The sequence below is a fragment of the Heteronotia binoei genome, chromosome 10, assembly GCF_032191835.1.
Source record: "Heteronotia binoei isolate CCM8104 ecotype False Entrance Well chromosome 10, APGP_CSIRO_Hbin_v1, whole genome shotgun sequence".
NCBI lineage: Eukaryota > Metazoa > Chordata > Lepidosauria > Squamata > Gekkonidae > Heteronotia > Heteronotia binoei.
The window spans coordinates 50399567-50538404 of record NC_083232.1 but is presented as its reverse complement, the minus strand read 5'-3'; the positions used below and the strand labels follow the sequence as shown (position 1 = coordinate 50538404).

The following is a 138838-nucleotide window of genomic DNA, read 5'->3' as shown; positions in this document are numbered from 1 at the left end:
AGTGCAAGAGATACACCAGGCAACACAATGAATCTAGTCACAACTTTGAAGGACCATCTCAAACAAAGCCCATACATCATAAAGAGAGGAAAAGAAATACCAAATCTATGAAGCACACCACAAGTTAGAACTTAGCCATCAGAGTTATAAAACTTGAACTCCTTAATAGTCCACAGTTTTTACAGATATTGCTGCCTGAAAACACCCAGACTTGTCATTGTCGCTTCTCAGCTGGGTGTACTTTGACCAAACTCAGAAGGGCACTTGGTGCATAATGACCTCTCCAGCAATCATCTATAATTTCAAGATGAACATCCATCCTGCTCATTGAACTCTTATTTTTTCCTGTTTTTTTAAACAGGTGTTGCTAGAGACACTTGATCAAATTTTATATTGTAGAGAGTTGCTGTTGTGAGTTTTCATAAAGCATATTTTTTTCAGATCAACACATCTACTGATATCCCCATATATCCCACTGAAATAAATTCCTTGAATTCCATGGCAGTCAACCAAAAGGCCAAGCATGTTGATCCTTCTACCCAAATGTTTTAGCCACAATATGTTAGTAAACAAAAATTGCATGACAGCAGCTGAAAAAATATATCTAAACAAATTTTATTTATTTGTCAATGTAATTATTTAATGAGCTTATATGTGTTTTTAAGATGCCTGTTTTACGTTTCACCACATTCTCTCCCCCATGCATCAAAGTATTTTCCTATAATTTGTGATCAAATTATATATACATTTTGTACATAATGTAAGATAGGTATTTTTAATCTTTTGTTATAATTTTCAACAAAAATTTGCAAAATGTTCTATAAATACATTGTAAAAATGCATTTGTATTTCTAAAGAGTGCAGTTCAAAGGTAGACCATACTTCACACCAACATCATCCTTTTTAAATAAAAAATAAATAAATAACATTGTCTTTGTTTTATCTGGTACATGGAATAATGCACCAAGGGAACCAGCCTGTTCCTGCTTCAAAGACAAATGCTGTTGCTACCAATGTAACTGCAATGCAGGAGCTACATTAAATTGCTCCCTGTGGCAGCTCACCATTTATCTGTGTGCTTTGATGGATCACATGATTTATTATTTTGCTTGCTATCACAGACCTTTCTGAAGAAGTCATCTGTGATGGAGTGAACAAATTTGCTTGCAGGAAGCACAACTCCCATGCCAAGGTAGCAACAAAAATTTTAAGACTGAAGACAATACTTTAAAAGACAATGGTCATCCTATCATGTGGTAGAGGAGCCCTGTGGCACAGAGTGGTAAGCTGCAGTACTGCATCCAAGCTCTGCTCACCTTGAGAATCTACATCCTGGTTTGCATTCTGGCGCTCCTGGCTCATATTCAATCCCAGCGGAAGCTGGGTTCAGGTAGCCAGCTCAAGGTTGACTCAGCCTTCCATCCTTCTGAGGTTGGTAAAATGAGTACTGAGCTCACTTGCTGTGGGTAAAGTGTAGATGATTGGGGAAGGCAATGGCAAACCACCCCATAAAAAGTCTGCTGTGAAAACGTCATGATGTGAGATCACCTCAGAGTTTGGAAACGACTGGTGCTTGCGCAGGGGACTACCTTTACCTTTTTATCATGTGGTGGACAATCTCATTTCTTTTGTTTCAATAGGACTTGCAGGTTTTTTGAAACCTTATCAAACCTGTGAACAGATGTGATAGGACTGGTTCTTCAACCAAGCCACTCAGGTGACTGCTTGAGGAAGCGCAATGAGGGAAGTGAGGTTAGCATACCCCTTCCCAGCACATCCCTTCAAATAGCATGGAAGATGTCTGCCATCACTTCCTGAGTCTGTGCCACTGCTGTTGCCAGAGGGTCTTGACTAAGTACTCAGCCAGCATTGGCACAGGCCCAAGAGAAGGACTGGGGTTACCTTGTTTGAACTGACAAAATATTTTGGACTGGCCTTGATGATAGTGAGCAGAGTATGCACAGAGTGTTCACAGAATAGCCAGTGATGGCCATAGTATTTTCAAGCTCTTACAAAAGAAAGGTTGACTCGTCTCCTAATACAGCTACTACTGAGTCTGCACTGGCTCTTAGAAAATACATACTCTGTTCATTCATTACATATATGCTGCAAAAGTGGATGAAACATTTTAAAATGTGTGTGAAACCAAATCTGGTAGTAGTATTTAGTGTAAAGAAAAATATTTCAGTAGATGGTTTTGGCTTCCAAAGTCTTAGGAAACTATTAACAGCTGGTGCTTATTAATAGTTGGGACTAGCCTCAAACATAAGTTTCTGCACTGTACATTTGGAAAATTTAGTAGCTGGGCTTCTTAAAAAGAATAAAATTCTGTTGCTTTTGGTTTTTGAGTGTGGATGATGATCATATATTTGTAGCACAAAGTGTGACCATTCCTGTAGACAAGGTTTAGCACATTGTTTACATATACTGTGAATTTTGATACACTCCTGGGTGTCAGAAACTGGTTTTTTTAGTTTGCCATTAAAAAAACACTAACAGTAATCAACATAATCTTTGCACAATGTATTTTGAAATGCCATTAGCAATTATATGCAATAAGAATTATTTCCATGAATGTATGACCTTTTGTCCACTTGGAGCCCAGTCCTAATGAATATGTAACAGTCTTGACAACAGATGCCACCATCTTGAAGCAGGGGCTGCAGAAAGAATGGAGAAGCTGGCTCTGTGGGAGTCAAAACTAACAGTGGCTTCTATTGAATTACTCTGTTAAATACAGATTATGTAGTCAGGTGGATAAGAGAAAATCTGGTACATATTAATACTAGAAAGGACAACTGTCTGTCAAATCCAAGCAATACCACCTGGAAATGTGCGAAAATAATTCAAAACCTTGGAGAGCTATAGAAACAAGGGTAAGTTCGTAATGAGCTTGGAGCATCACAAAATCATGAAAATATTTTTCTTTCAATGCTAGTCTTCAAAAGAAAACATTTTCTGTCAGTGAGTTATGAAGACTTCTCATAAATCCCTTCTTATATTAATGACATATCACAATTTCTTAAAGATGCATTCAGCTATGCACACCGCTGTGTATGCTAGGGTCAAAAGCTGCCTTCAACTTCTATGAAGAAAAACATGCACTTCTGAAGCAATCCTTAAAAATGGTCCTAAAGCCTCTCACAATCCCATGATTGCAGAAGAAGCTCATGATAAGGTAGTCAGTTTGCTTGCTGCCATCCTTTTTCACTGGAGCATTTGCAGTATCCTCTACCTCTGCTGAGCCAAAGGTCACACAGCACCTCACTTAGGGAATATTTGGCAAGTAATCCGGCTGTACAAGTTCATTCATTGAGCGCATATAAAGACTGATGCAACAAGCTAAGTTAGCTATTCATTACTGATGGTAGACCAAATTTGCACACATGGTGATGAATGATTAAAAACTGAATTAGAACTTGGCGGCTATGGTCTAAAGATCCACAAAATTAACTACATTTCGACTACGCCTTATGCATCCACTTGTGGGAACAGTACAGGCAACTTTTTTTCTTCTGTTCTTGGTAGGTTTTCCAACTGGCCATAAAACCACTGGCATTCTTGGTTTAGGATTTTTGTTCCATCCCACTCCCAGTTTCCAGTTATGAGAGGACAGAAAAACAGTCTTTTCTCCCCCATTCCTTTGTCGTTTTTAATTTTTTTTTAAAAAAAAAGTTCCCATGTATGCTGACAGGGAAAGCCTAAGAAGAAATTATACTATATTATTTGGACGTTTAGGCCATCCTTCCCTGCAAGCAGGGCTCAGGACAGCTTACATCAGAATAAAACACAGTGATCTAAGTTAAATTAAGTTAAATCAGCATTAAAATACAATACTACTCAATATAGAAACAGATCCAAGATGGCAACTAATCTGAATTGAAATTGAAACTCCCAAAAGCCTCTAATGGGCAGGTAATAGGGGTGGGAGGAGACCCAAGAGTGTCAGACTGTTTGCTGTCCCATCACTGTCCTCAGTCAAAGGCCTGGCAGAACATCTCTGCCTTACAGGCCCTGCAGAAAGGTAGTAAATCCTTCAGGCCCTGGATAGTCTATAAAAATATGTATGTCTAATCTGCTGTCATGGAGTTGTAGTGGTGGATGTTGACTGGTGGTGAGCGGCTCAGACTATTGCTCAGCTTAGATGAACAGAGCGATTTCTGCGGGTCTGCTCTTTACTAGGGGGCTCACCCTGTAGTATTTGCTTTTACTTGTTGTAGGTCAGGATTGCAATACTCACTCAGGTTGTAGCTCTTGAATGCATACAGCAGATTCAAATGTGTTCAAAACAACTTCTGTTTATTAACAAGGAGACACAGGGATTGGTGCGACTCATTTTGGAAGTCTATACTTCTAGCTAACAAACCGAACTAACTAAGCAGAGACACCACCCTATGAGACTATCCAAAGTCACACAAATATGGGGGGGGGGGGGAGCTGACAATTCCAATGTAAAGTATGCAGTAAATATTTCAAATGCATCTTGCCCTTTCTCCTGTCCTTTGAACTGCTAGATTTCCCACATTGGCTCCAGATGCTAGCCCTAACCTATCAGACTCTAGTCCTTGATTGCCTAGGCTTATATATACAAAGTTTGAGTCCTGTGGCACCTTTAAGACCAACAAAGTTTAATTCTGAGTATAAGCTTTTGTCTGCATACACACTTTTTCAGATACATTGAAACAACCATTACACAAAGGCAGGGGTTGTTCTGTAGAAAAATAGGTGGTGGAGCTCATTAGCATAACTCATTAGCATATGCCGCCCCCCCCCACCAGCCAAAAGCAACCCAATGCAAGAAAGGAGAGCCCCGGGCAAGGCCTGCTTGGGTTGGCTAATCCAGCCAGCCCAACCAGGCCTTGCTTGCCCGGGGCTGTCCAGGACCACCCCACCTCCCATAGTCAAAAGGCCAGCAAGTCACCCATTGCCTAAAATCACATGAGAAAGGGTGGTGTGGGCTTCTCCAGGGGTTAATGAGGGCTGCTAGGGACGTGGCAAAGCTCCTGGCGGCTGACTGGCTGCCCGCTCTCCTAATCTAGGGATTGTTGTGCAGCTGCTCCTACTATTCAGTGGACAAGGTAGGTGGGGAGGAGGAGGAAGAACCCTCAGAAAGGTTCAGGAGCTGTGCTCCTGCAAGCTCCTGCTGAATTCAGGGCCTGCACATAGGTAGATGGATGGGGTAGTTGCCAGGAAGGGGTAATTAGAGTCAAGTTGTGTAAGTAACTGAGTGATAAGTATAGCTAAAATTAAAAGAGTTGTGGTGTTTCTACTGTTATCTGGACTAGTGTCCAGTAGGGCTGGGTCCAGACAGGCAGCAGTCTCCTATCCTGAAGTTAGCCAGCAGAGAAGAAAGCACCATGGGAGCACTCAGACTATGCGCAGCCCACTGCTGGGACAGGGACGGGCTGCATGTACTCTGGAGGAGTGGTCAAACTGCTCAAGTGATTGAGCAAAGCTCTCAGTTGCTCCTTGGCTGTTCAGATGACCAAGAAAGGCAGCAGGGAAGCATCATGGGGTTTGCTACCACTTAGGAAGTCATAGCGTTTTCAGACACTTTAACAACATTGGAGGACAGGGTGCATACAGGAGCAGGACAGTCTCCAGATCACATCTGATCGCATCTGAACGTTCTTTTTTAATCCGTCTGGGGGCCGTCCCCATGTCACCTCAAACTGCCCATCTGTACCCAGCCAAGTAGTGTCAAAAGACACTGATACTGCATTGCTGTGAGGACCAATAATACACCTTATTTCCATCATAATCCTTAATCTTTGAAACTTTTAAAATTTTCCATATATTCAGTGAGTGGACTACTATGGTGCTGATTCTTTTCTAGTTGTACCTGAGCACTCCATTGGAGCTTTGTGCATTTAAAATTAGACCTAAGGTAAACATTGTACCATTTAGGGTTTTTAAAAGTTGGTCACATACCCTTTTTCCTAAAACAATTAGGAGACTTTTTAATTTGCAGTTGCTTATTCACATGTTTTATGTGTATTTTAGATCCATGGGCAAAGAAAACATTTTACATGAGTTGCCTATATTGAGGAATTGACTATATTAATGAATTGGTGTCAGGGGGTGTGGCCTAATATGCAAATTAGTTCCTTCTGGTCTTTTTATACAAAAAAGAAGCTCTGGTAAGAAGGAATCTTACATTTTATGCTTCCTCTTCAATTGCTGTGTGTTTTGTGCAGACCTCAAATAGATCTCAAATAGGCAAAAAGGCAACAAGTGTCCATGACTGATCTTCCACATGGTTTCTAAAATGCAGAGTATCAACTATGTTCACACACAAAAGCTTCTGTTTTTCCTTAATTGATCAACCTCAGTACTGGCACTTGTTAGGAAGTAAAGCTAAAAAAGCAATATCATCATCATTAGCAAATTGTCAGTTGATGAAAAATGCCCAGAGCTAAGAAGTAATCAGGCTTACGTTAACAAAAGGAAATACATTCTTCTCAGGCATGGTAGCTATTTTGATAGTGCCATGGAAATAAAGATAAACAGCAGACTATGATTGGAGTGAATGAGCTTGAATGACATGGCAGTAGTCTCTGCTTGGGGAACAATGTCCACAGCATGTTTGCAATGAAGATTAGAAACTGATTTTTGTATTTTGTTTTTATTCCTTTTTTAAAATAGCAGTCACATAACCTGATGTTCTTTCTTTCTTGGCCATTTGAAATCCAGAAATGTCAAATCCAAGTTCAGTAGTACAATCAGATCCAGTTTTGAATAGCAGCCTTGGAAATACCTAAAAGATTTCTGCTCATAAATAACCAGCACCCTCCTAAGCCTGACCTTTACATCCTTCCTGAAGAAGTGCAACATTAATCATGCATTCAACACATTCCACTCTTGGTTTCTTGTTGCTACAGTGCTCACTTGGAGGTTTTGCAGAAACTCAGAAGGAACCTTGAGAGCTGGGAAGCATTCTCATCTCATGATGCATTTCCTTTCCCGCAGGCAAGGCAAGGGGGCTTTGATTTTAATTTCATTGACATACTTGTAAACGTAGCTTCAGGTTAAAACTGAAATTTGTCTGTAGATTTATGAGACAGGCAGACGTTCTGTCACTAGGCTTGTTCACTTTGCTTCATTGTTGCCCCTGCAAACAAACCTGCCTGTGCATCATTTACAGACGTCCAATTTTTTAAATAAGTTCATGTTTTGTGCATACTGCTTCCTTGGTGTATTGGGTGGGATTCTTCCAGCTTTCCCACTGGTGCAAGACAGAGAAGGAGACCCTTTTGACAACCAAAAAGGCTATGTTGGAGATTGTGGAAGCCACATTGACAAAAAGCCATGCTGATCAGGACTGCAATAAAGAGGGGAATTTCGTGAGATCATCCCCCTAATGTGTCAGTGAAAATGTTGGTAGGATCCAGTCCCATTCCCTCCCCATTTCATGTACCTTGGCAAATGCACAATATATTGTACCTCTAGATCTATCCATCTGTGTATAGAAAGATGTTATTCATACCTGTCTCTAATAACTGGGGAGTATAATCATAACAACCAGAATACTGTGCTGAAGTCTTTATTCCTTTTTATTAAATGTGGGAGATGACAGCATCATGACCATGTGAGTGAACAGCCTGTTTGGTTATTCAACTCCACTCTGCCTCTCATATTCCACTTCCTGAAATTAGGAACAGTGATGTCTGGAATTTGGCAGGCAACATCTTTGGATGTTAAATGCAGACAGGGACACCATGTTGAATGGACATTTTATACTGTAATCAGTTTATAGGATTGGAGTGCAAGTTCTCCACTGGGGTGGATCTGATTTCCCTGACAAATTAACCCTGTGTTAGCTACAAAGCTGTAACCTGTCAGAATGTCTAAGTAACTAGCAGGCCTTTTTTTGTAGAAAAAGCCCAGCAGGATCTCATTTGCATATTAGGCCACATCCCCAGATGTCACTATAGTTTCACATAACAGTTTTCCACAAAAAGCCCAGCAGGAACTCATTTGCATATTCAGTCACACCCCTTGATGCCAAGCCAGCCTGAACTGTGTTCCTGCTCAAAAAAAGCCCTGGTAACTAGTCTGAACAGATTAGAACTCGCCCTCCCTTGGTGCCCACCCCCATGTTGCAGCCTTTTGTTTCCATGATCACAAAGAAAAGTTCTGGTGAGTCTAGGACTACTATTACATTGCAAATTTGTGGAATTCGTTACTTTGACAAATTATGTGGACTGTAATGTACATATTTTGGGGAAAGGAAATCTGCAATTTCTTCCCCTTCCATGTATGTTTTCTTGAATTTGCTTAAACTATGTATTTCACACACCATAATAATGGCAGTCAGTCCAGATATTTCTTGAGAGCCTAGATTAGAAGTGTATAGTTAAAGCATCACACACAGGCAGTCATTCCACTGTGGGACTGACTACACCTTGGTGTCTCTACCTGTAAGAAGCCCAGCAACTCTAGGTCAGAAACATGAGAGGGTGGGAAGCTCATGAACAGATCTCCCCATGGTTTTGTAATATCCTCTTTCCATTATAAGCTGAACTCCCTGGATGCTTTTTTCCTGTCAGCTTTTTCTAGAACCAAGCAATAAGTATTTTGTCTTTAGCTGGATGGAACTTTTTATAATAGTAGCTACAGGGTCCACATTTTGTGATTATTGAGAACCCAGTGAGAAGATTCTAAGTTTTACCATACAAACCTTAACAAGCATATTATAAGAAAGTGTGCAGAAACCATGGTTGCCAGGTCCCACTCAGAAAATATCTGGGGGTGGAGCCAGAAGCAAGGTTGTGACAAGCATGACTGAAGGGAATGATGGCCATCACATTAAAGGGACCATGCTGTTTTTAAATGCTTTCTCTTCATTGGAAATAATGGAGGATGGGGGCACCTTCTTCTGGGCCCCACAGAATTGGCCCCTCTAATCCAACCTTTTTGAAACTTGAGGATTTTTTTTTTTAAAAAAGTAGAAGCATTAGCAGCTATGCTGCAAATTTGGTGCCTCTACCACAAAAATAACAGCTCCCTCAGAGCCCCAGATAGATTCTCAATTACACCCTATGGAGACCCAGTGGACATTCAAACCACCCCACTGCTTTCTGATAACCCTGAAGCCGGGGGAGGGCTTCCAAACCAGGGGATTCCCTGCCCACAAGTGGGGATTGGCAACACTAGAAACATACCAAGTGAAGTATGAGCACATGGATTTCTCTAGGCTTTTTTGCCAAGGCTTCACCTTTCCATGGCTGAACTAGCTGGCCATGGTACTCCATGATTAAGATTCATTCATACAAACAAGTTCTGTTCCTGCCTTTCTTCTAACCAATTTAATTTGCTTTGTCCTGCAATAATATCTTCCAGTGATAAATGCTTCAGACACGTTCTACCGGGAGGAACATTTTCTTCAGGAAACATTTTTTAAAGGGGGCAGGAATGGTAAACTGGTCACAAACCAAAGGGGGTAGATACTGAGGCCACAGCCACAGTAATACAAACTTTGTTTCTAGCATTTACTGAGAGTCAGCTGAGAAAGGTTTTGTATCACTATACAACATGCCCAGACACTGGGTGGTGCTATATAAGTCTGTATGGATATTATCTCCTTGAATGGGGATGCCTTTTGGTGTCTTAACCTGAGAGTTGCCTTCTGACCCCTCCCCTCTCACTTTGTCCTCTCACTCACTTCACATGGCATTCCGTAGAGACATATATATCTGCAGGTCACTCCTGTAGAAATAGTGCCCTCATACTCACATACACATGCCAGTTAGCTGCCCATTTGTGATAGGGAAAGTACACTTTAGATTAGGCTTCTTTCTCTCCTTTTGCCTGCAATCTGAATGTGAACTGGATCAACTTGAATAAATGTAAGTTTACCTTTTTGGCAATATGCTTATTGGGAGATTTACTTATTGTACTCAGTGTCACTTTTCTATGACTGGGCAAACTCTGCTATATTAACCAAATATCCCAATAGGTTTCAACAATGTCTTACCATACAAACTGTTTATAAGAGGGTACATGGAAACATATGAAGTGAATCAGGAGCATGTGGATACATTTTGCAATCATTTAAATTATTAGTTTGAAAATCCATTGCAAAAATAGTCAATGCAAAGAAAAAAAATATGAGAAAAGAATGCTGTCTGGCATAAGAAAGTGTTATCAGTAAGAATTTGGCTATAATCATTATTTTAAGAGGCCTTGTACTTTGTCTTTACTTGCAAATTGTCTTGTTAGGTACCTGCTGGTCTTTTGTCTCTTTGCATAAAACTGCTGCATCTTGCTCTACTCAATACCTGTTGGCAGCTTCCTACAAAGTCAGAGGAAATAGTCTTTGTTTGTACTTGCACTAATTATAATGTGGGAGGATCCAACTCACGCTTTTCTAATGAGATGTTATCTTATGTTTATAATAAATCAGCAGTCCATAATATTAACCACCAAATTTTGTGAGCAGCATTTATTAGAAATTACAAATGCGGTTATTTAGCGTCTAAGTTTTTTTAAAAAAATCTTATGTTTGAACTCATAAATTCAGGCAGTGATTCCCACATTGCTAGGCAAAAAGTTAGCCTAATATTCTATATGTTTTCCATCTTCTTGACTAACAGCACCATTGACTTCAGATGGAAGGCCTCTGGATTCCAGCTAAGGGTCTAACTGGACACACACATTTCTGCAATTCCTAGTTTCTTTCAAACTCAGTTATCAGATTGTAAGGGCCCAATTTGGATTGGAGCCATGTTGTGGTGTAATCCTTCTCCCTTGTGTCATTTACCCAACCTGAAATGTTCCCAGGGAACTACTGTTGGCTTGGGTGGAAAATGTTTTCCAACAGTTCCTTATGCAGATTATCGGGGATTGTAGGCCAATAAAAGCCATATTCAGATGATCCATCTGTATGTTGACTGACCATACCGGGAGGAAGAATAGCAAAAGTGTGCTGGCCCCGCCTCCACATGATCACCAAGTTGTCTGCATGGACATGGAGTAAATACTGCCTTCCCGTGATTTGCAATGTTTGGAAAGCAGTGTGTCTGATCATGAGGAGGTAACATACACATGGACATATCCTCAGCACATTTAGTCTGTGAAGATGACTTGGCAATTGCACAAAAGTGGAGGGGGAGCAGGGCTAATACGCCTACTATTCCTTCTTGCATGAAAGTCAACAGGTCACTGTGCGGGGCTATAATTTCATGCTGGTGTATAATGTTACACTTGTGGCAATAATGACCAGAGGATGGCTGTGACTATCATTCGTAATGCCCTGTTAATTATACCTTTTTTCATGTAGTAATTTGGAACTATATTTTTGTTACTGTTAAAAGTATTGCAAAACCAATCATTTTCACAAAAGTCAACATTACTGTGGTACATACATTTTAAAAAATGTTTTGCATTAGTCATTTTGTTGTTGTTGTAAATTTGGGCTTTTTTCTCCACATTTTAAAATCATACTACTCTGTGGTGACAGTAGCATACAAAATTATTTTGTTAGTTTCCTAATTCTGATGATTAAAAGCTTGAACTGTATTTGGCTTCTGATATACTTTGCTAACAATGACAAAGCGTTGCCATTGTAGCTCCTCCTCAAATTCATGCAGTCCTTCTTGCTTTTTAAACACAGCTATTGAGAGTACTAAAGGAAGCAGAAGGAAGAAGCTTGCTTCTTATTGAAAACACTTCTATGCCACCCTTCCATCAAAATAGGGCCCCCAAGGTGGTAAACATCAAAACATTTCAACAATAAAACATCAAAACAGCATTTAAAATGAAACATATATAAAATATTTAACCAATTTGATAAAAAATAAACACACATAACACAACCAGGGAAGAGGCCAATAATAATTAATTGTGTGTGTGAGGGGGGGGGGCGGGGAGAAGCAAAACAAAAAAGAAAGCCTTCACCTACAGGCAAAAGACAATGATAAATGGAAACAGATAAATCTCCCTGGGGAGGGAGTTTCCAAAGTTCAACACCATGTCAAAGAATGCTCTTCCTCAAGCTGCCACCCAAAACAGGTCTTCCAAGGATGGTTATACTGACCCCAAGTCATTTAGGCTTTGAAGGTCTATACCAGAACTTTGAATTGGGTCTCGAAGCAAATTCGGAGCCAGTGTAGATGGAATATGATTGAATGGCACACCACAGAATTGAACCAATCAGACCTCTTGGACCATCTGATCTTGTCTTTGCTAATCTAGAGTCTAAGTCAGATGGACACAACAGCTTTGATCTGAAAAGTGTTTAGCAAAACCATCACAGTGGGCTGCAGAGTAGACCATCTCTTCCAATAGGCCCTGACCATCTGGAAGAGTTCCATAGGTCTACACTTAGCAATATCTGAAACAGTCCACCACCCATGCAAGAGCTGCAAGCAGTTACTACAAGGAATGACATTGAAAATGTTGCCCCTATTACTCAAATCAGCGATGCTGCTATACACAACTTATAGAAAGGCATGACTAAAACCCATAGCGTTTCCACACTTAGATGGCCCAGCTGGTAATCTGACTACAGAACCAAATGCTTCTATAGCATCCATGTGGGATCTACCTCAGATGTGCCTTGAGAGTTTTGCCTGTGGAGTGAGGAGAGACACATTATTCATTTGCCTAATTTTAGAAAAGGAACTTCAGTTTTCATTTGACAGTATTCTGATAATGCATACATATATTGTTAATCTGATTTCAAATAAAATGTTTGCCAGATAGTAATCCTGCACACCAAATAATCTCTATTAGTATATTGCAGGTCAAGTACATCCCTTTCCTTCTTAAAGCAAAGAATCTAGGAGGCATTAAGACCCATATGAATACTTTTAGAAGGGATAAAGGCTTTTCTAAGGAATGAGTAAGAGAGGTTGTAAATTTAACCAGAAAGTCATATGAAAGAAACAGCATAAATAAAATTATCATAGCTGGCAATGGCAGCATCAAGTTAGCCGAAGGGTGTTTCCCATTCAAGGATCTACATGTTTTTATACATATCCTGTATGATAGAAATAACTGCATAAACTGGGCCAGCAGTTCCAACATTGGCATGTGCACCACCTGCCTCCTATGAGAAGGTGACTCACAGAATGATTTTGTTCACAACAAAGGAGCACTACAGTGGTGTAACAATCTGCAGTGATATAGTAGCCTACTATTGAAAGAAGCTTTCTGATGGTGGTACGCTGCAGGAGGGGAAAAGTGGATGGAGGTCAGGCTTGGTGGACAAAGTACTCCGCTTCAGGTAAACCTCCAAGAAGACATTATACTATCTCTCTCACACACACACATATATCAAGAGATGGCATGAGTTAAAACATGCCAGATGAAGACAATGGGGAGTTCCAGACAACTGCCCATTCTTCCTCCCAGCCACAAATGACAATGACATTTTGCCTAACTCTGCAGTCAGCCCAGGTACACCACCATGAATATATATGAACCCAGCAATGGAGCACAGATCTCTTTTATATCAAGACCCACAGTATGTGGCTATATCACTGTGCTATGAGCTAAAAGGATAAGAGTTTAATGATGGAGCACCTTGTATCCAACAGTTAAAAAGGTAGTCCCCTGTGCAAGCACCAGTCATTTCTGACTCTGGGGTGACATTGCTTTCACAGCATTTTCATGGCAGACTTTTTACAGGGTGGTTTGCCATTGCCTTCCTCAGTCATCTACACTTTCCCCCAGCAAGCTGGGTACTCATTTTACTGACCTCGGAAGGATGGAAGGCTGAGTCAACCTGAGCCTGAACCCAGCTTCCGCTCCAGAACCCACTTCTCAGAATCCCTTCAAGTGCCTTACCTCAGGACACCATATACTAATACCCTCCAAGATTGTAGTTCCATAACTGGGGTTGTAAAAGAAAAGCACACCTAACAGGTAAGCTATGGAGAGAGGCAGGAACCATAGACCTGCAGAATGGAAGAACATTGAGGTAGCAGAAGCCCAACAATTCCCTGTTCCAGCTATTAGCCACTATTCTCATGCCTCTCCACATGCAACCAAACAGCTTTTTAAGCTGCAGAGGAAAATTCCAAACCATCATGCCATGCAGATAGGGTTGCCAACACCTGAGTTGGAAATTCCTGGAAATTTTGGGGCACAGCATGGGGAGGGCAGAGTTTGGGGAGAGAAGGAAGCTCAGTGGGGATGTGATGCCATAGGGCCTGCTCTCCAAAGCTGTAATCCTTGGAGAGCTTAAATCTTATTTGGAGTTTGGTAACCCCATACATAGGTAATGTGAGAGGACTACTCTCATGAGGCAGTAATTAGAGAGAAGTTAGTTGCTCCAGTATGGGGCTGCTGCCTGTTTTATTCTGTCGTGTAGTCTGCAGAGGCACAGAAGCTCAAAAAGAAATGTTGAGATGTACATCCATACCCAGCATGGAGATGCAGTAACAGGAGAAGCTGAAGGTGTACCCAGCTTAGTTTTCACATTCACAGGCAAGAGTATTCCTTTGGGATGTTGTCTCACTCTATAACTGAATCTGTTCAATAAAAACTATGGCTGTTTCAGCTTTGTCAACATTATTTTTTTCTAAGCTTACTTTTGAATTTAAAATTGTAACACATTCACAACAGAGGACCCTGATTTTTTTTTTTTTAAAGACATATTTAACAAAGACATGGGTCCTTAGCATTACAAAGCCTGAAACTGAGATTTTAAAACTGAGTTCTTGTTGTAATTCTATTGACCTAATAACACCACCAATAAAGATGTCTTAGCTCTGGTCTACATGACTGGGTCTGTATGGAGTTATGGAGGAAGAAAAGGAAGTGTGTATGAGTAGAAAGGCAAATTTTTCACAAATTTTTGAAATCTTGGACGTTTTTCTTAGGAGAGTCGTCTGGAAAAAAATTGAAATATATGTTATTTTATCAATCTGAAACTTATTTATAACACATACTGCATGGAATATATATATATATATATATATATATATATATATATATATATATGGCATTTAAAAGTATCAAACAAAAACTGCTGTATCCTATGTTGCTTAACTGGGCAAACTATGAATTACAAATAACTTGAGTTCACAGACCAGCAGCCATATTGCAGTTGTGAGTTCTTGGTGCCAGTTCCATTTAGAATTGCTTGAGGGGCCCAATTATGGCTGGTACTGCAGTGCAGGGGAAATGAGAGCCTCCTGCTTCCCCTGTGCCATTTTCTGTCCTGGTCCCATTTCGGGAAAGCATGAAAGGGGGAGGCCACTATCCCTGCACCGTAGTCCCAATCAGAATTGGGAACAAAGTAACTGTGATGCCTCTGGGTTCCAGCAGAGAAAATAAAGCCAGGTTCTCTTCAGATACTGGGAGTATCATGAGTAAGGGACAGTATGAAATCTGTAGTTTTGGAACAACTTAATAATGCCTCCCAACAATGCAGGATAGTACGTAAAAACCTCACGTTATTATGGAGAATGCGGTCTCTAGGCTGCCATTGCATTCTTTCATCCCAATCTTAATGGAGTTTGCCCAAAAGTAATTCTCACTTGAGTATGTTTAGGAGTGCAGTAACCCACCTTGATTTGTCTTTTCTGCTATTACTAACAGCCCAATCCTATACATTTTATCTGAAGTAACCTTAATATGTTCAGGGCTCTTATTTTTAAGTATACACCAATTCTACACACTATTTTTCAGTAATAAATTCATCTGATCTTAATGGGGCTTACTCTGTGGCATGTACCCTACTAATCCGCTCAGTGAAGAATGAAGCCTTTCTCCAACTGAAATGGCTTTTCTGCCAGAGGTACTATTTTACAAATTGGATGAAAATCCCTTAGGGTGAAGGAAGGCTTCAGACCCTGATAAGCAAAGCGGTAAAATTCAGGGCAGCAAGTACAGAAGTATGTCTTGGCAGTCTAGAAACTATGTACATTTACTTTGAAGTAAATCATACTTAATACAATAGAGATTCCTTAAGTGTTCCTATGAAGAGGACCTTAAAAAGCAACTGCTGTGGAATTAAGAAATCAGCCAATCAGGACAGGTTGGTCCTTGTCTTAAGACCTCTACACAAGTGATCCAGCTGGCTTTCTGAAGAATTGTGTACACAAGTGTTTCTGTTCATGACTGGAGAAGAAACTTGAAAAAAAACGTTCTTAACTTGCAGCACACAACAAACAACTTCTAGAAGGAAACTCCTTCACAGCTATAATTTTGCAGTGGCTATTGAAAATATAAACAATATCACTGCTGGGTATAAAACCACAAAAAGTATTTCTATAAGGAAAAACACCTTTCCAATTAAATATTTTAAGACAGATATTGTAGACTTCAATGGCTATTTTCAGTAGGAATAAATCCCTTCGGAATACCACTTGGAACACATATGGTACAGATAAAACAAACAACAAAGTTTTATTCAGGGTATGAGCTCTCATGTGCATGCATACTCCCTCAGATACACTGAAATGGAAGTTATTCCCAGAATAAAACCTTGTTGGTCTTAAAAGTGCCACTCGACTCTTTGTTCTATTTCACTACAGTATAAATACCTGTGTAAAAAAGCCCTCCTAAATAGTACAGTTTTGCCTAGTTTCTGGAAAACCAGGAGAATGGGCGCTTTCCCAACTTCATCAGGTCATTCTGTAAGTTAGGGGCAATAACAGAAAATGCCTGTATATGGGGATTTGTTGATTTTGCCTATTTGTAGTGTGGTACCTCTACGAAGGCCCTGCTCTGATGAATAAGGCTATCATGGCAGAGTACGTGGAGGTGGTCCTGCATATATGTGGGACCATGGCCATTGTATGTGACAGCCAATACCTTGAAGAGAGCCTGGTAATTGATGGTAGTCAATGCAGCGATTGCAGTGTGGGAGTAATATGCATGCTCTGCCTAACTCCTGATAATAAACAAGCTGCAGCATTCTTAACTCTGCTGCTCCTCCCTAGGGCCAGCCCTGCCACTAGGCAAACTAGGCGACTGCTTAGGGTGCCAGCCTTCTGGGGGTACCAAATTGGACAACCCCCATGTGACTCCGTGGCATTATCAGTGCAGGGGGTGCCATAAGTTACCTTACCTATGGTGCCAGACAGTCTAGGGCTGGCCCTGCTCCTCCCTCTTCCAAAATAAAATGAATGCAAAATGAGGATTCACTCATTGCTCCTGAAGAAGAGTTCTGGAGCTCACAGAAGTTTCTGCAGGAATAAAATCTTGTTAAGTCTTTAAAGTATGACAAAAAAGCCCAGTTTACTTTCTGTGCCTGGATCCCTTTGAAACCACTCTTAGCTATATGCCACAATGGCTTTTTTGTAGCAAGACGGCGTTACATTCTGTGTGGCTTGACAGCTTTTGCTATTAATTCTGATCCTCGTGTTTGTCAATGGAGCCACAGCCTGACACTAACACACAGAGTTTCAGACCCGAGTTAACTTCACATCTCCTTCCATCGACCTAGCAACAATAAAAGAAAGCACCTGCGCAACGCGAACCTCCCCCTTCAGACCCCGACCGGACTATTTAAAACGCCAGCTCTTTCTTGCTTTTTAAACTGGGCATGGGAACAGGTGCTGGGATCGTAGTATATTGTGCTGAAGTATGATTGGGTGGGGACGAAGGGCACAGGCCAATGGAGGTTGGGCGCGCGTGTGGTCCCCCCCCCTCTCTTAGTGATGGTTCACAGACGTATTTGGGGTCAAAAGTGAAGCGGACGGGGGCGCTTATAGATATTCGGGGCGGCGGCACAAGCGAAAGGAAGCATTTCCGCTTGAACTGCATCGAGGGGGCCGCGACGGGAATTGTAGTTTCGGTTGTCGCAATGGAACCGGAGACTGGCCTCGAGACGTTCAGCGGTGACCGCTCCAGTTCTAAGGTTGCGGAAGAGCGGCTGCCGCTATTCGTGTCAGCGGTGTTGCCTGCCGGAGGAACTGGGGAGCGTATGGGCGGTGGCACTCCGAAGCAGTTTTGCCCGATTCTGGGGAGGCCGCTTATTAGCTATACGGTGCAAGCGTTCGAAAGGTAAAACAACACCCCCCCCCCCCCCCGCTCAGTGTGGGCCGGCCTTTAATGCACCCAACTGCCGGCTCCGGTTTCACGCATGCTTGTTGGTAAATGCTGTGAGTTGCGCGCGCAACCATGCTTTCCTTAACCCCCTCGGTCTTCTACGAGGGAGAGTGATCGTTCTTTAGAACGCTTCATCAGGCAGGTTGTTACCGAAATAAAATGTATGTGTGGAGCAGAGCTGATAACAGGTCACGAGCTAAAGACCTTGCTGGCCTCCTGTGAAATGCTGAGCAGGTGTATAAATTTGAAATGGTACTGGAATTGGGTTGTTGTCGCATCGCCATCCGTGCCAGAGCTGCTGGTCCTATGTAAGATTTGGACAATTTGGCGCACTATTTATGAAATGGATAAATATTTTAAGGAGCAATCCTAAGTGATTCTGTTCATAAGTCCTGTTTTATTGAGGGGTCTTACTCTCAGGAAAGGTTTCTTAAGGTTACAGCCTTAGTTTTTCACAAGCAAAAAATTGCCCAATACAATAGAGAAAAACTGTAAGTTGCTAACCTAAAGCCATATATCTTAGTTTCAGAGGTCACCAAAAGAAGACGAACAACAGTCTGCAAGTAAAAAAGCTCTGTATTATCTTCTCATAAAGATGGGGCTATCCTTTAGGTGCAGAAATGTGTATGTCCAGCATGTATAAGAATTATTATTTTACATGAACATTTTCTTACTACACATGGTGAGCAAAACCTTGTCTTACAGAGCACTTCACTTGTTCCAAAAGAAAATATTTCATGTTTTTTCCCCTCAGTTGTTTTGAAAAAAGGCCCTATCCACTTGAATTTTTCTATTTCTCCACTGGTCTTCACATTTCTGATATGACCCCCATAATTGAATTTATTATCTGTTAAGCTTTGGTCTGCTTCTTCATGAAATCTGCGCAAAAGCAGAAATTGGTTATTTCTATAAGTAAAATTACAACGGTGCAGTTCCCCTGAATATAGTCTTAATTTCCTTGTCACTGACAGCTGGCTGACTTCCACTAAATGAAAGTGAATAGGTACACAGACACTCTCACAAAGCAGCCAAAATAAACACATTTAGCATGCACACACTTGTGCTTTCACTGGGGTAATTTATTCACAGGGAGTAACCATCTGCTGCATTTCAACCAACTTCTTCAGACTAACAGAACAGCATAGGGGGGTGGAGTTTTCCTATATAAAAAAGTGGAACTCTGCTTGCTTCTCTTCCTTTCTCATATGCTTCACACACTGACAGTGAAGACCCACGCGGCTCTGTCTAGTCACCCCTCCCATTCAGCTTTCCTCTTGCTCTGATTAAAAGGCACACACAGAGTCCAAAATACAGGCAATTTGCAGGCGTCTTCTAAGGGCATTTACGCACAGGGCTTACCCTGGAGCGACGTCCCTCTTCACCGCGCAGCGTCTGCACAGATTTCGCACCAACTGCTCCGCAGAACCTGGAAGAGCCGCAAAGTCCCGCGGCTTTTGCGTCGCAAATGTAAACTGTTTTTTGGCGGTGAAGAGGGACGTCGCTCCGGGGTAAGCCCTGTGCGAAAACGCCCTAAGTCTGCCAAGATTTAAAGGTACATGGTGGCTGTTGGGGTGGGACTTCCCCCCACCAACCCACTGGCTGGTGGTGGGGAGGAGCCTGAAAAACTGAGGGATCCCCTGCTGGGACCTGGGGGCTGGCAAGCTTGCATTATAGGTACAGTATTGTCTCTGAAAATAGAATTTGTAATCCCACCATTAATTTTTAAAAGATTAAATCCTAAATCCTGAAGAATTGTTTTAGGAAGCAATAGTTTTCTGTGCTACAATTAAGAATTTTAATATCTTAAGATATTTTGAATTAGTAGGCTGTCATAAATCAATTTTTATTACACAATAGCTAAGCAAGCGAAGAGTTTTTGATTGGCAGCCTCTGCACACAACTCCATTATTTCACTGGTCCTGAGTGGATACATGATTCTCTCCTCCCAATTCCTTAGCAAATAAAATCTGAAAGGTAAAACAAACCATATTTATTTAAAATTATAACTTTACTAATAGAATGTCAAGGAAGTTTAGTAACATGAAAAATTAACTGTCTTGCAGAATCAGTTGGATATCTCATATTGTCGTGGTGGTATCTGTAGACAATCTTGAAATAATGAAGTCTATCATAAAACAGTATGGCCACAAACGAACAGTGATAGTTGAAGGTGGAACAAGTCGTCATAGATCAATCTTCAATGGACTGGAAATATTTGTAAAGAGTTCCCCGATCCAGAAACCAGACGTTGTAATCATTCATGATGCTGTGAGGCCATTTGTTGAGAAGGATATTCTTTATAAAGTGGTTATGGCTGCCAAAGAACATGGGGTAAGTATGAAGTCTTTTTAGTTACTTTAGTTTTAAGTTGTCTTATAGAGATTTAAGGTGGTTACAAAATTTTAAAAACACAATACACTATTCATAGGAAACAAAGCAATAGAACTGCCTAAAACTTCCAACCGTATTCCCTTTATAAAAATGTTCTCTGAACAATTCTGCTTTACACATTCTAGAAGTGGGAGAGCTTATCCATTTGCAGGGTGCACTTTCCAAAGGTTTTGCTCAGATGGATGAACCTGCCACATCTGATGCGAATTTCTAATGCTGTGATAAACAGATGGTGTGACTTATTTCCGTTATGAATTTATTTATGATGAGTGCATTCACACTCTAAATAACACACTTTGCAATTGGAGCTTTACTGTGTAAGAATAGCAGAATCCACTTGCAAACAGTTGCCATGTGACAGCACCCTACGACTAGTGTTAGGACTTACGTACCATGGAGACTGTTGTTGCCTTGTGATCTTTTAGTGTGTTCTCTTAACAGTCCCATCTGTGTATCATATTCAGTCAAGAAGGGCATGAAATATGATTTCTTAATGATTGCTTCCCCTTCCTTCAATTTATAGAATGTCTTTCCATTGCAAACTGACCCAAACCCAAGACTGCAACTTTCAGAAACATTGTAAGGCTTACATGAGGCTTAGATGTAATTCAGTCAAGTCTTCCCAAATTCTCCTAGTTTAGCGTTGCCAACATCCAGGTGGTAGTAGGCAAGAGAAGCAATGTTTCTGTGTAAAATATCCAAACAATACTATTAAAGACATAACTACCGATAACAACCACTTAAAAATTACCTTAAATTCCTTAATAGTACATAACAAAGTATACATTTATAAAGGACAGAACAAAATATTACATTTAAACCGGAAGGAACAATCAATTCCCAAAACAGTTCAACAGGTAAGTTCATTTTTCTTTCTTTTTAGGTTAACTGTCTACTCCTCTTGTGGTGCAGATACTGAAAGGACGGACCTCAGGATGCAAGGAGAATAGCGAACTGCAATCCGAGAGATTCTTTGATGTGCAGTGATATTTTAATCCTTTTACAAGCTGAATGGGCTCTCCCAGGACTTTTGAACCTCATTTTCACCCGAAGGGCTTTTCCCAGTACTTCACATTCTTACATTTCATTGAAACTTTTTGAGAAGTGTAAGAATGTGAAGTACTGGATCAGTTGAAAGTGCCCTGTCACGTATTGAAACTTGAAAAAAGCCCTTCAGGTGAAAATGAGATTCAAAAGTCCTGGAAGAGTCCATTCAGCTTGTAAAAGGATTAAAACATCACTGCACATCAAAGAATCTCTTGGACTGCAGTTTGCTCTTCTCCTTGCGTCCTGAGGTCTGTCCTTTCAGTATCTCTGCACTGCCTTCTTTAATTCTGTCCCTTCTTCCAGTGGCTCCCTTGGCTCTTGGGCTCTCTTTCCCTGTTCTAGGTCTCCAGGTGACCTCTGTGGTGGAGGAAAAGAGCTTGCAAGTCTGCCTCTTTCCCCCTCCTTCCCCCTCCTTCCCTGCTTCACACATGGTGGAAATAGTTGCCTATCTATGGGTCAGGCTGACTGAGGTCTCAGTGCTAATTATGCTTAAGAGTAAGCCTTCATTACGTTCCTCCTTGACCTCTGGGAGACACACAATATGTATGAAAGAGCTGCATGTGGTTCCTGAGCCACAGTTTGGCCACCCCTGGTCTAAGCCGTAGGAGCATTCAGAAGCAATGTTAATGCTGAACTGTTTGGTAGTTGATGACCCTTACATTTATTTTTTTCTACAATTAACTGTCCTCTAGTAGTAGTCTAACAGTATTTTATATTGAATTCCAGAGTTCAGCCATGAAGCATTAACTGTTCTAAGTCCAAGGGTAACTGAATTCATTGAAAAGCAGCTGCAAGGCTGCTGCTCTTACTATGTGTATTCTCTTCTTGTGTGGTGGGGTGTGCTATTTAGACAAGAAGAAGCCTGAAAGAGAAGCTGCAAAGAGGCAGGATATTAGGATTCTAAATTAATAAAATAGGGTTAAGTCTTCAATTCAGAAAGTAATTATTTCCTTTTACACGATATATTAAGAGACTTCCTGGTTTAAAAAACCTGGCTGAAACCTCGCATTAAATCACTCAGGCAACAAAGATGATGCTGTATTGAAGTTCAGTTTCTGCATACCATATAGATAGCATAATTGTATGAAGTTTCAATGTTCTTAAAATGGCAATTGATCAAGTAGGATATTGCACTCCCTAATTCCTCTTGTCAGTAGAATAAATTACTTTATTACATTTACTAATCAGTTTGATATTTGCCTGAGGGATTCAAAATGTGCAAGTTACCAAAACTACTAAATTATGCCTTAATAAATTAATGGTGTGAAACAATCCCCCTGATTATGTTAGAATATAGCTTTGTAACCAATTAAATTCCATTTATGTTTTGAAGCAATTTATAATTAAAATTATACATTTCTGCAAACAGTTTTTGTTGCCAATACAAGTTGTGGAAGGTAGTGGAAACAGAAGAAGGCAGTATTCCAAAGCCCCCAGCAACTTTTTATTGCCAACAATTTAAACAGCACCACAAAGAAAAGTGCTTACAGCAAGTTTAAAAAAACCTTGATCTTGTCAATCCTGCTTGAAAGATAGGGTTGAGAGACAGAGACTCTAGCATGGTTTGAGCTGTATGTCTGATTCTCTCCCTGCTTGCTGCTGTATTATAAATATCACTTTTGCATTTTCAGGACCTGCATTTTAATAAATAGTCAGACTTCATGATGCTTTTAAAAACACTTTGGATTCATATTTATTAAGTGAAAGAGGCAGCAAACTGAACATGAGTTTTTACAAGGCGTGTGATAACATGTTTAGTTCCTGAAGTTATACATATTGAATACAGTCTGTAATAGCAGAGTCATACGATACCTTGAAGGCTAATGAATTTGTTGTGTCATAAGCCTTGATGAACTAGAGACTGCTTCATCAGATGTGTAATAGCAGACATTGTTTACTACATTGCTCGTGGTTATAAGAGTCCATGATTTTCTAAGGAAGTTATTTTAAAGATACACTTCCATTTAATATGTTCACAGGACATTGCTGTGTTTGTTCAACTTTTGTGTGTTTTGCTTTAGATCAGGATAGCTATGTACTATCTGAAAACAAAAACAAAAAACTGTTTGGAGTGTCTCCTGAACACACTTGGTGGTGGTGATTAGCAAGCAAGAAGAAAAATGCTATGGAAAGACTATCTGATAAACAGTCATTTATAATCATCTACTCTTAAGATTCAATGGACCTGGAGTATACCAATAACTAGGCATGGGGATAGATCATATTGGTCTGAAGCAATAGAAGAAAATAGGAATCCAGAAGCACCTTTAAGACCAACATTTTATTTAGGATGTAAGCAATTTTCCACATGGCCATTTCTATGGATTCCTCAGTCTGGAGATTGGTATTGTGAACAGATAATCTATTTTCCTACAAACCTGAAAAAGCCCCAAGTTTGCAGAAAAATCTGAAATTTAACCCTTGAACCACACAACATCTGGGGTTAAAATCCTCCAAAATAGTAGACACAGTACCTGAGAGCCAGTTTGGTGCAGTGGTTAAGTGTGCGGACTCTTATCTGGGAGAACCGGGCTTGATTCCCCACTCCTCCACTTGCACCTGCTAGCATGGCCTTGGGTCAGCCATAGCTCTGGCAGAGGTTGTCCTTGAAAGGGCAGCTGCTGTGAGAGCCCTCTCCAGCCCCACCCACCTCACAGGATGTCTGTTTTGGGGGAGGAAGGTAAAGGAGATTGTGAGCCGCTCTGAGACTCTTCGGAGTGGAGGGCGGGATATAAATCCAGTATCATCTTCCTCTTCTTCTGTAGCTTTGTTTATTTTTATTTCTAGCCTGCGCTCCCTTTCAAGCAGGCTCAATGTGGCTTACAATAAGAAACAAATATAATCCAGCTCCTAAAATGTCGCAGTTATCCAATAACAACAATCAAGTAACATCAATAAATAACAGCAGTAGCAGTTGATGGCATCATCCGATCACTCTGACTCCATCTACTTCCACATAGACTCCCCCCCATGTGTGCAGGTGAATGGCAATTGGTGCAGATGGGGCAGACAGTAGACAATATAAATTGCACATAGCAAGCAATGCAAAGCAGAACAAGGGGAGGTCAAGTCAGTAGATAGTTCTTTGCCACCTCAACTATAGGTCTGGCAGAACATCTCTGTTTTACAGGTCCTGCAGAACTGCATTAAGTCCTTCAGGGCTCAGCAGGGAGGGTATTCCACCAGACTGGCTCTGGTTGAGGCTAGATTAATATGTTTGGGACGGGGGACCACATGCAGATTTTGGTCCAATGAGTGCAGTGCTCTTCTGAGGACATACCAGGAGAGATGATCCTGAAGGTGTGTTGGTCCTAAACTTCATAGGGCTTTAAAGGTCAAAACTAAAACCTTGAACCTGACCCAGTATTCAGCTGGAAGCCAGTGCAGCTGGCAGAGCATTGGATGTATATGTGCTCTTAATGATATTTCTGTCAAAACATGTGCCTCTGCTTTCTGGACCAGCTGGAGTTTCTGGATCAGGCTCAATTGTAGCCCTGCACAGAGGACTGCCCTCTCAGTAGCTGTTGCTAGGCAACCACAACAGTATTGCTGCCTTCATGCTTTTGTTTCTGTCAGTAAAAGGCAGGGAAAGGAGCAGGGCCCTTTCCAGAGCTGTTTTGGTCTTTGAAGGAGGACTCACTGGGACCACGCCTGCCAGCAACCAGCAGGTGATTTGCATAACTCACCCAGGTCCAGCTCCCTGCTGCTGTTCAACAGCAGCCATGCCAGTGTGTGCAGTGGTTAGCATTAAGATCTGGGAGCCCCAGGTTTGAATCATCATTCTGCCATGGATATTCAGTGGGTGACCTTGGGGCAGTTGCATATTCTCAACCTAACCTACTTCACTGGGTTGTTGTGATGATAAAGGAGACTGATGTAAATTGCTTTGGGTCCCCATTGGGAAGAAGTGTGAGGTAAATAATTAATATTGCTGAAGATGAGGGGCAGATAGAAAGCTGGTTGACTGGTGGGTGGAAAGGGAGAAAAAAACAGAAAAAGGAAAGGCTATGGGAGCTTTCAGGAAAGAGTAAGAAGAGATAGTGGGGAGTAGAAAATGAGATGTTTCCTGCAAGTCTTTGTGAGCTTTCTGTTTTTATATTTTCAATTAAGGAACTAGATCTCCATATTTCTATCAATAGGCTACATTTGTATATTAGTCCTGAATGCCCCCAATTTATTTTTCCCTCATAAAATAAACCTTTCTCTTGCTGTGTTCAGTCACTGTTCTCCTGAGTACTGAGGCCAGAAAATGTTTTAACCTGGTTTTACCAGGTCATGGTACTATGGGAACCATCACAATTTCACTCGGGGCAGCTAGCTGTAAATAATGTCAAGCACTGGCAGGTCAGTAACTGAATATTTCTTTGGCAGCTTATCACAGGTGTAATGGAGTAAATGTTGTGTGGGCAGTAAGTAGTCTTCAGACATTTTCTAAAATAAATATTGGCAACCTTTGTGTTGAGGACAGCAGCACTTGTTTGAGTGGAGATTTTCCACCAAAAATATTTTAGTTCCCTGTCTTGCCACTCTTCCTCGGCATAGGCAGGAAGCTAGCAAACTTTGGACTCAGGCAGAACTAAATCATCTGGTACAGCCGCTACATTTTAGACTCTCACTATTATTAATTCATCTATTTAGAAAAAATGTATGCTGCTTCTCCAGGGAATCTGCCTCAGGCACCTAACAAAATAAAATATAATACAAATATAAAACATTTGAAGTTATTAATTAAAATCCAGACTTAAAAAATACAGCCAAACCATAAGAGCAAAGAACAATGAGCAGTGTAAAATAAGTTTTCAAACTAAAAACATGCTCTAAAATGATGATAAAAGATTAACCCTTTAATTAAAAGCCAGGGAGAACAAAGGTGTTTTGGCCTAGTGCCTGTAAGAGAGCAATGTAGGTTGCAGACAAGCCTCAAGGGAAAGGACGTTTCAAAAGTGAGATGCCACTATAGAAAGCAGGGCTTATGAGTCAGATCTTAACTGGCAGGCTGGACAGCATGAGAGGAAGCTGTCCTTCAGGTACTTCACTATCTTGCTAATTATTGAAGTGGTCCTCTGATGCTGTCCAAAGGATTTCTCCAGTGATTCATAACCTTTAGGCAGGACTACTGAGAGCCACCCTGGATCCCTGGACAAAGATTCCATCTGGGCTCCCTGTATATCAGCCTGATCCACATCTGATATCCTAAAAAAAGAAATAACTTGGTTGGCTGTTGGCTTAGATCTATAATAATAAAAGGATCCATGTCCATCTGTCTGTTCATTGGAACAGCCTTGGGTTAGCCATAGCTCTCACAAGAATTGTCCTTGAAAGGGCAGCTTCAGGGAGAGCTCTCACAGGGTGTCTGTAGTGGGGGAAGGATATAAAGGAGATTGTAAGCTGCTTTGAGACTCTGATTTAGAGAGAAGGGTGGGGTATAAATCTGCCTTCATTGTTGTTGTCTTTGTGGCAAGCATAACTCATCGGAAAATAAAACTTTGTTGCTGTTGTTCAGTCACACAGTCAAGTCTGACTCTTTGCGACCCCATGGACAAAGTCATGCCTGGTCCTCCTGTCTTCCACCATCCTCCGAAGTCTGCTCAAATTCATGTTTGTTACATCAGTAACACTGTCCAGCCACCTCATCTTTTGCCGTCCCCTTCTTCTTTTGCCTTCTGTCTTTCCTAGCATCAGGATCTTCTCCAGTGAGTGCTCCCTTCTCATTTGGTGGCCAAAGTATCTGAGCTTCAGCTTCAGCATCTGACCTTCCAGGGAACAGTCAGGGTTGATTTCCCTTAGGACTGACTGGTTTGATCTTCTTGCAGTCCAAGGGACTCTCAAAATTCTTCTCCAGCACCACATCTCAAAAGCATCTGTTCTTCTGCACTCGGCCTTCCTTATGGTCCAGCTCTCACAGCCATACATAAATAAAATTTGGAAAGTCAAAATTGGGCTACCAGCTTCAGGATGATCATAGGAATTCCAGGGCCAAAAATGAAAGGAACTATAATATCTTGGCCCAGGTTATCTCCATACCCCCATGCTATTTGCAATGGAAACTAAGGCTGTTAGGCACATATTCTGGCCTGGCTGGTCATCCCTTGCTCCACTGCAGGTTTGGCTGATGATAGGTTTGGCAAAATCTTATCAGCTTCCCTCCACCTCCAGTAAACTTTGCAGAAAGGCCAAGGGCTCTTTGCTGTACTCTGCCTTCCCTGTATCCCTTGTGGCTGCTGTCAGAACTGCAGTAGGATTTTTTTTAAAAAAATGAATTCCATCTGAATATAATGTGTTGCCAGCATCAGAGACCCTCCAGCTGGCTTGGGCCCCCGAATTTTATCCGCCCCCCCCCATCAGTGTCATGCCTTTAGGACAATGTAAACAATTCAGATCTTCTTCGTGGTCTCTGTGCTTCACACTCATGGGATTGTGCGCCTGCGCCGATCCCCGAATCGGTATCTGAAAAAGCCCGGGATTTTTCCGCGCCCGGCGCCAGTGGGCATGCGCAGGCGTCCCACTGCGCATGCCCACCAGCGCCCGCGCGGGGATCCCGCCAGTTCCTTTCTGACCGCCGCGCTGAGAGGTGTTCCTTTCGGTTTCCCCGGTCGGTGAGATTTTCCCTTTTTGCCCGTTATCGTTCTTAAATAGTTAGTTAGTTAGTTACTGTAGTTATAGTTAGTTAGTGTTAAAAAAAAAAAAAGCGTTTCTTAGGTTGTCTAGCGGATTACCCTTCGGGGTATTTCGTTCGCGCGCTTTCCCCCCGTTTTTCTCTCAGACCTTCTGAGTAGTTTTTTCCGTGCGACTGTCGTCTATGGAAAGTCGCTGGGGGTTTTTCAAGCGCTGCCGTGCTTGTGGGAAGAAGATCGCCCCTCCGGACGGCCATTCCCTTTGCCTGTTGTGCCTGGGAGAGTCGCACCGCGTAGAGGCCTGCTCGCATTGCCTCCGGTTTTCGAAACAAACCAGAAAAAACCGAGCGGCTCGGCTGGCGGCAGCGCTCACCGAATCGGCGCTTCGACCTCTTCGACCGATGGAGGTGTCGGCACCGAAGTCGACCGAAACCCCGGCTCTGGAGCTTGCATCGGCTGATGCTGCCCCGATACTGACTTTGGATTCGCCGGAAGAGCGTGGCTCCACGAAATGTTCCCATGAGGGCTCGGTGGATACGCCCGCTGAGAAACGCCGGAAGGACTCGGGGACCCGAGCTCCGAAAAAGGCGAAGTCGAAGGAGAAGCGAAAAAGATCCCGCACTCCTTCTCCATCGGGCGATGTGTCGGCGTCGACGTCAACAAAACCGGCGAAGAAGACTAGGGCGTCTCCGCGCCGTAGCCCATCGGCCCAGCAGCGCCTGTCGGCGTCGGAACAAGAACCGGAGATCGACCTGACTCAACGGTCTTCATCGTCGGGTTCACGCCGTCGCTCAGCCAGCGAATCGACCTCGGAGGTTGATGCATCGACACCGGTCATTGACCCACCGTTCAAGCCCCGAGTCAGGCGTGACACATTCTACGCACCTCAGCGCTTCCCGATACCACCGTGGGAGCAGCGCCGGTGGCAGCCTCCCTACTCCCGGTATGAGACCTGTCGTTGGTACCCGGACGACTATCCAGACTGGGAGCAGGCTTCACAACTCTCCTCGATGTCGAGAGTATCGCACCGATCCCGAAAGGCGTCGGTGTCGGTTCCCCCGGATCGACAATTGGTTCCGGTAGAAGCTGCTCGAAGGCCACCGGTCCTTCCACCGAGAGAATCGACCCCGATGCTCTCGGAGCACTCCGCTCATCAAGACTCCTCATCATCGGAGGCGGAGAGTGAAGTTCAAGATTTGGAACCTTCACCTGGCTCCCAGACGGCCGAGGATCTCCCGATTTCCCCTTCGGAAGACCTGAAGTCCTATGGGGACCTTGTGAAGCGGATTGCTGCCGCCCTCAGACTGCCTGTGACCCAGCCAGAACCCGTAGTGGACGACAATGTGTTCGATATAATGCAAAGGAACACGTCAACTGCGGTTGCCCTGCCGGTTACCAAGGTGATCCTCCAGGTGGTTAAGGAACCTTGGGCAAAACCTTCATCGACGCCCGTCTCATCGAAACGGCTGGACCACATGTATAGGGTCCAAGAGACTGGGGCTGAATTTCTATTCACCCACCCGCGCCCTAACTCAGTGGTAGTCTCTTCCTCCTCAAAGGCAAGGAAGGTCCACTCCTCCCCACCGGATAAAGAAGGGAGGAAGATCGATGGAATGGGCCGCAAGGTCTATTCCGCGGGGGCACTCGGCATCAAGGTGTCTAACTATGCAGCCTGCATGGCTAGATATCAGTATGCCGTGTGGGAACAGCTTTCCCCCCTCCTCTCCTCCTTGAGTGAAGACAAGAGGGCTGCTGCAACCAAGTTACAGAAAGAAGGTCTCGCTGTGGCCAGACAACAACTGGCTGCAGCGAAACATATGGTGGAAGCCTCAGCCAAACAAATCACCTCCGCAGTCTGCATTCGGCGGCACTCCTGGCTCAGGTCTACGGCACTCCACCAGGACACAAAAACCTTCATTGAAGACCTGCCTTTTGAAGGTGACGGGCTCTTCAGCACCACAACTGACTCGGCGCTGCAAGAGTTCGACAAGAGTGTCAAGACCTCTAAGAACTTGGGCGTCCAATCTACCCCTAGGGCTTCCAGATCCAAGCAATGGTCTAAACCCTGGACCAAGAAACCCTATCAGAAGGTCTCCCCTGAGCAATGGCGTCCCCGTCCTGCCCAGGCTGAACGATCACCCTATCCGGGTAACGGCAGGAACCGTTACGGGTCACAACCTCCTAATAAGTCAAAGGGGGCTCGCTCCCAGAAGCAGGGGGTTTGACTTTCTGCAAGCACGCGTTGTCGCCCCTACGGGAAATCCTTCCATCCGCCTTTGCCCTTTCCTACCTGCTTGGGAGTTGATCTCTACAGACAGGTGGGCTCTGTCCATCGTGAAAGAGGGCTACAAAATAGAGTTTGTTCAGACCCCAGACCAGTCCGTGGTAGTTACCACTTCCCCTTCCCCACCTCTGCTGGCGGAGGTGAACAACCTCCTACAGAAACAAGCCATAGAGGAAGTTCCATTGGAGGCCAGGACAGGAGGTTTCTACTCCCGCTACTTCCTGGTCCCCAAACGGGACGGGGGCCTGAGGCCTATCATGGACCTTCGGAGTCTGAACAAATTTATTCGGTACCAGAAGTTCAGGATGGCCACGCTGCAAACAATCCTGCCCCTCATCAATCAAGGGGACTGGATGGCGACCCTGGACCTCAAGGATGCCTACTTTCATGTCAGCATTCATCCTGCGTTCAGGCGTTTCCTAAGGTTTGCAGTAGGTGCTCGGCACTTCCAATTCAGGGCCCTGCCATTTGGACTGTCTACTGCTCCTCGGGTGTTCACGAAGCTGATGAGCGTGGTGGCTGCCCACCTTCGTCTGCAGGGAGTCGTCGTCTTCCCATACATCGACGACTGGCTTCTTGTGGCGAAGTCGAGGGAGGATCTAACAACGCACATTGCCATTACTCTGCGTCTTCTCGGCACCCTGGGGTTGCAGGTCAACCTGGAGAAGTCCCATCTCACTCCTTCAAAGACAGTTCAATTCATAGGGGCTCTGTTGGACACACAGCAGCATCGAGCATTCCTTCCTTCACAGAGAGCGAAGGACATCATCGATCTGGTACATCTTCTCCGAAGGCGGCAGTGGGGCACGGCCCAGCAGCTCCAGCGGATGCTGGGGTTGATGGCTGCGACGACAAGCGTGCTACGCTTCGCAAGACTGCACATGAGAGGCCTACAGTTATGGTTCTTGCGCCATTTTCGACCTCTCAGAGACTCACCTCGAAAGAGGTTCACCATCCCACCCGGGACTCTCTGTTCACTGCAATGGTGGGGAGCAGAGAGCAACATCTGCCAAGGGGCTCCTTTTCATCTGCCGGCCCCTACAGTGACCATCGCTACCGATGCTTCCATGTGGGGGTGGGGAGCTCACCTGGAAGATCTATGTGTGGGAGGCAAGTGGACACCGAAATTGAGCCGGTGCCATATAAACTATCTAGAACTGCTGGCAGTTCACTTTGCCCTTCGATCTTTCCGCCCACTGTTAGCGGGAAAGACTGTAGCGTTGCTTACGGACAATACCACTGCCCTGTGTTATATAAACAGACAGGGGGGGACAGTGTCTCGCAGGCTGTGCTCGCTGGCAGTAGATCTCTGGGAGGAGTGCCTCCAATGGGACATTTTTGTGAAGGCTACACATCTGCCGGGGGTCCTCAACATACAGGCGGACTCTCTCAGCAGGGGTGGAGCCTCCCCACACGAATGGGAGCTGCAATGGAGGTTCCTGGAGCCGGTGTTCCAGCTTTGGGGTTACCCGCAGCTGGATGTCTTTGCCACAGCGCAGAACAAGAAGTGCCCCTTGTTCTGTGCCAGGGGAGGTGCGGATCCGGCTTCCTTGGGAGACGGACTTCTACTTCAATGGGGGGGCTGGTTCCTGTACATGTTCCCGCCCCTACCTCTGCTGACGAGGGTGGTCCACAAGCTAGTGCAGGAGAAGCCGCGTTGCATTCTGGTGACTCCGTGGTGGCCCCGTCAGAGCTGGTTCTCGATTCTGCTCCAGCAGTCGAGGGGGATCCTTTACCAGTTTCCGGCAGAACCGGACCTGTTGTCGGCCCAGGGCGGGCACGTGTTCCATCACAACGTGCCGCACCTGAAGCTGACAGCGTGGTTCATCGACCACTAGACTTTTCCACCAGGGTCCAGCAGGTGCTCCAAAGCAGCAGGAAACCTTCCACCCGTGCCTCTTATGAGTGGAAGTGGAAGAAGTTTAGTAAATTTGTGGCTGACTCCTCGATGCCGCCGGACTCTGTTGGGCTATCGGCAGTTTTTGAGTTTCTTTTGTCTTTGGTGGACGAGGGGCTGGTATTCTCCTCCATCAAGGTCTACTTAGCAGCTATTTCTGCTTTCCATGGTTCAGTTGAGGGTTACTCTGTTTTTGCTCACCCGCAGTCCAAAAGGTTCATGAAAGGGCTGTTCCGCCTTCATCCCCCTTCTAGATCCCCTCCACAGTTGTGGGACTTGACTTTGGTTTTGGACAAGTTGACTCGCCGTCCCTTTGAACCCATGGCAACGTGTTCCCTGCATCTTTTGTCTTGGAAGACTGCATTCTTAGTTGCCATCACTTCGGCGCGTCGTGTGGGGGAACTCACGGCGATGCGGTGTGACTACCCATACCTTGCCTTTAGGGAGGCTGGGGTATCTTTGGCTCCGGACATTACATTTCTCCCGAAAGTGGTTTCCCAGTTTCACCTTAACTTAGAAGTTTGGTTGCCCACTTTTTACCCTAGCCCTTCCTCGGATGAGGAACGCAGGCTGCATGCATTAGATGTTAAGCGTGCCCTCCTGTTTTATTTGGATCGTTCACGGGGTTTTCGTAAGGACAATCAGCTTTTTGTCTCCTATTCTGCCCCCAAGTTAGGGTCCAAAATTTCGTCTCAAAGACTTTCCAAGTGGCTCACTGAGACGATCAAACTTTGTTATTTGTTGGCTAAGAAGCCTCTACCTGGACCTGTTCGTGGACACTCCACAAGGGCGATGGCCACGTCGGTGGCGTTCCTGAAGGGCGTGTCCCTTTCCGATGTCTGCAAAGCAGCTACCTGGTCTTCTCCGCATGCCTTCATGAAGCACTACGCACTGGACGTGCATGCTCAGCAGAGGACTCGGTTGGGAGCTGCGGTGTTACAGGCTGTTTCTTTGGGCTGACCGTCTTCCCGCCTCCAGGTATGCTTTTGCTTGCTAATCTCCCATGAGTGTGAAGCACAGAGACCACGAAGAAGATAGACAGGTTGCCTACCTGTAACTGTAGATCTTCGAGTGGTCATCTGTGCATTCACACTACCCGCCCTCCTTCCCCACTGCTGACGGTCTCCCTCCAGTAAGGGGCTTCCAGCGGTCAGGAAGGAACTGGCGGGATCCCCGCGCGGGCGCTGGTGGGCATGCGCAGTGGGACGCCTGCGCATGCCCACTGGCGCCGGGCGCGGAAAAATCCCGGGCTTTTTCAGATACCGATTCGGGGATCGGCGCAGGCGCACAATCCCATGAGTGTGAATGCACAGATGACCACTCGAAGATCTACAGTTACAGGTAGGCAACCTGTCTTTTTCAAATTATGAAGGTATCAATTTAGACTTTTTAAAATGGATTATTCATGGCCTATGAATTGCTTTTAAGTGCAGTGTTACAAGAAATATTTCTTAAAATATTTCTGTATCTGTCCTTTTGCATAACTTTATGCACACAACAAAAATTAATGACCACTGTTACAGATTTCTCATCCTTTATATCTTAAATACTACTTTTCAAAAAAGATAATAAAACCCTTCTTAATAGAATATTAAAGTTTATGAACTGAGACTCACTTTTATTCCACTCTTTTACATTTTAATGTATTATGTATCATTGATGATAAGTAAATATTATGAATCATTGGTAGTAGGTACTATTTCTGAAATTTGTTCGTAGAAAAGCTTTCAGCAACATTTGTTCCCATTTCATTATTCCTACTTAATATTTCTATACCTTACATTAGCTTCACTTTGACTTTGTACTTACACTCTATGTATGTAAAGGGATATTGTTGGTTAAATCTAGGCTACAATAAAGAATAGTTAATCTACAGCACAATCCAGAGGAGGGGCATCAGAAAGTCTTTTGGGAGCAATTCCCAGTATTCCTGAATCCCAATACCAACACGGTATTCAGATTCAGTAAATATTTAGGATTCCTTAATTTTTTTGGTTCCCTTATACCCTATTGACCATTATAGTCAATGATGTTCTCCATAGGGTATAATGGAGAATTAATTCAGGGATATAATGGAGAATCAATCCACGATCCCTTTAAACATCCTCTCCAAGCCCTTTAACTTAAATTATCCTGCAATCCAGAAAAATCCAAGAATTCATCAAACTTCTATTTGGCTGAAATAATAAAAATCCAAAAATTGGCCAAATCTCTATTCAGTTGAAAGAATATTTTTACAGTTCAGATTTAGCTGAACACAAACCCCCCTACACATAGAAGCACTGCTTTAGCACTACCAAAAAATGTTTATTGGCCAGACCTCAATTTCAAGAATATGGAGAATGAGAATCCTCATTCATCAAGGTGTGTCCAGGTCTCCAGAACCTGAATAAAATAAATAAAAAACAACAACTAGAAACCTCGAGGGCCCAGGCAATAGGGTATAAGGGAACAAAAAAAAATCAGGAATCCTAAATATTTACTGAATCTGAATACCGTGTTGGTATTGGGATTCAGGAATACTGGGAAGTATTGATATTTTTGGGGTTCAATATACCCAAACCTGGAAAATACTGAGGATTTTTTGCACATCCCTACGTGTGTGTATGTGCAACTTTCTAATGTTTGCCTCTGTTAGCCATGACAGAGAGGCTGCTTTAACTGGTAATTATGGCAGTTTTTGAGATTTTCAGATATATTAAAAATTGTAAAAAAAGAAGGGAGCTTGAAAAATGGCCCAGCAACACGTCCGTTAATTGGCTATTAGAATCATCATGCACATGATTAAAAATGCATCCCAGTGGGGTAAAAAATAGCAATACATTATGATTTTACTTTCTGTCCACTGAAGTTTCACACTTCTGACAGCAGCATAAAATGAGGCATAGTATTGTGTTACTAATACTGGATCAAAATTTAGGTTAAGTTTATGGTTATGTATTTGATTTGTAGCCCTTACCTGGATGGTCGAGATTTGCCCAGTCTTGGTCAGTTCTCAGAAGCTAAGCAGGGTTGGCCCTGGTTAGTATTTTAATAGGAAACCACCAAGGAATTCCAGAGTTGCTATGCAGTGACAAGCAATGGCATACCACCTCTGAATGTCTCTTGCCTTGAAAATCCAATGGGGGTCACCATAAATCGGTTGCAACTTGACTATTTGAACAAGTTCTGTGATTGTTGTCTTGCTGCTGGGTAAACAACCTTAAAGATGTTTTAGAATTTACTTCTTTCCTTCTGATTCAGAATTATGTGCTATTTCTTCAACTCATAACTCTTCCACAGAGTAGTTTAAAAGAGGTCGACAGTTCATTCATAGGGTTAGAAACTAACAGTACCATCCAAAACAGAATTAACTTTTCTAAGCATATTCTAGTAAGAAACTACTTCATCCAGTAGGGTTACCAATCTCCTGCAGAGTTCAGTTTTCCTGAAGAAAATGTCTGCTTTGGAGGACAGACTCTATGGCACTGTGCCCTGCTGTTCTCCCTCCCTTCCTCAAACTCTGCCTTCCCCAGGCTCCATTTCCCAATCCAGTACTGGCAACCCTATACCAGGCCTTTTTGAGAGCCAGTTTGGTGTAATGGTTTAGTGTGCAGACTCTTATGTGGGAGAACCAGGTTTGATTCCCCACTTCTTCACATGCATCTGCTGACGTGATCTGCAGTCAGCCACAAGTTCTCTCAAAGTTGTTCTACTCAAGAGCAGTTCTGGGAGAGCTCTTTCAACCCTACCTACCTCACAGGGTGTCTGCTGGGAGGGGAAGGGACAGGAGATTGAAAGCTCTGAAACTCGTTCTGGTGGTGAAGGGCAGGGTATAAATCCAATCTCCTCTTCCTCCATCTAATAGTGTGGAGTCTCTTTACAACTACAGTCATCCTAACAAGGCAAACAGACAAATTTTAGGCTGTAGTCTTGATACCAGCCATTGAAGCAGCAGCCAGAAGAAAAATATCTTTCTAAGGCCTACATTTTTGTCTATACTATTTTGACTTCTCACTTTCCTCATGGCTTAGTTAAGCAGAGGGTTTACATAAAGGCAAGTAAAACAGTCTTTCATGTGGCTGAGACCAAATCTGAATCCCCTTTGAGCAAAAACCTATTTATTCAAGCTGCTTCTTTAAAAAAACAAAAACTGAAAAGCATACAGGCCCTAGAATAAAATGAAATGATTATGTCCAGCTCACTTGCTTTTTCATTTACCCAGCTTGCCAAACAAGGTTTGCAGTTACTTCACCAGTACTCTGTCAAGGCAGTTAAAAAGTCCAAGATGGTGTTAATGCATAGTTGCTGATCTGCCCAGATGCTGGCATAGCTCCAGCTAATCGTGTGCCTAAGGTAAGCATAAGGTAAAGTTGAATACAAACAAATCTTCCTTATCCCATCTCCTTTTAAATGTAAGACTCACCTGAGCAAACAGACTCTAAATAGCTGTGGTGGTCCTCAGACAAATTACAGATCCATGTCATGCAATACCCTTTTTTTTATTAGAAGCACCAAAACATCATGAAACTGTATGAAAGATTTTGAGTTCACTACAGCTGACAAACCTGGCTTTTACACTGACAGGCCAGCTGGAGTCCTGTGCATCTATAGTGATATTGGACATAAAAGATGGGTTATTACTTCTCTAGGCCAATCTATAGGTAGGGAGGGACCCTTGGTGGTGTTGTGAGGCCCACATGCTAGGTAGTAGTGAGAACCTATAGTGAAATTACTGGAAATATTTTTGCTAGTGCAAATGTACTGAGAGCAATGGCACCACTTATTTTTGCACACGTGCTGAAAGGAGTAGCAGCAAAGCGAGGTGACTCCTTAGGTGTGGACAAGATTCCTTTTTAGCAAACATAGGGCTTCTTTTCCTGTCAGGTGCTGTAAATCATTTTACTTAAATGTTAAGTGGTTGCAACTCAGTGGGTCTGGTGCTGCTGCCTGTGCTTAATGGTGGGTTCCAAGTATGGAAAGGCTTAACAGTACTCTAGGCCTATTAATTAATTGAGACCACAGTTGAACTTAGGAGAGAGACTACTCTCTTTAGGAGTCTGGCATTCCTGTCATTCAAGAGACGTTTTTAAAGATGGCGTCAAGTTCGAAAAATATTAAGCATGATGAATGTGGGCTTGGGTTGGATATCTCTTTCCTTATTGATTCTTTAAGCACAATAGGATGTAAATAGGAATGAACTAGACTCCTGAACTTCTGTTTTCCTTGCCTACCCTCCTTGCCAGTCTCCAAATTTTGATTTAGGATTATCATCCGTTGAGACAAGGATCCATTTCTTAATGGAAAACATAATTTTTATTTGCTTTTAGACATTGGGTTGGAGAAGTCCTGTATGCCTTGATATTAATATTTACAAGAAGGGACCTGCAAGACATTTGTAGAGAGAGGGCATTCCATTCTCCCTCACCTTTTGCATCCTTACCCTGCCCCTTCTTTCCCAGATGACTGTTTCTTTTTCCTCCTTCCTCATCCTTTCTTTCTCAGTTTCTCCTCCCACCTTTTTTAGTCTTTACGTCTCACCCTTCCTCCCTTGCCATTTTTCTCACAGATTCAGCTTCAGGCAGACTGCTTGGATAGTGACACCACAATGAGAGGAAGGTTCTTTATCTGTCATAGCTTGAACATATTTGCCTTGTATGCCTTTTATAGCAGCACAACAATCTTAACCCCCCCTTAATAAGCATACCTTCTAATAAAAAAAGCTTCAATTTGCTTCCCTCCCCCCTTCATTTAAGTTATTATGGTGCTAAACCAAGGGGAAAGCTAGCTGGGTAAACTTAAGAACAAATAAGAAGTCTCTGAAATTCTGTTTTGTCTATTTTGTAAAGCCTTACATGTGTTAGAAGTTACGGGAATTGGCCTTAAAAATGTTATTTTCAACCACTTGTTTTCTAGTTGATGCAGGCCAAAGACCCACACTGGACATAACATTTTAAGTAGAAATTCTGTGTTATGTTACTTTCTAGTATTCTGCTTATTCAGTGGCTTGCTTGAGAGAACTGTGGTCTGTTCTGTACTAGCCCTTTTTATTTTGATTTTATGACGTTAATCACATGGTGTAGCAAGGATTCCAATTGCTTCCTCATTTCTGTACACCTGCAGTTACTTATTTAGCTACAGTACCTGGCTCATTGTCTTTAGCAATGGGAAATATTTCTGTGTACAATGGAGTACATGCTCCACACATAACCAGAGACTCTTCTACTTGATCTTCTACAGTGGAAGTGGGTTCTGGGTCTCACAAATAACACTATGATGTAATAACTAAGAAAGCCTTGGACAAACTATATATGTAAATCTTGGACTTTCAAGTTCTTGCAAACTTATCGCCTGTTTTGCTGACCAGTAAATGAAAGAACTGTTCCTAAAATCAGTTTAATGCTAGAAGACTAGCTTATTGATACAGTATCAGTTCAATGTTCAAATATGCAAAAGGTTAATACAACTTTTTACAAATAGTTGAAGTATTTTAATCTCTTAATTGCTAGTGGTTGCTTTATCTTTGAAGGTGGTATACCATAACTTAGAATAAGTACTCTTTCAAGACAGTTTTGTGAACAGAAGTGGTAATTACAGTATAAGACTGAAGCATGTTGATTACTAGAGATATAATTGGCTGGAGTGCAGATGTCTGAAGAGAAGTGCATGCTCCTACCTGTTCTAATCATAAATACACAGGTATTTCTTCTACTTCAGTTTTGAAAATGCATGGGCTATGAATGTTCACTAATAGATACAGTTTCAGTGGAGCCAAGTATTCCCTTTGCTGCAACAATTGAAAAGTTTGATAAAAGCCTTAATCATACTGATTTATGGAGCAATCCTATCCCCAAGTTGCACAGAGAAATTACTCTGAAGAAGCCCTATGTTTGTAACAGATAAAGATACACTGAAGTCAATAAAGCATGTAGTCATTGCCCCTTATATTAGCAGGAGCATTACTGGAAAAAGGGAGTTAAGCTTAGCCTTGTAGAGGTAACGTTAAATTGACACCTTCCATGGCAGGATCAAAACCTCCATCTCCTGTTTCCCAGTGTAGTACCGTTTGCTGCAGAACTTACTTGTTGGTCCAGGTACTTTTTGTCAGAGGGGAAGGGACTATCAGAGGCTCTGCAAAGGTTACATTTTTAAAATGGTTGTTAAAGGTATTACATTATTCCTATCCGGTGTTACTTGTGCTATTGGTATTTCAAGAGATGAAAAGAGTGTACAGGCCTTCTGGGAACTAAACAGGCCAGTGAATACTGTGAAAGAAAGTATACTTGCGTGTTTGGAAAACACTGGAACAAAAGCCTCTCAACATAAAGATTTAAGTAACTGTGAACAGCTTAAGAAACATAAGAACTAGTCTGTGCATGTACTGGTTTTACTTCAGAGTTACTTATATTGAGTTACCTCAGAACTTTGAACCCCTGATTTCACCTTACCTTTCCCCTTTGTTGAATAAAATATTTTGTTAATTTTGAATTTCAAAATGTCTCAAGTTCCATTTTCAGTGGTTTAAGTTAAAGGGCAATCCTAGGAATGAGCACAAACCAGGACAATAGAAGTTTGTTGGGTTTGTGGGGCTACACAAACCTTTATGAGCCTCCTCAGTTACCAAACTGATTTGTTTTGTGAGATTAACGACTGGGTGAATTTGCCACTTGGACTTCACTTGTGTACGCCTTGTTCCCTTTAAATGGTTTTTGCAAGGCATGCCACTGCAGCTTCAGGTGGGACTCTGCTGGGACTCTGGTTCAAACCAGACTGCCCAACAAAGCCCACCAGGGAGCGGATTCTGTGGGGTGAAATCTCCCCACTGGATCAGTTGGGGGGAAGCAAAAAGGACTGCTGAAATGGCTTGCATCTATTTCAGCCTAACAGCAGATGGCCACATCAGCCCCATTGTTAGGTGGAAATGGATGCAAGCCATTTCAGCATTCCCTCTTGCCTCCCCTCCCCCGCTTCCAAAGTCCCATGAAACTAAAAAAACAACAGGTGGAGAGTTGTGGATAGGGATAGGCATGAACCTCAGTATGTGAACTACAACCTGCTGAGTTTTGAGATGAATTTTTAGGATCATGGGAAGGTTCATGCTCATCCTTTCTCTCAGTTTCCTAGGCTGAGCCAGGAGTAAAATATCATACTGAGACAGAGTGGGACAGCTGGAGTTCTTCAGGAAAGAAGAAAACAGGCCACTGGGGCTGCTCAGTCAGAAAAGGGAAGAAAAACGATGGGAAAATCTTGCATCTGAGGGAAGGAAACGGATAGGGCTGTCATCGATGCCACTAATTTGGCACTTCAGAATAAGCAAGCAATTGTGTGAACTGACTTTTTAGACTGTTTATGAATTAAAATTTTGGTTCTCACAATATATTTTGTTTTGAAAAATTCTTCACAAATATATAAAGTTGTACCAGTGCTTCTCTGCTATGACCTTCTGTTGGGGAAGAAGTTAAGGGTTCCTTTTTACTGCTGTGGTGCATCATAACATGAGTATATCATCATGCATAGGGCCAGGTCGGGCTTTTTTGTAGCAGGAACACCTTTGCCTATTAGGCCACAATCCCTGATGTAGCCAATTCTCCAGGACCTTACAGGGCTCTTCTTACAGGGCCTACTGTAAGCTCTTGGAGGATTGACTACATCAGGAGGATGTAGCCTACTATGCAAAGGAGTTCCTGCTACAAAAAAAGCCCTGGGGCCAGGTATACATATCTAATGCAGTGTTTTCACTCAAGACCTTTTGAATTAGGATATTTAGTATACCTCAAGAGAAGTTCAGTGTCCACTTGGATCTGGCCAACAATATATTTAGATGTCAGAATCTTTAATTTGTTTGGACTTGCTCTTTAAGCAGAGTTTAAATAAAGTAAACACATAAATCTGTGTTTAAATATACTTTTTTGTTGTTCCCTAGGCAGCAGGAGCAATCCGTCCTCTTGTCTCCACTGTTATTGCTTCGTCTGCAGATGGATGTTTAGACCATTCACTAGATCGTGCCAAATACAGAGCAAGTGAAATGCCTCAAGCTTTCTTATTTGATATAATCCATAAAGTGTATCATCAGGTAAGAATTTTGGCATTTCAAAAGGAATCTGCTTTTCCCCCCTTTTGTGTACAGTGAGAGGAAATTGGTTTGCATGTAGTTGTTGGAAGGAGGAAACAGTAAATATTACAACAAATTATTTTTTTTTTATTGTTACCAAGTGACAACCCTTTATATAAGTATTTCTGTTATGTTTGTAGTACTGCATATCAGACTTACAGACAAGTAGTGGTGCTTCCAGATGGAAGTTTCCTTGTGTGAATGAGCACATCCTATACTTACAATACACATGGAGTGTTCCAATTGTTCCTATTTCAAATGGGCTGGAAGCATCAGCACAGCAGCTATGGCACAAAACAGCAACAGCAGCAACAAATCCTTGTAGTATAGTTTTTCTTTCTGATGTTTCATGTTCTGGCTTTTCATTTGGAGTCTGTCTTCACTGGGGAAGATAAGTCTGAAGCTGTTCAAAGGCAGCTGTTCTAAATTTTTTTTGTGTATCTGAAGCATTCTTTGCCCTTTTGTGTACTAAATGCAGTTTAAACTGTCACAAACATAAAAATCACTTGGATATAAAGCTTGCAGGCAAGTAAAATGCTAAAATCAAAGTGAATGCACAAACAGTACCCCTCCTTAAAAAAAACAAAATTAACACCCCCAGATTCCCCAACCCCTTTCCTTCAAAACTTTGGTAAATGTATATGCTTAACATTTTTTCTTGAAAGACAGAAGAAAGTCAATAACCAGCCTCACCTAGAGTTCATACCTTCAGGGCAATGCTATTAAGGCCCTGGTTCTAACCACAGCTGTTCTAAGCTCCCTCTAAGCTGTGGAGTCTTGCAAGCAAAAGTTCTACTTTGTGAGATACTGACATCAAAGTTCTGAGTTACTTGCTCTGGGGGTATTTTTTCTCAGCTGAGACAAAAATGTGTGACTCGGAGGCTAAAAACTGTGAGCTAGCTCACACTAACTCAGCTTAGAGGAAACACTAGTGGGGAGGTAGCCTATGTGCTGTAACCTTAAGCATTATGGAACATTAACAGTAGTTAAAGGTAATTAGGGTTTGCTGCTATCTTGGAATTACTATAAGAAGTTTTCTTAACTAACACTTATGATTGTTCAGGAAAATACATGTAACAAAATGGATGCATATGATCTCCTTTACTGAAACCAGTGAGAAACTCTTAACACCACATATTTTAGTATGGTAAGACTTCAGCAGAAAATGAAGATGAAAAATCACTCCTGGTATTGATTGTGACAGAGGCAGTTGTGATAGGGTTGGTCTATGTCAAATGAAAGTCTGGCTTGTGCCAACAATTCAGTGTTTGAGAAAAATTCAAGAGGATAGCCTAAGAATTCAGAACATAACTTCTGTGGCAATATTTGCTGTTCAAGAAAGCATGAAGGATTACAAATTAGACACTAAGCAGCATTAATTTCTATTTGGGAAGGAGAGCTCTTCAGTTCTTACATTCTAATTATCCCAGAAGATAGAGTCAGTTTCACATATTGGATTAGAAAGAACGTTTTATTCCTTCTCTAAAGATAACTAATATTCTGACTGCAAAAACAAGAAGCTCTTTTGAAGGTGACTTTAATTCTGAAGATAAATATTCTCTTCTGTATTTTTATGGTTAATATGAATGGTTAACATGGTTAATATGAATGGATCACAAAATCTATTAGTAATCCCCGGGCTGAAAGAGGCCCGATTGAAATCAACCAGAGACAGGGCCTTCTCCATTGTAGCCCCCTGCTGGTGGAACCAACTGCCAGATGAAGTGAGGGCCTTGCGGAACCTTGTGCAGTTCCGCAGGGCCTGCAAGACTCGTCTTCCGGCTGGCATTCAATTGACTCGGCACCGGTATTTAAGAGAAGTGGAAGAAGGCCGTCGCCACCAGAATAGCACCAACTCAATATTCTGTTTTAACTGTTTTAATCATTGCATATCTATTTTATTACTGAAAGTGTAATTTTAATACTTATTAATTTAATTGTTTGTGGGATTTTATGTTGTGAGCCGCCCTGAGCCTGCTTCGGCGGGTAGGGCAGGATATAAATCAAATAAAATAAAATAAATAAAAAAAACAAAATCTAATAATATTTTCTAAGTTTATATTTTTATAGTTCAGCACATGTATAAAGCTGTGTGATTGAAAGACATAGTTACCCTAAACTCATGGCGTAGACATTTTAATTTGTACTTGAAGTTTTCCTAAGTTATTTCCAGGCCTTTTTTTTAGCAGGAATGCACAGGAACACAGTTCCAGCAGGCTTGGTGTCAGGGTGTGTGGCCTAATATGCAAATGAGTTCTACCAAAAAGTCCTGTGTGTAACAATGGTGACATCAGAATATGTGGTCTAATATGCAAATGAATTCCTGCTGAGCCTTTTCTACCAAAAAAGCCCTGGCTATTTCAAAGTGTTGTCATTTTGTTGGTAGTGCATGTCTCTTACAATTCTGTATCACATTTTAAAATTTAGGTAATATTACCTCAACCCCAGCCTCCCCATCACAAAAGTAAAATATATGAAAGCTGTGTTTCCTTGATTTTTATATTGTAGTAAATGTTAGTTTTGACCATATATTGTACTGGCATGAACAAGGAAGAAGCAGGCTCAAGTTGTGTTGACTTAAAAAAATAACGAAGGAGATTTCATCTGCTTCCAATTTCCATTCTTCATGGCAGTTCCCATTCATACTTGTATTACTCAAAGTATAAGCAGGAAGCTTGAATACACCATCTGCCCACCTCATTGTGTTGCAGGAAGGCAGAGTCTAAACAAGTCCTGTACAGTTTTGATTAATAATTTCATGAGACTTAAGTTCAGTTATGTTTTAATGTGTTCAAAATCTAAAACAAGATTGGTGGTCCAAGTGAACTCAAACATTCTGGATAGCTCTGCACTTGATTATCTCTTTGTCATAGTAGCAGATTCAGAATACAGTATGAACGTCATATAATTAGGGAAAGTTTTTTTTTAAAAAATGTTCTGCATTGGAAAGGAGAAAAATAGGAAATTAAAAAGGGGCCATTTACTAATGGGATAATCCTTTTAAAGGAATATTCTCATAGGAAATTCTGTCCCATCATGTCTAAGAAATGTGAGCTGTCAAAAAGGGTCTGTTTTGTTTGTTTTTAAGGTACCCTGTGTAATAAGTTCATATAAAAATTCTTTCATATAAATCTGTATTCCTGTATATCCTCACTCATCCATGAAGCTCATGTAGGTGACTTTGGGCTCTTATCCTAACCTACCTTCAGGAGTTGTTGCAAAGGTAAAGTGGTGGTAAGGAAATTCAACTATAACATCTTGAATTCTGTGTAGGAAGGGTAGAATAAAAATATAATGAATAAAATAAAAAAATCTAAATTTCCCTTGGCTTAGACTTGGATTTTACTTGGTTTATCTTCCTTTCCTGTAGCATGTAAATGCAGAAAGGCCTTGCATTAAGAGTCAGCAGCAAGTCTGTGCCTGTCTTCTCAGTGTAGCATAGCTAATAGTGGCAATCAAACCTGGCTTGGCAGCTGGCGGGACCAGTTGAGGAATTCTGATTATGGCAACCCAAGCTTCAGCTCTGCTGACCTGTTTTGCTGCACGACTTCTGAAAAAAAATGCTGCTTCTGTTGTCACTAAAATAGAGGCACTAAGACTCTGAAATTTCTATGGGAAGGCTTCTTTACTTTGCATAGTTATACCAAGCCAAGATGTCATGTTATAACGAATAGGTGCTTTGCTAGTTATTTCAGTTTGACAGACAATATACAAAAATAAAACAATGCATGTTCCAAGATGGCAGAAAAACTTAATATCCAAAAGCTTCTTGGGGGGTAGGTTCAGGGGGGATGGGGAGGGTGAGAGTGTTAGAGATCCATTGCTGTCCTCAACCAAATGCCTGGAAGAACATCTGTGCCTTACATGCCCTGCAAAAAGGCAATAATTCCTGCAGGGCATGAATGTTCTCTGGCAGAGAGTTCCTCTAGGCGAGGGTTGAAAAAGCCGTAGCCCCCCTTGAGGACAGCTGGATCTCTCTCAGGCCAGGGACCACTAGAAGATTTTAAGTCCCAGAATGTTAAGCTCTTTCAGGGGCTTATTGAGAGGCAGTCCCAAAGGTATGTGGGTCCCTGACCACTAAGAGACTTAAAGGTTAGAATCAACACTTTGAACTTGATCTGATGCTTCACTGGGAGCCAGTGGAGCTCATGCAGTACAGGTCGGATGTGTGTCATATGAGGGATTCCCTTGAGGACCCGTGCAGCTGCATTCTGGAATCTGGATCAGTTGAAGCTTCCAGGTCAGGCACAAGGATAAACCCCTATAGAGCAAATTATAGTAATCTATCCTGGAAGTGTCCATCGCATGGATTACTGTGACATGGTCAGGGTGAGACAGGTAAGGAGCCAGTTGCCTAACCTGGCACAGTTGGAAAAATGCTGGCTTGGCAACCTTTGTGATCTGGGCCTCCATAGATAAGGTGGTATTCAAGGTCATGCTCAGATTCTTAACGGTTAGTGCCGATTATAAGGACACACCATCAAGAGCTGGGTGTTGACTACCCATCCATGTCCCTCCCCCCAGGCGGAACCTCCATCTTTTTCTTTAACCTTGTTAATTAACATTACATTTCTTCCCAATATTTTACATGTGGCATGTGGAGAGGTGTGTGTGGGTGTACTATTGTGCCAAGTTTAGACAATCTATTAAGAAATCAAAGGACTCAAAAACCATGTTGGATAATTCCTAGTTGGCACAGCTAAAACAGGACAAGTTCAAATGTTATAAAGTGCAGAATATTTTGGGTCAGGAATAATCTAGTGGTTTATTGCTTTCTTTGGGTATTTCTATGTTTGACCTGCTGGGGTTGACTGTCAGTCCTTTCTTAGCACATGTAATGTGTGGTTTTTAAATTAAAATGTTTTATTTTAAATACATATATTTCCTGGACTACAATTTATTTGTAAACATTTATTACAGTGTAATGACTATGATCTGGATTATGGAACAGAATGTTTACATCTTGCTCTAAAGCACAGCAAAACAAATGCTAAACTCATTGAAGGCCCTCCAGACCTATGGAAGGTAGGAGCAATTGTTTGTCTGTTTGTAAGGGAAGGTTCTGCTCATAGAATGGTGTTAGTCAAGTGGATGATCGTTGCACCTCTCAATTTATAAGGGTTGGATCTTACAGATTTTCCACTGATAGAAGAAGAAAGACAGACAATCTCAGCAGATTCACCTTCTCACTGCAGCCACTGACCTATATGGCTTTTTGTCTACAAAGAGCTCTCCAACACTTGTCAGTGCCTGGGAAAGGGGGAGTGGGGTCACCTGAAGCTGCTGTGGATGGTGATCATCTATCAGTGGAATAGTTGTAGAATCCAATACTATAAGATGCTGGCCAAATGTTCATAACCATGAGTGGCATGGGCTAGTAGCAACAACAGTTGTTTATCCATGCTGCAATTTTTATGGTATCCCAGTGTTCATTATCTTACACTGTGATTGTTTAGCAGTTTAGAAGCAGGCTACCCTTGGAGATGCCTGGTTGATCCATTCTGGTTATTCTTGGAGAAAATTAATTTTTTCTGTTTTTTAAGATTCAGACAGAGGTGTAGGGCTGTGGCATCAATTGTAAAGTCTTGAACCCAATAATATTCAAACATTTTGAATTTTTTTTTAATATGAGAAGGGTTAAGCTCAGTTTATTAATTTGTACATCTCACTGACACAAGCTGCACTTAGAAGTAGATATTTAGCAGTATTTCTTTATACATCCTTAATATAAACATCAGAAAAATTGATTCTGATATTCTGACAGCCTCCTAAATGAAATTTTTACACCATGTGACAGATTGTATAAAGTGTATAGTTATATCAAAGATTTCAGGTTTTCACGGCTGGTAACATCATTAGGGTTTATAGAATCTTTCGGGCTCAAGTGCCGTGTTCTACTGGAGAAAGTTTTTCTTCCAGACGTTTCGTTCTCAGCTGCGGAGAACATCCTCAGTGGCGTTGCAGCCGGAGCAGGTGCTCTTTTTTTTTTTTTTTTTACCATTTGGAATGCTTTATTGAGTTAAGAAGTGCGATACAGATATAACAAACGAAAACCATGAGTATGCATCAAATATCAAAACATGACACCATGAAACATTACAGAGTGCAGTTACGAAAGTAATTGACAGGACATCAATATAGCGTGGTATGAGGCATTGGGGATTCTATTATCAGCATAAACTTTATCAATGAAGGGTCGCCATTTTTCTATAAAATTCGAGGAAGCAGTTTGTTGGGAACGATGAGGGCCTAAGTCATAAGTGAGCTTATCCAGTGCAAAATAATCCCACAATTTTAACCACCAAGTTTGTCGTGAGGGGGGAGAGTGTTGTTTCCAAACTAGAGCTATTGCAAATTTAGCAGCCACAAACATGAGTGAGATCAATTCCTCTGCAAATTCGGGGATATTTGAGTTATCTAGAAGATTTAAAAGGGCAAATTCGGGCGTAAATGGAGGAGAGTATGATGTGAGTTCTTGTACTTCTTGATAGATTTGTCTCCAAAAGCTATTTATGATTGGGCAATGCCACCAGGAGTGGAGAAAAGTACCCCTCTGTCCACAGTTCTTGAAACAGAGGGGTGAGATGGAAGACGAATGCGCTAGTTGCACTGGGGTCCGGTACCATCGTGTGAGGACTTTAAGAGCTTGAAGTTGGACATTCATTGCTTTCGTTTTATATATGGAAGAACCCCAGATGGCTCGCCATTGCTCCTCAGTTAGTTCTATCTGCAAATCTCGAGCCCAGGCACCTTGATAGGAGTGCGGCTTTGCATTAAGGGGGCTGAGTAGCAATTGATATATTTTTGAGATCAGTCCTTTGATCGGGATTGAATCACCGAATAGGATCTTTTCAAAGCCAGCAAGGTGGACGCGCAGAGGGGGACTGAAGGAATGTGTATCTAATAAATGTTTAAGTTGAAGGTATTCAAACCAGGGTAGTCGGAGGTCAGAGTCAGCCTCCAGAGTCATTTTATCTTTCAGTACCCCCTTAAGAAGAACATCAGCAAATCGGGTCAGTCCTAGACGTTTCCATTGCATAAACGAGTCTTTACTCAGCGCTGGAGCGAACCAGGGCTGTCTAACAAAAGTGGTTAAGGAGGAGGTCGGGGGAGCTAACTTATTACGGTGTTTACGCCAAACCTGCAGCATGGAGGCCAAAAAAGGGTTCGGAGAAGAAGAAGTTTTGACGCGCTTAGACACACACCAGAGTTCCTCCTGGAAAGAGGGGGCCCTGAGATAAAAATCCTCGATCGACTTCCAGTCCGCCACGTAGGAGGACCTATAATATTTCACCAAAGTAGTGAGGATAATAGCATCATGGTAGTTTGAAATATCTGGGACAGCTAATCCACCCAGCGAAATAGGCCGTCTACTTGAGGCAAAATTGAGCCTTGGCTTCCGATGCTGCCACACAAATTCATTTATTTGGGATTGCCATTTATGCAGCAGAGAGGCTGGAACACACAGAGGGACCGCCCGTAAGTAGAACACAATCTTAGGTAGAATTAATGATTTAATTAGATAGATGCGCTCCAAAAGGGTGAAAAATTTTTTCCCTGAGTGGGATAGGAGAGAATTGATAGATTTGGAAATTTCTGTCTGGTTAACGGTTGGGAGAGTAGTGAAGTCTAACGGGATGTGAACACCAGGGTGTTTCCAAGAGTTTTTAACCCATTTGTATCGGTAGTGCTTGCTGATAAAAGAAATAGAGGTAGAAGATAGAGTAATGGGGTGCAAGAGAGATTTATCAAAGTTTATGGTGAGGCCTGAGGCGATAGCGAAGTCCGAAAGATGAGAGTGAGTTGCTGGAAGTGACGAGGAAGGGTTGGTAAGATACAAGGTTATATCATCTGCGAAGAGACTAACCTTAAAAGCTTCGGTCCCCACGAGAATACCATGGATGCGAGCATCGTTCCTGATTTTGATGGCCAACGGCTCAATTGCAAGAGCAAATAGTAGGGGCGAGAGAGGGCAGCCTTGCCGTGTGCCTCTAGACAGACTGAAAATAGCTGCGTTTAAGTTGTTAATCCGAAGTAGTGCTGAAGGAGAGAGATAGAGGGAGTCAATAAGAGTACGAAATTTGGGACCAAAATTCATTCTTTCTAGTAAGGAGTGCAGGTAGAGAGGTTCGACCGAGTCAAAGGCCTTCTCTATGTCTATAGATAGGATACAGGCATCCTGAACAGCTTTGGTTTTGCAATGATGAATCAAATTCAGTGTTTTTTGGGTGACATCAGTTAAGTCACGACCAGGGATAAAACCCGACTGATCAGAGGCAATATAATTTGCCATAAAACTATTCAGTCGCCTTGTTAAGATGCTAGTAAAAAGTTTGTAGTCGGTGTTTAAAAGAGATATCGGTCGGTAAGACTTGGGGTCTAATTCATCTCTCTCTTTTTTGTGTAAAACAATAATTTTGGCAAGACTCCAAGACTGAGGGACTGAGCCAGAATCGAGAATATAGTTAAAAAGAGATAGTAAGTAGGAAGATAATGTAGAAGTATAAGCTTTATAAAATTCAGAAGTGAAGCCATCCAGACCCGGCGATTTGTTTGTGCGCAATGATTTGATGGCTTCAGCAAGTTCCAGCTCATCAATGGGGCGGTCAAGACACTTTCTGTGGGCTTCTAGCAAAGTGGGGAGTGTAGTAACGGATTGAAAAAACTCAGAGATCGCTTCAGGTGGTGGGTTCTTGGATTGGTATAGAGAAGAGTAGAATTGACTAAAAATATCTAAAATAGACTTTGAAGAAGTGCATACAATGCCTTCGCGATTTCTGAGACCCTTCACATTCAGGTTGGTGGCTTGCTGTTTGGCTTTCCACGCTAGAAGCCTATGAAATTTTGGGCCCCGATAACAAAAGGCTTGTTTGGTAAATAGCAGATTACGTTTGATTTTTTGAGTATCCAGGGCCTCTAACCTTTTCCTTTCTTCTTGCAAGTGCTGAAATGTTTTTTTGTTGCAAGTGCGTTTATGTTGGAGTTCAAGATCTTTGATTTTCGCAGTCAAGAGGTTAATAAGATGTTGTTTTTTCTTTTTTTGGGTGGCAGCCAATGCAATAATTTTGCCTCTTAGGAAGGCTTTGCACGCATCCCAGACTGTTTGGGGAGGGATGTCGTCAGAAAGATTGTGGCTAAAAAATTCCTTAATTTCCTGTTCGATTAGGTTGAAAAGTTCTTTATCTAATAATAAATAATTGTCAAGTCTCCAGGAAAAGCTACGGTCATATTGTACAGTTTTCTTAATAGAGCAGGTAACTGGCGCGTGATCAGACCAGAGTTTTGGTTCAATTGAGGCATCTACAAGAGCATTACAAAGAGAATCAGAAATAAAGATATAATCAATGCGCGTGTGAGTTTGATGCTGCGAAGAAAAGTAGGTAAAGTCCCGCTCATTTTGATGGAGAAACCTCCAGGAGTCTGTAAGCCCCATTTCTGACATTATTTTATGCAAGCCTGAGGGGGAAAAGCCTCGTCTGGGTGGGGAGTGGAGAGGTGAATGTTCCGATTTTCTGTCTAGCCGAGTGTCCATAAGGAAATTAAAGTCAGCTCCGATAATTAAAGGGCCTTCCTGAAAAGCTTTTTATTTGTTCATAATCTCCCGGATAAATTCTAGTTGTCCCGAATTAGGCGCATAAATGGCAGCTAGGGTTGTGATTTCGTCATTGAGTCTACCCTTAACAAAAAGAAATCTACCACGTTCATCTATCTCAGAGGCCAAGCAAGAAAATTGAACTGAACGTGAGAGTAAAATGGCAACCCCCCTGGCATGAGAGGAACCAGAGGCTGTGAAAGACACAGGAAAATGGGCAGAGCGGAATAGGGGATTAATGTCATTTCGTAAATGTGTCTCTTGTAGAAAGATAATGTCTAGAGCACGTTTCTTCAACCCTGTGAGGATGCGTCTAGATTTGATTTTGCTATTAAGCCCTCGACAGTTCAGCGAAAAGATTTTTAGGTCTGGGGCCATTTAGGTCAAAATATATGGATTATAAATTAGGTCTCCCGTCAGGGACAAAGGACGGAGACGATAGACAATTACAATGTAAGATCCATAGCAGGGAAATGCAGTATGAGACCTCATGACTATGAAAAAGGATGGTTTGTATGTGAGTGAATGTAGGACAATGTCCCAATCTATGATTACTGCGGGAATATAATGGGATATTGGAAAGGTACTAATTGCTATAGCAGGGCTAAATAGTAATATTAGTTTAAGCCAACTTGGTGAGCCTTTGAGAAAGAAAAATGACGAGCACAGGCGAAAAAGGGCCACTGATCCAAAAAGCAAGCCCATAAAACATGAAGGCATATACATTTTGTTCCTAGGACAAATGAACTGCATCAGTGTCAAGTCAAACAAACAAGAACTAGAAAAAAGGCAGAGAAACCTGTACAGAACTAATAGACAATCATGTGGTATCCCTAGTTGAACAGCAGATGGCGAACTAGAGTAGCAACATAAGTGGTAACCAGCATATCTAACACTATAATACAAGTAACAGCAATAAGTGTACCGCATCCCCACCCCCCTCCCCCCTTCCCCTTTCTCTGTCCCCTCTTTATATAAATGATGGTCAAAGATAGATTGGAAAGATGTCTGCAGGGGGACAGAACTCCCATCGGATACATTAAATAACAGAACCAGTAACCAGCACATGGGGAAAACCCGTGGGTCCCAGGAAACCACCCGAGACCGGGGACCTTGTACCCTTCCACTACACATTCCCCTCATTCTTGAGAGCTGGAGAGCCAAGCCCCACTCTACCCTCACCCCCCCCCCACCCTCCCTCAGATGTTAATTAACATATAAGACAAAGCTTTAAAGTAAGATAACATAAGATAATAACGCAGGTTTATGATGAGTTTACTGATTGCAGTGACTGTATAGAGTCCGAAGCCTGGGCTGGTTCATGCGAACGGGCTGAGATTTTACGATCCTTAGGCGGTGACACAAAGGTCCATTTTCGCTTTTGTGACTTACGATCCAGCTCCATTGGAACATCTATGTTGAGCGACTGAAGTAGATACAAACCAGCTTCAGGGTCTTCAATAGTCCAGCTTTTCCCTTGGTGATGTACGACAAGTCTGCCTGAGGGCGACCATCTATAGCGGATGCTTGCTGCAGCCAGCTTTTGAGCAATAGGTTTGAGGAAATGCCTATTCTGCAGGGTTTCTGCTGATAGATCTGGGAAAGCAAGTATTTTCTTATCCTTATAGGGAAGACCATTAAGGTTTCTGGCAGTGTCTAAGATCTTTTTCTTAACTCGTATGTCAGCCAGTTCAATGATGACATCTCGGGAGCTGTGGGAGCGGGAGGAGAAGGTTGAACCCAGTCGATAAGCACGAACAATGTATGGAGCGATGCCGTCCTCCAGCTGAAGGGCTGTAGAAAACCACGATGCTAGGAAGCTGGCCAGGTCTGAGGTTCCTTCCTCGTGTTCTTCAAAGCCTCTCAGCTTAACATGTCGTTCCCGCCCTTTGTTATCTAGTGCCAGAATTTTGTCTGTGGCCCAGCGTTCTTGCCTCTGAAGATGTCGGATTTCCTCTTGATTAGTAAGGCCTGTTTCTAACGCTGAGTTAGCTGTGGCTGTGGCTTCTTGTAAAGTGATTTGTAAGGCGCTGATCTGATCTGTAATTGGCTTGAGTATAGCCACCATGTTGTCTAGCATTTCTGACTGAAATGAGCTCAGGGTATTATGGAATTCTTTCACTGTGAGGAGATCTGCTGAGGGAAGCAGACTAGCAGCGCCATCTGCCATATTTGACGTTTCGTGCGGCCTTGACAGGGAGCGATCAAAATTGTGAGCTGGAGTCCAGAAAGGATTTAAGAAGCCGAGCGCTAGCTAAAGATGAGTTATTCTTTTTATGGGACGATTTTCCCATAGTCTGATAAGAAATAGGATATAAAAACCTGCGTCGATGAGGGAGGGAGAGGAGATCGGGTCGGGAGCTAAAGCCTCACGCGTCTGTCGCCATTCACGCCGACGCCACCGAGCAGGTGCTCTGACCTTCTTGGCTGCTGTGCATTGTGTGGGGCTAGGGCTGCTGGAGAGCTGCTATTTCTAGGCTGGAGGGGGTGTGGTGAAAGGGCAATTGGTTTGTGGATGTGCCCATTGTTTGGTGGGGCTTCCTGGAAGGGTAGTGATAAGGAAACTGGCTGTTGAATGTGACCATTGTTCTGTGTTAATTGTTGGAAGGGTTGGAAGGGGTGTGAAGATAAGGAAGATGGTTGTTGACTGTGCTGATTGTTCTGTGGAATGTACTGGTTGTTCTGTGACTTTCTGCAATTTATAGTCTGTAGGGTGTTTTGCAGAGCTGGGTACCAAGATTGGTGGATGAAAATGCCTTCTTCCTTTCTGTTAAAATTGTGCTGGTGTTTGTAAATCTCAATAGCTTCTCTATTCAGGTGGGTATGATAATGTGAGACCATAGAAAGGACTTCAGTTCTTTCAAAGTGGGTGACGTGGTCTCCTTCTTGAAGTGCATGTTCAGCTACAGCTCATTTTTCTGGCTGGAACAAGCGACAGTGTCTCTTGTGTTCTGTGAGGCGGGTGTTGATACTGCGTTGGGTAGTGCCAATGTAGACTGCACCACAGGAGCATGGTATTTTGTAGACTCCAGGGGTTGAAAGTGGATCTCTCATATCTTTGGCCGAGCGCAGCATGTGGCGGATCTGTTGTGTGGGCATGAAGACTGTGTCAACATTGTGGCATTTGAGAATTTTGCCAGTGCGGTCGGTGACAGATTTTATGTAGGGCAGGAAGGCTGTACCTACATTTGTGTGTGGCTCGGGATTTGGTGTGGATGGTCTCCTGGGATGGAGGGCTTTTCTAATTTCTTGTTGGGAGTCTACAAAATACCCTGCTCCTGTGGTGCAGTCTACATTGGCACTAAGGGTGGCCAACGGTAGCGCTCCAGATGTTTTTTGCCTACAACTCCCATCAACCCCAGCCAGCATGGCCAATGGCTGGGGCTGATGGGAATTATAGGCAAAAAACATCTGGAGAGCTACCATTGGCCACCCCTGCTTTATGTAATCAGTATGGAAAGGTTTTAGCTATAGATCACCAAAACAATTTGTAGTTTAGAACTGACCATAATGTAGAGGATTATAGGAGCAATTCAAAACAGGACTACTCAGAAGTAAGTCCAATGTCTTTTAGTGGAATTTACACCCAGGGAAGTGTCATTTTGGATTGCAGCTTCATTAAAGAGATTGCTTTATTAATTCTAGGTTATTCTGATTATGATGAACAGAAACACCTTTTATATGAAAATGAAATTGACAAATTTTATATTTTACTAATATAAGTATATTCTTATAGAGTGAATGAGATAAGTATTTAAGGTAAAATAAATCCACTGCCTATTGCAAATTTTCAAAGTAAATGATTTAGAATGAATTGGATTTAGAAGGTTTAAAATTTCTTACGGTTTAGCACATTTTTTCTTGTGATTTCTATTGCTACTAGCTATAATTAAGAAATTGACAATATTATCAGCTATCAGTATTTCAGTGTGAATAACTGTCCTCAGGCACTGCATTATTTATTTATTTTTCTCATTCTGTTAAACTTAATTAACTTTATCTGCCCTTTAGGTGACCTACAAAAAGGATCTGTATGCAGCTGAAACGTTAATTAAGGGTATGTGTCTATCCTTGTGCCTGTCAATTCATATAGCCAATCTGAAATCTAAATTTTGCATCAAAACAGCTTAAATTCTAATAGATATTGTGTGTGTGTGTGTTAAGTGCCAACAAGTCATAGCTGACATGATGACCCCAGCAAGGGGCTTTCAAGGCAGGTGAGAAGCTGAGGTGGGTTGCCATTGCCTTTCTCTGCAGAGTATTGATTGGTGGTCTTGCTTCCAAGTATCAACTCTACTTAGGTTTTGAGATCTGATGAGACTGAGCTGTACCATGCTGCCTTCCCTCCCAATAGATGAATTATAAAGCCACTCAAGTAACCGGTTAATTTCTTGACAAATATACAACTGCATGAGAAAGTCCTTCAATTTTAAATGGGGGAATGAAAAGATGTTGAATATCCTCTTATTTACTCACTTTGTTTATATAGGGACCCAAAGGAGCTTACATTGTTCTCTTCTCCTCCATTTTATCTTCAAAACAACTCTGTGATGTAGGTTAGGGTGAGAGTGTATGATTGGCCCAAGGTCACCCAGCAAGTTTCCATGGTAGAGCGGAGATTCAAACCTGGGTTTCCCATATCCTAGTCCAACACTTCAGCTACTATATCGCAGTGGGTCTCTTGAAGGCTTCTGGCATCATCTCTGAATTGGGTCGGTAGATGTTCTTTTCTCAACCTAGTCCAACCCAAAGAGTAACAAAGCCACAGGAAATAAATAATCAAGATGGTTGACAGGGCTTTGCTTTTCTCTCCTGAATGATTATAGAAATATGTGGTGTGGAAGTTGTCATTGTAATTGATGCTACATATCATGGCTGCTACAAGGATCCTAAGAGATACTATTAGCAGTACCTTCTACAAGGGACTGTATTGCATTGATGTGCTTTTACTCATTCATTTTGATGTTAAGACATCCCTCTAGCCACCAATTTACTTTTTCAAGCTTCACCGTAAGGCTCACTCACATATCTCAGTACTTAGTTTTGCTTAATTTTATTATGTTACTAGATCAGCCAGCAATAACATCATCAACAGAATCAACAACACATAAAAAAATGGTGTACATACAATAAAAAAAAACCATAGCCTTGTTAAACTACATATTCCATTCTAAAGATTTTCCAGGCAGTTCTCATGGGCAAGGGTCAGCTCACTGGAGAATCAAGGCAAGAAAATCAAGAAAAGAATCTTGGTTTCAAATCCAGTACCTGCCAGAAGTTAATGCTGTGGGGCTGGTATAAGGAAGGATTACAAAGGGCTGCGGCATCAGAATGGCAAGAATAGCAGGAGATAATATACAACAGTACCATACTAAGCAAACATTGTGTTACAAGGCTGGAATGCTGTTAGAGAATTGTTAAGCAAGATCTAGTAGATGAGCTGTAATTATTCGAGGGCACTATGTGGTCAGCTGGCCAAATGAGAGACATCAGGAGCAAAGCCTCAGTGAAACCCTTCAGGTGACGAGCACACTGGTTGTCTGGACAAGTCATTGATGAATTAGAGAGCTAGCTCCTTTTAAACACATGGAAAGCAAGAAATCCACCATGGTGATAGTTGTATCGTAAAACAGCAAATGGCCAGAATCTTCATGCCTTTGAATAAGTGGTGAGAGTGCATTTGGAAAAAAGAATTCATATACAGTTCTAGCTGCTGGAAAAGGAATCATTGAATTGTACAAAGCGCAGAAAAGGGTAACCAACATCATAACAATGCTGGAGCATTCTCCCTACAAAGAAAGACTAAAGCATTTTGGGATTTTGGAGGGAGGAGACTAAAAATACTTTTGTTGTTGTTCAATTGGACAGTTGCAATGCAAGGACTCTTTGCAACCCCATGGACCAAGTCACATCAGGCCCTCCTGTCTTCCACCATCCTCCAAAGTCTGCTCAAATTTGTATTAGTTACATCAGTAATTCTGTCCAGCCATCTCATCTTTTGTCGTCCCCTTCTTCTTTTGCCTTCTGTCTTTCCCAGCATCAGGATCTTCTCCAGTGAGTGCTCCCTTCTCATTTGGTGGCCAAAGTATTTGAGTTTCAGCTTCAGCATCTGACCTTCCAGGGGAAAGTCAGGGTTGATTTCACTTAGGACTGACTGATTTGATCTTCTTGCAGTCCAAGGGGCTCCCAAGATTCTTCTCCAGCACCACAGCTCAAAAGCATCTATTCTTCTGCACTCGGCTTTCCTTATGCTCCAAGTCTCACAGCCATACATTACTACTGGAAATACCATTGCTTTGACTATACGGACTTACGTTAGCAGGGTGCTGTCTCTACTTTTTACTATATTACCCAGGTTCGCCATAGCTGTCCTCCCAAGGAGCAAACGACTTTTAATTTCATGGCTACAGTCACCATCCTCAGTGATCTTGGATCCCAGAAATGTGAAGTCTGTCATGACTTCCATGTCTTCCCCTTCTGTTTGCCAAGGAATGATGGAGCCGGATGCCATGATCTTAGTTTTTTTGATGTTGAGTTTCAAGCCTACTTTTGCGCTCTCCTCTTTCACCTTCAACAAGAGGTTCTTTAGGTCCTCTTCACTTTCTGCCATTAGGGTGGTATCATCTGCATAGCTGAGGGTGTTGATGTTTTTCCTGGCAATCTTAATTCCAGTTTTTGCTTCATCCAGGCCGGCATTCCGCATGATATACTCTGCAAAAATACTTTTACCAGTCTTCTAATGCTTGGTACTCCTCTTAAGGCAGGTGTGACAACCAGAGAAGCCTCATGTAAGTTTTGCAGTGACAAGAAGCAGCACTTTTTTCTTCCTGAGTTCTGTGTTTCCTCTTTCCTTTTCCTTACATTTGTCTAACTGTGTGTAGTTGTATCCTATTCCTGAGAGACTTTTTTTCTGGCTAAACTGCTTCTTGTGCTACTGGGAGTTCAGGAAAGTCAAAGAAGGAGCTTTCTGTGTCCTGCAGACTATGACCACTAAAATTCAAGGTCTATTCTGCAATTCATGGGCTGTTCTGCATTAATTCTGCAATGCAAGGACTGTTCTGCATTAATTTCCCAGATGATAATAGCTGTGCTGAAGAAGAGAGTCCCAAGACATCTGGGGTCATGTATAAAGTTCCTTCAAATTCATGCGTCCCACAGGAAATCCTGCTGCTCCTTTAGAGGCAGGTGGTTCTGCCTGAATAGTTTCTTCTGTGGCCTCTGAGGAATGCGCAAATGATTTGCTGCTTCTCATAGGATGTAGCAGTGGCAGCTCAGCAGCCCTTCTGGAATCTGCACAAATGAGACACAATAAAATGATCCTCGTTTGAGCCTCATTCATGCTTGCAGTGTAGTTTTTCTCTCCTCACACTTTTCTTTTCCTGCTGAGACCATGGTGTCATTGATGAATTTGGATGCTCATTAAGAGAAGGGACCTTGTTTATTATCTTCCTCCCCTCATTGATGGAGCCAAAACTGAAGGCTTCCTTAGTGACAAAAGTCTCAAATCTAGGCTTAATTCGTTGTGATGTCTGAGTTTGGATACTTCAACACATTGGTGTTTTATTTCTTGTTTGCAAACTAGGATTGTGAGATTCCAAACTAGGATTAAATTGTAGTTTAGAATTATGGTTTATGGGTGAAATAGCATGCCTTAGTTTGTTACCACAGATCAATGTATATGGCACAAGCTGTACTTAGATTTGAAGACTTTCCTGCGGTAAGTCAGAAACTCAAAACAGACTTGTTCCAATCACAACTGAAGTTTGCTTGTGACACCTGACTACAATGTATGTAGAGAGCATCAGTGTGATCAAGTAAATTGCTTTTATATTTTAATGCACTATTTCTTCAGTTTAGATGTTGTGAGCAGGACATGGCCATGTGGGAGCCAGATGTTTGCGCACTGTCTCTCAGACCAACTTAATGTAGACATGACCTGGCTGGAAGTGACAGGATGACACCAGCGGGAGGAGAGGGACTGTTCCCACCACTTGGGATGTCTTAAAGAGCACCCTGAATTCATAGGGAGAGTGGAGGAACTCGGGGAGCACTTGCTGGGTCTGGGCTTCCTTCCTTGCTGAAAGAGTCAGCAGTACAGCAGCACACATTGGAGGCTACCATTTTGTAGTGCTGATCTGTAAGACAAGAATTTTCTTTTTGCTTAAATAAAGAGCGCTCAAGGAGCAAAGTGGCACATCTTAGCTATGGAGAGAGGATGGGTGGTCCACATTCTGAATGGAGCAGGCGTGTACATGGGTGTTTGTAAATAGTATTTCATAGTATATCTTACTCTGGAAATACCAAGTTTCTGCAAACACTTAACTGAAAAGTATATATGAAGTAGTTCAATTAAATTACTTAAAAGTTCAAATCAAATTAGATTGCAGTTGTTAAATTCATGTATGTCAAAAGATTCAGTTTTAGCATCTGAGACTCTGATTGCTAATGCATTTACTAACAACTAGAATAGTTCTTGTTTAAAGCAATTATAGCCTCTTCAGTCTGCATTTTCATAAAAGAGTGTCATACAACTAACAAATACAGAACTGGCTATAAAACATTGCATATTCTCTTTACACCTAGGCGTGAGCACATCATCTCAACAAAACAACATTGTGTTTGTTGCGCAGACTTGTTATGCCCACCCAGGGTTGCTATACAAGCTCAAACTAACAAGCTATTAAAGAAACTAAAGATGCCAAGAGTAAAAAGTGGAACGATTTGCGTAAACAAGCCAGTCAAAACCATATAATGTACCTGTGTTTACGATGAGCATTTCTTGGCAAAGAATGGCAGACACCTTTGTAGAAACTGAAAATATCCAGATACATCCTTTGGTTTTCATTTTTCTTCTGTTTTTTTTGTTGGTTTTTTTAGTGTGTGTGTATTTTTAGTTACAATTTATTAAAAATATTTATCACATTCTAGTTTTCTCCTTTCAAAAATAATATAAATTACAAACAGGGGACCCATGAGGATCTCAGAAGCTAGGAAGCTTTGGCCCTGATTAGTACTTGGATGGAAGACCACCAGGGAAGACCAGGATTGCTATGTTGAGGGAGGCAAAGGCAAACCACTTCTGTTCATTTCTTGCTTTGAAAACCCTACAGGGTCACTATAAGCTGCTTGCAACTTGATGGCAGTTTCTACCACCAACTCCGCAAACCCTACAGGGTCGCTATAAGCTGCTTGCAACTTGATGGCAGTTTCTACCACCAACTCCGCAATTACTATTTTTTAAAAAAAAAAAGACTTCAGGTTTTTCTGCAGACCTATGGCTTTTTTAGGTTTTGTAGAAAGATCTTTGTTCATGGCTCTAATCTTTGGATTTAAGTATTTTCAGATTTTGCCATGTTGAGAATTAGATTTATTGAACCTATTAGCTGTAGTGTCTATGAGCATGTTATATGCAAAACATAATTTAGTGGGGTTGAAATGTTTGTTAACACTTTCTTTTGAATGGAAATCCATTTTCAGGTGCCACGAGAGAATTCTTCTGTAAAATAATCTTCAATATTTTTGTAGTTACAGTGAGCAAATATGCTTTTAAGTATATTAACAGTGCACCATTCTGAAAGATTTTTCTTTTATATTTAATGTAATATACAAGAGATTAATACAATGTATTACAAACTCAAATTCTTCCAAATGTTGGAATTTAGGAGAATCAAACATACTTCAAAGCACCTTCTTTTTCTAGTTTCCCAAGCACATGCCTATACTTGCCATAGCTCAGTAAGTTTAATGCTTAAGTGGAAAATCTTCTGCTGTTATATTGCAAGTATCCATATACAGCAGCTATACTATGCATGTAAAAAGAGCAGCAGTCACTTTCTGACTGTCAAGCTGCAATCTCATTGAAGCCCTCACTGAGCCAGAATAAGAAATGAGAACTGTGATAATTAAAGCATCACCAGCTTAACATGTCAGCCCTGAATACAAACATCTTTTTTATTTTGGTGAGATTTATTTACATGTACAGGGCCGGCTCGCCCGCTAGGCAAACTAGGAAGGGAGCGGGGAGCAAAGCCTCTTTCTGCTCTCTATTAAGAGAACGTGATGTCTGCCGAGCGGGTAAGCAGGAGGCTGGCGGCGCTCTTCTAAGCACGCTGGGGGAAGGGGGGCAGAGTGTAGCGCCATGTTGCGGTGCTGCAGAGATGTGGGGGGCAGACCAGGGGTGCCCCTGCAAGGGGAGGGATCTGGGGGTGCCCCTGTGGAGGGGGGTAGTGGGCATTCAGTTCGCCTGGGGCACCACGCACCCTAGGGGCAGCTCTGTACATACATGTTCAGGCACTTGTTTACATTCTTGGTCTAAGGGTATTTTTGTGTGTATGCAAATGTATAAATCCATAACACTTCTCTACTGATTTATTTTGTACTTCCTTTAAATTGAAGACTGACATGCTCTGGAAGTGAGCTTTTCTTAGACTGATGCCCAGAATGTGGTGGTTTAGTGGTAAAAAGTGGCATCAAGTCACAGCCAACCTTTGGCAATTTTGGAAGGTTTTCAGGACAAAAGACTTCAGAGGTGGTTTACCATTGCCTGCCTCTGCATAGTGACCTTGGACTTCCTCAATGGTCTCCCATCCAAACATTAGCTAGGACTGACTCTCCTTAGCTTTGAAGATCTAAAAAGATGAAGCTAGCCTGGGCCATCCATTACAGGATGCCCAGAATGAAATTAATCTAAGGAAACAGTATTGGAATTGGCAGCTAAGAAACACACATCAGAGTAGTCCAGTACTCCTCCTGTTAGATATTAGCAAGATAGTAGGCATCTGTAGGCTCGCTTTGGGCAGGAGAGGCTGAGATGGTGAAAATATCCGCTGCCTCAACCAAAGGCCTGGTGGGACTGCTCCATTTTGCAAGCCCTGAGGAACCTTAATAAGTACTGCAGGGCCCTAATATAAGGAGCACATTCTACCAGATTGGGCCAGGGCAGAAAAGCCTCTGGCCTTGGATGATGCTAAGTGGACATCTTTTGGACTAGGGACTACTAGTAGGTGTTGGGGTGCAGAGCACAAGGCTTTCCAAGGCACATGCGGAGAGGCAGTCCTGAAGGTATGCTGGTCCCAGACTACATAGGACTTTAAAAGTCAGTACCATAACCTTGAAATGGATCCAGTTGGTAGCCAGTGTAGTTGATGTAGCACCTGCTGAATGCATGCCCACATAGATATTGCTGTTAGGAAATGCACTGCCACATTCAGCACTAGCTAGAGTTTCTGGGTCAGATGCAAGGGCAGCTCCATGTACAATGAGTTACAATAATCCACCTTGGAAGTGACTGTTGCATGGATCACTGTAGCTGAGTTCTGGGAGGAGTGATAGGGAACGAGTTGCTTGACCTGTCACAGATGATAAAAGACTAACCTGGTAACAGTGGTGACCCGGGCCTCCATCAAAAGTGGGTCCTCCAAGAACACCCCAAGGCTCCACACTTTCAGTGCTGGAGTCATAGGCACCCTACCAAGCATCGGGAGCTGGATTCCTGATCCCAAACCCCCATGGATCAGGTATAGGACTTCCATCTTCATTGGTTTTAATCTCAACTGGCTCTGCTGTAGCCATCCAGCCACAGCCCCTGATGCCAAGTCCAAGTTATCTGTAGTGGAGTTCATCCATCCATCTATCCATCTATTAACAGATAAAGCTGGGTGTCATCAGCATACTGATGACAACCCAGCCCAAACCCCTTGACCAACTAGGTGAGGGGGTGCATATAGATGTTAAACAACATTGAAGACAGAATCACTCCCTGTAACACTCAGCATTCTAGCGGGTATCATGGAGACACTCTCTCTTCAAGTGCCACCCTCTGTCCCTGAGGAAAGCCATTGTAAAACAGTCCTCCATACCTCTACATCAGCACGGCAGTGGACCTCAAGATCATAATCAACTGTGTTGAATGCTGCTGTCAGATTCAAAAGTAACAGCAGTGCTGACCCACCTCGGTCCAGATGTCCCCAGAGGTCATCTGTGAGGGTGACCAGTGCAGTCTCTGTCCCATGGCCAGGGTAGAAGCTGCACTGGAAGGGATCCAGGATGGAAGCTGCATCCAAGAAGGCCTGGAGCTTCTCAGCCACTGCTCTCTCATCTACCTTACCCAGAAACGGCAAATTTAAAACTGAGTGCTGGTTGGCAAGACTGCAGAGTCCAATGATGGCTTTTTAAACAGTGGACGTACAACTGCCTCCTTCAGCCCTACTGGGAATATCCCTGAAGATGAATAAATTAATGGTATCTTCCAGGGGGCCCCAAACACTGTCTCTGCAGGCCTTGACCAGCCAAGATGGGGATTGGTCCAGGAGGCAAGCAGTAGACCTCACAGCTACCAAAATCCTGTCAACTTCCTCCTGGGAGAGCAGGTTGAATTGGTCCAAAATCGGACCAGAAGACAGACAAAGGGCTTTTAGTTTCCTTACTGTATCAACTGTTCCTGGAAGGTGCTGACAGAACAACAAGACTTTGTCTGTAAAATACCCATGCTCTAGCTGTCTCAGCTTTTGTTTCTTCCTCTGTAGCTCAGGGTTATACCATGTTGCTAGTTTGGTACGAGAGCAGAGAGGGCACCAGGGGGTGGTTTCATCAATGGCTTTGGAGAGTTGACTTTGCCAGTCTTCCATCAGCTTATCCAACAAACTGCCAGGGGGCATCAGGTCCTGCAGAGCATTCCATAATCCATTAGGACCTATTAGTTTTTTGAGGATGAGCATAAATCTTGCTGCCTAAACAGAGAAGGGTTGGATACTAAGCAAGGCCTTCAGGCTGAAGTGGTCTGACCATGGAAAGAGCATCAATGGTTACCAGATTCATGGTTATCCCCATGCCAAAAATAATATCCAGCATGTGACTCATTTTGGCATGTAGGAGCCGATACAAAATTGGGAGAGTTCGAGTGCCACCATGGATAACGCTAGGTCTTTAGCCTGAGAGGAAGCCACATCATCACCATGGACGTTAAAACTAAAAAGACTAGTAATCTGGGATGCAGGTTGGAAGGAGATCAAGCTTTGCCATATGATGAAAATGTTGTTGAAATGATTTGATCCTTTGTTTTATTCTAATATAATTAGTCTGTTCCCATGTGCTACTGGGTGAATGTTACTTGTTTAACCATTTCTTTTTAAGAATAGTTATTCTTTTTCCTCAGCATTTTCTTGCCTGTATTGACACCTTCCCTGCTTGACTGTGGTATCTAATTTTCCAATTCAGCATAGATCTATAAATCAGTATAAACCACAATAATCAGCAGTTACTTCAGAGCTGATTAATCAACCTTTATATTAATCTATAGAATTCCTTTCCATTGCTTTTGTACAATATTTATTTTAATCTCTTGCAAAAATACCTATGGATACAATAGTGTATTTCTTGTTTTTATTGTAAACTCTTGCTTATCTAGTGTTTGTGATTGCTGCAATCACTTTTAAAAATGGCTTAAAATAGTTTAAAAGTAATGTGCATATCATCTGATTTTAATTTATATCAGCAGAATTTGGTAATCTGTATTACAAATGTAATCCTACCTATGCAAATACGTTTAATGAGTTCCAAATGTTCTCGGAAAGCTCAAACAATGTTTAGTGCTGTCGGCAACATAGGCTGCTGATAATAAGAACACATTCCATTCTGTTAAACTGAGCACTGATGTAGGTAAGAAAAGTATAATGAACATTCAGATGCAAAGCATTGTGGTTGCAGTATATAAACTGTTTGAATCTCTGTTTTCAGAACTTTATTTCTTAAAATATAAATTCTTTTCGCTTTTGTAAGGCTGTCTTTTGCAACTAATGTTAGAAAATCATATATTAATTTTTTTAATACTCTTTAAGCAAAGCAGGTAAGAACTTGCTAGATGTGCAGACAATGTGGCGCATGTCTGTCTTTTTCATATTATTAGTCTGCAAATAGGGAAACCTCATCCTGCAGTTAGAATGACTCATTTAGAAAGGTAGGACCTAGGTAGTGCAAAAACATCCTTAAAAATTCTCTTTAAGGACTTCTGCCCCTAGGGCAAGTATATCTTTGAACCTCTAGTTGGAACATGTAAACATTCTGCCTGCCTTTCAGGTATACCTTGAAATATACGTCCAAAAATAGGTGGTGGTGGTGGGAAGTAATATTTTTAAAATAACTCTTTCTCTGATTTGTAGACATTGTTTAATGCCTGAAATTTTTAGGTTACAATGAGCTTAAATGCAAGTTTGGATGTGGTAAATGTTTAGCTTCACTTTGTGAAATTGGCTGCTAATTGGTATATTCTATGGGACTGGCCTTAAGTAATACACTTCTTAGGGTGCCTTGCTTTGACTTGCCACCTCTAAAGCAATTGCTCATTATTGTACAGCCAAGCAAATCCCTATCTAAACAAACTTGAGGGTTCTGACTGTTATCCTTAGTTTCACTGCATTGGCAGTAGATCATCCCCAGCAGTACGAACAACTACTGGTTCTGTTCTGTCTCTGCAGTCTCTAGAGGAACTGAAATGGAGTGCAGGTGTTCAGTGCATAACTAAGTGCCTAGCAATGCAGCCCTAAACAAGAGTTACACCTTTTGAAGTCCACTGATTTAAGTGACCTTGTGGTGGTGGAAAGCATCAAGTCACAGCCAACTGCTGGGAATCCCAAATGGTTTTTGAGGCAAGAGATGTTCAGAATTGGTTTGCTGTTGCCTGCCTCTGCATAGTGACCCTGGATTTCCTTGGTCCAAATACTGTTAGTCCCATCCAGGGTTCTTTTTCTAGCAGGAGCTCTTCTGCATATTAGGCCATGTCCCCCTGATGTAGCCAATCATACTGGAGCTTACAGTACACTCTGTACTAAGAGCCCTCTAAGCTCTTGGAGGATTGGCTACATCGGGGATGTGGCCTAATATGCAGAGAAGCTCCTGCTAGAAGAAGAGCCCTGGCCCCATCCAAATACTAACCAGGGCCAATCCTACTGAGCTTCCAAGATTTGTTGAGAATAGGCTAGCCTGAGCCATTCAGGTGAGTGGCCTTAAAAGGATATAGTTCTGCTTAGGATTGTGCTGAAAAATACTAAATAAAATCAAGGCTCCTTCATCAGTGCTTCTTCACATGGTCAGTGGCGGACAATTGTAAGAATAGATAAAGGAGATACATCTGTGTAGCCAAAGCTTTTGGAGCATTTTTAGTATACTACTGTGTTTGGAATGGACCACTGAGTGATCACCACTCTCATTTTGGTTTGAAACTGGACCTCTGATCATCTTGATAACGGGCTTTTAAAGTTGTAGCAAAACTTCTGGGTACACTTGTCCCTGCATACAGTATGAGTTGTCTAAGATTACACCTTAATTACTAGAGCTATTTTAATGTTAGAAATAAATCTGTATATTTGAATGGTGGTGGGTTGGGGCAGATGGTTATAAGAATAAGAGCAAGACAAAGCAGCTTTCTCTTATCAGATATTAATTTCATTTTCATTTTAGAGTTTGTGACTTCTAAAAATATTTTTATATACAGTTACAAAAAGCTGAATAATTATCATTTTCTGGCAATCCATCATGTGTTTATCCATGGTTCTTTGTGAGCCTGCAGAGGCTGATGGGATCAGTTTGCATGCAACACTAAACTATGTTTTTGACATTACTGCAGGCAGCCTTTGGCTCACAATTCTCCCTCCTTTCCCTGTGCCTCTCACATTCTTCCTTGCGCATGTTCATGTTTCTTCCCTTCTATGATTTCAAACTATAACTTGTTCATTGCATCTTAAATAGAAAAATAGTCTTTTGCAGGAATCATAAATGAGAGAACAATGTTTGCCCCACCATAAAAGTGTGCCAGATGGTTCTGGAACTGAGTTGTCAGAGTCCAAGGAAAGAGACTCCAGAATACTGGTTTCTGGAAGCAGGAAACCAGTATTCCTTTGTTTCCTGGACTTCTGATGTTCTTCAGTGGAAATTCTTAGTGGAGTGGCTGCTTCACTGACTATTTTCTGTACTTGTTCGAGAACCAAGGCCTCTTCTCTCTTGACAGTTGCTGAGCATATGAAGAAACTCAAGTGAAAAGTATTGTGCTCCAAGGTATCAAATGCTACAATTGTCAGGTGCAGATCATGCTTGTATAAGCAAGCTTGAGAATGCCTGTATGTTTTCTTTTTGTTGTGGAAGAGTACAGTTCTCTAGGGAAGTGGTCTTCTACCTTTGTAGACTCAGGGCACACTGAGTACAAGACCTTTGAAAACAGGAACAAGTCCAGAACTATGCATTGTAAACCTAGAGAACCAGAGACAGGAAACATATGCCAAGCACAAAGAGGTGCATCAGAATGAGAATCAAGTCAAGGGTTAGAGTGTGGAGGAATTCTCTGCAGCTCTGAATGAACTTGCCTTTTCCTGATGCTGCTCTTAGCACGCATAGAAAGAGATGCAGGAGTTGTAATACCTTTGCTCTGTATGCAGCAGGTCCTTCCAAAAGGCAGTACAAATAATAATAAAAGGCAGTTCCATGTGAGTTTGTAACATAGCTCCACAGGACTGCTCCACAACTCACTGGAGAGTTCTGACCAATTTGTTGAAAAGGGGACTGAGTCTTTCATGGCAGTTGAAATTTCTTTAAACCTCTATTTGTACGTATACCATAATGAAGCATAATGGAGATACCAAATTTTTCATGTGAATTAATTTTGCTACTGTACACCACTGCTTGGGCTTGTTGGTTTTTCATACTGACACCTGGAAGTGACCAACAATGGCAACTTAACTACAGTGGCAAATCCTATTTATTAAAGATGTTTGAGGTTGGAGCATGTAATATGTGAATTCTATTGACTAGGTTTCCCACAGTATTACATTATAAAATATCAACTGATGAGTTAAAACATTTTCCTCAAAAACCACTCACTGATAATCTCAAAATTAAAGTTGTAATGTCTTTAATTCTCTACTTGTATACATATTACACCCTGACCTGCCACAGTAATCCATGCAAGGGTCACCTCCAGATTAAACTACTGTAACTTGCTCTATGCTGGCCTTCCCTTGAGACTGACCCAGAAACTCCATCAGGTCCAGAATGCGACAGCACTAGTTCTGATGGATACGCCACAGACGGCACATATCCAACCAGTGCTGCATCAGCTATACTGCTTCTGGTGGAGTACCGAGTTAGGTTCAAGGTTTTGGCTTTGACCTTTAAGGCCTTGAACAGTCAGACCAGCATATCTGTGGGACTGTCTCCTCGGGTATGTCGCTGGAAGAGCATTATGCTTACTGATAACAATTTACTGGTGATTCCTGAGCTTAGGGAGGTCTGGCTGTCCTTGACCAGGGTTAGGGCCTTTTTGGTGGTACACTCTGCCAGATGACCTGGTGGTACTCTGCCAAATTAAATCAGGGCCTGCGGGACCTCATGCAATTCTACAGAGCTTGTAAGGCAGAGATGTTCTGCCAGGCTTTTGGTTGAGGACACCAAGAGTTTGTCATTGGCTGGCACCTTCCCTTCCTACTTCTCCCCCCCCCCCCAGATGCTTTGTAAGTCCCATTCCCCGCCCCCGCCCCCTGTATAATGCCTGGTGGTTCAGAATGTGACCCAAAACTCATAGGATGCTATCTGGGACACTTTAAAAAGCTTTAAATCTAATTTATTATGCTAGTTTTTAAAACTACATTGTTTTTATGTTACATTTGTTGTACATCTCACAGAGCCCGGCATGAACCAGGATGGAGCGATTAACAAATCTAATTGATGATATGATGATGAGTTACCTGTACAGCAGATAGTTGAAATTTTGTAGGCCAGGTGCCTACTATATAAGTACGACAATAATAAATGTTTACATCTATCAGTCACAATGGAAGGCATGAAGTGTATCCCTGAATGTTTAAAGTAGTTCAATAGAAAAAAACCTAAATTTTAGTGCATCTGTAGCCCAGAACACTGCAGCTACCAGAGCATACAGCATTTTAAATTCCTTCACTGGGAACACAGAACATAATGTGTATCTCCATAACCAAGATCAGCATTTGAACACAAAGAAGGCTGACTCGCATGAGATAGAAAATTATAACCTGCTAAAAAACATCCTATGAAGTGTCAGTTAAAGAGACAGGAGAGGTTTTTTTCTCCATGCCAGGTCAATCTGGTCATCTTCAGAGGCCCTGCATTAGTTGCCCCTGCCATTTGACACTAGTTGGGTGGTAAGCTGAGAAAGGGCACCTCAGTTGTGGCATTGAAACCTTGAAATTCCTTCCCTAGGGAAAATAGTCCTCTATGGGTATCTTCCACCAGCAGCTGAAGACTTTTTTGTTTCGTTTGACATACCCTTACTAACTGTTATTTGCCCTCCTCCCTGGTTCTGGTATTTTTATTGAATTATTTTATAATTTTAATTTTTTTAAAAAATTCTAATGTCTTTATATGCACCACCTTGGGAATCCTGATCAGGTGGAAAGGCAGCATAAATATGATTTAAATAAATAATTGAATCCTATTCCAGAGAGAGAGATGAATATGTAGAACAAAGAAATGAAAGCAGGTTTCAGGCAATGAAGAGATAAGAACTGCATTGTAACTGTACATGAAATGATACTATGGAAGTGATAGTAATAAGAATATGTGTTCTCTCCCGGTTTTAAATTCTCTTCATTAGAGACCATATCACAACAAGTTTGTATTATCACGGATATGAATGAAAATGCTGTGCAGGTGGGGTTTCTCCTTCATAAAACATTGAAGAGTCATGTGAAAGTAAGTGTGGGCTTTTCATTCTCACAGTTTCATTCAATCCCAGTTTGAAAGATTGTCAGAGTTTTTGGGCCACTGTATATTATGTATTTTATGCAATATATTATGTATTTTATTTATTTTATGCAATTTTTAGCCCTCTCTCCCCTGTACAGCAGGCTCAAGGTGGGTTACAACAGACATGGACAGTCAATTTAATATAGTTAAAAACATGATATAATACAGAACACTATAAACAGAATTGGTTGATAGTACCAGTAGATGGTAGCCTGTAGCACAATTGACAAGTGTATCTTGTTACCTGAAGTAACTGACATGTCAGTTGAGTCACCAGTCACCACCTTTAATGATGGGTTCTTTGAGATCTGAAGCATAATAATGGTTAAGACCAGGACTTTTTTGAGCAGGAACACAGTGCCTAATATGCAGATAAGTTCCTGCTGGGCTTTTTCTACAAAAAAGCCCTGGTTAAGAGTAATTTCAGTAACACATGCTGCATTTTCTTTTTCAGCAGGTTAAAAGTTTATCATCAACCCTATGTAAAGATGATAACCATCTGCAAAATATCTTATTAAGGCAGTGTTACAACTTTATTTGCATAAATGTAAGTATTGTGGAAAAATCAATAGCAACTTCTAAGCATGTTTACAGCATCACATCATTGTCCTTGGGAAAGCTGGCCTCTGCATGGTTCACTGGTTCATGGTTCACTGTCAGACTGACAAAACTCAGACCCTGAATTATAAAGAATAGATTCTGAGCTAAACTAGGCCATATGTTTCATCTAGGCATCAGTTCTCTCAGTCTGAGTGTTGGCTGAATGAAAGTACTGTTTGAGCACTGTATAATCAACTACATGCCATACAAAGTTGTTGTCGTTTTTCTGGCATTCAGCTCAACATTCTGGAAGGGAATTTCTAAATCAGGACAATTACTACTTATTTAGTTTTATTTTTTGCAGTGTTTCCACTGCATTTCCAATTTCCTGCTCTAAACATCATATGTTTTGCAGGAAGACGTTCTGGAGAATACAATACACTCAAAGCCTTCCTGCTGTCAAACTCAAAGAATCTGACTGATGATAATAATGTGATTGGAAAGATGTTTTTTCTCTAGTCAGATAGGTTAGTTAGTGGCTCTGTAAGTTTTTAATCATCTATTATAGTATGCAACTGGATTTACTTGGTGTTCTCTGGAGTGACATATTTTTAATCCAAACTTCTTTCAGAGAGCTCGTGTATCTTTCTTCCAGTATTGCTTACTTACAACTGCCTTGTGCAACACTGGCTGGTTTATTGAGTTATACAGGTGATTATTGGGCAGGTTAAAGCTTTCAGATATATCAAACCACACTGTACTTCTGATAGAACAGATTTCACTGACACAGTGGGCTACAGCAAGAGGGATGAAGTCCTACTTTATGAAGACCTTGGATGGTGGAAGTATACATTTTTTATTTGTTTGTTAACACATCTGTTGAGCAGCTAATCTCTCTCTCTCTCTCTGCCTGTCAGTGTTTGGCCCCTCCAGTGTGGCTCTGTGCTTCCTTAAGTGAATTAACATTTATCAGTGAATAATGCACAGAGGCTGTTCTACAAAAATGGATAAACATGTCTTGCATGAGAGAATTAGTCTTGTGGTTTTTGTTTCTTACATCTCTTGTGATTCTGTAGATTTCTGTTATGTAGGGAAGAGAAGAAAAATATAGATAGATCATGGTTTATATTACATAGTCCACTGTGCTTATAAAGATGCCTTTTTCTTAACATGAGTTTTGATTTTCTTTAGGATACACTGTCTGACTTTCAAAAAACCCAACAGCTAGTGGAAATGCTTGAAAACACAAATGCTTCTGTTTTATACTCCATTGTTCTAATTTCGGTAAGGTAGTTTATTACATTGTTTTTATTGATTTATTGGTTTAAAATATGTATTTATTTAAACTATTTATATACCTGTATCTTGACTGAGCACCCTCAGGACCTGAAGTGGCTAACAACAATATAAAAATAGTTTTACTGTGTGCCACATATAACTGACTGAGACAGGTAGAGATTGGACTGTCCTGTGAATAACTATCTACTTAAAATGGAATTGAATTCTCCAATTGTTTTGCTGCTTGTCACTGCTTCCTTCAGCTAAAAATACAATTTTAGTGAAAATCTGAATGTCAGGAACATTTAAATCTAAGTATGAAAAAATGCCACAATAGGCGATCATACCAATATCACATCTTTATTGCATAACACAATAGGAGATGTTGGTAATACTTGAGAGTTACTTGATTATTTCTATATTTATTAAAATGTATTAAAATACACAGAGAGCCAGTTTGGTGTAGTGGTTAAGTGTACAAACTCTTATCTGGGAGAACTGGGTTTGATTCCCCACTCCTCCACTTGCAGCCGCTGGAATAGCCTTGGGTCAGCCATGGCTCTCACAGAGTTGTCCTTGAAAGGGCAGCTTCTGTGAGAGAGCTCTCTCAGCCCCACCTACTTCACAGGGTGTCTGTTGTGGGGAGGAAGGCAAAGGAGATTGTAAGCCACTCTGAGATTCTGAAATTCAGAATGAAGGGTGGTGTATTAATCCAGCATCATCATCATCTCATCCTCAGTTGTAAATAACAATCTATAATCTGCTTGAAGTTCTATTTTCTTTTTAGAAATTAAATTATTTTCTGAAGGTATCCTGTCCCTTTGAAGGTACGCTTGAAAAACTTAGAAGAAACACCTTGCAGCAGTGAAATGCCCAAGCTAGTTGAACTTGCCAAGGAAGTGAATAAGAAAAATATTTTCCTTTATGGTCTCATTATACACTACCAGCAGGTATGTACTAGAATGAATAGATATACATTATATCTGTGAATACTTCCCTTCTTCACAATCTGAATATCTTTTTAGTGAATAATAATCCAAGCAACAAATACCCTAAGCTTTGGTTTTTGTTGTAAAAATGCTTGCCTGATCATGTTTACTCTTCAACAGCATCCATAATTTCAAGCATAAATATATATTTTTCATATGATGTAATTAGAAATAGAAAAACCTTAATTTTTCTCTTATTTGCTTAGAAAATATATATGCCACCTCTCCTAAAACTAACAGCATTAGAGCAAACCATGAAAACAGCAAAAATATTATTCAGCAGCCTAAAATGATATTAATAAGGATAGTTCAGTTCAGTACCTTTATTGGCATAAATTATAAACATCATACAATTATAAACATCATACATCTTCCGGCTAGCCTATACCTAGCCTATCCTTTAGCAAGGATAACAACATGTTGTAACTGGCCAGCCATCTGTTTACAAGAAACTGAATTACTCTGTTTTTAAGGTTTTAATTGTTTAAATATTTAATTGTTTTATACTTGAACTGGTTAAATTTTATGTTTGATTAAATGTTGGAAGCCGCCCTGAGCCATTCGTGGGAAGGGCGGGATATAAATCCCGAATAAATAAATAAATAAATAAAAGAAAACAAATATGATTTTAGCATTACAAAGGGAGAAATTCCCCATCAGAGGATTTTACCTTATGCTCCTGAATTCTCATAGCAAGATACCTTGCTACTAAATAAGTAATATAAGAGCGCTAGTCCAGCAGACGATATAAAACAAGCTTCTCATTGGATTATCCATGAAAGTTATGTTGAAGAGGGCTAATGAAAGAACCCCACAATTTAACATACAAGTTACAATAAAGCAAAACATGGGATACAGATTCAAGATTCCAACCCTATGTGGGCTAAGACTTTCATGAGAAAGAACATTTGCAAATCTTCCAAACAGAACTGCTGTGGGGAGAGCATTTAATCTTGCAAAATAATATGGTAGAATTGAGGAGGTGTTAAATAGGAATGGGCACAAACTGGGTGATGAGCCAAAATCTGAACTAAACTTTGCCCAATTCAAGGCTTATTGCCCACATAATCGCTGTCAGTCTGAAAAGACAATACTGACTTTGATGGACCAAGGGTCTGATTCAGTATAAGGCAGCTTCATATGGTCATATATGTTCACATGTTTGCTGAACAAATCTCCAAGCTTTTGGATGTGGCTCAGCAAGCAAAACCTATCTACAAAGTCTGGCATGAAAATGCTAGGTAACAGAAGGGGTGATGATGTTTTCCAGCCTTGGAAACATGAATAGGGACCCTCAAAGCTTGACAGGCAATGCTTCCAGCCAATAACAGAGTTCTCTCCCTATTGCTCACAATGGGAGGTGAATATATCTATAAGCTTTGGATGAGTATGCATTCCCTTTGTTTGTTGGATAACGTGGTTTGGGATGGAGTGGGTTTACTAGCACACAACAGAGCTTTGCTGCTGGGCATGGTGGTGGTGGTTTCTTAACCAACTTACTCAGTCAGAGACTGGGGGCGGGGGGGCGCTTAGCTTTGTCCTTGGGTCCTCTGAGTTGCCATTGCTTTTTTTTGTTTGCTTGTTTTCTTGGTGCAAAGGCTAGGATTGAATTTTTCTTTCACATAGCAAGCATTCTGGTTTAGTGGGAGTTTGTTGCTGTCAGCTTTCCCTACCCTTCCCTTTTCATTGTATTCACACTCATGGGGGGGGCTTCAATTTAGGGGACTTACTAAAAGGAATGACAGGATTACCCATTGGAAACAATGGGAGAGGTGTGAAGGCTCATTGGAGATAATGGGAGCCAGGAATGCCAATTGACTTGCACGGGTTCAATTAAAATACATTACAGTACCAAAAAAGTTGCAAAGAAAATGTGGAACAGATTTTCCATTAAGATCTCTGGACCCAAATAGACTACTGTGGGACTGGAATGACAGCCTCTAGAGTGGAATGACTTCTCCTGGAGTAGCAGAAGTATCCTGGTACTGGAATGATGGCCTCCAGAGTGGGATGATGGTCCCTAGTAATTGAATCTGTGCTCTGTGACTGGAATGACAGGTTGCAGAGTGGAATGACAGCCCTTGGGAGTAGCAGAGTGTTGTGGAACTGGAATGACAGACTGCAGAGTGGAATGACAGCCCCTTGAAGTAGCAGAAGCATTCTAGGACAGGAATGACAGCCCCTGGGAATAGCAGAAACATTCTGGGACTGGAATGACAGGGAGCAGAGTGGAATGATGGTCCCTAGGAATAGAATCTGCTCTGAGACTAGAATGACAGCTCCCAAAGTGGAATGACAGTGCCTAGGATTAGAATCTATGTTCTGGGACTGGAGGAAAGTTGGCCCTGCCCAGTTATCATGTTCCCAGTGGAGGGAGGGTGGGTCCAGGGTGGTACAGCCACCTGAAACTCTGTGGGTAGCTCCTGGGTCCCAGGCAGGGTGGGAGGGTTGGCCTTGCTTTGCATTTACTTTGCCAGTGGTGGGAGGGTAGGCCTGAGGAGACACAGGCACCTGCAACCCTGTGGGTGGATCCTGAGCAGGGTGGGAGTGCCCAACATTACTGTGTTTGTAGTGGGTGGGCCACCCACAAGCATGTGAGTGGCTCCCAGGCCCCCAGGCAGGGCAGGAGGGTGGTCCCTGCCCAGTAATCACATTTTTAGTTGGACAGAGAGTGGCTCTGGTCTATGCACTCCTGAACTCACACCTGATCGCTCCAAAAAGCACTTTCCTGTGAGCACCTAGTGATCCGTAACTTGGACCCAACAAGTCCAACCTGCATGTAACTAGTGGGGCATATGGAAGGGCTGTAAGTTGGATGTCTGTAGCTCAGCCAGGGTCCGTTCTATTCTTGGTTGTAGGCAAACTGTGAATTAAAGTTTTTGTTGCCAGGCTTGGATTTGTTTAGTAACTGTAGAACAGTTACTAGTTCTGTTCATATCTCTTTCTTCGCCTTCAGGGATTGCCTTTTTAAAATGACAATTCTTGACATTATCCCTGATGGCGAGTAAACATACTTACAGTTAGACCGCTCTGGGAGTGAACTGAAGCTTTACAGCCCAGACAAGCATACAATGGAGATTCTGTTTGAGTGAAATAACATCTTCAGAGAGGTAATCTGTACATAGCCATGCTGATGTCATCAACCGAAGCAACAAAGGATAGAAAGTCAAGCATCTATGGTGTACTGGTTAAGAGCGGTGGACTCTGATCTGGAGAACCAGGTTTGATTCCCCACTCATTCACATGCAGCCTTGGGCAAGTCACACTTCTCTCAGAGTTCTCTCAGCCCCACTTACCTCACAGGGTATCTATTGTGGGGAGGGGAAGGGAAGGAGATTGTAAGCTGCTCCAAGACTCCTTTGTGTAGTGAAGGGTGGAGTATAAAACCAACTCTTCTACTCTTCTTCTGTGTATATCATCTCTGTGAAACCTCTGTTCAACCAAGTTCTTCGCTGAAAATCAAGCTGTGAGCATGGCATTGTCCTTGCACACAGTGAATGTGTGGGGCCTGCCACCTCATAAATGAACCACATCTAAAGGCTCTGAGAGGCACCCTGTGCTCCCTGATTGACTGTAGTTCCTTGTATGTTTTCCTGCATATTTGCAAGCTTCTGACTTCCTGTTGCTTTTCACAGGCTTGCTTCAGGGATTGGCATGTAAAGTGTGCTATTGGGACTTTTATATAGCCATAGCTAACTTAGTTTTTAAGATGTTGCAACTGTACAATGCCTTTTCTTTTAAAAGACAGGAATTAAAGCTTTCAGTTCAAACTAAAAAACTAGACATTTGGTGTAGCTGTTCTTTGGAAATTAAATCTGGATGCTAAAAAGGCTAACTTTTCCTTACTTAATCCATTTCTAAAGCATCCAATTTAGGGTAGTGTTCGGCATTACATGTTTCATGTTTCATTGAGGGTGGTATTTCTTTCTTTTTAAAAAAAGCATGCTGTGGAAAAGGATTGAAATTAGAGGTTAATTTTGAAAGTTAAATTAGCAGATGCTTGAAGCATTTAAAATACTCAGTGCTGCTACTCTGATATTAGTGTAATATGGTTATAAAATAGACTGGATGGAAAGGGGTTTCCTTGTTTTTGAAAAACAAATAAACTTTTTTTGGTATAAATTATTGAAATGTATTTATTTGATCTTCCTCAAAAGCATTTTATCTTCACAGCGGTGTTGTGAGATAGATCAAGATGGCTAGCCATGTTAGTCTGTCTGTAGTAGTAGAAAAGAGCAAGAGTTCAGTAGCATGAGAAGTTCAGTATTTATTTTATTTACCTTAAATTTGTATGCCGCCCACTCCACACACAGACTCTGGGCATCAGAAGTGAGCAGTGACTCATGAAAGCTCATATCCTGCCACTCATTTTGTTGGATTTTAAGGTGCTATTGGACTCTTGCTCTTTTCTACTGTATGTAAGATAGATTAGTGTGAAGGTAGATTACTAAAACAGTTACCCAAATAACTGGATATTTGAATATGGTATATGTTCCATTTTTATGGTAATTTGTAATATGCATGAGACCCTCTTTTAGGTCCCTTCCAATCATAGTTTTAAGAGCCCCATGGTGCAGAGTGGTAAGCTGCAGTACTGCAGTCCAAGCTCTGCTTGTTCAATCCCAGCGGAAGCTGGGTTCAGGTAGCTAGCTCAAGGTTGAATCAGCCTTCCATCCTTTCAAGGTCAGTAAAATGAGTACCCAGCTTGCTGGGGGTAAAGTGTAGATGACTGGGGAAGGCAATGGTAAACCACCCCATAAAAAAAGGCTGCCATGAAATCATGGTGCGACGTCACCCCAGAGTTGGAAACGACTGGTGCTTGCACAGGGGACTGTTGTTGTTGTTCAGTTGCACAGTCGAGTCCGACTTTTTGCGACCCCATGGACAAAGTCATGCCAGGCCTTCATGTCTTCCACCATCCTCCGAAGTCTGCTCAAATTCGTGTTTGTTACATCAGTAACGCTGTCTAGCCATCTCATCTTTTGCTGTCCATTTCTTCTTTTGCCTTCTGTCTTTCCCAAAAGGGGACTACCTCTACCTTTAATCAAAGTTTATTGGTATTGGAGATTTAGAGCCTAAAGGTAAACTCACATAATGCAGAGTCCTCTGGCCCTCATGAAGAATCTGTATCACATGAATGCTGGGATTCTCTGTTCTCCCAGGGATGTGGGGGCCACATTCCCATTGTGATACACGTAGAGGCTCTCCCACCCCTGCTGTTTTGCATGCTGACTTGACCCTAAGGAACTTACATCTGGTGATGAGTATGCATAGGTTTCCTAACAGAGCAGTTAGCAGATCCCCTGGACCTTTTAAGTTAATGAAAAAGGCATTGAAGGGAGGCTGAAGCTCCTTTTCTATGCATGCCATGGTCATGACTGGAATGCAGCCCCTAGGTGTTATGATTGGAATACAGCCCCCAGGCACAGATACATCAACCACAAGGACTTTGTATTGTGTGAATCGGCCCTAAGGAATTCCCAGACTCACAGGTTAAGACGGATTTCAGAGCCTTGGGTTCAAAGGAAGAGAGTTTGAGGTTAGGGCACTTGCATTTAAATGTTTTCCTTTTGAGCTATTGCATTTGAGCCATTAAATTTAAATAAAGAGAGGTGGTGCATTAGGTCAAGGGTCCCCTCAGTTTATTCTTGTAACCTTTGGACTATGCCAGCAAGTCATAGAATAAAACTTTATTCTGTGGCTCAGGCAAAGGCCTGGACATAATTTGAGAGCCAGTATTTAGTCTGAAGAAATTTAGAAAGCCAGCCAAGATGGAAAGAGAAAAAGAATACATTCCCTAGTAAAGTCCTACATATTCTGGTGTCTCATCTAGCAAGCAGGTTTCAAGAAGTCTGATGGACAACTTCACCTCCTATGGACATTAATGTCTAATTTTGTTTCTTAAAACTTTTGAGTGACTGCATTAAATGGAACATTCCAAATTTAAGCCCATTAGCATCAAATCAAAATCCTGTTGATTTCTATGGAACATTAAAATAAACTAGGATATAGATCTGTGCATGTTGCTGACCCTTCAGAGAAAGCGGTTTATGATTTGTTGGGGGAGATCCCCACCATTTCACATGTGCATGAAATGCTTACTTGTCTCATTCCAGTCTTTTAAACTCTATTAAAGACATATTTTATGCAGTTTTTTAATTGGCAGCTACACTTATGTTACTAGGCTTTGGTTAGTTTTAAGAAACACCCATGTAGTTTGTGGAAAAAATAGATAGTAGCCTACCATTGCATTTGAATTTGTGTGAGAAATATTTTCCTACCATATGGTAGGAAAATAAGAACAACTTCATAATTTATAGAATTTCCAACTGTCTAAACCAATTACATTTGATTCGTCAGTATATCTAGAAGTTAAAGCTTGTTTTGGACATCTATTTAAATAATGTTTACTAGACCCCCATTCCTTCAAATATAACTTTGTACTAATTATGAAAGGTCATTCTTTATACTAAACAACAATATACAAAAAATACTCTATTGGGTTTGTAGCTGTCAGTTGTGGTTTTGCTTGAATTTTTCATCATTTTTTTTAACTAAAGAAATTTCTTTGCATTCTGGTGTGACTCAACCTGTGTGGTACTGTCAATGATATGAATATTTATATTTGGCAAAGTTTCTGCCTTTGGGTTTCTGATTCAGTTTCCTTGCATATGCAAACAGCATATGCAAAGATTAAATCTCCAAAATTCAAAGGGAACTTAAAGGTGTCTAGGCACTAAATTATTCTTGCATTTGTTTTAGAAAAGGCACTTCTCAGAGGACAAAACCATAGCCCGTAGCCATAATCTAACCATGGATTGCTAAATCGTTACATTGTGCAACTAGTAGAGTTTCTCATAACTATTCTGTATATTGCCAAGAGGCTAAAGGTTCTTTTCTACAGAAGGGTAAGCACAGAAGTGGTGAAGGAAGGAAAACAAACAGTTTTATTGAAATTTATTTAGTAACGTACAGAAAAGAAATCAACAAGTCATAAAAACAGAGAATATATCCTTATGTCCATTCAGCTGCCCAGGAACACCTTTAGTATGACAATGTGCTGACCCCTGGAACTGGCCTTTGGGTCCAACCTTTTGGCGGTGGCATCATCATCAATCATCACCATCACAATGATTTATTAATCGCCCAATCCCTGTTGCTGCAGGATTCTGGGCAATGTACAATAATCATAAAAACATCAACAAGATAAAAACCAAACAAACAAACAACACATTTTAAAAGCAAGATGGTGAATACTAATTATTCCAATTACACACTGCAAGCTACTTCACAGGCAGGGGGGAAGAGGGCAAGGTAAATGTGAAAAGCAGAAGAGGATGCCAGCCAAGATGAAACAAAGTAGGCATCGTTGCACCTTTAAGACTCCTACTTTGTTCTACTGCTTCAGATCAACACGGCTGCTTACTTGGATCTAGCCAAGATGAATACCATCGCTGTCTTCAAAGGCCTTGAAGCTGTGCAGCAGGGGTGGCGAAACTGTGGCTCGGGAACTACTTGTGGCTCTTTCACACATATTGTGTAGCTCTCAAAGCCCCCACCACCCCATTGGCCAGCTTGGAGAAGGCATTTATCTTTTTAAATCACTTCTCCAAGTCAAGCCAGCTGATGGTTTGGAGAATGCATTTAAAGTTAAAGTTGCTTTCTTTCCACCTCTCCCACTTTCCTCCTTCTCCCATCTGCTTTCCTCCCTGGCTCCCTCCCTCCCTTGCAGCTCTCAAAAACCTGACATTCATGTCTTGTGGCTCTCAAACATCTGATGTTTATTCTGTGTGGCTGTTATGTTAAATAAGTTTGGCAACCCCTAGCCTCTGGAATTGCATAATGTCCCATGGGGCCCTGATAGTGTTTGGCAGAGAGTTCCATCAGGTTGGGGCCAGTGCTTTGTATGTTCTGGCTTCTCTTCAGATCGCATAAATCTTTTGAACCACATGTGTTTGTGTCATCCTAAGAACACTTTCGTAGGAGTAAGACCCTCTGAATAGTCTTGAGTAGGATTCCTGGTAGGCCTAACTAGGATTGTTCTCCTTAATTTTAAGTGAAACTTGGATAAATTTTCTGTCTGAAACATGGATAGAGGATAGTCCTCTTTATGGATTAATCTTCCCATCCACTCTTGCAAGCAGTGCTTGTTATTCACACTGGATCCTATTCTGCTGTGGGAGTAACCCCCTCCCAGTTTTTGCCCTTCTTGCTCTGCAGAACTATGAATTTGAGATCTTCCATGCTGACTTGGCTTTGCTTAGCAATAAGTTCTCACTCATCTTCTTATGTTGTTGCTCTTAAACTACAACAAAAGTTCCCTTTTCCTCATATATCCTTACTCTTGTCCCTCATTTTTTTTCCTGAGCACTTTTACTTAGGCTAGGAAAGAGGTGTTTTTCCTATGTACTAAGTGTTACAAATTAAATTGCCAGCCATCAAACATGCTACCTTAGTGCAGAGATGTACCCTTAAGCTCAAAAGAGCAGAGGATGCACTTGTAGCCATCCTCTGAGTCTCTGGAGGGAAAGAGGGTCATGGAAAACTTGCCTTGCATTGACTCAACTACTTTTCTGGTACTAAGGTGATGGATGCCTCAAGGTGATGGATACCATTCCTCTTTGCATGCATAGAAGTGCCTTCTACTTCCAGAGGTTCCAGTCTAATTCTGACTCAAACATACACCCCTGCCTTCTATCACTATTTTCTGCACTTCTGTGATTGTCAGCGATTCGGACTGAATTGTCTTTACAAAGAATTTAAACTTGCTTAATACAGGCTTGCTATCTGAAGTAGAGCTTAAACTTGGTCAAAACCATTTCAAAACAGAAATTTTCTGATACAGATTTTTCCTTTGGAAATGTTATATGAGCAAGTTTCTGCTTATGGCATTTACAGTTGGTTGGTGGAGAGTAAGACAACCTGTACATTATTTGCATCACAAAAAGGCCTGAATAGGACCAGATTTATTTACCCCCTTATTTGTGACATTAGAGGTCCACACCAGGCAACACAATGAAAGCATTTTGCCAACCACAAATGTAATTGCATGAGTTTATACCCCTTAGTAGGACAAAAGTTTTATACAAAGTATAAAAGGAAGACAGTTGAAATGGTTTGTTTCTTGCATTTCTAGTGACACAGTAGTGCACTTCAAAATTGCTTTATTCATATGAAATCTTAACAAAGGGCTTTTATTCTAAGCTACAAACATATACTGGATTTCAGAGCAGGACTTTTATCGTATTAACTAGCTCATGAAACAATAGGGGGGCACTTTATAACCAATCTGACGGGCTTCTCTGAAAGCTATTAAGCACTTGCTGTTTTAAACATAATAGTATTCAAAGAAAGCAGCACCAAATGTGCAGCTGATAAAAACCAGGATGTCCGCTACAACAAATGATACAACACATTACTTGTAAGGGGAAGCGGAACACGTTAGTAGAGTGAGGTTAATGCATCTGAATTACTGGTAAACATTCAGGCTGATACGTATTAAGAACTTTGGCATTAAGGACATAAGAAGAGCACTACTGTTTCAGACCGGAGTCCATCTAGAAAGAGGGGGAGTCTGTGAACTAAGTGCTGTTGGGTAAAGGTGTTAATAGCAAGCCACAGCTCCACCTATTTCTCAAAAAGCAGGCCAGCATCCAGGATCACCATAGGTTCTTTCCTGATCTTATAGAAAAACCTTCATCCCTTCACTCTTCTCCAAAATGTGAGCAGTTCTCAGCTAGAATTACCTTGACCTTGTCTGTATTCAATTTCATCCTCTTCCATTTGGTCATTGCTTTCCAACATTTGTTTTGGACAGTGGAGACCATTTTGTGTTCTTATTCACCAAAATATACAGGTGGGCCAGTTTACAAATGGATAACTGTATTGAAATTTGTAGCCCAATATTATGCATAACTGCATGGAAGTTCACTGGATTTAGTTGAACTTGCTCTCAAGTAAGAGGCAAACTTCATTCAAGGAAGCTCCAGTGGTTATTTGGGAAGAGGCTGATTTTGAATGGAAGATAAGACACTTTTAAAAGTGTTTCTTCAGTGGCCATTCACCTGTTCCTAATCCTTCAACCTGAACTGCTTTTCCTTCTTTCAGGGCTGCAGTTGCAATACACACCTGGAGCCTCAAAGGGTGGTGGAAGCTGAGGGAGCAATTAGGTGTGTAAAAATGTCACGAGCTGAGGCCAGGCCAGGTGAAGTCCAGGGGCAGTCCAAGGTCTGTAACCGGTGAGCAAGAGTGTCCAAGGTGCCAAAGCCAAATCGTCGTCCAGGTATCGTAGGTCAGAGGTTCAGAAGCCGTAGTCAGGGGGTCCAGAAGTCAAGCCAAGGTCAGGAGGTCCAAAGTCAAAAGCCGAAGTGGATGCTAGGACATCAGGTAGATGACTAGTTGCTTCCACAAAGCCTCCTCCCAAAGCCCACAGCTATATAGCCCTCTGCTGGCTGTTGCCCATTTGGGCTAACTGCTGGCTCTGGGAGGCAGCCAGGATCCTGTTACAACTCAAGCATCCTTGCTCTTAGGAGGGCCAGAATCCTCTCAAAACTCAGGACTCAGGGAGCGTCTTGCTTGTGAGCGTGCCGCCCTCCTCCGATCCCTGAGGTCCTGACGGAGGCGGTCACGCACACGAGCCACCCGAGAGGGCGAGGCAGGGGGGCTGGGATCTTCTTCAGCAGGAGGCAGGGGTACTGGTGCAGGTGGCAGGGGTACAGTTTCCTCGGCAGACTCGTCTTCCTCTGCAGGGTCCCCAGCACCCATGACAAAAAAAGGCTGTTAGGAAAAATGTTAAGCATCCCTTAAAAGTTCCCTGCTCAGAACTGGCATAATCTTTAAGCTGCTTTTTTTTTAAGTAGACTTTGGTGCTTCCTGTGCATACACTTGTATTGTGTACTCTTTCTCTGTGTGCTAAGGATCACAGCTGTTGTAAATTAGCTGATGGCATGCACTCCCATTGCTACTGGATCCTAATGTCTGCTGAATAGAGTTTTGAGGTTTTTATGAGAGCCAGACTGGCTAAAAAACAAGTTTGAGCCAACTACCAAACTAAATACAAATGTTAATGTTAAGGATGTATAAGGGGTTTAATTAATGTTGTTTATGCCCACATTGTGAGAATTCTGAACTGCAAACACCTCTCTGCTTCTTTCAGCCTCAGGCTAACTAAAGAGAACAGTCTATGTTCCCTTTGAGCTCCAGATCCTAAGCTGTAGGAAAACCCTTTCTTCTAACCCCTTGGTTTGGACCCAATCCTTCAAAAGCTACCACCATGAGTTCTGCTCCTTCTCTTCCCTTTAGTCTTCTCTGGCTGCTACTAATCCCCCAGAGAACTGGCAAGTGCCTGTGTCTGAGACAGTAAGGAATGCAGGCATGGACCTGTATGCCTCCCCCTTTTTCTGGCTCTCTTTTTACTTCTGTTAGGTAGCTCAGTGCTATCTAGTCAACAGTGTTGTTGGGTTACATTGTCTGAATGGCCATTGCTGCTCTTAAAAATCAAAGCAAAAAGCTCACGGCTAAATTACTGCAAATAGTAAATATTATTGCACACAACTCTTAGAAAAATCATACAAGATGCATCCAAAAATATTCTTTGCCAACACAGTTGCACAATATATGCTGACCCGAGACAAAATTGGCACATGTAAGTGCTGCTCCACTTGCTGAGTACGCATCTTCCTGTGTTTTAAAGAGCCCACGCTCTATTTACCACACATCACTGTTGAGTCCATGTAAACACTCATATTGTCTCTAAATTGGTGATGTTGTAAAAATCCCAACAATGAAAGTCCTGGGCGCAACAGTGGACCGCTAAATGAACTGTTTCTCAGATGAATGCTTCATCAGGCACTGCTTTAAAAAGTGGGACCAATCTTGCAAAAGGAAAACACACAATATTATAACACGCACTACAAATTTGCAAAACCAGTAACTGTTACATCATCTCACCAGTGATACAATCACAATGACTTATCAAGTCAGTGTAGCAGTGCTGGTGCTCTTGGAAGCCCAAACTGAGGCTCCCAGGGCTCTTACAATATAAAAGACTAATCAGCATCAGCTGTGACCAAACCACTCATGAAATATTAAAGAAGCTTAACTTTTATACAATCAAATTTTATAAAAAGAATCTTATGCAGAACCTTTTAAAAACATTAAAAATGCCTGTATGTGTACAAAACATTTGAAAAACCTCATTGCTACAAAAAAACACGTCAAATCCAAATTCATGTTTAAACCCTCTGGTGCTACTGCTCCTAATTTAAATGTCCAAAAGGACTCTTCTCATAGAAGAATCTTCCGTGCAGTCAAACCACCCATATGATTGGGCACCTTATAGATTGCTAGAAATTTGAAATCATTTACGCCGTGGCGGGCTTGCTGAAAATGACTCACAAGGGGAGCGTCTGGAACCGTCATACAAACCCTAGACTTGTGTTCGAGCAGGCAAGTCCTCAAGGACCTAGTGTTGCTCCCCATGTAGACCTTTTGACACCCACAGACCAAACAGTACACGACCTGGCATGTTGTAAAAGATTTTAATATGATCCTAATTCCATTAGGACTCACAAACTCCTTTAACTGCATTGATTGGGCACATAAGGAACATCTTCCGCATCTGAAGTGTCCTCGTGGAGTTCTGTCTATTTCCATTGCTATTTCTCTAGGTAGTTGTGCCTTGATCAGTTGATCCCTGATGCTCCTAGTTTTCCTATAGCCAATATGGGGGGTTGATTCATGATGATGATGATGATGATATTGGATTTATATCCCGCCCTCCACTCCGAAGAGCCTCAGAGCGGCTCACAATCTCCTTTAGCTTCCTCCCCCACAACAGACACCCTGTGAGGCGGGTGGGGCTGGAGAGGGCTCTCACAGCAGCTGCCCTTTCAAGGACAACCTCTGACAATAAATGCCAGTGTCTGCAAACTATCCTGTTGATGGAATCTGCCATGAGAGTATAGTCAATAGCCCACACTAGTCTATTTGTGTTCTGGCCGTGGTTTGGTCTATTGTAAATCAAACCCTTGCAGTCAGCACCATCTGCACGTTCGGCTGCTTACTGGACTATCTCAGATATCCTCTGCTCCTAAAATCGCTAGACATTTTTTTCATTCCCTAACATAATCTGTGTAGTTCATGGCATTCCATTTAATTCTCAAAAACTGCCCATATGGCAAATTGTGTCTCAAGTGCTGAGGGTGGAAGGACTTAAACGAAAGGTATGATGCTCTATCAGAAATTTTCTTAAAAGGTTTGACAGCAAGGCATCTTGAAGTGTCCACATATACTGTAACATTGAGAAAATTGATGGACCTTGCACTGGCATTGCCTGTATATTGTATATTGGGATGGATGCTGTTGATCCATTCCATAAAAGGTTCCACCAGAGAGGAACTATTCAGGACCACAAAAACGTCATCAATAAAGCGGAAGACTTTAAAATGGCATTAAAAAAAAAAAGATTCCGCTCCTTCTTATAAATGGAGATCTCTTTTAACTCTGACATGAAAAGGTTCGCTAGGCTCAGAGCAAATGTAGAGCCCATTGCAACTCCCTTTGTTTGCCAATAAAACATGTCTTGAAACTTGAAAAAATTCTTTTCCAATGTAACATTGACTAGTTCTCATAGAACAAAGGTGGGAGAATGTTTGTCTGATTTGCATTCTAGCGTTCTCTCAATAGTATTACGGGCTTCGTCTAGAGGAATACTTGTATAGAGGGAAGCCACATCCATGGTAAATAATATTGCCCCTGGTGGAATCGCTGTTCCTTCCGCCTTAAGAATAAAATCTTCCATATCCCTGAGGTAAGATCTCATCTGCTGAACCTTGCGTCTAAGGAAGGAATCAATATACTGGCAGATAGGCTCCAAATGGGAATCATTACCTGATACAATGGGCCTCCCTAGAGGGGGGAATCCTCTTGAGAGCCAGTTTGGTGTAGTGGTTAAGTGTTCAGACTCTTATCTGTGAGAACTGGGTTTGATTCCCTACTCCTCCACTTGCACCTGCTGGAATGGCCTTGTGTTAGCCATAGCTCTCTTAGGAGTTGTCCTTGAAAGGGCAGCTGCTGTGAGAGCTCTCTCAGCCCCACCCACCTCACAGGGCATCTGTTGTGGGGGGAGAAGATGTAGGAGATTGTAAGCTGCTCTGAGTCTCTGATTCAGAGAGAAGGGCGGTGTATAAATCTGCAATTCTCCTAATGTATTTTCGGCAAGGTATATAATATGAGTGTCCTCAGACATTCTTTATTCAAAAAGTTAAACAGGTCCCTATCAATATAACTCGTAATGTCTATACAAAAAGTTAAACAGGCTCCTATCAATATAACCCATAATATCAGCCTCATTCAAAACAATTTTAATTAAGTGGGCCACCTCTGCCATTGGATCATAGCCAACCAAGGCATGTTTCAGAATCAGAAGACTATGTAGCTGAGGTTACCAGTCAGTCTTTGTCTGTTCTGAATAACTACTGCCCCACCTTTATTGGCAGGCTTTATGACTATGGAAGTGTCCAATTGGTCTCCTCTCTGGATAAATTATGCCACCTTCTGTTATTCCTAACTTCAGCTATTTTAATATCTCACAGGACCGCTCTCTCAAATGCACTAATCATGGGGACTGAAATATTAGGGAATTCCTGTCCCGTGGCCACTCCACCATGGTATGCCCCCCCCCCCAAAAAAAAACAGCCGCACAACAGCACTTGCCATCTTAGTGACCACAACCAGCTGCCAACATCCAATTTCCAGGAACCCTGCCAGGTGTGGTTTACATGGGGTGATTGACACAGGCTACTTCCTTTGCTCCTGACCTCCCACTTCACAACCAACTACCAGAACAGGGGATTCTGGCTTACCTGTCTCTTATAAGGCCACACACCCTCCTCCTCCCCATCTTCTTCTGCCTACTGTTGTCTCTGGCTGTGTCTACAGCTCTGGAACCTATGCACCTCATAGCAGAGGTCATGCTTCCACTGAATAAGATGTGCATTATGAAGGGTGATGCTGACCTTTATGTGAGGATTGCACATGCACTGTGCTCCACCAAATGTGCAAACATGGCATAGGTGGAGTTCCACTGAATAGTTGTGTCCTGAATGAGCTGGTGTTCATGCTCTTCCCCCCCCTCACAGCAGTCACACAGCCTTGATGCTGTGTGAGATGTGGCCAGCCAGGTGCCAGCAGTTCTCCAGCAGGGCCCTAATCCTTCCCATGAAAACCAAAGACTCAAATCAATAACTTTAAAGACTTGTAGGCCAGATATTGAAAACCATCCTTCCTGGGATTATGACATCAGTGCCAAATCTCTGAGCCAACTATGAAACTTGTATTTGTTTTTTCATACATTTGTCAAACTGTTGTTTTCTCCTGCCTGGAGTAACTGAAGCCCTTCTCACAAAACAGGCCTGTGGTTTATTCAAGGCATCTTTCAGCCTTTCCATATCAAGCACATACAAACTTGAGTTTTGTATGTCATGCCTCTTCTGAATTGTTTCTGATTATCCCTGTTCCACAAAACCAGGTTTTAAACACCTCAAAACTTAGAGCAGTTTCCCAGCAATAGAACCTCTTGCACAGTGGCAAAAAAGTAAGATTTCTTGAAAGCACTCCAGCGTCTTTAACAAATCTAATATTTCTCTTCTGGTGGTCTCCAAATGTTTTAAATAACCAAAATTACTTCCATTGCCACTTGCATCATAATACCGTCTTTCTTGGCTCATTTCTGTTCATGCCCTGATTCTCCACAGACTTCAGTGATCTGTCAGTAATATACTTTGACATAATAAAGCTTCAATCAATCAGTCAAGTACATTATATTGTTTAGCCCAGAACAGCATTTCATACCCACTTCTTTGTTAATGACATAAGCCAAAATGTAGTTTATAGCTGTGAGTAAAAGGGCTGTAAATTACATGGCTCTTTGTGTTGATGTTTGCAATGTTAATATGTTAGTTAATTATAAAGGTGCCAAAACATTTTTAAAAATTGCTTAGTGTGTGAAGAAATAATTATAATGTAATTAACTTTTAAAAATACATATTTTACTTAGATTGCAATGGTTGAATGAGTGGTAATGATGCCAGTACATTAAGGAAAAACAAGCTGAATGCTTTCGTTACTGCCTTCTGCAATAACTAGGCAACTGTATTCTGTCTGTAGGTGCAGCATACATATTCATGCAGTGGATATGTCAGGAGATGTCACGATAGTCTTATATTTTCAATGTTACTATGCAATGATTATTTTTAGATAACTAGCAATCATTTGATAATTGTAAATCATATCATTCTAATATCAGTCTGGAAAAAGAATTACCTAGTGGACAATAAAAGTTCTTTAGCTTTTATGTCTAGTGAGTGGTCATTAACATCTCTTTGAAGGACTCATTCTACTAATTTAATGCAAACTGGATTTTTACATATAGGTTGTTTTCGCACTCACCTTCCACCGGCGCGACCCCCCTCTTCACCGCGCAGGATCTGCGCGGATTTCGCACTAAACGCTGCGGAGCAGCCAGAAAAGCCGGAAGCTCCCGTCGCAAAAGCCGCGCAAACGCCAAACTGCTTTTTGGCGGTTTCAGTTTGAGCGGCTTTTGCGCCGGGAGCTTCCGGCTGCTCCGCAGCGTTTAGTGCGAAATCCGCGCAGATCCTGCTCGGTGAAGAGGGGGGTCGCGCCGGTGGAAGGTGAGTGCGAAAACGACCATAGTGAGTTAAAACCACAAAAGCAGCCAATATTTTGACTTTATGCATGTATTATAATTTCCACAGTTACATAACTTGCATATGTTTTTAACCAGTGAAGCCAAAACAAACATTCATAATTCTTATTTTGCTGTCACCTGCTTGTTGGAATGGAGTATCTATGCATAACTAGGCTGACTATGAACTGAGTAGCCCCACAGACATTGGAGTCCATAAATTGCTGGTAGAACTTCCCTCCCCCAAGATAAACTGTTTCAACTATAAAAAGAAGGACTGTGCTTGCATTCTCTCTGTTTCACTTTGCTCTGTGCTGGAGAACTGGCCACTAATAAGAAATATCACAAATGTCCTAGGCTGTGACTGTTTTTTTTTACTAATAATTAGGGAACCTTGGATAAGTGTACTGAAATTTCAGTATGTTTTCTGAAGTGGCTCTAAAAAGTTTTTTGGGGGGATGTCCTGAATTCTTTGAAGGAAGTGTGATTTGAGCATAAGTATGTGCAGCATTGCAACCACACTTTGTTGTTTGTCTTGTCTTATAAAGTCAACATTGTTATAAAGTCAACATGTCAATAACACAGCTGATAATGAAATGAAAGCGGTAAGAGTTAACCTGCTGGATTGCAAACAGGATTTATGCTAGCTTTGTGGTAGAATGCTTTACCAAAGACAAGATTGCTCAACTATTGACCATCAATGAGTTTTCAATCCCTCAAGCATAAATATCATGTTTCTTCATCAGTCAGCAATGATATTATTAATATAATTACAGCAACAGGCAGTAGAACTTCATTCTGTGCTGATTATAATTATAAATGTATTGCCAGAGTTCTTTCATTTTATATTGACAGAAGACATTCACTTACTTGTCAGTGCATGCATGTTGACAAGGCAGATGCTTAAAAACATATTTCTGTGGACAAGTAGATGTTCACACTGTTTTACAAGTGGCCACCCTTGCTTTCCCATTACTATGAGTACATTATACATAGCTGATAATCCCAGTATTTCTAACAGAAGCTGATTGTTGATAGCTATCTAGTTTACTTCCTTAAAAGTGTGTCTTGGCATGCTCATTTGTGTTGTCTTTGGCTATTTTTAATAGTGTCTTTTCTCCGTGATGCATTTTGGTCTCAGTTATGTAGTTGGATCTGCTTGGGAGTAATGAGCGTATTATCTAGTCAAAGATATTCTAAATTTTAGTCCATCAATTACTTTGCTTTTATAGCATCACAGTTTTTATACTTTTAAGGATCTTATGTAATATGTTAGATAATCACTTCATTATTTTGAAGAGCGTGGCACTGATTTATCATTAATGTAGCACTTAAATTCTATATCGAATGTCTGACAGTATTGCTGTGTTAATGGCATGCTGTACTTTATGCTGTACTGCAAATGAGTGGATTGAAAATCTAGATAGTGCTATTTAGGGGGATTGCCCAGTCGGTCTGCATACCCATTGTATTAACGTGGTTATATATTTTATATTATTATATACCTCCTGTGTGTAACTCCACTATACAATAAATACCATAAACAGTGAATAAAAATTATCTCTGGTGTTTTGGGGTTGGGGCAGTCTGGACTGTTTTGGAAGTATGCCTCCTGTGGATGTATGTGGCATTGTTAGTCTTTAACAATCCCATGAGGTGATGTTTCTGTGAATAATTCCCAATTTGGCTGTGTCTAGATAGGAGATAGCCTCTTGTGGCATTTGCTCTTAATAAGGCAAAATTACTCCAGTTATCCACAGTCATATCTTCTATCTCATTATCCTTTTTCCACATTTTGGGTGGGGGTGGGACTTAGAGGTTCAGGTTAGTACTCTGAAGTTGATGGAAAACCATCTCCCATGGAAATGAACTCCTGCCATCCAATATATCCCTCCCTCCCTTCCTTAGCAGGAGAATGGCAAACAGGCAGCAATAACGTGTCACATGGAGACTCTGCTAGCATGTCCACTGTGAAGACTATGGTCTGGGAAACCCAGGTTTGAATCCCCAATCTGCTGCTGAAGGTTTTTGGATTACCTCAGGCCAGTATTTAACAACCTAAAATACCTCACACAGTGGCTGTTAGGTAAAATGGAAGATAAGGGAGTAGTGATGTAAGCTGCTTGAGTTGCCTATTGGAGAGAAAAGTAGGATATAAATATTTACATAAATTCCCCACCCAGGCCAGGAGCCCTGAATGCCATTCCTTCAGGGGCAGTGAGGCCCAAGACCAGTGGCTGCAAGGTTCAATGCCACTCTTTTCGCCACTCCATGCTTGAGTTTTGGAACAGATTCTCTTATGGCAGGCAACAGTTGGCTAAAAGCAGGCAAGAAACAGCCTGGCAGCAAAGGCAACTTTTTACCTACAGTACAAAGGAGACATGTTGCATGCACAGGAATAGCAGAGCTGACTATCATGCCTTCTGAGGACAATAGAGGAGCCAGTACTAGCACCTGCTCCTCACCTCTCCTGGAGAGATGTCCCTCAACTAACACTGCAATAGGTATGGGGTAAGAAGCAACACATTTCCCTGATCTCTGTAGAGAAAATGACTATGCATTGTTCCTTACCTGGATTAGGGAAGAAAGACTCAAAGAAGTACAGTGAGGGTGTTTTCGCACTTACGTTTTACTGGCGCGACGACCCTCCTCACGCCGGCGGATCTGCAGTGATTTTGCACTAGAAGCGCCGGCGCAGCCCAAAGAGCCGGCTACTTCTGTCGCTAAGCCAGCGCAAACGTTTTCCTGCTTCTTGGCGGTTTCCGTTTGCGCTGGCTTAGCGACGGAAGTAGCCGGCGCAATGGGCTGCGCCGGCGCTTCTAGTGCGAAATCACTGCAGATCCGCCGGCGTGAGGAGGGTCGTCGCGCCAGTAAAAGGTAAGTGCGAAAACACCCAGAGTGATCTCAGCAGTCATGGCATGTTTATAGGGGACTGAAGTGGCTACACAGCAGAGAGCTGCATAAGAAGTGTGGAGGCACAAATATAAATACAAGAGCAGGAGCCACTCATGCTGTGCTCTGACATAGGAAGAGGTTCCGGGAAGGAAACCTCTACTGAAGTGGTCTTGTTAACTCACCCCTCTCAAGAGGAATAGTATCCAAGCTCTGACAGGGAAATCAGGCATCATAATGCTCTGCTAGATTATGATTTGGTGTTGTGTCAGATTCCTTAAATTATAACGATAGGAGAAAGGGGAGTTATCAGAGAAGAATCTCTTGAAACCACTCCTCAAGCTAAGCATTTCCCTCAAAATGTTCCCAAAGCTGTTACTTAAGGTCTCTAGAGTACTGTAATTATCTAATGATCAAAAAGACAAAAAAGGGCAGGTCACCATTCAACTCAAAAGCTTCTACAAAGCCTTTTCTCAAGGGGGGGGGGGCAGAATCCAAGCCTTTAGCACTCCCATTCCCATGAACTTTTGATAAGATGGTTAAGGCAGAATAAGATACCCTCTGCCAAAATAAAAATCAGTCACTGGCTAATATATAAATCAGTTGATTGCTTTAAAACTGCATTCAGTAGATGCTCTGGTGGCAGATCACAGTACCAACTTCATTGCCCCAACTGAATCAGATGGGTAGCCCAGAGACCCCAGAAACAACACAGTTCAAAAGAGACATGACATACAAAGGAGCTCCCATGTTCACCTCAGTTCCACTGAGCATTCAGCTGAAATTGGCTGATATTCACAGTTTAAGAGGAAAAAGGCCTGCAGAGATTTGTGACCACTAAAGTACATTTACATCTCCACTATGCCAGCCCTCCCATAGGATCCAGTGCTGAAGGATCACTGCTCAGATCCGTGATCATCCTTTGGTTCTGTAGAGGGATTTTTCATGATTGCCTTCTTTTCAACGTGGCCACACATCTCCTTCCCCACTACATCTCCACCACTCACTCAAAGTTCAGACAATATTGGTGCTGTTATCAGGTAGCTACAACATTGAGTCCAAAATCTCTTCAGAGCCATCCCCCAATGATATGGTGGTGGATCCTACACAAGTTTCACGCAACAAGGACCTGTGCATCTACTTGGAGTACATATTAAAGATGGCCAATTACCTCCAAATTGATGTGGCTTCTTTGACTTCGAAAGCCACTGGTCCTGTCTTGAGAGCCCTGCAGCCTGAGCCTGGAGGACAAGTGGTGTTCACTATGGTACAAAGTTTGCTAGACCTGTCAGCAGAACTATGACAGAAGCTTGCTTCCCTGTCAGCCTCCACTGTGTACGGGACATTTCTAATCCCATCCAAAGCTAACTCTCTGGTTGTGGAATCCACCCGTAATAAGCAGAAGGTACCTTATTCCTCAACTCCCATAGATAAGGGATGCAAATTTTATACTTTGGCTGTTGTCTCATGCAAATTAGCCAACTATGAGGCAAGTACTAGTTATTCCTATGGGAATTATGTCTTATTTTTGGAGGCCCTCTCTGACAAAAACAAAAGTGTTGGTCAAAATGCTGCAGGCTGAAGCCATTAATCTTTCCAAGCATCAAAATAATGCTGCAATGTAAGCAGTTTCTGCCTACAGGGGCATGACTACAGTAGAGCTGGCCACCCTCTAGGCATCAGTGTCACCTTCAGCAGTTTGCAGAAATTTAGCAGTGGTCAACTGAGAACACTAAATTTTGGAGATACCACCCACAGCTACCCCCTGGAGCTAGAAACTAGAAGTTTCTCCAGATCTTAAAAGACATCAACTTTTCCTTTGAGTAGTTCAATATATGCTAGAAATAGGATCCATAGAATAAGTCCAGAGGCCCAAGGACATTAGAAGTCTACTCAGCTTCTCTATAGTACAAAAGAAAGATGGTGATGTTAGAGCCATCCTATACCTAGCAGGACTGAATTGCAGAATGAAGAGGAAAAGGTTTTTGAAAGGAAGCTTTCAGCTTTGTTATTATAGCTATTACGGTAATTGAAAGAGCTGTTCAGTTCACCAGCAGCAGATTTTAAACTTGCATTTATAGACACCAGCCTGAGCAGAGATTTATTGTTGACAGAGCAACAACTGAAAATGAGGGACATGATATTAGCAGCCTCATAACAATCCCAGTAAGATCTAATAACACTGGCTCAGTTGCTGGCAAGGCCTGTTCAAAGACTATTAATAGCCAGAGAATAACGATGACTTGTAGCCATCCCTTCCAGCCTTTGAGGGAGCTCTCATGGTGGCTAGTGACTGACTGTCTCAGAGTTCCCCCCTTCAGAGTCCTCAGAGAGTGGTGGTGAGAACAGATGCCAGTGTGAGTGTGTATGGACTCTGGAGCCCAGTCCCAAAAGGGAGAGGCAAAAGACAATTGGATAGCACCAGAAGTCAAAATAAGCACCAATCATTTAGAAGTCTGGGCAATGACTGGTACTTCTTGCCTTCCAGGAACATCTGGAGGAAAAGAATGTTCTAATACAGACACACATATTAGCAACAGAATATATCCATCATTGGGGGTGGAGCTTGTTTGAAGTCTCTTCGTACATATACAACAGAAATAACAAAGTAAGCAGAACAGCTTGTAGACTCAGTCAAGGCTGTGCAAGTTGTAGGTAAATCAAGACAGATTGGTTCAGCAGGAGACCATTGGACCAGAAGTGGGTCTTCAGATTAATATGTGCATGCTTCAGAGAAGTAAACTTCAGTCTGTTCACACATCTCAACAGTTGACAAGTTGTGAACTTCTCTAGGAGCAGATTTGAAAAGCACTGGGTGTGCAAGTAGTCAAAAGGGTTTTGCTTACATGGTCTCTCCCCCCCAAACCCCCCCCCCCCCTCATTCCGCAAGTCATGTAATATGTAGTAGACCTGAGGGTGGAGGTGATTGATATTGCACCTTACTGGCCTCAAAGACCATGGTTTCAGGGTTTTTTAAACTCAACCTCTGTGGTATCTCCCCAAACATTGGGCTGTTCAGGCACAAAGGCAAGTGTTGCATCCTCAACTGGATCTCTTTATTCATTGAGTTCCATTACAACACTAAGCATGCTTCCAGTTATGGAGAAATGTATATTTGTTTTAGGAATGGAGTGTTACACTGTGAGAAAAAAAATCCATAAGCAAGAGGGAATAAGAATAAAGTGTCTTCCTCATGTATTTTGCTTTCCAAGTCTCCTGTACACTCTTACCTAGGTACTAAGTTATCTTGCAGATGTCTACCTTGTGATGCCACTGGCTGAAATATGGTAGGTGATATGAGAGAGGGGTCATCTTGATTGCAGCATCACAGTTTTGAAATTTTCTCCACCTGGGGATCTCTTTTGGTCTTTCACTTACCCAGAAATCAGTCCCTTTTGTAAGCACAACTTCCATCAGGGATGTAAATTAAAACCATTGTATCTAATATTAGGGTGTTTTTTTAAACTTATTGCAAGTGAGATGTCTTGCTATGTAGCTATGGGTGGTGGTGGGAAAACTTCATATGGATATTGCCATTGTGATTGCTTTAATTCACAACACAGAGCATGACATTCTTTTTTGATTACACTAAAGCCCGACTAATTTTGATGGTGAAACCTTAACTGAAAACACCAACGTACATTCTTTCACAAAGTAATTAAAAGCTTTCCTTTATTTAACTCTTAACCACAATTAAAACCACTTATCGAGTGAAAGAGGCAAACAACAGATAGGAACAAACGCAGAAATGAGGAAAAAACAGGAACAATTAGATGAGCTCATATCTTGATTGCTACTAGTCAGTTGTCCTTGTTTTTCTACTATTCTACCCCAGATATTAATTTAGGCACCATAACCAGTAGTGCTGAGAAACAAAACTTTGCTTTTAGTCCACAGAGCTTTGATAATGGAACACTGACAGAAATCACTCTCCTTGAAGAAATGGGAGGTCCTTTCCCAGCCTATTATTTCTAGAAGCAACATGTGACATAATTTAGTCTTTTAGTAGTTTGTATGCAATCTTCCTCCACCACCACAGCAACAAATGTTTCACTTAAAGTAACAAATATATGCTGAGTATTATTAAATCCATGTTGTTTAACAATCTGACAGAGTTAAGTGCACCTACCTATATTTAGTTGCTTTGAAAACAGGCAAACTGCTTCTGATAAAGTAGTTGCAAGATAATTATTTCTAACAAGATCCTGTAGTATTCACAGTAGTTGTTCTTGGTAATAAGTTATGAAGGCACATTAACTTACTTGACATATTTACATATCTGTCAAACTTAAATCCTAAACATCTCTTGTTGCCATGCATTTTAAAAGCTTCCTGAGCTCCTTCACTAACTTGCAGAGTGTAATTGGAACTCCCAATACAAGCAAGACCCTAGAAATATTAGAAAAAAACATAACTGCAAAGAAAAGATTGAAAGCGATTAGGGCAAAGAAGAAATCATAGTTATTGAGTTCATTCCATCTCCATCATAATAACACTGAATTCATGAAGTATACTCTTAAGTCCATCCTTTTAATTGGGGTGGTAGTGGTATGTGTACTATGTACAGGATGCTTTTTTCTTTAAGTACAAGGAGGGCCACTGTCAGTGATGAACCAATGGCCTGGTTCAGTATAAGGCAACTTCATGTGTTTGAGCTTTATATTCTACTGCTAGTTTCTCTTTGTCTACTACCATGTTGCTTTAATTTTTGGTGACTCATTATTTATTGTATTCCTAGCAAGTATTTAATATAATCATGTAAACCTCAGACCTCATATTCAACTGTTGAAGCCACACTGGATTTTCCATTATGTTAATAATTCATAGTTTTTTGGGACATTGGTGAAAAATATCTCAAATTAGTTGGGTGCAATTAGCAGAATGAAAGGCAGGAGATGTTTAATTTTTATCTTTTTGTAATACTTGGCAAAATGAGCACTATTATAGTCTCCTTTGAGGGAAGGACTCTGAAGGAAGTAGCCATAAAAAAAGTTTGCAACTGTGCAACTTGCACTTGTGTTTATAGCATGGATGAGCAGCACCAGTCAGAAAAGCATCTTATCTGGTTTAAAGAGTATGGTTTTGCTTGTTTTTTTTTATAAACATCTGTCCAGCATGCTGTATGGTAAGTAATTTATAAAGTATAATTGAAATTAAACCTTGTTCACCTAAGGGAAGACAGAATACTTCAGATATTTAGGACACTAATGGTTAGAAGATCATCTGAGGATTTGGGCAAGACTGAGATCTTGGTTTTGCTAAATCTTAGAATAACTGAGGTGAGAAAACCATTCTTATGTAAGAAACCAAACTATGAAACTTGGCAACTAACTAAAATAATATTTTGTATTCAATTTATGCACAGGTAGTAGGGCATAGGGCAGGGATGTCAAACATGCAGCTGGGGGCCAAATCAGGCCCTCGGAGGGCTCCTATCAGGCCCCCAAGCAACTGGCTGTTTTCTGCTTCCTTCTTCCTCTCTCTTACTTCCTTCTGCATCATAGCTTGCTTTGTCAGGCTTGCTCAATCACACAGGACCTACAGAGCAAAGCCTCATTGGCTGAGGCTCCTCCCCACAGGGATGCTGTAAAAATCAGATAAGTGTTGCTGTGAATGGTCTGGAATCTGGATCCTATTATTACCTACTTTAAAGTTTGATCTTATGACTCTTGGGGTAACAAAATAATTCCAATGTAAGCGTTGGTGCAAGCATCTGAAGAAGTTCTCTCTGACTCATGAAAACTCATGCTCAAACAAATATTGTTTGTCTTTAAGGTACCACTGCATTTCTCTTTTCTTTTGTTGCAAAAGGCTAGCATGGCTGCCCCGCTGGAATTAATTCTCTTCTTCGAAGTCTTCCTTCAACAAAGAAGCACTTCTCCTAAGGAGACTGGCTTTCTAATGGAGAACAGTCTTGAAGGAAGGAAGCTTTCTCTGTTGAAGGAAGACTTGGCAGAAGGTGTCAGGATACAGCCCAATGTATTTGTGTTGCCTAGTGTAAATCACCACCAACCAAAGCTGTAATTAGTTCCGGGGGAGGGGGGGCAAATAAAGATCTCCTACGCTTAATGTTGTTGAGCTCTAAATCAAGAATGTATAAATATTGTGCTGTCTTATTTTTTTTCATTTGTTACAAAAATCAAAGATTAGATCTGTGAGACTTGCTAATATTATGAATTATTAACATAATGGAAAATCCTGTGTGGCTTCAACAGTTGAATATGAGGTCTGAGTTTTACATGATTATATTAAATACTGAAGTAAATAGTATTCTTTGTTAGCATTTTCTAGGCTAGATGTAACAAATATAAAAACACATTCCTTAATATAAAGAAGCATCCATGCCTTAGCATTGTTATTGCTTCTGCAGAGATCCTTGCTATTGGAATTTGAATACTTGGCCACAGCATTTTTTAGGGCGACAGAGCATGCATACTGAACTTAGCTCTGAGAGTCTTACTTTTCCCTGTTCCACTGGAGCTTTTTTTAAAAGGATGACTACAAAGTTCAGCTATATCAGATGTTTCAATCAAGTCAGACCTCTTCTGGATTGGTCCTGAGATTGAATCCTGATCCAGTGTAGTTCTGATGAGCTGCCTGACCAAACCAAAATTGTTACAAACAATTTTCCTCAGTGTTCAAAGTATGTGGATAATAGAGGGGTTTTTTTTTCTTTTGTTTTGTTTTTTGAGTGTCATAGGAGTGCACTTGTGATTTGAAAGATTTGACAAAGGTACTTCCTGGCTTCCCTAAGGTTCTCAAAGGAGTACATATACCAAATAATAAAATTTCCCCTGGAGTATTTGGGAAGAAATCCACTGTCATCAGGCTTTGTTGATATGGGGTGGGGCAGGGCTGAGGCAGGAACCATTTCTTTTTTACTCTGAGATTCTGTTTCACTGAAGTTTGCAAATTTAGTTCTTTGGATCTAATCTCCAGTAGTAGAAAGGGATCAAACCTAAAAGGGAATTGAACTGCAGAAATCTCACACACATACACCTTCACTTTGCCATTCCCCAGTATTTCCTCTCAGACATCTCTGATGGATTATGTATGACTGAGAGGAATGTTAGAGATAAATTCAGTAGTTATTACAAATTATTGTTTATTTCTCAAATTATTCTTAGTTTGTAGGAGTTAGGATTAATGGGAGATTTGAAAACCAATAGTAAATTTAGATAAATATAGGTTATTGTATCTTCATGCTTTTGTCTAGACAGGAAAGTCCTTCATATCACACAAGATTATTGTTTATTAATTCAGTGTGTCTAAGAAATGAGAGAAATGTCCTTTAAACTGCCAATTTCTTCCTTATTTTCTTCTATAGCAAGTTTTAACAGATTGCAGCCTCTCTGAAGACTTGGCAGTTTGCAACATTGGTCTATTTCTCAGAACATGTAGGTCACAAACTGTGGTATGGTAGTCTTCCATCCATGTAAACTTAATATATAACAGAGTTATATATGCTCTGCTGTTGGAATCATTGCAACTTTAGTTCACAAGTGCTTGTCCTGTTTATTTCAATGAGTATAATTGCATTTAATGTTCTATATGTAGCATAATTCTGGGAGGGGCTCACAAGAAGACAAATTGAACCTCCTCAAACTTACTTTCCTCCTGTGTCAGAAGTACTGTGGTTTCTGATGCAAATTGTATATGTTTCTGAGAATCCTTCTGTGAGTCCTGTGGACATGAAGCAAGGCCCCAAGATGCTGAACTTAATGTCCTGGCAGGAGTATAGCAGTACCTCAGATGTCAGGTTCCTAGGCCATAAAGGTCTTTAAAGATTTTTAAAAAGAAACTTGAATTGGGCTGAGAAATTATCAGGTGACCAGTGAAGGTCTTAAGTATTGATACGGTGTATCAATTCTGGACTAAAGTTTCCACACCATTTTCAAGGATAGTTCTTGTTAAACAGCAAAATTGCAATTGAACCTGAAGGGGTGACACCATGGATCTTCTTCGTGGTCTCTGTGCAGTCCCACACATGGGGTCTTGCCGCAGGCAACGGATCCATACCTCGGAGTCTCTAATAGCTTGCCTAGAGCGCTTTTTGGCGCTCTTCCCCCTTGCTCTGGGGAGCAGGCATCGACTGCGCATGCCTGGAGCGAGGGGGAGGCGCCCTTCCCACTCAGTTTCTTCCTTTCCGCCGCCCGGACAACAAACCCGACGGCTTCAGCTCCGATCTTACCCCGACGAGTCCACTGCCGTTACTCCCACTCCCCTTCTCGCGGGACAGGTTTCTACTCAAGATATTTCCTGGTGCCCAAGAGGGATGGCGGCAAGCAGCCTATTCTGGATCTCCAGAGGCTGAACAAACGTATAGCCTACAGGAAATTCAGAATGATCTCCCTCCAATCCATTCTGCCCCTAATTCCAAGGAACTCCTGGATGGCTTTCCTGGATCTCCAGGATGCTTATTTCCATGTAACCATCAGACCTCAGCACCGCAAATATCTTCGATTCGCCATATGTCACCAAATCACACCTTACACCGACCCAGGACTTGCGGTTTATAGGTGCTCGTCTATGCATGTCTCCTCATCTCGTCTTTCTTTCAGAGGATCGTGCCCAGACCATCATCGCCCTGGCCCACCTAGTTCGGCATACTCCTCTGCAGCCTGCGATCACCATACAACGTCTCCTGGGCCTCATGGCTGCAACCATGCCTGTCCTCCGTTTCGCAAGACTGCGTATGCGACTCCTTCAACTTTGGTTTGTTTGTACCTACCATCCACACGTACAACCAAAGAGTACTCTTCTCACCGTCCCTCAGAGGGCTCTGCACTCCCTTGCCTGGTGGACAGTGCCACACAATCTGCTTTTCGGGATGCCTTTTCTTCTCCCTCCTCCATCTGTCATTGTAATCACAGACGCCTCCAAGTGGGGATGGGGAGCCCTCTTAGAGGACAAGACTGTCAGAGGGCTGTGGACTCTGTCCGAGAGGGCTATGCACATAAACTGCCTGGAACTGATTGCTGTGCACAGGGCCCTTCATTCGTTCCTTCCATCTGTCAGAGGTCAACATGTCCAGATCACTACAGACAATATGGCCACAGTGTTCTATTGAACAAACAGGGCAGCACCAAATCTTTCCGATTGTGCCGCATAGCCATACTGCTCTGGGAATGGTGTATCAAACACAACATCTTCCTGACTGCCATTCACCTCCCAGGCATAGAGAATGTCCTGGCTGACTCTCTCAGCAGGATTCGCATAGACGACCACGAATGGTCCCTCAATCCAATCTATCTACATCGCATCTTTGTTTGCTTCGGAGTCCCCAAATTAGATGTTTTTGCTTCGAAGGACAATGCGAAATTCCTCGCTTTTACACCAAGAGAGGCAACGATGCTTTCCTGCACACCTAGAGGAGTCCTCTGCACTACCTCTTTCCACCGACCCCCCTTATAAAGCGGTCACTGATCAAGATTGCTCGGGACAGCACAGACTGCATTCTGATAGTGCCATGGTGGCCGTGGCAACCGTGGTTCACAAGACTTCTACAGATGTCCTGTCACACTTACTGCCGCCTTCCGCTAGCAGGCGACCTACTGACCCAAGCTCACAGCCAGGTACTCCACCACAACTCTCAAACTCTGGCCCTCACAGCTTGGAGAATCCGTCCACATCCTTATCTGCAGAAGTAGCTGAGGTTATTCTAAACGCTAGAAAGCCCTCCACCAGGCGTTCTTACCAATGCAAATGGAAGCGTTTCTGTTCCTTTGCATCATCCCAGCATCTCCACCCAGAGTCTGTACCCCTGCACTTGATCCTGGAATACCTACTGTCCCTGCAGGGGTCAGGTCTCTGCTACTCCTCATTAAAAGTTTACCTTTCGGCCATCTCTGCCTTCCACGATCCTGTTGATGGCCAGACTGTTTTTTCACATAGGTTATCCAAATCTTTTTTAAAGGGCATGCTGCACCTTCACCCTCCTATCAGACCGTTTGTACCAGTTTGGAGTTTGTCGTTAGTGCTTTCACATCTTATGAAGCCCCCGTTTGAACCTCTGGCCACAGTGCATCTCAATCTGCTGTCCTGGAAGACCGCCCTTTTAGTTGCCCTTACCTCCGGCAAGCGTGCCAGTGACCTGTGTGCTTTCCGTTATGATGCTCCTTACACAGTTTTTCATAAGGACAAGGTGGTCCTAAGACCAGACCCTTCCTTCCTTCCAAAGGTTGTGTCACGCTTTCATATGTCAACATCCACTTCATTGCCAACGTTTTTTTCTGATCCAAAGGACCCTGGGCAAAGAGCTCTACACACCCTCGACGTCAGGAGAGCTTTGTCCTTTTACCTCTCTCATACACAACCATTCCATAAGGACCCTAACCTGTTTGTGGCCTACAGCAATCCCCACAGAGGGCACAAAATTTCTACCCAGAAACGATCTAAGTGGGTATCTAGTGCCATAAAGTTGTGTTACGAGTTGGCTAAGCAACCCTTACCCGAAGGCCTTAAGGTTCACTCAACCAGAGCGGTCTCAACATCTTCGGCCTTCCTGCAGGGCGTCTCTCTAGAGGACATCTGTGCTGCGGCATCTTGGTTCTCACCATTCACGTTCGTCTCCCATTATGCCTTGGATGTTCATGCGAGATGAGACGCCTCCTTCGGTCAAGCGGTCCTCAGGTCCATCTTCCATTGAAGTGACTGGTGAGTGCATCTGCTTCTATCTACCAGTTGTAGGATGTGACTAACACTTTCTTTTTCTTACCAGCACCCACCTCTGTGACCATTTAGCTGGCTAGTCACCCATGTGTGGGACTGCACAGAGACCACGAAGAAGATAAACAGGTTGCTTACCTGTAACTGATGATATTCGAGTGATCATCTGTGCAGTCACACATGCCCACCCAGCCTTCCCCACTCCTGGCTTCCTCTGCCTAATATTTACCTCTGTAGAGTGTCAGTGGCGGCTGGAAGAAACTGAGTGGGAAGGGCGCCTCCCCCTCGCTCCAGGCATGCACAGTCGATGCCTGCTCCCCAGAGCAAGGGGGAAGCGCGCCAAAAAGCACTCTAGGCGAGCTATTAGAGACTCCGAGGTATGGATCCGTTGCCTGCGGCAAGACCCCATGTGTGTGACTGCACAGATGACCACTCGAAGATCATCAGTTACAGGTAAGCAACCTGTTTTTCATGTGTCTGGAACTAGACTGAATCAATATAAATCAACCAGTATGTCATGGACTTAGCAAAGTATGAAACAGAACAAATGCACCATGCGAAAAATTATCTGACAAAATAACTATATATAAATAAATATATTTGAAAAAAAAAATTATGTGTGTCTGTGTCTAAATAATTGAATAACATAGTACCATCAAGTTAAGATAATTCCCCAGTATCCAAACTCCTAAGACAAAATGCACTCTTATCAATACAGAAGTCTGTAAGTCAATTATATGTCACACCACAACATGTATAAAAACATTGCTTACCTGTAACTGATGATCTTCAAGTGGTCATCTGTGCAAAAAAGCATGGGCTAGCAGTTGTTTGGCATGCAACCTCTTTGAAACTACTTCTGTAGGCCACAAAAAAGGAATGGCTTGTTCAAGTAAATATCTAAAGATGTTTCACAGAAAAGAAAATAGCCTCAAGTCAGTATGGCCTTAAAGTAACTTGGAGGGAGTATCCCCCCTCCCAAAAAAAGAAAGGAAGGAAAAAAAGAAATGTTTTAATTAGGAAATTGGAAGATCAAAGTGACAGGAGAACACTGAGCATGATATCTGATCAATAGGTGTCCAGCAGGAAAAAACATAATTCAGAGATATTATTATTGGTTAATGGCCAGTCAACAATTACATACTTGTAGAATATTTTAGTAATTAAATCTGATGTTTCTGTTCCAACTAAATGTTGTGCTAATGAGCTATAGAGACAGGTGCATTGACCTGGTTTATGATATCTAAAATATATGGGTAAAGGTAATCTTACCAAGCATTTTACAAGAAAGAAATTAGCTAAAAATATGAGCCCCAATTATATTGTGCTAGAGATGATTGTAAAATGAAACAATCATTTGAAAAACATATAAATATCAAAACTTTTGAGTTAAACCCAGCTTCTTTTTTCTAGCTCTCTCTGCTTTAGGTTTTTCTCATCCCTGAACATACTTTTGTGCAGGGCTTTTTTTGAGCAGGAATGCACAAGAATGCAGTTCTGGCTGGCTTGGCCAGGGCTTCGCTCAAAAACATGTCTCTGACAGAGGGAAAGCGCTAGGCAGCCATGCACTCCCAGACTATGTGCTCTATCCTCTCTGCTGCCTCCAGCCTCCAACAGCTTGCAAAGAGAGCAAGTGATGCAGAGCCGCCCACAAGAGCCCCTTTCTGGGAGAAGCTGGGCCTGCCACTGCCCGCTTTGATGCACATGGCTCTCTCTGGCCATGGTGGGGGTGGGGGTTGGGGAGGAGGTCTCTCGTTGGGCTGTGTGAAAACACATCTGTGAAATGCAGCTGATGTCACTGTACTGTTCTGTGTTAATATGCAGAAAGTAGCCTACTGAACAGGTAGCATCTCTTCCAGTGGCATCAGGGAGTGTGGACTCATATGGGACGGAGACGGTGCTGGTCGCCCTAATGGATGACCTTCAACGGCATCTGGATCGGGGCGGCTCGGCGGTGCTGATGCTGTTGGACCTGTCGGCGGCGTTCGACACGGTCGACCACCGGCTACTGAAGGGTCGCCTCGCCGACGCAGGGATTCAGGGGTTGGCTTTACAGTGGCTTTCCTCTTTCCTTGAAGGTCGGGGACAAAGGGTCGCAGTTGGGGGGGAGCTGTCCCGGAGGTGCACACTTGACTGCGGTGTGCCTCAAGGGGCGGTTCTCTCCCCGATGTTATTTAACATCTATATGCGACCTCTTGCCCAGATTGCCCGAAGGTACGGGCTAGGGTGTCATCAGTATGCTGATGACACCCAGCTCTATCTATTGATGGATGGCCAGCCGACCTGCGTCCCGGAAAATCTAGACCGGGCACTATATGCCGTGGCTGAATGGCTCAGACTGAGCGGGCTGAAGCTTAATCCTGCGAAGACAGAGGTCCTTTGCTTGGGTCGCCGTGGTCCGGAAGGGGGAATCCCCCTACCAGCCTTTGACGGTGCGCCGCTGATAGCGGCGGACAGGGTCAGGAGCTTGGGGGTGCTGTTGGAGCCTTCCCTAAAGATGGAGGCTCAGATAGCAGCCGCTGCCAAGTCCGCGTTTTTTCATCTTAGGCGGGCAAGGCAGTTGGCCCCCTTTTTGGAGCGCGACGACCTAGCAACAGTGATCCACGCCACGGTCACCTCGAGGTTAGACTACTGTAATGCCCTCTACATGGGGCTGCCCCTGTCCCGAACTCGGAAATTGCAGCTGGTGCAGAATGCCGCGGCCCGGCTGTTATTAGGTCTCCCAAAGCGGGAACACATTCAGCCGGGTCTTCGGACCCTGCACTGGCTTCCAGTAATATACCGAGTCCGGTACAAGGTGCTGGTTATCACCTTTAAAGCCCTATATGGCTTGGGACCTGTCTACCTGAAGGACCGTCTTTCCCCGCACGTTCCCCAGAGAGTACTGAGGTCGGGAACACAAAATCTCCTTACTATCCCTGGGCCGAAGGAAGCCCGGTTGAAGTCCACCAGAGAAAGGGCTTTCTCTGTTATGGCCCCTACATGGTGGAATCAGCTGCCGGAAGAGGTGAGGGCCCTGCGGGACCTTGTTCAGTTCCGCAGGGCCTGTAAGACGACCCTCTTCCGGCTAGCCTTTACTTAGCTTGAGAATTTTACTGTAACTTGCTGGATTCCTTTTATATATAGCTGAAATATTTATGTGTATTAATAACTAGGGTTTTATCTGTTTTATCTGTTTTAAATATGGATCCCTTTATATGTGTAATTTTGATGGATCTACTATTGGAAGCCGCCCTGAGCCACTTGTGGGAAGGGCGGGATATAAATCTTAAATAAATAAATAAAAATAAAAATATGCAAATGAGTTCCTGCTGGGCTTTTTCCTGCTTGTGTGCAAGGTAAATTCTGGGTCTTTGCAATTCTCTCTTTATAATTGTATCTGTAAAACTAAGAGGTCGTACTTCATATTATTTTTAAGATTGGGGAAGTTGATTGTATTGTATGCAATTGTTAGTAAAAGGAAAATGGATGAAGAGATTCTCTAGTAGTATTATAGACATACAATGCCCTCTTTTGCCATAAGATTAATCAAGAGGTATTGGGAAGGTAAATAGAAGTCTATGACTTCTTAAGTGCTGATTATCTTTACAAAGTGCCTCACAAGAAGTACATATGTTACACTTTAAAAACATTTTTAAGAATTTTAGTGTCCTTCCTGTCATGTTGGTTGTATCTTATACCTGAATAATCACTGATAGACGTTTGTGAAACTATTACTATAAAATCTCCAGGTCATTTGTCAACTTCCCTTTCTAGCTGGCTTCATTGTTGAAATTTTCATTAAATTAAGTTTAAAAGATTATTCATAGTGTTTTAACCTATGACCGTTTTCGCACACAGCTTACCACACGGTCACATTCCTGTTCTCTCCTCAGCGTCCGTCGGATTTCCCATTATCTGCGCCGGAGTTACAGGAAGTGCCGTGGCTTTTGCGCAGCAAACGTAAACTGAATTTTAGTGGTTTACATTTGCTACGCAAAAGCCGAGGCACTTCTTGTAACTTCGGCGCAGATAATGGGAAATCCAACGGACGCTGCAGAGAGAACAGGAATGTGACCCTGTGGTAAGCTGTGTGCGAAAATGGTCTGTAGCTCCCTTGCATTATTTAATACCAGTGTTCTACTTCATAAGAACATAAGAGAAGCCATGTTGGATCAGGCCAGTGGCCCATCCAGTCCAACACTCTGGTCGTTTTCGCACTTAGCGTTTGCTCCCCTTATTCCGCGGCGCAATTATGTCCGGATCATTTTTCTCGTTTTCGCACATTGCCTCTTTAGTAGAGTCGCTTTCCATGAAGCCCCGGCTCAAATCGTTTTCGCACTAGCATCGACTTGAGTTCGATGCCCTGTCAATCATTTTTTTTTTAAGCGCAAGTCTGGTTGCGTAACTACGTAACAACGTAACAAGAGCGTCACGTGTGCCGCTTCTGCTTATGGATTGGCTGCAGCTGTAGCATCCTCCACAGCCCTTTATGTGTTAACAGAAGCATTCACAGTGGAGAATCTGGATGTCAACTTCCCGCCACTGATGGTGATTGGCGGGTGCTCAGCGCGCTCCGCGGAGTCGTCTGGGTGTCCCCAGTCGCCTCCGCTGGCTGCGTGGACTAACGCTATTTCGTTATAACGAAATGGTTGCGCCATAATGAAATGGTTATGGCGACACACTACACGTTGTTCAAACTGGAGAAAGCTTTTACATTTAAGCCTCCCAGCACTAGTGTGTGTGTGTGTGGCAGGTTCTTCCCTTCCCAGCCTCGCTCCCTCCCGGGTGGCGAAGCTGGGATTTCCTCCACGCTCTTCCCCCTCCCCGGCTGGCGCTTGCAGCTGCAACGGCGACCTAACGAACTAATGAAATGGTTGCGTTATAACGAAATGGTTATGGCGACACACTACACGTTGTTCAAACTGGAGAAAGCTTTTACATTTAAGCCTCCCAGCACTAGTGTGTGTGTGTTTGGCAGGTTCTTCCCTTCCCAGCCTCGCTCCCTCCCGGGTGGCGAAGCTGGGATTTCCTCCGCGCTCTTCCCCCTCCCCGGCTGGCGCTTGCAGCTGCAACGGGGACCTAACGAACTAATGAAATGGTTGCGCCATAATGAAATGGCTGCGTTATAACGAAATGGTTATGGCGATACACTACACGTTGTTCAAACTGGAGAAAGCTTTTACATTTAAGCCTCCCAGCACTAGTGTGTGTGTGTGTGGCAGGTTCTTCCCTTCCCAGCCTCGCTCCCTCCCGGGTGGCGAAGCTGGGATTTCCTCCGCGCTCTTCCCCCTCCCCGGCTGGCGCTTGCAGCTGCAATGGGGACCTAACGAACTAACGAAATAACGCAACAGCGGAAAAGCAATAATATAAGAAATATGAAGTTTAAAAAAATGAAATATGAAGTTTAAAAAAAAAAAATGGCCGTGCGGGCACTTTTGGGAAGCGCCGCGAACGGCTGATGATTGGCCAGGGAGGTGGATGGGGTGGGAGGACGGAAAGGGAGAGGGTGACGCCCACAAAGCAGTCGATCCGGCGTGGATGGATTTCCCACAGCAAACTCTGCGGAGTGGATCCGGTATGGATCCGGAGGTTTTCAAAAACTCCGGAAGCATGTTGAAAAACATACTCCGGCGTGAAACCCCTGAAGCGCTGGAGCAAACCGCAGCGCCGGAGCAACAGGTGCGAAAACCAGGAAAAGATCCGGAGGTAAATGGGGTGCTACGCCGGAGTAAACGCTAGTGCGAAAACGACCTCTGTGTCACACAGTGGCCAAAAAAAATTATATACACACACACACACACATATATACACACTGTGGCTAATAGCCACTGATGGACCTCTGCTCCATATTTTTATCTAACCCCCTCTTGAAGCTGTCTGTGGCAGTGAATTCCACATGTTAATCATCCTTTGGGTGAAGAAGTACTTCCTTTTATCTGTTTTAACCTGACTGCTCAGCAATTTCATCGAATGCCCATGAGTTCTTGTATTGTGAGAAAGGGAGAAAAGGACTTCTTTCTCTACTTTCTCCATCCCATGCATTATCTTGTCAACCTCTATCATGTCACCCTGCAGTCGAAGTTTCTCCAAGCTAAAGAGCCCCAAGTGTTTTAACCTTTCTTCATAGGGAAAGTGTTCCAATCCTTTAATCATTCTAGTTGCCCTTTTCTGGACTTTTTCCAATGCTATAATATCCTTTTTGAGGTGCGGTGACCAGAATTGTATACAGTATTCCAAATGAGACCACACCATCGATTCACCTTCTGTGAATACACTGAATTGTTCCCTCTTTTCTTGTGGATATCCTTCAAAATTGTCAAATTCTATTGGATTATTCCCTCTCCTCATCCTCTTTTCTTAAGTTTAAATTGTACCCAGTTGCATACTTCTTTCTTATGGGATCTGCCTTTATCAGTTTTATAGCTCTCTTTTGAATCCTTTTCAATATTTAGTACAGGAAACAGCTGAGCACAGTACTAAGAAAAATGTCACACTCCTGGCAATGCCTAATGCTGGTTTTCATTAATGTATTGACCAAAAGGAGACTGCACAAGATTCCACAGCACAACTGTTAGGATTTATCTTTATCTACAAAGTACAATAATTTAATTTTTTACTTCCTTTTTTATGTTTGTGCATATTTTCAGTTATGCTGATTTTTCTTTACTATAGGAATCTGGTGGGTCATCTAAGCCATAACTTGGCCCAGTCATTTAAATAATTTACAGATCATCATCCTTTTATCTATTAAAACATTTATATTGTGCCCCCTTTGGAAAAATCTGCTTTCTGGGGTGGCTTTCAGAATATTTTTTTTAAAAAGTGGAATAGTCACAATTGAAAGCAAAGGTAATTTAAGAGATAAGAAAAGTAAAAATTGTTGGGGAAATAGAAATATCTGCAGTATTCAACATGCATGCTTTTAAATGTAATTATCCAAATTAAAAACTAATGCAGCAGTAAATTAAAGTAAGTCATCATTACAGAATACTATCTTGTTCTTATTACCAGACTACCTCTTTGAAGCAAGTAACACTTGCAGAACCTTTGATTTAGTTGTACAGTCTGCCAAATAGCTGCCAATTCTATAGATATAAAAGCCAATCCGTACTGGTGGTGACCCACCTAACCTCCCTTTGGCTGAGCCTCATATCACTCAGTTCCTCCAGCTCCCAGGACAGGTGAAGACTGGGCCACTGGGGAAGCTGCCTTCACGTCCTGAGTGCTCAAGGCTGGGGCACTTGCCCAGAGCATCTTTCTAGAGCCTGCTGTATTTATTCTCATGATGGGCCTTATTCCTTGTCTAAATATAATCATATAAGAGCTTTATAGGTGAAGAATACTTCCCAGCCATTATGTCTTGATTCCAGAGAAACATAATTTTTGAAACTTATCTCAACTTAGGTCAGCATGCAGGCAGACCGGAAAAATAATTAGTGGTGATGGAAAAATCAGACTACCGTATATACTCGAGTATAAGTCGACCCGAATATAAGCCGAGGCTTCTAATTTTACCCCAAAAATCTGGGAAAACTTATTGACTCGAGTATAAGCCGAGGGTGGGAAACGCAGCAGTTACTATTCCTGTGGCAGGTAAGGCCACAATGCTACTTGCAATGAAAGATGAGGAGAATGGTGGTGCAAAACACAAATCAACAATACCAAGGCAGAAGTCATTTCTGGTCAGACTGAAAACACCAGTCCCAGCACGACCCCTCCCCCTTCACTGAGGAGAGGAGAGCAGGGGGCAGCTTTAGCTGTCCTTGGAATTCCGGGGATGCGGGCAGAATAGTGACTCGAGTATAAGCTGAGGAGGGTTTTTTTCTGCCCAAAATTTGGGCAGAAAAACTAGGCTTATACTCGAGTATATAGGGTACCTTTTCTGAAGAAGGAATAATTATATTTGTGCAGGCAATCTGACACACTGGCATATCTGTCCTGACTTGGATTATCCTACTCTACTTGATGGCCACCCCTGCATTTCAGTGTTTGATGGTGTAGTGCATTCTGCTTTAGCCTTCTGGTGATGCCCATTCTCTGTATTTTGCTTGATACCTCTTCCTTTGCAACTCCTCCACTCAAATACTTAAAATGTTGCTATATTTTTTCTCCATTGAGAATGGATTTGAATATGTACTAAGGGTGAAGAGTTTTGTTTTAGATCATAAACTTTTTAAAAACTGTGTTCCACCCATGGGCGAATTTATCAGTAAAGTTATCAAACATCAATACTATCACAGGAAAATGCATAGGAGACTACCTTACAGCAATCATTACCAAATATTGAAGTGTGCAAAAGTACTCTGCAGTTTGTGGAATGGCTTCCCACACAGTGACACAATACAAAAATCAGATGCAGTAACTGCACTGTTGAGTCTGCTTTGAATTATAAGACTTGACATACTTTGCTTTCTCTTGAAAATTACATCCACATGATGTGGTAAAGGTTTTGTACTTTGTATTATACATATATAGTAAATACATATATTTACTATATATGTATAGTAAATCATCCCTACAAATAACAGTGCAAATTGCCGCTATCCAAGATAGTGGTTCAAAAAAAAAAGATTGGTTTTTGAGGTGGAAGGTTAACCACAAAATTCAACAATACATAGGAAAGAACAGTTGTCTTTTTTGTTACAGGTTTTGCTGATGAGTCAAACAATTTGCTTTACATGATCCATAAGCATCACACAGTAGAATGCCAGGACTGCAGAAGCAGCAGTGGGTGGTCGATAGTGTGAGATAATTGGTGTAGGATGAAAACAAGATCTCCTTTTGCTTGTCTATCCTTCTGTGCAATGTGGCTTACTGTAAACCTTTCAAATATTTAAGCCTGTGAAGCTTCCTGTGTTTGAATATGTGAATCCTTAAACATCGCCATGAGAATTTCTAACATGTTTAGTATTGCACCATTGAATAAAAAGTGCTTTTGTTGCAGGAGACATAATTGCCTGCATCATCTTTGTCAAGTCAGTTTTGCACAGCTACCTTCATTGAACAGACAGAAAGCCGTGGTTTTTCTATCATTCCATTGGGACTGAGTATTCACCTACACTTTCATCTGTAAACAAGAAAATCTGTTCAAACTTTTCTTGATAACACATACACATATAAGGGGCCAGAATTTGTTATTGAGGACACAGCGAAAAATGTTTTGCATAATGCTTTTAACCCTGCAGAGAAAGTGAAGGTTAGAGTTTCATTGATCTGTCAGCACCCTGAGGGTGTCCTCTTGCACTTACTATTATTTACCATGAATGTACCCAGCTTGCTGCGAATAAGGCAACAGAGGGAATACAGAGCTAGATTCTAAATCCCTGCCGAGCACAACTGTAGCAGAGAAACTATTATAGCTATTTTGTTACATGTATTCCAAATCCTCTGGTGATGGTTTTTGGTTTAAACTTAAGTAATTGAAAACAGGAACTAAGTACTGCTAGTAATCAGCCACCATATTAAAACATGGCTTTCAAAATGAATACTACTCTTACTGCGCAATCATCAGGTCTCAGATTCAGTGGGAGCTCAAAGGAGCACAGCTCCTGAACCTTTCTGAGAGTTCCACCTCCTCCTTCTGAGAGTTCCACCTCCTTGTCCATTGAATAGTATGTGCAGCTGCATAACAATCCCTGGATGAGCTCCACCACCTATTTTTCTACAAAATGACCCCTGACAAACATATTCATATCTACTCAGAACTAAGGGCCAAACTAGGTGATACATTAGACATGAGTCAGGTTGGGTCACATGTGCCATCAGATCATACATGCCAATGGAGAATAATCCCAAGGGCACTGGGGATCAATTCAGCTTGAGTGTTTGGGGGGGTGGGGAGGTAAAGGTTAGAGTTGCATTGATCTGAAGTTGTCCTGCACCATTTTCTCAAGCCAAATGGCCAGGCTGCTTTCCCTCAGTACACATATGGATCTACAACAGGGCAAACCACAACACACATGGACAGACACACTCACTTGGAAAAGCAGCATAGGAGGGAAGGCTAAAACTCTCTTCCTTGCTGTGCTTCCAAGACAAATTGGGGCTCAGCATACTTGGGAACATTCATTCATCATTGTTTTTCTGTGCAGTCCCACATGGGACTGCACATGCAGACAGGCCAGCCACCAAAAGATTTTTAACTAACCTGGTTAGCAGAAGGGGCCCCTCCCAATTGGAGCCATTGAAGGCTGTTTCCCTGCCTAATGGTCACATGTTCCGAGGAGGGGGCCCTCTCCCTTGCTCACTTCTCTTTTTGCCATTGCCTTGATAAGTACGTTCTTAGTTAGCTCTGTCTTTCATTTAAAAAAATCAGAATGATGTCTCTATTCAAAGAATGTTTCTCTTGCTCAGACCACACCTCCTTACAGGAGAAGGCTTTATCATTCTCCGTTAACCCTGTGGCCAAAACATCTGCCTTGAGTAAATAGCCTGTTTTTTCAGCCTTTAAACCTGCCACCAACCACATTTCTCACCCTCCATCAGTCATTTTGGTCCAGTTGATTCCAAGGTTGGATCCAAAGTAGGTGTTCCAGAACACCAGAATGGGCCCCAACCCGATCATCTTTGGAACCATCACGAAAGAGACACAAACAAATCTAAACACAAGATCCAGTGGTCAGTATCAACAGATCCAACTCACTTGGATCAGCTTCAAAGGAACCAAACGAACTGATTCTGAAGCCTATTATTAAGATCAGTAGGCATACTGCCCTATGCACATCTTCTCCCAGTTGCCACTCTCCAGCACAGTCTGCCATATGATTTCTAGCATGTAATCTGGCTACTCATTGTGATGCCCCTTCAGAGTGCATCTCTATGTCGCCAGCCCTACCACCTCCATGGGCACCTCCAGGTCCAGGGCACCAATTGTCAGAACTTGTAACTATTATGCTTGCCAAGCTTGGTAATGTTAGCCTAACCGACTCCATATTGTAATTGTATACTAACCCTATGTCCTTGTAACTAGAGCCACTAACTAAATGCTTTGCATTTCAAACAAACTGTAACCACTGAAGGGTGACAGATAGCCTCTGGAAAACATCTGCAGGTGTCCTTTGAAGCTGGCCTGCTAGAATCTCACAGCAGGACTCCTTCCTCCGTTTGACTGATAAGGAGCCCTGGGAACGGACAACTGTCTCCCAGAGTGTGAGAAATGGTTTTATTGTTTCTGTAACAACTGCATAAAGAATGTATCAATCGCTGAGTCTGTTATCAGTATCAACTTGTGCCTTCTCTGAACACAGTTCTCAATAAACGCCCTATACTTTTGCAACAAAGTAATGGGTTTCGTTTGAAGTTCTTCAAGTTCTGACACCAATATCCCTGCTCCCATCCCATTTAGTGTTTTAAAGAATAGCCAGACCCTCCTGAACTACAGATGGAACTGAGAGGTCATAATGTAAGATTGATGGAGAGACCGCATACACCTACATATTGGACTCCCTGTTTGGGTCAGGCCATTTATTGGTTCCGGATAGGAGAACTTTTTCAGGTTGATTGCTAGTTCCAGTGTAGCCATTTCCTGATGAGACTGTTGGAGATCATGAGCCAGTGTCGCCAAGTGAAGACATACATCTTTACTCTGAGCAGATGATTCAGATGGCACAGCCTTTGGACATCCAGGTCACTTAAGTGGACACAAGTCCTAAAGATAAGATACCCATGTGACTCTACCTTGCTCTCCAGGAATTGTAGCTTTTCTGCTCCTGGAGGAATCCTAGAAATGGCAAGGTCTTTTGGGGAAAAACCTCCTTCAATTTCTGCCATGTGTCAAAAAGTTGAGAATATGTAGAGTTCAGAAAGAGGGATGTGCCTTCCTTTTTACCCATCCTTCTCCATCCTCATTGATAGCAGAGGAGCTGCAGACTAAGCAGAGGGTGGGTTCACATTCAACCCCAGCTGATATGGAGGATAGAAAGATCAGTGCCTCGAGTTGCAAGACTTACTCTTCATCCTTAAGCATCAGAGCAGCAAATAACCAAATCCAGTGGTCCTGATAAGAAGTGATCCTGATAAACCCAGAAGCAATTCAAGAAGACAACAGTTCTCTCCTGCTGCCCTCCATTTCTTTATAAATCTTTTTCATGTAATGAGACCTCCTAGAACCTCCTAGAACCCGAACCTTTTGGGGAAAAACCTCCAATTTCTGCCATGTGTCATAAAGTTGAGAATATGTAGAGTTCAGAAAGAGGGATGTGCCTTCCTTTTTACCCATCCTTTTTTACCCAAAATATATCAACTTTAATGTTAACAATACTGTCAATTCAGTCAGAAATTGAGCACCAGCTTCAAACTGAATGTCCCACCGTTGCTATGACTCCAACAAGCATCATTTTTATTTTATTGCAAAGAGAAGTGGGATGATTTTAGACAAAGGAGAATAATTCATGAATAATTATTTTCAAGGCTCAACTGTGATTTTGAAAAGGGTGCAATTTCAAGCACATTTTAGTTGGTCCTAATAAAATGTGTTATGTGGCTTTTGTTTTGGGATTTTGCTTTGGTTTAGTTTGGTTCCCTGCAACCTCATTAATTTAGATGCATATTTTAAAAGAGATCCAGCATATTGCTATCTCTTTCTCATGTTTGTGTTTGTTAGGTCAGTGTAGTTCAGTTTTGGAGTGTATACTGCTTGCATATACTAAAAACATATTGTGTGTATAAGCCTTACTTAGGTATCAGGAATAAGGTCTGTGACTAGTTCTATGCAGACAATCCATGCGTGTGTTCTCTCATCATACTGAGTGGTAGAGTGTGCATAAGTGTGCCATCCCAGCTCCCACATCCCTTTGTGCATTTGCCCCATGCAGACCATTCAGCAATCATGTGCTGGGAGGTAAGGCCAGCATGTTCATGCCCAGTTACCTCCCCACACAGTAAGTGAACATGAGAACAGGTCATCTGCATAAGGTTTGTGAAGCACTTATTTAGTTATATGCAAAATGTGTTTGCTGCCTTTCTGCCCTTACAAAAGCTACCAGGGTGCCTAACAATGTAACACATACATGATAATACAATATTTAAAACCACTTAGTATGGGATGCTTCTGTTGGCGGCTTCCAACAAGATAAATATTTATATTTCTCCATAAATATTTGCGATATTTTTGTATCAAGTGCAATATCACTTGGTTCGCTGTTGTCTTGCGTTAATATTCATTTGCTCTCAGTTAAGACCCTAACAATCTGGTCTGCATGTCTTTGTGCTCTGTTTCTTCAGTTGGAATTAATTTCACTGGTAGTTTTGTGGTATAAATTGTGAAACTATAACTCTTGTTTTATGAAATATATTTCTTGCTCCATCTGCATGCAATGCTGTGATGGGATGAGAAACCAAGAAGGAGGGAACTGAACCTGGCATGTACAAATTTGTACAAGGAGAGGGATCATTGGTCTACATAGCCCAGCATTGTCTACTGTGACTGACAGCAGCTGTCTGTGGCCTCCCACCAAGTTTTTTCCAGTCTGCCAAAAGAGATAGTTTAACTTCAGATGCCAAGGATTAGGGGCGCACATTTTTTTTAAAGTGTGTGTGTTCTTTGATTTTTGTTTTCCATTCATTTTAACCGAAAACACACTTCCAGCTGTAACGTTTTCTATTCATTCTGCATGAAGGTCTTGGGGATTATCACTTCACCCATCATATCATCCTGGCCAAAGTTTAGACAGATGGGAGAATAGTCCCTGGTACTGTAATCCATTTACATTTCTATATGGCAGAGCTGACACAGAAAGGTGTATAGCATCCTAAGAGTGCTGGCAGTGTTGCATGGTAGAGGGTGATTTACTTCTAACACTCCAAAAAAGGGAGATAGCATAAGATAGTGGGCTCAAAGTCTTGCATTTAGCATGCTGAGGAAGGCAGGTGATATGACAGAATAACCTGCAGAGAATTGCCTTTTGACTGCCAGCAGTGCAGAAAAAATGCACGGCAGAGTTGCACCTTGGGGAAAGGATGGTGTTTGGTGGCTGTGAAGCAAGGCTTTCTGGTACCCTTGATAACAGTACTTCCCCTGAGATTGTGCGTAGTTTTGAGGGATGAAGGTGAAAAAACTGAGAGCATTACAGCAGCAGGCAAGGGTATTCAAGTGCAGTGCCAGAAGTGGCAGGGATGAGGAGGTTCAGTGCTGGCAGCCTTAGGTATTGGCCAGGCTTCCCCAACCCCCAGCAAACATGACTGCATGAGTAGCAGGTAGGAGAACTATGCCAAAAGAACTTCAATAGGAGGACTCGGGACAAGATAAGGAGAGGTTTGTGGGGAACATGTATTTAATTAAGTAAATCATCAGATGTGAGAGGATCCTTGACCTTGAGGAATCCCCTCAGTTTCTTCAATGGACTGGTTTTGCAGGCTGCTCAGAGCCAAAGGCAGTGAACTCTTGGAGGCAGGGGGTGTGGGTGTGTCCAAAGGTAGAGAATGCCTCATCAACTGTAGGAAACACTTTTGTTTGAAGAAGAATCCTTTGTATTCAGATAGCTTTTTGATTTGAGGAAAGGAAGGTGGTAGATCTGATCCAGCATGGCTCTTCTTACATTCTTATTAGGTTTAAAAGGATTATGGTACCATCTCTCTAGGGATCAGGTAAGGGTACAGGTGGGCAGACAGCAGGGACAACAGTGTCTGTCACTAGTGAGATCTGGAGCAGTCAGTGAGCACTGCATAGCTTTCCTTCACTACACTGAGGGAGCAGTTAGTAGGCCCAGCTGAGACTCCAAGTCTTCACAGAACCATATGATTGCCCAAATTCTCCAGACCATGAACCTCATGGTGGAGGAGCTGCAGTTCATGGAGATAGCTGTTTATGGGGTTGCCTTATGATTGACTGTAGCAACAAAATGCTTTTAGACACCGAGGGATAAGAAATTTGTGGGTGCACTGGTACTTCTTGACTAAAATCAGTGGAACACCATGGCAATGCAAACCCTAAAGCAAGTGCTGCCCTGCCTCCATGAGCCATATCTTCTCTGTCTAAAGGTGTAGGACAAAAATTGCTGGGGCTCCTTACTAGGCATGGGTCAGGGCCAAAGGAACCCTGATCTAGACATGTTGGACCTGGTGCAGAAGCTGAAAGAGCAGATAGCACTGTGACAGAGTGTCACAGAGTGTTGGCTTCAGTGAGTGACTTGATCAGGGACCAAAAAGCCTATGAGAAGGAGAGCCCCACCCAGTCCATCTGCTCATTCTGTGACATTGGTGTGGGTTTTGTTTTCCATTTATTTTCCCTTAGCCATTAGGGTATTGCTCCTCCTCATGTGTTTCTACGTGCGTTGTGGTGTCCGCAGTTACAGCATTTGCCTCTTTGTTCTGTGTTTGCTTGCCTCTTGGTAGTTTGACTTTGTAATAACTATTAAAGAACAGGAAATGGAAGAAAAGACTCACTCTATCTAAAGAGGAATAGCAAAGTACAAATAATAGACTAGCTCAGGTAAATAGGCACCATCACATATACAGAATCAAGAAAGGCTTCCTTAAAATATGGAACCTTTAGTGGAACCACTCTGTACAAAGCCATCAACACCATTCTTTCCAGGACTATTTGTAGAACAAGCCCAGCAGGAACTCATTTGCATATTAGGCCACACCGCCTGATATCACCATTGTTTTACATTTTTGTAGAAAAAACCCAGCAGGGACTAGCTTGCATATTAGGCCATACCCCCTGACACCAAGCCAGCCGGAACTGTGTTCCTGTGCGTTCCTGCTCAAAAAAAGCCCTGATTCTTTCCTATTGCAAGATTTTTTTTTCATTTGATAACTGAAGATTGCATGTTTGTTTAATCTCTCCTCATTCTGTGACTTTTATATGCTTATAAGCTCTGTAGACCACCAGGCTTCAAGAGACCTTCTGATGACACCTGAGTTTTGACCACTGTGACACAGAGTTGGCCATTGGCCTGATCCAACATGGTTTCTCTTATGTTCTTATTAAGTGGAAACAAATGGAATAAGAAATATGTAGCAGCAACATGTCCCATTGGCATTTGTTTTTGGTACATGATCCTCCCCCCCCTTCAGTTCTTTTATTCATTTACTCACCAGGGTTTGATTCCATGACTTGTACTATATTTCAGAGCTATGTGATCCCAGAAAAGTTGTAAATACTGAATGTATGGATTTACTGTTTTAGAAATAAAAGGATGTGATTTAGTTATTCTTTTTCCCCTTAGGACAATATGAAACTTCAAGAGATTGCTGATTCTGCTGCTGCACTTATCATGGCATTGATTAGAGACAGAAATCCTGCCTTCGTTGGCCAGCTTTTAGTAGCATGAGAGAAATGCTCAGTTCTTTGCCAAAGTTGAAATCTTTTGCTGATTAATGAAAACATGGAATGTTTAAAGTTGCAATTACAATCTACTACCAGTGTATTTGGAATGTCATTGGCTATTTTGAAGGGAACTTTTATATGAAACAGAAGTTATTATAAGGTGTACTGAGCTTTGTAGAATATTGCCTTAACAGCCTTTGTACAGCGTATCTAGCTAAAATATGATTGTGTTCTAAGGTTCTGTCGCAAGAATTATTTATGTCAAAATGATATGGGCATGGTCCAGTAAAGCACTTTAAGCCATGTTTCTTCCAATAAGAGAGATATTAAGTACATATTTAACACTCTTATTTCTATAGACCTTTTTCTATGGGACTCTCAATTCAGGAAATATTTTTAGAGCTGATAGTGATTCAAACAATATTGCTCTTGAGACCTCTTAGAAATGATCCTTTAAAATGGAACATCACTATAAACTCATATTAATCAGTCTGTCCATTTTGCTGTTTCTACACTTCAAAGTATGAAAAATCCATAAGTAAATACATCACAATGATAATATATTTTGATCTTATGTAAATTACATCTGTGGAATGTCATACTAGAAATCAGTGGGGCATGGAAACTTCTGTAGTTATTGGCTTCATTGTGCATTATATCACTGGGTTTCTTTCCTTTAAGAAATTCTGGTTTTATATCTTTTTATGCATGAAGCTGATCCTTCACTGGAGTGAATGAGGAAGGCTTCATAGGTTCAAGGCGTGCATTTGAGCCTCTGAACCAGCAAGGAATCGATGGGCGTTTTCGCACTTACCTTTTACTGGCGCGACCACCCTCCTCACGCCGGCGGATCTGCAGGGATTTCGCACCAGAAGCGCCGGCGCAGCCAAAAGAGCCGGCAACTTCCGTCGCGGAGCCAGCTCAAACGGAAACCGCCAAGAAGCAGGAAAACGTTTGAGCTGGCTCCGCGACGGAAGTTGCCGGCTCTTTTGGCTGCGCCGGCGCTTCTGGTGCGAAATCCCTGCAGATCCGCCGGCGTGAGGAGGGTGGTCGCGCCAGTAAAAGGTAAGTGCGAAAACGCCCATTGACTTCAAAAGACATAGTACAATGTTGCTCACCCATAGGCTGACTTCACACTTTATGGAACAGCTATGGGTATATCCAGTGCATCAGGACCTGGCAACAGTAATTCAAGCAACGGTCACCTCGAGACTGGATTACATGGGGCTGCCTCTGTGCCGAACCCGGAAGCTGCAGCTGGTGCAGAACGCGGCGGCTAGGCTGCTATTGGGGCTCCCAAAGTGGGAACACATACAGCCGGGGCTGCGCGGACTGCATTGGTTGCCAGTTACATACCGGATTCGTTACAAAGTGCTGGTTATCACCTTTAAAGCCCTATATGGCCAAGGACCTGCCTACCTGAGGGACTGTCTTTCCCCATATGAACCCCAGAGAGCACTGAGGTCAACAGGGAAGAACCTGCTGACCATTCCCAGGCCGAAAGAGGTAAAACTACAGAGTACCCGCACACGGGCCTTCTCTGTTGTGGCTCCACACCTATGGAACCAGCTCCCGGAAGAAATGCGGGCCCTGTGGAACTTTGAACAATTTCACAGGGCCTGCAAGACCATCCTTTTCGAGATGGCCTTCACCGATTAAAAGAGAGAGACTGCTTAAGTAATTTTACCATCTGTTGGAATAGCACCAGGATGTTAATTTTATTAATTTTAGAATTTTAATTAAATTGTTAAATCAGTTATTGTTTTTAAACATTATTGTATAACTTAATGTATTGATCTAATGTTGTTAGCCACCCTGAGCCTGCTTCGGCGGGGAGGGCGGGATATAAATAAAATGATTGATTGATTGATTGATTGATTGATTGAAGAAGAATTTGGCTTGCACAATGTGTGTTTCCCACTTCCTTTATCCTGCAAAGCCACCTAAAGGTATGGAGGGACCCTTAGGAACAGCAATTGGGATGGAGTAGGAGGCAACAGGAAGGAGAGACCCACATAAATCACAGATCCACCAGTGCAAGCAAAAGCTTCTTCCATTCATGAAAGACAGGATTTGGATCAAACCTCATAACAGCTGGCCATCTAAATTAATAGAAAATTATAAAAACTATGGGTTGTTTTTACTGTCTCCCAAAAACAGAAGCTGCAACATCCCTGTTAATTTCTCTTCTGTTTTATTTTTTTTGCTATTTTTTGTCTGCCTCACCCAAATGAGTTAGCTGTTTTTATTTTACTTGTAATTTATGCAGTTATGCAACCCTGGAATTTAGCCAGGTGAAGGACCTCCATGAAGGTCAATTACACTGAGTTCTCAAGCTTTTAAAGTTGGGACTGGAAAACAGCTCGCACAGCAATGTTACTTTTATATTATAATCATATAATAAATGTTGCTAGCATTGAAAGCAAACATGTTACATTTAGTAGCCTTCTTATACCTACTTTTTTTTGTTGGAATAGAAATTTTACGAGTTCTCAAAATTATATATGAATAAATTTACCTTTAAAAAATTATGGTGTCTGTCTACACCCACTCTCTTTTAGCTACTCCTCTGGAAGTTGTTGCTTTTTATTGCTGAGATGTCACAGGAGCACTCAGATTGTCTGTGCCAGTCAAGAATAACCCAAAAATAATGGCATGAAGGCAGAAGAGACATGTATTTTAAGGTATTAAAATGTGTTCATGCAACGTTCAATGCTGCCCAAGGCCTTCTGTGACATCACAACAAATCAGCTGATGACAGAACAGCAGAAGGAGAGGTCAAATACTAGTATGTTCCCTTAAGCACCTTGATGTATATCAGATTGAACCCTATCACCAGTGCAGCCTCAACAACAGCGGTAGTGGCACTGTTGTCAGGTTTGTCTTTAAATAGACATCTTGGATTGGGGAAGCAAGAGGTCAGGAATGGACTTCATCTAGGCTTGTGAAATCAAAACTGAGCTATGGCTCTAATTACAAACTTGGCTCCTGAGTAAATTTAAAACCCCCAGAAAACAGGTACAGGTAGTGGCATTTCTCTGCAGACACTGGGGACCCTCCAGGTTTGCAAAAAAATACAAAAGGGGGGGCACATTGCAAGATCTGGTCTGCTGTTTTGAAAAATGTGGGCCAAGGGAGGAGAAGTAGCAGGAGCTGCCTCTGCTGCATGAGCCCGGTGGGAAGAGGTGGCTGCACTTCAGGCAGGTGGGAAGGGGAGCTCAGGAATGGAGAAGCAGGAGCTGTAGCTCTCCCCACTGCCACCATAGGCACAGGGAAGTGGCAACATTTTGAGCAGGTGGGCCAGCTAGTAGGTGGGTGAATGCAGTGTGGCGAGCAGGCAGAGGAGTGGGAGTTGCTGCTGTGCTTCTGCTACCACCATATGAACTATGCAGGTAGAGTCAAGTGGTGGATGGGGGAAGGGGACAGCAAGAGTCACTGCCCCCAAGAGGGGAAGGGTGGAACACCCCCCCCACACACACACACACAAGTCTTGCAGGTCCCCTGCTTGTAATAATTTAACTCACATATGTGCTGTAAACTGCAAATCAATGCTGCACTGGATAGGAGTTTTGGTGTAACCTAATATTAACATGTCTTTCAGAAATATTCTGTTTGCTTATCTTTGAAATAATCCACCTGGGACTGTATTCCTCTCTGACAGTACAATTGCTTAGTTCTAATCCCAGTAGTCTTCTTTTGAAATAAATGTATTACTGAATATTATTGACTCGAAATACCTGGCTTGAGGAATAAAACATGTTTTGTATGACTTCGATAATAATGCTATTCAATGCTGTTTCCTCTTGATTGTTTCAAGTATGGCTTGTTTGAGCCCATAACTAACTTTTGCCTCTGAATAAACTTGGACAGAAGCCAACAGTGCAGTCCTGTGCAGAGGTAAATCTAGTCTAAGCCCATTCAAATCAATGGGCTTAGACTGGAGTAACTGTTTAGGATTCTAGTGCAAGATGTGTAAATGGAAATAAGGTATCCAGTTGATGGTATCTTCTGTGATTTCCTGACTTTCATATTGGTTCAATGTAGATTTGATTACGCAAGTTCTGTTCTTCATGCCCAGCTCCATTAAAATGTGTTTCTATGAAGTTTTCTCCAAGCAAAACGTACCTCTGTTCTTCTGCTCTTCCTGCATGGTTTCTCCATCGACTTGTCCCCCTTGTTGCTCTATAACGATCAGTGAATTTGTTTGTGCAAATTTTCTTTTCCTTTGTGGTAGTGGTGGAAGGTGCTGCCAAAGCACAGCAGACTTAAAGGTGATCCTGTAGGGCTTTCAAGGTAAGACGGGAACAGAAGGGGTTTGCCATTGCTTACTTCTGTATAGCAACACTGGAATTCCTTGGTGGTCTCCCATCCAACTACTAATCAGGGCCAACCCTGCTTAGCTTCCAAGATCAGACATGCCTGGGCCATCCAGGTCAGGATCTGGTTTTATAAAACCAGAGGGAATTTCTTTGTAGATGAAATAGAAGTCCTCATTCCTAATGCCAATTTATAATATTTGATCAGAAGCCTGCACTGCTGAAGTGCAATTCTTGAAATGTATCTGTTCTGTGCACATGCCGTACCTTGAACTTGAACCTCTTTCTTGTCTTCTGTTAGCGACTTAGATAATCTTTCTTAAGATATTCCCAAGGATGATGCATAGAATTCTAAGTATGAATGCTGAGATCTCTTTTTAAATAACCTTATAATCCTAGAACTATTACATGTGCACGCACTGCTCTTTTGGATCTTCTTCGTGGTCTCTGCATTCACACATATGGGTAATCCGCAGGATCGGCCCTGACCTCGGAGAATTAAAAGCAATCTTGAGCGTTAGGTCTGGTGCTCCTCCCACTCGTCCTGGGGAGGAGGCATCGTCTGCGCATGCCTGGGCGAGGGGGAGGAGCGAGCCACTCAGTTTCTTCTTTACCGCCGACCGGATCATACCTACCTCGCTGAGTCTCCCGATTTTCTTCAACTGCAATCTATCTCCAGCGTTCCTCTTCTTCACCTTCACCTTCTCCTACGTCTTCTGGTATCGTATATATAAAAAAAAAGACTTTCTTACTATTTTCCGAGCCCCCCCGGGCGGATGGAAGGAAGAGAAAAAGTAACTTTCAAACGTTGCACTCGCTGCTCCGCAAAAATCCCTTCGTCGGACGGGCATTCCCTGTGCCTTTTCTGCCTAGGAGAGGCACATCGCACAGATACCTGCGTGCATTGCAGCCAATTTGGCAAACAAGCTCGCAAAAACCGCGCCGCGAGGCTCAGAAGCCATCTTATGGAGTCTTCCCTTCGACCATTGCCCCACGCGGCACAACAACTTCCGCCATCTTCCCCATCTTTCGTGGGAGTGGCGCAGCCGGCAGCTTCGGTGGCTCAGATTCCCGGCAAGCCTAAGCCCGGCAAGCACACCAAGAAGTCCGAAGATCCCAAAAAGCGCCGCCGATCCGACTCCACCGGTCAACATGTCAAAGTCCAAACTAACTCCTACGCAAACAATCCAGTTCATAGGAGCAAACATCTCCACAACCTCTCAAACAGCTTCCCTACCACGGGACAGAGTTCTGGGCATCCAGTCTCTAGCAAACACCATCATCGCTCACCGCTCCCAACCAGCACTAATTTACCAAAGAATGCTAGGTCTGATGGCAGCTACTACTGCGGTCCTATGCTTCGCAAAGCTCCACATGCGACCCCTTCAACTGTGGTTCACCAGGACTTTTCGCCCTCACAGGCAGCACCAATCCACAATGCTGAACCTCCCGTTGCACATCATCCCATCCCTGAGATGGTGGACGATAGAGCGCCACCTCCGCACGGGAATGCCGTTCAAACAGACACCTCCCTCCATGATCGTCACCACAGACGCCTCCAAGTGGGGATGGGGAGCCCACTTGGGGACCCTCACAGTTCAGGGACAATGGTCGGACCACGAAAGCTCCCTCCACATCAACTGCCTGGAACTTCTTGCAGTCCACAAGGCCCTAAGATCCTTCCTACCATCCCTGCAAAACCACCATGTCCAGGTCACCTCAGACAACATCGCCACGGTCTTTTATATCAACAGGCAAGGGGGCACTGCTTCCACCAGACTCTGCAAAAGAGCCCTAGCACTCTGGCACTGGAGCATCAGCCAGGGCATCTTTCTCACGGCTGTCCACCTACCAGGAAGCGAGAATGTCCAGGCAGATGCCCTAAGCCGCCACTCTACCAACGATCACGAGTGGACCATCAACAGACAATACATACGACAAGTTTTCAAGGTCTTCGGTACCCCGAAAATAGATGTGTTTGCATCCCCATCGATTGCCCAGTGCACCCACTTCTACATGAGAGGACCCCAGTCTCAAATCTCCCGGGGAGATGCCTTCCTACAGTCCTGGAGGGGACCCCTCCACTATCTCTTCCCCCCAATTCCGCTCATCACCAGAGTCCTGCAGAAAATACAAGCAGACCGCACCAATTGCATCCTAATAACCCCATGGTGGCCACGTCAACCCTGGTTCACCACCCTCCTGCTGCTATCCGACAACACATTCATTCAACTCCCGCAGGTACAGGATCTCCTGTCCCAACAACAGGGCAGGGTCCTACATCACAACCCAGCATCACTCAAACTGACGGCCTGGAAAATCAGTTTCTAGATTTCCCTCCCGAAGTCCGCCAGGTCCTAGTGAACTCCAGGAAGCCCTCCACCAGAAAATCCTACTCACTTAAGTGGAAGCGCTTCTCCCACTACGCCTCACAACAAAACTTTGACCCTAATCAAGCTACCATCTCCCAAATCTTGTCCTACACACTGGAACTCTCCAAGACCGGACTATCCTAATCATCCCTGAAGGTCCATCTGGCAGCCATCTCCGCCTTCCACCCTCGCTTGGATGGAACGACAGTTTTCTCTCACCATGCCACCAAGGCCTTCCTCAAGGGTTTCATCCGCCTACACCCCCCAGTCCAACAACTCTTGCCGACCTGGAGCCTCTCTCTCGTCCTAAGTCAACTCATGAAGCCACCCTTTGAACCTATGGCCTCCATTCCCCTCTAGCTTCTATCCTGGAAGACGGCACTACTCACAGCACTCACCACAGGCAAAAGGGCCAGTGATATCTGTGCATTCAGGGCAGACCCACTGTACACTATCTTTCATAGCGACAGAGTGGTTCTCCGCCCCGACCCCACCTTTCTACCGAAAGTCGTTTCACCATTCCACTTAGGAAAACCTTCAACTATACCGGCCTTTTTCCAGCACCCTGCGGACGCAGGGCAACGGGCTCTACACAACTTAGATGCCTGTAGAGCCCTTGCATTCTACATAGACAGAACGCGACCATTCCGTAAGGACTCCAGACTCTTTGTCACGTACGCAACTCATAATATGGGCAATAAAATATCGACCCAAAGACTCTCAAAATGGCTTGTCGCCGCCATTGAGTTGTGTTACCAACTAGCAAAACAGCCTATCCCAGAGCACATATGAGCTCACTCTACCAGAGCCGTTGCTACCTCATCAGCCTTCCTGAAAGGCATTCCACTGGAGGACATCTGCGCTGCTGCGGTGTGGTCCTCCTCGTCTACATTCGCCTCGCACTACGCCCTTGACGTTCGTGCACGGCGTGACTCGTCCTTCGGACAAGCTGTGCTCCGCTCCATCTTCAACTGACTGATCGTGAGTACCACTCTCTTATTCTCCCTTCTTAGTACTAATATGTTGGTAGATCCAGCCCCCTCCTCCTGAGGGAATAGCTCGCTAATCACCCACATGTGTGAATGCACAGAGACCATGAAGAAGATGGACAGGTTTCTTACCTGTAACTGGTGATCTTTGAGTGGTCATCTGTGCAATCACACAAACCCACCCAGCCTTCCCCGCTGCTGGATACTCATCCTTAATTTCCACCTTCTCGGCGGCGGGAAGAAACTAAGTGGCTAGCTCCTCCCCCTCGCCCAGGCATGCGCAGACGATGCCTCCTCCCCAGGACGAGTGGGAGGAGCACCAGACCTAACGCTCAAGATTGCTTTTAATTCTCCGAGGTCAGGGCCGATCCTGCGGATTACCCATATGTGTGATTGCACAGATGACCACTCGAAGATCACCAGTTACAGGTAAGAAACCTGTCCTTTCTACCTACAACTCATCACACATAGTTGCATATAATTTGTTGGGCAAAAGGTTAAATGGGGATAGCAGTGGATGTTGTCCCTTCATGCTGCATTCCTTCCAATGGAATGTCCATCTACATATTGTCCCAACTGGTCAAGTAAGTGAGACTGGATTGGGAAAGGGGAGCATCAGTGATTGTTTCAGCAACAGGGACTATTCCGTTTTCCAGTATCCACTGTCTGGCAAACCACTTTGTCCTTTTTAAAACATTGATTTCCACCACCACCACCACCCCCAAAAAAGTGAAAGTATGTTTTATATGCATGAAAATGTTTGTGAAATATGTGCTTCCCCTTTTCAGCTCAGCACTAGAGTAAACTGATCAGAGAGGTGGTAGATAAATTGGCATGGCTGTAGCAAGACTTTGCAATGGCACTAAATGTTCAGTAGAATATCCCAATCCTGTTCTAGTGGCATCCTGGGGAGCAACTTCATGCAGAGGGCGGATGAGTTCATGATCTAATGATTCAGAGTTAAGCATGTACACTTCTGACAGATGACATAGAGAGAGCCGACCTCATACCAATCAGGGTTCAGTCTGGAAATATGGTATTAACTCCATGTAGGACACAGTCACTTTTGGTGGTGAAAAACCAGTCATAATCTTGTTGCTGTTCTCCTGCCAAGTTATTTGCAGATATCAAGCCCCACACTCAGGTTGAAGCTAGTGATTTTTTCACTCTACGATTTTGAAAGAATGCACCAGCTCATGCCAAAACAGCTGCCCCACCCACCATTACCAGCTAATACAAGGGTGTAGCTGGCTGTAGTAGCCCAATATGTAGAGAAAGGAGGAGGTGATCTAGTCATCTTAATGATAGACGTGTCCTGTCCTTCCCTCATACAATACACAAGAGCTGACTGAAGAGGGCCTCATTAAAAGGAGGCTGTTGGGGAGAAAAGAAACGTGTGAGGGAGGGGTGTGCTGAAAGCATACCTCTTACCCTCAGCTGAGTCAGATGTAACTCTCTGCCTCAGCTAAGAATGAGGGGAAGGAAAGGGGGAGAATAGTGACCAGAACTCCAAGAAGCAGCAAGAACCGCTCCCCCCCCCCCCGAGTCTGCTTATCGGGCAAGGCTGGTTGGAGGGACCATGGAAAACCACCTCACCTTTGGTGATGAGTTCATCACATAGCTCAGCCTGTTACCAAGAAGAGGCATTTACAATTAGTAAGGAATGCACCACTTTGGCAGCACTGAATATTGTTAATGATTTGGCATGGCCTTTCCTGCCCCTCAGGAGGATGCAATTTCTTCTGCAAGGCCTAGAGACTTTCAGCAGGGAAAGAAAGTGATGCTTGGTGATAAGGCACTCTAGTCTGAAGCCTTCCCCCACGCTTCTGCAAGAAGCTGGAGCAAGACTTTTGAACGGGAGGATGTTAGGGGATCACCTCTACCTGTTAATTCTGTTTTTTCCACCCAGTTTTCACTCTACCCTTGAGTATTGCAAAGCCCCTGTTGCCCAAATCCAGCTCCTTGAGTCCTTTCACAAGCCAACGTGTGCTTGTCTTCCACACGTACCCATTTACCACACGTGCCCATTTACCACACGTGCCCATTTACCACACGTGCCCATTTACCCACCTGGCAGCGTATTCAAACCCGTTTCATGTTACTCAGCTTAGTTTAGGCTTAGAGGCTGTCTGAAAAAGAGACAAAGTGTTTTGACCTCAACTGTCCTTTCCTCCCTCCTCAGAGCCCACGCCACTTTTGTTGTGCTTTGACATCCCATAGTCTCCCTCTTCTCAGTGGCCTGTCAACTCCTCCCTGTCCTGCTTCATCTGCTTGCCTCTCTACTTTGCAGCCCACCCTGCCTGACTTAAATGATCCCCTTCTGTGTTCTAATCCCAGGCCGTGGTCTGGCACAGGAATCCTTTCCTTGCCTGCCTGGATCAGGAACTGAGACTGTGGGGCTTTGGCACCTCTCTGCTCTGCTTGGTAGGGCTAAGAGCAGATGTCACTTCCATTGCCAGTGGAGTCCAGATGATCAACAGCTGGTGGAAGGAACAGACTCTAGCATGGGCAGCTGTTATGGTAGCACTGTGCACCAGCAGTCAGGGAAATAAATCCTTCTCCCAGAGAATTAATTCTATCCCCCCCCCCCACAAATAATTCTTTTTAAAACCATTTTTACATGTCAGTAACAGATTAATGGGGCCAACTTCAATGCACTCCAGACCTCCAACAGGTTTCTCTAAAAGTCACCAGGAAAACAATATTTAAAAAGCTTTAGGAGTTGAAATTGTAATCTCTTTTTTAACTATTTGGTAGGAAGAAGAAAAGGGAGGAAAGAAATCAACTGTCTATAAAGGATTTGAGGAGCGGCCGCTTAGCACCCATTCAAGGAAGTCATACTAAGCAGGAGAAAACAAACGTTTCCTTAATGCCTTGAGTGCACAGTACAAAAGGCATCTTCTCCTGCATTGTTTGAAATCACAACAATCCATCATTAATCCAGTGTGTGTTGTGTGTACCTCCACAGCGGATGCCACCCAGAGTCTGAAGGGACATGAATTCTTCCTGCCCCCCACTCTCCACCAAGATTTAAAATACAATGTGAGAATTACTGTATTTCCTGCTCTTAATGAATCAAACCAAATTGCTGGAAAAATATTGTCTGGCAAAGGAGTTTGTCAGAGACGTTTCTTCCTGTTGTTACCGTAAAAGTCCCAGCTAATCTCCAGCATGGGGTGGTAACAGTCCCTCTCTGAATTGGCCCCAGCCAAGTCTTGCCCTTAGATAAAAACTAAAGGGCACAAGAGTTTAGTTTGGTGGTTAAATATAGACAGCCCATGTTTGGGCACTCCATCCCAGCACAGGCATTAACCTGTACTTACTAAAGGATAAAAAGGGTCTCCATGAGGAATCAGTAGTTCAGTTTCCATGTAGACTGACTTGTAGTATGTGTGGTGAAAGGGGGAAGCATGGATAGACAGAGATGGAGCCTGCCACAAGAAGCATCAGCCTTTAACTTGTCCCCAGTAGTAAACTTGCATACAAGTATGCCTCCAAATGAGATTTTACTGTGCAAGTAAATCCTATGCTGTGTATAAGGATGGGGAAGGATGATGGCTCAGTGGTAGAGCATCTGCTTGGGAAGCAGAAGGTCCCAGGTTCAATCCCTGGCATCTCCAAAAAAGGGTCCAGGTGAATAGGTGTGAAAAACCTCAGCTTGAGACCCTGGAGAGCCGCTGCCAGTCTGAGAAGACAATACTGACTTTGATGGACCAAAGGTCTGATTCAGTATAAGGCAGCATCATATGTTCATATAAGAGCATAATTAAGAGCAGCCCTGCTAAATGAGACCAAAGATTCACCTAGTTCAAAATTCTCATAGTGGCTAACCTGATTTTTCTTGGAAGCCCACAAGCAGAGCAGGAAGACAAAATGTCTTTCCCTGTTTCCAGCCAGCAGCTGGCATTTCAGTGTACACTGCTTCTGAGAATGGTGGTTCTGTTTCATCATCATAATGAACAGCCACAGATGGGCTTCTCCAGTGTGGCTTTGTCTAATCTTGTTTCAAAGTCATCTAAGCCTCTGCCTACCACCATCTTTTGTGGCAGGGAATTCCATAAGTTACTTGTGCATTGTCTAATTGTACAAAAATTAGTCATGTCAAAGGGAGACTGTAGCTGGGTTTCAAACTTTATTGAACATATAAAATAATAAAAAGCAAGGAAAATTAGAAGGCAGTGCAATACACTTTATTCAAAGAACAAACTATGATGAAAACAGGCCATTCTACAAGGTGGGAACTGCTACAAAGAATGTGTGTGAATGGCAGGTGTTGCCTTACCCATCTGTAGGTAGCACTTTCAGAAAACTTTGCTCGCATTAGCAAAACTGTTGCATTGCAGGAGGATTGGCTACATCAGGGGTATGTGGCCTAATATGCAAAGGAGTTCCTGCTACAAAAAAGCCCTGGTCATTAATCATCTACATGATAATTTTTTACTTCTTTTTAATGAATTCCCTCTATGAGAGCCAGTTTGGTGTAGTGGTTAAGTGTGCGGACTCTTATATGGGAGAACTGGGTTTGATTCCCCACTTCTTCACTTGCAGTTACCAGAATGACCTTGGGTCAGCCATAGCTCTTGTAGGAGTTGTCCTCAAAAGGGCAGTTATTGTGAGAGCTCTCTCAGCCCCACCCACCTCACATGGTGTCTGTTGTGGGGTAAGGAGATAATGGAGATTGTAAGCCACTCTAAGATTCCAATTCAGAGAGAAGGGCGGGGTATAAATCTGTGGTTTTCTTCTTCTAGCTGGTTAGACCTGGACTGGTTGCCATAAGCACTAAGTGCTTAAGAGTAGTGATGCTCATAATTCACGGATGGCCAATTTTGGTATCAAAGGCGTCTAGAGATGAGAAATGTTCCTGAACACAGCTCACAAGCCTTTCTCTTTTCTGTTCATTTTTCCTGATGGCAATAGCTTTGGTGCCAAATTTTAACAATGCCATTGGGAAGACTATGACATCCTAGCCATTCAGGGATCACATATATTTTTTAAAAAAACTATTGTCATTTCTCCAAGGAGCTCAAGGTAACGTGAATGTTTCTCACATTTTACCATCACAACAACTCTGTCAAGTAGAGTAAGTGCGAAGAATGACTAGGCCAAGATGCTCTAGTGAGCTTCAGTAGCAAAATGGGGTCTGAACCAGTGTTCCCTCTAAGCTCGCGTTTTTTTAGCCTCCAGCACACACATTTTTGTCTTACATAAGAACATAAGAGAAGCCATGTTGGATCAGGCCAAAGGCCCATCCAGTCCAACACTCTGTGCCACACAGTGGCCAAAAAACCCAGGTGTTATCATGAAGTCTATCAGTGGGGCCAGGACATTAGAAGCCCCCAAGAAGATGTTGGACAGAGAGTTCCAACAATATCCTGTGGCTAATAGCCACTGATGGACCTCTGCCCCCAGGTACCATAGAGTTTTTACCTCCCAAACCCAGGTGCTATCAGGAGGTCCATCAGTGGAGCCAGGACACTAGAAGCCCTCACACTGTTGCCACTCCCAGGCACCAAGAATACAGAGCATCACTTGCCCCAGACAGAGAGTTCCAACAATATGCTGTGGCTAATAGCCACTGATGGACCTCTGCCTTCAGGTACCATAGAGTTTTTACCTCCCAAATGGCTAGAGCGTTTGGGAAAACCATAGTTTCCCCAGAAATGCCTAGAGCATCCCGACATGGGTGCCACTATTTTGATGACATCACTTCTGGGTGACATCATCACAAAGCACGCACAAAAGTCCCCCACTATGGGAAGCTGGGGCAAGCAAAGTGCCCTGGAAAAATGTAGCTCAGGAAAAATGGCCCCAGAGCAAACTAATTTATGCAGCAGCTCACAACTTTCAGGTCAGTAGCTCACGGAGTAGAATTTTTGCTCACAAGACTCCACAGCTTAGAGGGAGCATTGGTCTGAACCATGGTCTCCCTATTCCTAGTTCAGCACTCTAACCACTACACTGGTTAGTTACCAAATAGCCAATCTGACTTGTCTGCATAGAGCCATTAGTGAGAGGAAATGTTTTAAGTGCTTAGGTTGTCCTCCCTCAGAATAGAACAGGAAGAGAAAACCCCTGTTGCTGAGGTAACTGGGCCGATGCTCTTGTGTTACCATACAAATAGCTTACCAGCACAATTCAGCAACAGAGAAAGTAAGTGGAGGAACATGACTTCTCCCCTCCCCCAAAGCACATTTTTAACTCCAGAAATCAACAAAAACTTCTTAGGGGCAATGAAAAAAAACATTGATAAAAATCACCTCCCTCCTGTGCTTGCATGCTCACACACACACATTTCAGCCCACTGCTATTTAAAATCTGTAGATATTTGTTTGTTTTTGGGATTTCTATCCCACCCTCTCTTGCAAGTGGGCTCAGGGCAGTCACAATGGATAGATAAAACAATCAAAAATAGTACACAATATATACATTAAAATCTACAAACCTAATGGTATAAAGCATGATGGTGAGCTAAGAAGAACAAAGCTCCTTAGTGCAAGCTGCAAATATGCTGGTACATCAGAAGGTGGTGATATGTCCACCAACGGGGCAACTTAATAAAGTGCACAGTTTAAAGCAAACTAACGCAGATTTTGAGCAGAGGAGGCCAATGTAATTTGATACCTGTGGATTCAACCAAAGGCCTAGCAGAACAACTCCATTTTACAGGCCCTGAGGAACTGTAAGGCCCTGATCTTATTAGGGAGAGCATTCCACCACACCAGAGCCTTTTCAGCTCTGGAGAGAGATGATAACAGTAAGGAGTAGTAAAAAGCTGGCACTGGTTAAGGCTAATTGGATGCTTTTGGGGCCAGGGATTACCAGAAGATGTTCAGCTGAGCATAAAACTCTTCAAGGGACATATTGGGAGAGATGATCCACAGATACGTTGGCCCCAGACCACATAAGGCTTTGAAGGTTAATATTGTAATTTTGAACTTGATCCAGTACACAACTGGAAGCCAATGCACTGCCTGGGTATGTGCCTGCAAGGAGGTGCACCACCGTATTTTGAACCAGCTGAAGTTTCCAGGTCAAAATCAAGCATAGTCCCCACATAGAGTGAGTTACAACAGTCCGATCTGGAGGCGATCACTGTGGCTAGGTTGCATGATGAGACATAGGGAACCAGTTGCCTGATAAGCTGATCTGGCAACATTTGTGACCTGGGCCTTCATTGACAGTGAGGCATCCAGGACCACTCCTAAGCTCTTCACCATTGGCATTGGTACCAATGGCATCTCGCCAAGACCTGGGAATCGGATACCTGATCCCATCCCCCCACAGTCCAGGGACAGAACCTTTATCTTCAATTGGTTTAACTTCAACCAACTCTGCTGAAACCAGCCAGCCGCAGCTTCCAATGTTCTGGTCAAAATATCTCAGCAGAATCCGGCCATCCATCTATCAACAAATATAGCTGGGTACTGATGACAACCCAGCCCAACCCCCAATCATCTAGGTGAGGGGGCACATATGCTCTGGAATGTACATTCTTGGACTAAGTAGAGGGGCTGGCTAGATGGGAGACTGTGTGAACCTCCCATCTTTATGATGGCCTAGTAGTGTAATGCCTGTATTTTGCCAAGGGGGGCAGGACAAAGTAGGGTTGCTGTTTTTTCTCACAACTTATTGGATCATTCTAACCTGGGATGTTGCACCTGTACAGGAAAGGTCCAATCCGAACTTGCTTAAATGGAACAACTCATTTGACCCAGGGGCCTTGAATTTCAACAATGAGTGAGTCACCACATACATTTGGGATTGCACCTACCACTGTTCTGTGCATTTCATGCCCATTTCCCCCTTTCTTCTTTTTCCTGTACAGGTGTACCTGGCAGCCTCAGTTCTGCCCTTTCTTCGTGCCCTGTAGTAGCATCTTGGGAACCCAGCATATCAGATAAACTATATTTCACAGAGGTTTTAGTGCTTCACATACTGTTGTGTCAGTGGTCTTTGGCATAATAGAGGCCCCAGAAACAACTCTCCATGTCATGAGCCCCCTTCATCTCTTGTTATGCTCACCAGTGCCAGGTATGTTTTGGGGAATGCAGCAATGTCTTTGAAGAAAGGTGGCCTGGTATAGCTTGATCTTTTTAGATCTTGGAAGTTAAACAGGATCAATACTCAGAGACACCATCAAGGAAGACTCTGCAAAGGAAGGCAATGGGAAACCTCCTTTGCTTCTCAGCCTTGAAAGCCCTTTGCTGGGGTTGTCATAAGTCAGCTGTGAGTTGGTGGCACTTTATACACACAACAGTGTCCTCAGGATGTGAGAAAAAATGAACTCAAAAGTGAACTCAAAAAGGGTGAATTTGTCTTCAAACTCCATCTTTGCTGTGTAGGACTGCCAGGATGATTCAAGAAATATCTGGGGACATTGGGGGTGGAGCCAGGAAACTTTAGGGGTAGAGCCTGAAGCAAGGTTGTGAGAAGCACAGCTGAATTCCAAAGGGAGTTCTGGCCATCACATTTAAAGGGACCATACATCTTTTAAATGCTTTCCCTCAATTGGAACTAATGGAGAATGGGGGCACCTTATTTTGGGGCTTATAGAATTGGACCTCCAAGTCCAATCTTTCTGCAACTTTGAGGTGGGGGGGGGGGTTAGGAGTTGCACCAGATGCTGTGCTGAAAATTTGGTGCATCTACCACAAAAAACAGTCCTCCCAGAGCCCCAGATACCCACAGATTGATTCTCCATTTAATCACTGTGGGATTAAATCTGCATCAGACCACCTCAGCATCACTGCTCTCAGCTACACCTGTACAGGAAAAAGAAGGAAGGGGAAAATGGACATAATGGAGTACCCAACAGACATTCCCCCCCCCCCATTGCTTTCTGATAATCCTGAAGTGGGGAGAGGCTCCAAACTGGGGGGTCCCCTGCCCCAACTAGGGATTGGCAACCCTATGCTGTGGGTTTGCCTTTGGCTTAACCTCATGGCTGACCTCATATCTTATTAAAGTTAAATCTAATTATGTGTAATTGAACTGAATGCATAATCAGAATTTTAGTTTCTGTCCCATTTCCCTCCCTTTCCCCTAATGACCTTCCATTAGGGTGGCCATAATGTCTGAAGGCCAGCCAGGGACACCTTGGGGGGGGGAAGGCAGGAGTGCATTGGTCCCATCGTCGTGGGACCCAGGGGGCCGGCGCAGCAGCCTGCCGAAGCAGCCTGTCACTAATAACACAGGTCGAGATGCGGAAGTGACTGACAGGCCCCCGGGGTCCCACAACGATGGGACCGATGCCACAGGGAGGGGCTCGAAACACTCTATAACCCCTCAAAAGAACAGCAGTCTAGCTTGCTTCCCCCGAGCCCTGCCGCCATAAGCCTCAAGGGGGCTCATTTTGCGGCATCTCCCGGCAGGAGGGTGGCACCCGCACGGGACACATATCAAATGAAAGAGGGGGCGCAGGGCTATCAGAAACAGCCGGCGGAGGGAGTCGGGAGCCCACCCCACTGGGGGATCCACACCCCGAAAGTGATGAAGGTGGCGCAGATAGAGCCAACAGAGCCAACAGGACAAAATAAATAGGCTGCATTATGCAGCACAGTTGAGAAAGTGCCTTATCCCATATACTGATGAAGTAAATACAGGATCTGAGAACAAAATTGCACCAGAAGACACAAACACAAAGCTCCCTTACACTGAATCAGTGCTTGGGTCCACCAAAGTCAGTATTGTCCACTCCAGTCACAAACACAAAGCTCCCTTACACTGAATCAGTGCTTGGGTCCACCAAAGTCAGTATTGTCACATAAGAACATAACAGAAGCCCTGTTGGATCAGGCCAGTGGCCCATCCAGTCCAACACTCTGCGTCACATAAGAACATAACAGAAGCCCTGTTGGATCAGGCCAGTGGCCCATCCAGTCCAACACTCTGCGTCACATAAGAACATAAGAGAAGCCCTGTTGGATCAGGCCAGTGGCCCATCCAGTCCAACACTCTGCGTCACATAAGAACATAAGAGAAGCCCTGTTGGATCAGGCCAGTGGCCCATCCAGTCCAACACTCTGCGTCACATAAGAACATAACAGAAGCCCTGTTGGATCAGGCCAGTGGCCCATCCAGTCCAACACTCTGCGTCACATAAGAACATAACAGAAGCCCTGTTGGATCAGGCCAGTGGCCCATCCAGTCCAACACTCTGTGTCACATAAGAGAAGCCCTGTTGCATCAGGCCAGTGGCCCCTCCAGTCCAACACTCTGCGCCACATAAGAACATAAGGAGGGAAGGAAGGGAGGAGGGAATGGAAGGGAAGGGAAGGGAAGGGAAGGGAAGGGAAGGGAAGGGAGGAAGGAAGGAAGGAAGGAAGGAAGGAAGGAAGGAAGGAAGGAAGGAAGGAAGGAAGGAAGGGAGGGAAGGGAAGGGAAGGAAGAAAGAAAGGAAGGGAGGGAGGAGGGAGGGGAGGAGGGAGGGAAGGAAGGGAGGAGGGAAGGGAGGAGGGAAGGGAGGAGGGAAGGGAGGAGGGAAGGGAAGGGAGGAAGGAAGGAAGGAAGGAAGGGAGGGAAGGAAGAAAGAAAGGAAGGAAGGGAGGAGGGAGGGAGGGAAGGAAGGAAGGGAAGGGAGGGAGGGAGGGAAGGAAGGGAGGGAAGGAAGGGAGGAAGAAAGGAAAGAAGGGAAGAGGGAGGGAAGAAAGGAAGGCCGCCCCCCCCCGCTTTCGGCCCCCTTACCTGCGGTGGCAGTCGGCGAGTCGGGCGGCGGCGGCGGGTCGGGCGGCGGCGGCGAGTCCAGCGGCGGGGGCGGCGGCGAGGCCAGGGAGGCGTCGGAGAGGCCTTCCTTGGCCGGCGCTGGCCCGGGAAGGCCTTCCAGAGGCTCTGGAAGGCCTTCCCGGACCAGCGCCGGGTGCTCCGCGGCCTCCCCGCGGCCTCCGCTGGTCGCTGGGGGCCTTCCAGACACTCTGGAAGGCCCCCAGCGACCAGCGGAGGCCGCGGGGAGGCCTTCGCTGGCCGGCGCTGGTCCGGGAAGGCCTTCCAGAGGCTCTGGAAGGCCTTCCCGGACCAGCGCCGGGTGCTCCGCGGCCTCCCCGCGGCCTCCGCTGGTCGCTGGGGGCCTTCCAGACACTCTGGAAGGCCCCCAGCGACCAGCGGAGGCCGCGGGGAGGCCTTCGCTGGCCGGCGCTGGTCCGGGAAGGCCTTCCAGAGGCTCTGGAAGGCCTTCCCGGACCAGCGCCGGGTGCTCCGCGGCCTCCCCGCGGCCTCCGCTGGTCGCTGGGGGCCTTCCAGACACTCTGGAAGGCCCCCAGCGACCAGCGGAGGCCGCGGGGAGGCCTTCGCTGGCCGGCGCTGGCCCGGGAAGGCCTTCCAGAGGCTCTGGAAGGCCTTCCCGGACCAGCGCCGGGTGCTCCGCGGCCTCCCCGCGGCCTCCGCTGGTCGCTGGGGGCCTTCCAGACACTCTGGAAGGCCCCCAGCGACCAGCGGAGGCCGCGGAGGGGCCTCCCCCACCGCTGCCGGCCCCGCGCGCGGGCGGGGAAGGCGGGGAGTGAGGGAGGGAGCGTCCCTGCGCGTGCGCAGGGGCCCTGCGCAGGCGCAGGGACGCTCCCTCCCTCACTCCCCGCCTTCCCCGCCCGCGCCCGCGGCCCACCGGCTCCTGGGCTGCCTAAACCGGGACCTTTAATGGTCCCGGTATAGGCAGCCCGGGATCCGGGATTGGGTGGCCAGATCCGGGAATGTCCCGGGAGACCGGGACGGTCTGGCCACCCTACCTTCCATGCTCTTCAAGGCCTACTTTATTCCTTTTTTGTTATACTCTAACCTTGCAGGCATCTAATAGAATTATATGAAGCTCATTATTTTATTATAATGATTTTATTAAACGGATGAGACTTGCTCTTCATGGATGTCTCCATCTTGGTTTTCTCCTTTGCTTAAAGAAAGTTTAGGAAACATCAGTAACAAAATAAATGTTATTCCAGTAGCTGAAAGCTTAGAAAGCTCTCAAAGACAGCACTATGAATCAAACAGTTCTACAGTGCTTTCATGCCCCCTGCAGTTGAACTGTTTATTCATTCTGAGTGCAATTAAGTGACCATGTGTGGTTTTCTTTCTAACTCAATTCATGAAACAGGTTTCAGTGATGATGATTTCAAAGATGTTCTTTAGACAGTGCATCCAACTCTTCTCAAAGCTGTGGTTTGCATT

At 43.0% G+C, this 138838-nt stretch overlaps 2 protein-coding genes across 3 annotated transcripts in view; both read left to right on the top strand.

The window, feature by feature from the left end:
* SOSTDC1 (sclerostin domain containing 1) overlaps positions 1–926 on the top strand; it is a 4292-nt gene extending 3366 nt beyond the window's left edge. The window contains exon 2 of the mRNA XM_060248593.1: positions 1–926. This exon is cut by the window's left edge and continues 285 nt beyond it. Coding sequence (XP_060104576.1) covers positions 1–128 — 128 coding nt within the window. The 3' untranslated portion in view covers positions 129–926.
* A 16509-nt stretch (positions 927–17435) lies between these two features.
* Positions 17436–119501, top strand: CRPPA (CDP-L-ribitol pyrophosphorylase A). Of its 2 annotated transcripts, none has more exons than XM_060248591.1 (10): positions 17436–17961; positions 20070–20337; positions 41142–41291; positions 46251–46355; positions 54934–54979; positions 69536–69633; positions 70142–70234; positions 71419–71511; positions 72333–72455; positions 118911–119501. In XM_060248591.1, the coding sequence occupies exons 1-10, from the start codon at positions 17573–17575 to the stop codon at positions 119013–119015; spliced, it is 1470 nt and encodes a 489-aa protein (XP_060104574.1). In that variant the 5' UTR covers positions 17436–17572; the 3' UTR covers positions 119016–119501. The 2 variants fall into 2 exon arrangements, with proteins under 2 accessions (XP_060104574.1, XP_060104575.1); XM_060248592.1 differs by having other exon boundaries at positions 70145–70234; positions 118911–119043.
* Positions 119502–138838: the final 19337 nt, after the last annotated feature.

Excerpts from the sequence above, each read along its gene's own strand:
- CRPPA (XM_060248591.1), top strand. The coding sequence starts at position 17,573 with ATGGAGGTTGGGCGCGCGTGTGGTCCCCCCCCCTCTCTTAGTGATGGT. Across the intron at positions 41,292-46,250 it reads TCCATAAAGTGTATCATCAG|TGTAATGACTATGATCTGGA; the intron begins GTAAGAATTTTG and ends CATTTATTACAG. Across the intron at positions 71,512-72,332 it reads ACTCCATTGTTCTAATTTCG|GTACGCTTGAAAAACTTAGA; the intron begins GTAAGGTAGTTT and ends GTCCCTTTGAAG.